The 144,179-nt window shown below is 43.3% G+C and overlaps 1 protein-coding gene across 2 annotated transcripts; it reads right to left on the reverse strand.

The window, feature by feature from the left end:
- Positions 1-43,556: 43,556 nt before the first annotated feature.
- On the reverse strand, positions 43,557-105,062 carry LOC129816550 (ubiquitin-conjugating enzyme E2 E3). Of its 2 annotated transcripts, none has more exons than XM_055871134.1 (6): positions 104,927-105,062; positions 103,128-103,347; positions 101,724-101,774; positions 56,049-56,181; positions 45,495-45,642; positions 43,557-44,417 (listed from the first exon to the last, which is right to left on the reverse strand). In XM_055871134.1, the coding sequence occupies exons 2-6, from the start codon at positions 103,334-103,336 to the stop codon at positions 44,320-44,322; spliced, it is 639 nt and encodes a 212-aa protein (XP_055727109.1). In that variant the 5' UTR covers positions 103,337-103,347; positions 104,927-105,062; the 3' UTR covers positions 43,557-44,319. The 2 variants fall into 2 exon arrangements, with proteins under 2 accessions (XP_055727109.1, XP_055727108.1); XM_055871133.1 differs by lacking the exon at positions 104,927-105,062 and adding an exon at positions 104,733-104,833.
- Between the last annotated feature and the right edge of the window lie 39,117 nt (positions 105,063-144,179).

A 144,179-nucleotide genomic window follows, 5' to 3' on the forward strand; every position in this document is an offset into this window, starting at 1 on the left:
TTGAAGAAATTCGAGAAACAATCAAAACTCTAAAGAGTGGCAAGACCCCGGGCCCAGATGGATACCCGGGTGAATTCTATAAAACATTCAGCAACATGCTCTCTCCCTACCTGCACAAAATGTTGGTTCAGTCCAGAGAGGATGGAGCTCTCCCATCTACTTTGGATGAAGCATTCATTACAGTTATACATAAGAAGGGTAAAGATCCGGAAGAGGTAGGGTTGTACAGACCAATATCCCTCCTCAATACAGACCAAAAGATTTTAGCAAAAACCCTGGCTAACAGGCTTAGCACTTTAATTGGCAAACTGGTCCATTCGGACCAGACCGGCTTTATCCCGAACAGAAACTCATTCTTCAATCTCAGGCGCCTCTTCAACATTATGTATTCTCAGAGGTTACCAAACATGGACCTTGCCGTTATATCTCTTGACGCCGAGAAGGCTTTTGACCAAGTTGAGTGGTCCTATCTATTCAAAGTCCTACAGAAATTTAATATTGGAGATGGGTTCATAAATTGGATCCAGCTTTTATATAGGAACCCCTGTGCGAGAATACTCACTAACCAATCATTGTCGCCCCGATTTAACCTCTACAGAGGGACAAGGCAGGGTTGTGCGCTGTCGCCTATGCTCTTCGCCCTAATCATTGAACCTCTCGCTCAGACGATTAGATCTGATGCAGCAATACACGGCTATAATACTAAAGATACTCTAAATAAGATTTCCCTATACGCAGATGACATTCTCCTCTATGTAACAGAACCCCAAGCTACTATTCCAGCTATTCTTGATGTGATTAATTTGTTTGGTACCTTCTCGGGATACAGAATAAATTGGAACAAGAGTGAATTAATGCCCATACGGTTACAAAACACCTCCTGGCTAGAACATCTTCCACTTAAGTTATCTTCAGAAAAATTACTATTTAAAGAGAATTTCCCCTCGCTGATGCAAAAACTAAAAACAAACATACAATTTTGGAGAACTCTCCCAATTTCTCTGCTCGGAAGAATTAATGCCATTAAAATGGTCTTCCTCCCACAACTGCTCTACCTATACCAGAACATCCCAGTATTCATACCTAAATTCTTTCATAACTTCTTGAGAATACAGGGGGTGCTGTTTTCGCATTAGCATAATTGCCTCTACAGATTAAACTGCCTCTTATTCAATTATTGCTGTTACTATATGCATATAACCATATACCATTGGATAGAAAACAAGCTATGGTTTCTAAATCCGTTTCAATTTTGTCTCTGAGTGAAAATCGGACTAACCAACCCCCAAAAACAACTCATCTCTTACAGTCTCATTTCGGCAAAAAAACTAATCTTGTTGTTCTGGAAAAAGAGGGAAGCGCCCACTACCAAATTATGGCTCAGCGAATTTGCAAACACTGTACACTTAGAAAGGATTAGATATATTCTGAACAATAAATTATTAACATTTGATCAGATCTGGCAGCCTTTCCTCTCTTACTTGGACCATTCGGCGCTGTGAATTTGTACTTTTTAACGCACTCTCCATTGTAATATTTTAATCCACCTCTGGGCAGCACGTGCTGGCACCGCCACCCGAGCAGCGGGGAGGGGTATAAGGGGAAGGGATAAAGGGGGGGAAGGGATAAAGGGGGGGAATAAGGGGGGGGGGGTGACACCCACCCTCTTTCTTTCTACCTGTCCTTGTTTTGTATGTCTTGTTTGGTAATAATTGTTTTGTACCCAGAACTCTGGATCTTTTTATTTCTGTCTGCTCTTTTATGTTTAGTTAAAAATTGTATACCTGCCTTTCATACCTATACACCATTCCTGTGTGTGTTCAATAAAAAATATTTGAACGAGAGGCTGAGACAGGAGGGGTCAGAAGACCGACGATACCCCCGGACAGGGCCAACTAGGCAGGATATAACCCCACCCACTTTGCCAAAGCACAGCCCCCACACCACTAGAGGGATATCTTCAAACCACCAATTTACTACCCTGAGACAAGGCTGAGTATAGCCCACAAAGATCTACCCCACGGCACGAACCCGAGGGGGGCGCCAACCCGGAGAGGAAGATCACGTCAGTGACTCAATCCACTCAAGTGTCCCACCAATCCTAGGGACAGCATGGAAGAGCACCAGTAAGCTAGTGACTCAGCTCATGTAATAGGGTCAGAGGCTAAGAATCCCAGTGGAGAGAGGGGAACCGGCCCGGCAGAGACAGCAAGGGCGGTTCGTTGCTCCATTCACCTTCACACCCCTGGGCCAGACTATACTCAATCATAGGACCTACTGAAGAGATGAGTCTTCAATAAAGACTTAAAGGTTGAGACTGAGTCTGCGTCTCTCACATGGATAGGCAGAACATTTCATAAAAATGGAGCTCGATAGGAGAAAGCACTGCCTCCAGCTGTTTGCTTAGAAATTCTAGGGACAATAAGGATGCCTGTGTCTTGTGACCGTAGCGTACGTACAGTATAGGTATGTACGGCAGGACCAAATCGGAAGGATAGGTAGGAGCAAGCCCATGTAATGCTTTGTATGTTAGCAGTAAAACCTTGAAATCAGCCCTAGCCTTACCAGGAAGCCAGTGTATAGAGGTTAGCACTGGAGTAGTTGATTGGTTCCAGTCAAGATTCTAGCAGCCGTGTTTAACACTAAATTAAGTTTATTTAGTGCTTTATCCGGGATGCCGCAAAGTAGAGCATTACATTAGTCTAACTTTTCTGCCACATTTTTGGACAGAAAGTTTCTGATTTTTGCAATGCTACGTAGATGGAAAAAAGCTGTCCTGGAAATAGTCTTGATATGTTCGTCAAAAGAGAGATCAGGGTCCACAGTAACACCGTGGTCCTTCACAGTTTTATTTGAGATGACTGTACAACCATCAAGATTAGTTGTCAGATCCAACAGAAGATCCCTTTGTTTCTTGGGACCTAGAAGTAGCATCTCTGTTTTCTCAGAGTTTAAAAGTAAAAAATGTGCCTCTGTTAGGTTTTAATTTTCAGAGTAAAAGCTCAACGGACATTATGAAAGCTTTAAACCAAGTTTATTCTGCCCAGAGGGTCAATACAGCGGCATTAGACAAAAACTCGGTTTCACCCGTGGTAGTATACATACCCCACTTTAGATGGAGTCTCCTCCTTATCACTAAACATTGCATCATTATTGCGAGGAAGATAGCTGAGTGATATGGGCCTTAAATAGTTCCCCTTATCAGTACTGCTACATGTGATCATTTCCCCTGCACTCAGCAACTCCCAAGCTTACTTATGGCACCCCCTCATGTCTCTACTTTTCCTAATGATTAATAATATATAAAGCTCAGAAACCAAATCTATCACCGCCATCCACTTCCTTATGTCTGAAACACATGTGGTGATTGATGGTGTCAAAAGCAGCACTAAGGTCTAGGAGCACGAGGACAGATGCAGAGCCTTGGTCTGATGCCATTAAAATGTAATTTACAGGGCCTCCCGGGTGGCGCAGTGGTCTAGGGCACTGCATCGCAGTTCTAACTGCGCCACCAGAGTCTCTGGGTTCGCCCCCAGGCTCTGTCGCAGCCGGCCGCGACCGGGAGGTCCGTGGGGCGACGCTCAATTGGGCTAGCGTCGTCCGGGTTAGGGAGGGGTTGGCCGGTAGGGAATTCCTTATCTCATCGCGCTCCAGCGACTCCTGTGGCGGGTTGGGCGCAGTGCGCGCTAGCCAAGGGGGCCAGGTGCACGGTGTTTCCTCCAACACATTGGTGCAGCTGGCTTCCGGGTTGGAGGCGCGCTGTGTTAAAGAAGCAGTGCGGCTTGGTTGGGTTGTGCCTTTCGACCTTCGTCTCTCCCGAGCCCGTACGGGAGTTGTAGCGATGAGACAAGATAGTAATTACTAGCGATTGGATACCACGAAAATTGGGGAGAAAAGGGGATAAAATGTATTTTTTAAAAAAAGTTAAAAAAAAAAAAAAAAATGTGATTTACCACCTTCACGAAAAAAGTCTCAGTGCTATCATGGGATATGTCCATTGGCCTGGGCTAGTGCTGGAGGAGGAGCAATGTGGCAGCAATGCTGGATGCTGGAGGACAGAGGGAACAAATCAGGCCCAGTCTCACCTGGCCACGGAGCACTCACAAACAGTTGGTCGGTTGTGTTCAGTGTGAGTGCATCCGTGGGGGAAGTTCTCTGTACCTACCTTGTGCTGTCTATGGATGGATTCCTTAGGGTGAAGGTAACCATGAACAGCCACCTGGAGTGTGTCTTTCTGTTCTGAGTGTATTGCCAAGGTCATGGTGATGGGTTATTGCGGGGGTCTGGGTTTTATCATTTTGTTGAAGAGGTGGATGAGGGCCTCTAGTGTGTCATTTGTGTTGTTGGGTGATTCTTGGCTGTTCACAGGTCTTGGCGTGCCTCCCCTCACAGGTCTTGGCGTGCCTTGGCGTGCCTCCCCATTACTGACTTGATGATAGAATAGGGGGTGCTGGGAGGGGTGAAGAGTTCGGAGGGTCCAGGGGGACTGAAGCTTGGTTGGCTTGCTGCTGTGCGGGATCAGGGGCAGGAAGGGCTAATGCAGGTGGATCTGGGTCAGTAAGGAGCAGAGGAGAAGAGCCAGGAGCAGTAGGGGGTCAAGGGCAGTTAGTGGTGGGAGGGGGGATCAGAAGAAGTAATGGACTGTGGGGGAACGCGGTGGTATGATGAGGGTTCTTGAAGGAGGAGACTGTTTCGCAGAGGGGATAAGGGGTTTTGCGGGTTGTGTTTGCTGCCGTCAGTGTTTTGGTTCTCAGGTGGTCTTAGGGGCTGGTCTTCTGTTTGTTTGGTCTTCAGCATTTAGTCATTTTTGTCAAGTTTGGGTTGTCATCATTTGACATAGGGAGTTGAGACAAATTTTTTTATTCAAGTCTTCCATTAAAGGTTTAGAAAACATCTGTACCCTATACACAACAAATTGCCATGTCACTACTACCTCATATCAGTTCAATTGGTACAGCATTGTTACTAACGGGTGCTACAAACATAGCCATGTCGAAGGCACTCCTTAAAATATGGTAATGAGACAGCAATTCTTTCCCCTTTCCACAATGCACCAAAATAACATTATATTATAATTATAAACAGCAAACCAAATTATATTTAGTGTTTTTTATCACTTGTACTTAGGCCTTAACAAAGTCTTCTGAACTAACAGTTACTACAAGGAAAACAGATCAGAAGTCCATTATTGACCATACAACCATTAGTACTAGTTAAATTCGTACAGCATTCTTACTAACGGGTCCAACAAATCTATCCTCTTACTAGATACACCTCCATATATATTAATTAGTCAGAAACGACAATAATTAGTCAGAAACGACAATTGTCTCACAATAGTTTGTGAGACAAGGGCATAACCCAAAGAGGCCCGTCTTTTTACAAAAACATCTGTTGTGTCCGAATGGTTTGAGCTACAAACTAATAAGAGCTATCTGGGAAAGACATATATGTTTTGCTCTGTGACACTCACAAGCTACACAAGAGTCATTAGAAGGTAAGGGGAAATTCTACATAGTGTCCATAATACTGTAATAAGCTCACATAGTTGCTGTCACAAACTCCAAACTCCACACAGTTGTCACTGACTAACTGGGTACTCATACTCCACTGCGTAAACAATTTCTGTACTTACAGCATTAATATAAATACATTTTTTATCAGGTTTTTGCTTTGGCGGACAATTTTTTTTTTATTGACATTTGTCAATAAGACTCATGAATGCAACTGTTTATGTCAAATTGTTGTGTTTTCCTTCTAGCCCTGGTTGTCCTGAAAATAAAATGGTAAAACACTTAATTGTGAGGCTAAATATAAGGCATGGACATGCAGACCAACGAAAGTCAGATAAAAGAAAAGCACATTTTTGTTGAGGTCTCAGGACTGAATGGGTTAACAATGGATAATTTTACTGTTCAAATTACAGAAAATCTTACAGTGTGGTCTAAAACACATTTACGGTATATTACTGTGAATTCTACAGTGTTTTACTGTTGAAATTACAGTGTGCAGTATGCTTCCCTTTACCTCCTCAGTCGATAAGACACAGTGTATTAATGTGGGCGTCTCAAATGATACTCCTATATTCTCAACATGGTGCAGTACTTTGGACCAGAGCCCTAGGGCCCTGGTCAAAAGTAGTGCACTACATAGGGAATAGGGTGCCATTTGGGATCCACACAGTGTAATAATACTGAACAGAGCTGATGCTCGAGCCAAACTTTACACAGTCTAAAGGCCAACTAGTCAAGTCTCACAGCTATTTACATTAACTGTTAAACAGTACTGAAGTTTCAGGGAAGGTCAGTTGACTCAGTTGTTAATTTCTGTTTCACAGGGAAATGTTGGTTCAATTTCTGCTCTGTAAATCATCCTTAAATCAATGTGGTTCGTTTCCAGATATTACAGGTTGTGTTTTGGAGCATGTGGTTCTGGGTGACACGCAAGCAAAATCTCTGCAAATGCAGCATTTTTCCAAGAACATCAAAACTGCAAATTGCTATTTTCATGCCGTGTAAATCGGTGCACCACTTTACAAGTTCAGAATGCCTCTTGGGCGTCTGGCACAATCACTTGTGTAGGTACCAGCATACTTACTTGATTATCATTCTCAACTGCAGCCAAGGGTCAAGAAGTTCTTATCACACACACTGACTTTGACCGGAGCAACGTGAAGAACACCTTCACTGATTTCACATTCCATTAATAGGATGTGCTTTAAGTTGTAAAGATATCAGAGTTCCAGCGGTGCCTCTGAGTTATTGGATGATTTAATGTTTTAGTGCAACCATAAATAACTTCCCGAAACACTTTGGTTCCACAGGCTTTGGTTCCACTTCTGTACATGGGGTACAAGAGGGGAGAAGCAGCTAATAGGGGCTAAGAGGGGTTCCCAGGTCACATGTTAGCAGACTGGAGGAAACATCTCGCTGGTAATGGGGGACATCTGTTCTTTGGTATTTAGTGTGACTTAAACACAAGAACCACAAGAGCAAACAGCAGAATTCAATGAGCATTCATTCTCACTCACAGAAAAATAAACATAAATGAAACATGGGTGGAGGCCCTCGTGTTTCAATGGCCAGATTGCAAGAGTTATTCTGGACATATCATTGTTTGCTAACCCATATGCTTTCACTATACCCTACGGCCTAGGGGATTGAGTTAAGCTGTTAACCTTTTGATTGAATTAAGTGTTCAGAGGTCCCCTTGTGAAGATGGGGTTTGATCTGGCAGCAGCTGAGTGCTGGTTGTGGGAGCCAACAGACCTGGTTTCAAATACTATTTAAAATCTTTAAAATATTTTTAGTGTTTGCTCTAGCCTGCCTTCAGTGACAAATCAGCAGAGTTTTCAGTTTTGGAACTATTCTATTGGTCCATTAAGCCAGGCAAGCTCAATCAAGCACAAATCAAGTATTTGAGAGAATCTCAATTGCATACTCCTCACGTCCTCTCTACTCTTGTCTTGCCTCCTTCTCAAAACCCATTGGAGGAGAAGGTCAGAGGGGCGGGACCTCTGGCTTCTCATCCAATGGGGTTTGAGAAGAAGGCGAGGAGCGAGGAGCGAGGACTCAAGGAGTATGCAATGAGATTCTCCCTTTGAAACATTTTTGAATACTATTTGAACCCAGGTCTGGGAGCCAATGAGAAAGTTTATCTTGCTGGGTGGTGATGTAGGAATGTAACAGGAAGTCAAGGGGCAGTGAGCCTAAATAAAGGTTCCTTCCTTTTAAAAGCGATGACATAAATGTCCATATTCTCCTTGTCTGCGTCCCAAATGTCACCCTATTCCCTATATATACGTATATAGGGCTCCTGAGAGGTGCAGCGGTCTAAGGCACTGCATCTCAGTGCTAGAGGTGTCACTACAGACCCTGGTTCGATTCCAGGCTGTATCACAACCGTCCGTGATTGGGAGTCCCATAGGGCGAAGCACAATTGGCCCAGCGTCATCCGGGTTAGGGTTTGGCCGGGGTAGGCCATCATTGTAAATAAGAACTTGTTCTTAACTGACTTTCCTAGTTAAATAAAGGTTTTAAAAAATACACAGAAACATTTTTGTATCCTTAAGGGTTCTTTGGGAAGGGTAATGGTTCTATGTGGAACCATACTGTCTTAAAGCTCCCTTTAAACCCTTCAATGGTTCTTTGCAGTTCAAAAAAGGGTTATTTCCTCTTTTCGTGAAAATTCAAATATTGAGGCAGTGGTTTGTGTACAGCTCTTTTTCTGCAAACGGTAAGCGAGACTGCCATTCCAGTTTTTCTAATGTGTTGTCTTATGCTATTACATGTTACATTTCACTATGGCCAGTGTTCCGTGTCTTGTGAAAGAATCACACATGGCCAATTGAGGACTGTTGTTTAAGTCAGTAGCTCTCAATTCCTTCCTCAGAGCTAGCACACCTGATTAAATTTGTTAATAAACACAATAACGAAACCCATGAAATAAAAATATATATAATGTGGCTATTAAACCAGAATTTAATAAAGAGTATTGGTCTACGAAGAACCTTTGAATTTGAGAAAGCTCCATTATATAACCATTCTCCATAAAGGTTCTATGAAAAAAGGGTTCTATATAGCCTCAAAAAGGGTTGTAAGTAGTGATGTAGCTAGTCTGATACTGGAGTCTGATACAGTCTGATACTGGAGCTACGAGGCATAGAGATGCTACGTATGATACCAGAGCTTCGAGGCATAGAGATGCTACGTATGATACCAGAGCTTCGAGGCATAGAGATGCTACGTATGATACCAGAGCTTCGAGGCATAGAGATGCTACGTATGATACCAGAGCTTCGAGGCATAGAGATGCTACGTATGATACCAGAGCTTCGAGGCATAGAGATGCTACGTATGATACCAGAGCTTCGAGGCATAGAGATGCTACGTATGATACCAGAGCTTCGAGGCATAGAGATGCTACGTATGATACCAGAGCTTCGAGGCATGCTTCCAAATCGCTAAGCAGTTTGCTTCGAATCAGAGTGCCGATGCTTGTATCACTTTATCAGAAGCACATGATCAATAACGTCCAAAGCTTTGTTTTATCGAATAACCCCCTGATTGGTTTGCTATTGGTTTGGTAGAAGACAAAAAGGCTAATATGCGCAGACTCTCCAGTGTGTGGGACGTCATCTATAATAATTTGGCTTCTCTAAATTCTTTTGACCAGCAGGTGCCACTAGTGTACACTGTGTTGATCACATTGGTTGGAAAGCTTCAATTCTTTAGGAAGCTTAGTTTCCCCATCACTAGTTTTAACCATAGCAGAACCCTTTCTTGGTGCTATATATAACCTTTTTAAATAGAGCCTTAGGAAAGGGTTCTTTACAGCACCATACAGGTTCCATTTAGAACCTTATGAGCATATGAGAACCTTAAAAAAAAACTTTAAAAACCTTAAAACAAAAAACGTAGTCCCAGTTGGTATTAGATAGAATGTTGCGGCCCCACCCGCATGTGGGGAAAACAACCTGTGGTTACCTAGGTTACCCCATTGGCTCACAGCAAATACTTGACCTTTTTCAAATGCAATATTAGGGTAGCTTTTAGGGTAGCTCTCATTGTTTTATTTTACTTCGGAGCCTCTAATCACACTCAACATGCCTCAGATAACTCCTCTATCCCACCCCCCACACATGCGGTCTCCGAAGTAAAATAAAACAATGAGAGCTACCCTAAACAACAGTATACAAGGCATACTGACATTAGAGAGAGGCATAAAGCAATCATAGGTGTTGATTGGGAGAGCTAAAACAGCAATGGGTAAAGACAACAACGGGTAAACAGCTAAGACAAAAACAACGGATAAATGGCGATGAATGGGCAGAGATGGTCAGTTAGCTACACTAGCTTAACTGGCGCCTCCAGAGATGCAACCTCTCTCATCGTCACTCAATGCCTAGGTTTACCTCCACTGTACTCGCAACCTACCATATCCTTGTCTGTACATTATGCCCTGAATCTATCCTACCACGCCCAGAAATCTGCTCCTTTAATTCTCTGTTCCCAACGCACTAGATGACCAGTTCTTATAGCCTTTAGCCGTACCCTCATCCTACTCCTCCTCAGTTCCTCTGGTGATCTAAAGGTTAACACAGGCCCTGTGTGTCCACAGGCGCTCTTATTTGTTGACTTCTGTAACCGTAAAAGCCTTGGTTTCATGCATGTTAACATCAGAGCCCTCCTCCCTAAGTTTGCTTTATTCACTGCTTTAGCACACTCCGTCAACCCTGATGTCCTAGCCGTGTCTGAATCATGGCTTAGGAAGGCCACCAAAAATTAGGACATTTCCATCCGCAATTACAACATTTTCCGTCAAGATAGAACTGCTAAAGGGGGCGGAGTTGCAATCTACTGTAGAGCTAGCCTGCAGAGAGCTGTCATACTATCCAGGTCTGTGCCCAAACAGTTCGAGCTTCTACTATTAAAAATCCATCTCTCCAGAAATAAGTCCCTCACTGTGGCCGCTTGTTATAGACCCCCCTCAGCTCCCAGCTGTGCCCTGGACACCATATGTGGCTTGATTGCCCCCCATATATTGTCAGAGTTTGTACTTCTAGGTGACCTAAACCGGGATATGCTTAACACCCCGGCCGTCCTACAATCTAAGCTAGATGCCCTCAATCTCACACAAATTATCAAGGAACCTACCAGGTACAACCCCAAATCCGTAAACATGGGCACCCTCACAGAAATCATCCTGACCAACTTGCCCTCTAAATACACCTCTGCTGTTTTCAATCAGGATCTCAGCGATCACTGCCTCATTGCCTGCGTCCGTAATGGGCCTGCGGTCAAACGACCACCCCTCATCACAGTCAAACGCTCCCTAAAACACTTCAGCGAGCAGGCCTTTCTAATCAACCTGGCCCGGGTATCCTGGAAGGATATTGATCCCATCAGTAGAGGATGCCTGGTTGTTCTTTAAAAGTGCTTTCCTCGCAATCTTACATAAGCATGCCCCTTTCAAAAATGTTTGAACTAAGAACTGATATAGCCCTCACTCCAGACGACTGCCCTTGACTAGCACAAAAACATCCTGTGGTGTACTGCAGTAGCATCAAATAGTCCCCGCAATATGTAACTTTTCAAGGAAGTCAGGAACCAATACACAGTCAGTTAAGAAAGCAAAGGCTAGATTTTTCAAACAGAAATTTGCATCCTGCAGCACTAATTAAAAAAAGTTTTGGGACACTGCAAAGTCCATGGCGAAAAAGAGCACCTCCTGGCTGCCCACTGCACTGAGGATAGGAAACACTGTCACCACTGATAAATCTACGATAATGTAGAATTTCAATAAGCATTTCTCTATGGCTGGCCATGCATTCCACCTGGCTACCCCAACCCCGGCCAACACCTCCCTACAGCAACTGGCCCAAGCCCCCCCTGCTTCTCATTCACCCAAATCCAGACAGCTGATGTTCTGGTAGAGCTGCAAAATCTGGATCCCTACAAATCAGCTGGGCTAGGAAATCTGGATCCTCTCTTCCTAAAATTATCCGCCGCCATTGTTGCAACCCCTATTACCAGTCTGTTCAACCTCTCTTTCACATCGTCTGAGAATCCTAAAAATTATAAAGCGGACGCGGTCATCCCCCTCCTCAAAGGGGGAGACACTCTAGACCCAAACTGTTACAAACCTATATCCATCCTGCCCTGCCTCTCTAAAGTCTTCGAAAGCCAAGTTAATAAACAGATCCCTGACCATTTCGAATCCTACCGTACCTTCTCCGCTATGCAATCCGGTTTCCGAGCTGGTCATGGGTGCACATCAGCCACGCTCAAGGTCCTAAACGATATCATAACAACCATCGATAAAAGACAGTACTGTGCAGCCATCTTCATCGACCTGGGCAAGGCTTTCGACTCTGTCAATCACTGCATTCTTTTCGGCAGACTCAACAGCCTTGGTTTCTCTAATGACTGCCTCGCCTGGTTCACTAACTAACTACTCAGCTAGAGTTCAGTGTGTCAAATCGGAGGGCCTGTTGTCCGGACCTCTGGCAGTCTCTATGGGGGTGCCACAGGGTTAAATTCTCAGGCTAACTCTTTTCTCTGTATATATTAACGATGTCGCTCTTGCTGCAGGTGATTCTCTGATCCACCTCTACGCAGACGACACCATTCTTTATACATCTGGCGCTTCTTTGGACACTGTGCTAACACACCTCCAAATGAGCTTCAATGCCATACAACACTCCTTCCGTGGCCTCCAACTGCTCTTAAATGCTAGTAAAACAAAATGCATGCTCTTCTACCGATCGCTGCCCGCACCTGCCCGCCCGACTGGCATCACTACTCTGGACGGTTCTGACAACTACAAATACCAAGGTGTCTGGCTAGACTGTGAACTCTCTTTCCAGACTCATATCAAGCATCTTCAATCCAAAATTAAATCTAGAATCAGCTTCCTGTTTCGCAACAAAGCCTCCTTCACTCATCCTGCCAAACATACCCTCGCAAGCCTGACTATCCTACCGATCCTTGACTTCGGCGATGTAATTTACAAAATAGCCTCCAACACTCTACTCAGCAAATTGGATGCAGTCTTTAATGGTGCCATCCGTTTTGTCACCAAAGCCCCATATACTACCCACCACTGCGACCTGTATGCTCTCGTTGGCTGGTCCACGCTACATATTTGTCGCCAAACCCACTGGCTCCAGGTCATCTATAAGTTTTTGCTAGGTAAAGCTCCGCCTTATCTCAGCTCACTGGTCACCATAGCAACACCCACCCGTAGCACGTGATCCAGCAGGTATATTTCACTGGTCATCCCCAAAGCCAACACTTCCTTTGGCCGCCTTTCCTTCCAGTTCTCTGCTTCCAATGACTGGAACAAATTGCACAAATCACTGAAGTTAGAGACTTATATCTCCCTCACTAACTTTAAGCATCAGCTGTCAGAGCAGCTTACCGATCCCTGCAGCTGTACACAGCCCATCTGTAAATTGCCCATCCAACCAACTACCTAACTCATCCCCATATTTGTTTTTGTTTTCTGCTCTTTTGCACACCAGTATTTGTACTTGCACATCCTCATCTGCACATCTACCACTCCAGTGTTAATTGCTCAATTGTAATTACTCCGCCACTATGGCCTATTTATTGCCTTACCTCCTTACTTCATTTACACACATTGTATTCAGATTTTTCTATTGTGTTATTGACTGTACGTTTGTTTATCCCATGTGTGTTGTTTTTGTCGCACTGTCACGGCTTTCTTCCTGGGATGAAGGAGTGGACCAAAATGCAGCGCAGTTAGTGTTCAACATGTTTAACATAACGAACTGTGAACACTTACAACAATACAAAACAACAAACGTGAAAACCGAGACAGTCCTATCTGGTGCAGAACACAAACACAGAGACAGGAAACAACCACCCACAATCCCCAACACAAAACAAGCCACCTATATATGATTCTCAATCAGGGACAACGATTGACAGCTGCCTCTGATTGAGAACCATATTAGGCTGAACACAGAAACAGACAAACTAGACACACAACATAGAATGCCCACCCCAACTCACGCCCTGACCATACTAAACAAATACAAAAACAAGGGAAAACAGGTCAGGAACGTGACACGCACTGCTTTGTTTTATCTTAGCCAGGTCGCAGTTGTAAATGAGAACTTGTTCTCAACTTGCCTACCTGGTTAAATAAAGGTGAAATATATATATATTTTTTTAAAGCCACAGGGCTCTTCTTGCTGGCTTTATTTCCTTACGTAGGGCACTGCGAACCGTATGTAGGGATTTTTGACCTGGTTACATTTACATTGAACGGCGCAGCAGCTTTTCGGCATATTTTGTTATTTCTCTATAAAAACAAATGACGATGAAGTTGCCTCTTTTACAATGAAGCTCAAAAGGAAAGAATGTTTGTTTTCCCCAATTTGTGGGTGTAGTCGAGGGGAATTCCTTATTATTACATGAATATCGACTCGAAAAAAGGCTTCTGTTATGGTTACATGCCAAAGAACCCTTATTTGGCACTATATAGAACCATTTGTTTTTAGCGTGTAGTGCACTGCTTTTGACCAGGGCCCATTGGGCATTGGGTGCCATTTGGGACGCACACTCTGACTGTACAGGAAACTCATATGTCACATTGTCACAATTGTCTCGATATTCTTTCCACTTATTGTACCATTACTGATTTTTTTGTGTTAGATTTGAAAGAGTGGGCTACTTTGGGTTTTCACTGACTTCCATGGACAGCCCTAGGCCTATAAGTGTCCTGTAATTTACAGCTCTAGGCTGCGTTTCTCAGATAAGAAGTGGTGACAGTGCTGATATATCCACAATGATTTATACCTAAAGTGGGCTGAGAACTGGGGTCCTCTGATGTCTGCTGTGGCTCAAATTGGTGACTGGTAGATGTAGATCTAACAACCCCTAGTTTATTTCCCCTCTCTCTCTCTCTCTCTCTCTCTCTCTCTAACCATAACCGCATTGACCTTAAAGAAAAGTAAAACAGCAATTAGTTGGTGTAGGAATATGATAATGATAACAATTCTATAATAGGAATATTGATTGCACAGAAGCATTATCTGCGATATTTTAATGTATAATTACATGTTTACATATGAGTCTCAAATTATGCTGTCATTGACGCCTACTGAATAAATATTTCAAGGAGTACACATCACATCTCTTTTTACAGCCTCACTGCAAGGCAGGCAGAATATGGTAGTAAGCAGTGTAAGCAGTGTACTTCGAAGCAGTGTGCCGATGTCTGTATCACTTTATGAGAAACACGTGATCACCTGATTGGTTTGGTATTGGTTTGGTAGAAGACAAAAGGGCTACGCTGAGCACGTGCTACGGTGTGTGGGACGTCATCTACAGTATAGAAATTTGTCTGCTCTAAATTATTTTGACCAGCAAGTGCCACTGTGTTGATCGAAGCCTCGAGTAATGAGCCTATTTTGGACACAATTTGCTGGAAACCCTCAATGCTTCAGGATGCTTAGTTTCTCCATCACTACCTCTAACTAGTGATGTTACGTTTGATACCGGCGCGCCGAGGCATGCGTCACAATTGCTAAGCAATTTACTTTGAAGCAGTGTGCTGATAATTCAACAGAACAGATGAAATTGAGTGACATTTACTCTCAAGGGTGGCCTAAATTAACATCCAGAAAGACACGCCCCTACTAAGCCAAGCCTCCCACTGGGTCTTATCTCTAAAACCTAGCATCAACAAACCAACGTTGCTCTTTTTTTTTAAACAACCCAACACCTTCAACACAGCAGTTTGGTCATTTAAACAACACAGTAAGTCTTTTAAATTTGGCTTTATGAAATACATACTGTATGGTACTGTGTTAAAAAAAAATGATGATGACCTATTCACTTATTCCATAGAACTGAAATAGATAAATGCAACAAGTATATCTCTGTCACTAACAAAGTGAGTCATGGGTCGTAATTCTACAATTAATTTGAAAGGCACTCTGGGAAATATGCAAATAAAGATCTATACACTAAGAAGTGTGTTACTCTAGCACTGTTCAGTAGCCGTGTCTGATTACCCATACTAGCGTATTAAATAGTATGCAAAAAAAAGTACTCAGAATGCGTCATCTAATGCGCGATTGCGTTGACTCCCACCATTCATTCATTTTGGTACAGTACGTCAATGTATCATATTATCAGCTGTTGTCGGAAAAGACAAGCGAATTCTACTAGTGAAGATCAAACACGGAAATGAGTATGTGCCTATGGGTATTCGGACACGGCCGGTGTCTATAGGGGTCTACACTTTCAGTGTTAATTGAACACTGGCGCACTTGCTGTGCATCTGTAACGATATGCAGTATGGTACCTACCTCTTATTCCTGGCTTAGTTAATACAGCATAATCCACATCTAAGGTATTCTCTGAATCTGTTTATTACTTCAGGCTGTGGCTCATTTGCATGGTGTAAATGTTAAGTGAAACCGTCCTGCTGTGGTTCCTCGTGGTGCAGGATTATACTCCAAACCAGTCGTAGATCCTCTCACTGGGCCTAGGTGAACCTGCAGAGAATCAATTGAGGGACAAAAACATGAAATGACCAAGTGAACAGGAGCAATTAACCAAATCGTCTCATGCTCTATGACTACACATAGCAGCAATCAGGATGGGGTTTAGGTAGGAAGGAATGTTGTTCTGTTTTCGTGGATCTACCGGTGTGTTCACTCATTAACTTCACAATTGTTCTCGTTTCCTCTCCACTTGTTAACATTCTTGTTATCATTCTCGGTGCATACAGGGTCTTTTCATTGTATGAGGAAATGTTTATGACCCGTCCCTGTTCAAATACTATTTTAAATCATTTCAAATAATTAAGCTGTGCTTGATTGAGCTTGTCTGGCATGATGGAACCAATATAATAGTCCTAAAACAGCAAACCCCATCTATCTTGCACTCCAGGCAGGCTAAAGCAAATGCTCAGTGTGAAAGATTTCGAATAGTATTTGAATCCAGGTCTGATCCTGTCTACACACTGATCTGTACACCTTTTTGCTGTCTGCCATTCCCATGCCTTGCCCTTAAAAGAGAAGTTTACATACAATCCAAAGCCTATTGAAACTAGTTCAGTGGAGTTTGCCCTCCCCCCCTCTCTCTCCATGTAGTGCTGTACTGAAACAGCTGCAAAAACTGGTCACGTGACTCGTGATGTTGCTGGATTCAGGCCTCGCGCCGTTCCGTTGTGTTACGCACGCCTCTGAGAAGAGGGAACGCAACTCCCTGCTACAACTCAACTCTCTGAAGTGCAAGAGGTATGGACTGTAGGTGCGAGTAAGGATGACACAAAAGCAGAATTTACCGTTTACTAGAATTTATTTTCTTACACGGTAATATGGGGAAAAGGGGCTGGACGGAACCAAAGCAAAGAAAGTAAATATCAAAGTTCCCCCTCTCCTATCTAACCTGCCTACCCACTTAACTTACCTAACTTAACACCGCCTGGTGCCCTAACCAAAATACAGGGGGTGGTCCGCCCAGGTCTTACCTAGTGTGCCTAGACAGTAAATATACTACGGGTATATGTATGCCCTCGGGCCTCTTGCCTAAGCACTCCCAAAGTGCCTTCTCCTTCCCCCCTGGGAACAAATGAAACAGAGTAATTATTAATGATTTCACAAACACTCAAACACAGGACATAGAAAAACTGCTACCAACAACAACAGTACATACCACACTTTCTGATACACAACCCACACTATATCACAATCTAATTTTTCTCTCTCAATCTCCAAATCTCTACTCCAAATCTCAATTCTCTCCATCCTTTCTCCTGGGCAGAACACTGGCTTTTATCTTCAGGTGGCAATGGTGATTAGAGTCAGCTGCTTCTTGACGAGGGGGCGGGGTCAGCTCTAATCACCAATTAGCCTGGGGTTGACCAATCAGCTGGTTGGGGAGTACTTCAGGAAGCCATCTCCTGAAACACACACTCAAATACAAAACAGAACACAGAAACTGGGGAACGTAACACGTTGCCAGTGAATTCATATTCAGAAATCTGCGAAGAGTGGACAAATTTGTTGTTTTATTGAAAGCATTTGGCCGAATTAGCAATTTTTTGTAAAAAGTACTATCAGTTTTGAGTCAGGAAATCTGTACTAGTGAGGGAGACTCTGCTATGTAGAAACATCACAATACGCCCTTATATGGAGCTTGATGTTACAGATAAAAATGTTTGGGGGGGGGGGTGAGAAGGAGATGGTGTGAAATTTGATAGAGTTTGGCATTCACAGGTAAAGTTATGCAAAGTGGAAAAAGAGATGGCAGCAAGAGCAAGCTGGTGTTCATCTGCAATTTACACAAGGAATCAAGGGAAGAAGGCACAAAATGTAACTTTTTTCCTCTAAAAGATAGGGAGAGACGCAGAAGATGGTTAGTAGCAATTCAAAATAGTTCATATAATGTAAATTGTCACATGTGCTCCCTCTCCGGCTTCTAGGTCACCAGGCTGCTCGTTAGGGCGCACACCTGTAACCAGCGTTACGCGGATAATGACACTCACCTGGACTCCATCACCTCCTTGATTACCTGCTCTTTATATGTCACTTCATTTGGTTTCTTCCCCAGTCGTCATTGTTCCTGTTCATGTCGGTGGCTGTTCGTGGTTCTTGTTTTGTTTATTTATTAAATGTATACTCTCCCCAAACTTGCTTCCAGACTCTCAGCGTACATTGTTACATAAATACTCCTGCAGCCAACCTTGTATCACAGAGTGTGTGTAGCAAGTACTTCAGTGACGATGTATATGAATGAGATATGCAATCAGAAAACTGAAGAATACTAAAAGATACAGTTGTTGCTACTCTATTTCCATGGACTGGATCTGGCCAAAATGCAAAGGCGCGTTTGAGAAGAGAATGCAAGTCTACAGAGGTACAGTTGAAGTCGGAAGTTTACATACACCTTAGACAAATGCATTTAAACTCAGTTTTTAACAATTCCTGACATTTAAACCCAAGTAAAAATTCCCTGTCTTAGGTCAGTTAGGATCACCACTTTAATTTAGGAATGTGAAATGTCAGAATAATAGTAGAGGGAATGATTTATTTCAGCTTTTATTTCTTTCATCACATTCCCAGTGGGTCAGAAGTTTACAAACAGTCAATTAGTATTTGGTAGCATTGCCTTTGAATTGTTTAACTTGGGTCAAACATTTCAGGTAGCCTTCCACAAGCTTTCCACAATAAGTTGGGTGAATTTTGGCCAATTCCTCCTGACAGAGCTGGTGTAACTGAGTCAGGTTTGTAGGCCTCCTTCCTCAGACACGCTTTTTCAGTTCTGCCCACAAATCTTCTATAGGATTGAGGTCAGGGCTTTGTGATGGCCACTCCAAATGACTTTGTTGTCCTTAAGCCATTTTGCCACAACTTTGGAAGTATGCTTGGGGTCATCATTTGGAAGACCCATTTGCGACCAAGCTTTAACTTCTAGACTGATGTCTTGAGATGTTGTTTCAATATAGCCACATAATTTTCCTGCCTCATGATGCCATCTATTTTGTGAAGTGCACCAGTCCCTCCTGCAGCAAAGCACCCCCACAACATGATGCTGCTATCCCCGTGCTTCCCGGTTGGAATGGTGTTCTTCAGCTCGGAAGCCTTCCCCTTTTTCCTCCAAACATAGCAATGGTCATTATGGCCAAACAGTCCTATTTTTGTTTCCTCAGACCAGAGGACATTTCTCCAGAAAGTACGATCTTTGTCTCCATGTGCAGTTGCAAACCGTAGTCTGGCTTTTTTATGGTGGTTTTGGAGCAGTGGCTTCTTCCTTGCTGAGCAGCCTTTCAGGTCATGTCGATGTAGGACTCGTTTTACTGTGGATATAGATATTTTTGTACCTGTTTTTCCTCCAGCATCTTCACAAGGTCCTTTGCTGTTGTTCTGGGATTGATTTGCACTTTTCGCACCAAAGTACATTCATCTCTAGGAGACAGAACGTGTCTCCTTCCTGAGCGGTATGACACTGCATGGTCCCATGGTGTTTATACTTGCGTACTTTTGTTTGTAAAGATGAACGTGGTACCTTCAGGTGTTTGGAAATTGCTCCAAGGATGAACCAGACTTGTGGAGGTCTACAATTTTTGGCTAATTTCTTTTGATTTCCCCATGATGTCAAGCAAAGAGGCACAGGGTTTGAAGGTAGACCTTGAAATACAACCACAGGTACACCTCCAATAGGCTAATTGACATAATTTGAGTCAATCAGAAGCTTCTGAAGCCATGACATCATTATTTTTAAAATTTTCCCAGCTGTTTAAAGGCAGTCAACTTAGTGTATGTAAACTTCTGACCCACTGGAATTGTGATACAGTGAATTATAAGTGAAATAATCTGTCTATAAACAATTGTTGGAAAAATAACTTGTCATCCACAAAGTAGATGTCCTAACAGACTTGCCAAAACAATAGTTTGTTAAAAAGACATTTGTAGAATGGTTGAAAAATGAGTTTTAATGACTCCAACCTAAGTGTATGCAAACGTCTGACTTCAACTGTATTTAGCCTAGCCTGATTCTCAAATCAAATCAAATGTTATTTGTCACACGCGCTGAATACAACAGGTGTAGACCTTGCAGTGAAAGGCTTACTTACAAGTCCTTAACCAACAATGCAGTTGTAAGAAAAATAACAAAAAAAAGGTAAGAAATAAAAGTAACACGTGTTCTTATTGTGTTATTACCATTACATCACATTATGTAGACATATAGGCCTAGGGGCTTCACAGGTTACCATATGTTCCCTATGTATTTATGACAGGGGGGCTTGTGAGACAGTAGACGTTGTGTTACCTTACATTGCAGAATAGACTATCCCAAATGCATTGTGATAATTAAACATAGGTTATAGAGTGTTTCGGGCTCATGTGAAAACATAAAACCCAATAACGGCCCCATTCATTGAGGTTTATGATAAGCGATCATTCAATAAATTAATGTTTAGCTACGTCTCGTTAGATACAGTGGGGCAAAAAAGTATTTAGTCAGCCACCAATTGTGCAAGTTCTCACACTTAAAAAGATGAGAGAGGCCTGTAATTTTCATCATAGGTAGACTTCAACTATGACAGACAAAATGAGAAAAAAAATCCAGAAAATCACATTCTAGGATTTTTTATGAATTTATTTGCAAATTATGGTGGAAAATAAGTATTTGGTCACCTACAAACAAGCAAGATTTCTGGCTCTCACAGACCTGTAACTTCCTCTTTAAGAGGCTCCTCTGTCCTCCACTCGTTACCTGTATTAATGGCACATGTTTGAACTTGTTATCAGTATAAAAGACACCTGTCCACAACCTCAAACAGTCACACTCCAAACTCCACTATGGCCAAGACCAAAGAGCTGTCAAAAAACACCAGAAACAAAATTGTAGACCTGCACCAGGCTGGGAAGACTGAATCTGCAATAGGTAAGCAGCTCGGTTTGAAGAAATCAACTGTGGGAGCAATTATTAGGAAATGGAAGACATACAAGACCACTGATAATCTCCCTCGATCTGGGGCGCCACGCAAGATCTCACCCCGTGGGGTCAAAATGATCACAAGAACGGTGAGCAAAAATCCCAGAACCACATGGAAGGACCTAGTGAGTGACCTGCAGAGAGCTGGGACCAAAGTAACAAAGCCTACCATCAGTAACACACTACGCCGCCAGGGACTCAAATCCTGCAGTGCAAGACGTGTCCCCCTGCTTTAGCCAGTACATGTCCAGGCCCGTCTGAAGTTTGCTAGAGAGCATTTGGATGATCCAGAAGAAGATTGGGAGAATGTCATATGGTCAGATGAAACCAAAATATAACTTTTTGGTAAAAACTCAACTCGTCGTGTTTGGAGGACAAAGAATGCTGAGTTGCATCCAAAGAACACCATACCTACTGTGAAGCTTTGGGGCTGTGGTTGGGGCTGTGGTTGAGCTACTGCTGTGGCTTCGCTGGCTAGAGTGGCAGCGGCCATCTGAAGCGCAAATATATACAGTTCGACAACACCATGGGCGCCCCTCCAGTAGTTTTCTCCATCACTCGCGAGTTTCCGTTGTCAGACATAATTTGTTGTATGTTGTTGTCTAATTTGTATAACTAATGTGTAACTTAATGTCTTCACTTCTCCGCCAGAAAATCTTTCCATCTGTCAATAAGGGCTTAACCTGTCTAGGATGAGGGTGCCGCTAGCGGCACTCCCCCCCCACCCCCACTGAAAAACCAGTGCCGCGAAATTCAAAAAAAATATTTTTTTAAAATATTTAACTTTCACACATTAACCTGTTGGGGATGGGGGCGCTGTTTAGACTATTTATGCTAATGTGGCTAATTTTTTAAACGGCTTCCCACAAAATCCTTGATCGTACAATATGCATATTATTATTATTATTGGATAGAAAACAGTCTATAGTTTCTATAGGAGTTGAAATTTTGTCTCTAAGTGGAACAGAGCCCATTCTACAGCAATTTCCCTGACATGGAGTCAGATTTGAGAAACGTTGGCCACTTTTCTGAAGTCATTTAAACGGGCACTGTCGTTGCTATGACTATACGGACACTTCTTACGTCTTCCCCTGGATGCCTTTACGTGATGACGATTCCAACGGGCTCGATTGCTCGTTCACAGGCCCTACAAATGAAAAAAACCTTTAGCTAGCAAGTCTTTTCTTGCTGCGTAACGCGCGTGGAAGACACCGACCCTCTCCTGTTCCAAGCGTTAGTTTAGCCTGTTATATTTCTCCGGTCATCTTTTCACTCGTTATAGGAGTTACAAACATCACAAAGTAGTTAATTTAAAGCGTTTTATAGCAATTTATATCCGTTTAGTGCGATTTTGGGACATTTATTTTTGCAACGATGTGAAAAGTTGGGAACGCTTTTCAGTTCATCCCGAACGTAGTTGACATTTCCACATGGCAAGAGGACAGCTTTCCACCAAAAGACGATTTCTCCCAAGAAAGGATCCTTTGCCCAAGATACTGATGGAAGAACAGCTCAAGGTAGGACATTTTTATTATGATAAATCGTGTTTCTGTCGAAACATTTTAGTGGCTTAGGACGCCATGTTTTTTGACGTAGCTTCGCTTGGCGCAAACTGTATTGAAAAGTAAGGATAAATTAAAAAATGTAATAACGCAATTGTATTAAGAATTAAATTGTCTATCAATCCCTGTCCACCCTATATTTTTTAATCACGTTTATGAGTATTTATGTATAAGAGTAGATCACTGTCTAAGTGGCGCAAGGACGTTTTCTTTACCAGCTTGTCTACATTTCACATTGTCTAACCATGATTTTGGTGGCTAAATATAAACATTTTCGATCAAACTGTATATGCATGTTGTAATGTGATGTTACAGGAGTGTCATCGGAAGAATTCTGAGAAGGTTAGTGAAAAAATTAATATCTTTTGGCGATGTTGACTTTTATCGCTCACTTTGGCTAGAATCAATGCTGGGCTGCTAATTGCTATGTGCTAAGCTAATATAACGATTTATTGTGTTTTCGCTGTAAGACACTTAGAAAATCTGAAATATTGTCTGTATTCACAGGATCTGTGTCTTTCGATTCATGTATGCTGTGTATTTTTACGAAATGTTTGATGATTAGTAGTTAGGTAAACACGTTGCTCATTGTAATTATTCTAGTCCATTTGTGATGGTGGGTGCAATTGTAAACTATGCCATATACCTGAAATATGCACTTTTTTCTAACAAAACCTATCCCATACCATAAATATGTTATCAGACTGTCATCTAATGAGTTTTTTTGTTGGTTAGGGGCTATAAATATCTTAGTTTAGCCGAATTGGTGATGGCTACTGGTGTTGGTGGACAAATAAAAGATGGTGGATTATGCTAATGTGTTTTTAGGTAATAGATGTACATCTTTACATATTGTGTCTTCCCTGTAAAACATTTTAAAAATCGGAAATGTTGACTGGATTCATAAGATCTGTGTCTTTCATTAGCTGTATTGGACTTTAATGTGTGAAAGTTAAATATTTTAAAAAAATATTTTTTTTGAATTTCGCGGCACTGGTTTTTCAGTGGGGGGGGGGGGGGGTGTGCCGCTAGCGCCACCCGGATCCTAGACAGGTTAAAGTCCAATACAGCTAATGAAAGACACAGATCTTGTGAATCCAGCCAACATGTCCGATTTTTAAAATGTTTTACAGGGAAGACACAATATGTAAAGATGTACATCTATTACCTAAAAACACATTAGCATAATCCACCATCTTTTATTTGTCCACCAACACCAGTAGCTATCACCAATTCGGCTAAACTAAGATATTTATAGCCCCTAACCAAGAAAAAAACTCATCAGATGACAGTCTGATAACATATTTATGGTATGGGATAGGTTTTGTTAGAAAAAAGTGCATATTTCAGGTAGATGGCATAGGTTACAATTGCACCCACCGTCACAAATGGACTAGAATAACTACATAGAGCAACGTGTTTACCTACTTACTAATCATCAAACATTTCGTAAAAATACACAGCATACACTAATCGAAAGACACAGATCCTGTGAATACAGACAATATTTCAGATTTTCTAAGTGTCTTACAGCGAAAACACAATAAATCGTTATATTAGCATAGCACATAGCACATAGCAGCCCAGCATTGATTCTAGCCAAAGTGGGCGATAACGTCAACATCGCCAAAATATATTAATTTTTTCACTAACCTTCTCAGAATTCTTCAGATGACACTCCTGTAACATCATATTACACAATCCATATAGAGTTTGATCGAAAATGTTTATATTTAGCCACCAAAATCATGGTTAGACAATGTGAAATGTAGCCCAGCTGGTGAGAAAATGTCCGTGCGCCATATTAGACAGTGATCTACTCTTATACATAAATACTCATAAACGTGACTAAAAAATATAGGGTGGACAGGGATTGATAGACAATTTAGTTCTTAATACAATCGCGGAATTACATTTTTTAAATTATCCTTACTTTTCAATACAGTTTGCGCCAAGCGAAGCTACGTCAAAAAACATGGCGTCCTAAGCCACTAACATTTTTCGACAAACACGATTTATCATAATAAAAATGTCCTACTTTGAGCTGTTCTTCCATCAGTATCTTGGGCAAAGGATCCTTTCTTGGGTCTAATCGTCTTTTGGTGGAAAGCTGTCCTCTTGCCATGTGGAAATGCCAACTGCGTTCGGGATGAACTGGAAGCGTGCCCAGCAATTCACAGCGTTTCAGAAATAAATGTCCCAAAATCGCACTAAACGGATATAAATTGCTATAAAACGCTTTAAATTAACTACCTTATGATGTTTTTAACTCCCATAACGAGTAGAAACATGACCAGAGTAATATTACTCCCTCCACTAATGCTTGGAACAAGTGCGGGTCGATGTCCTCCAGGCGCATTACGCAGCAAGAAAAGAGTTCCTAGCTACAGGGTTTTTTAATTTGTAGTGCCTGTGAACGCGCAATCGACCCCATTCAAATCGTCATCACGTAAAGGCATCCAGGGGAAGACGTAAGCAGTGTCCGTATACTCATAGCAATAACTGCGGCCTTTTAACTGACTCCAGATCAGGGGCCAACATTTCTGAAATCTGACTCCATGTCAGGGAAATTGCTGTAGAATGGGTTCTGTTCCACTTAGAGACAAAATTTCAACTCCTATAGAAACTATAGACTGTTTTCTATCCAATAATAATATGCATATTGTACGATCAAGAATTTTGTGGGAAGCCGTTTCAAAAATTACACGATTAGCATAAATAGTGACAACAGCGCCCCCATCCTCAACAGGTTAAGGTGCAGTTTCTATGTAGCATCACCGCTGCTGTGGCAGTCGATTACATAAAGTAATGATATAAAATAATCACAAATGTTTAAGGTGGAAAAGTACACATTTCCTGACTCAAAACTGATAGTACTTTTGACAAAAAATAGCTAATTCGGCCGTACACTTTGAATAAAACAACAAATTTGTCCACATGTTGCAGATTACTGAATCATGAATTCACTGACAACGGATCAGAGCAAGGCCTGCATCCAGGAACGTCACGAGCTACATGACCCGTTTTTGCAGCTGTTTCAGTAGAGCACTACAGAGAGAGAGAGCAGGAGAGGGCAAACTCCACTGAACTAGTTACAGTGTATGGAACCATTTGGGAGTTTCTGGACTTTGAGTAAACTTCTCCTTTAATAGGGTTTATGAGATACAATGTGAGAATGGACAGTCAAGATTCCCACTGGGCACAGAGGTCAATTCAATGTCTATTCCACGTTGGTTCAACATCATTTCATTGAAATTACTTGGAGTCAAACATTGTTTGATAAGATGGCGTCGAAGAGGATGGCTGACGTTTTAGATGCTCCTGACCAATATGTTGTCACGTTCTGACCATTGTTCTTTTGTGTTTTCTTTGTTTTAGTGTTGGTCAGGACGTGAGCTGAGTGGGCATTCTATGTTGTGTGTCTAGTTTTCACGTTTCTATGTTTGGCCTGATATGGTTCTCAATCATAGGCAGGTGTTAGTCATTGTCTCTGATTGGGAACCATACTTAGGTAGCCTGTTTTGTGTTGGGGTTTGTGGGTGGTTGTCTTCAGTCTTTGTGTCTATGCACCAGATAGGACTGTTTCGGTTTTCCACATTTGTTGTTTTTGTAGTGTTCTCGGTTTTTGTCGTTATTAAACATGATGAATTCTAACCACGCTGCGCTTTGGTCCGATCCCTGCTACACCTCCTCTTCAGACGAAGAGGAGGAAATCTGCCGTTACATATGTCCTATTTTGTTCCTTTTTTTGTTGTTTGTAACTTATTTTGTATATAATATTCTGTCGTCCAGATTCCTGCTTACAGTACAAGCAAAAACCAAAGCAAGAAGTACCAGCGACTCGCTCAATACGGAAGTGGTCAGATGACGTGGATGCTACGCTACAGGACTGTTTTGCTAGCACAGACTGGAATATGTTCCGGGATTCATCCAATGGCATTGAGGAGTATACCACCTCAGTCATCGGTTATATCAATAAGTGCATCGACGACATCTTATCCACAGTGACCATAGGCACATGGTCAGAACCAGACCACCACATGGTCACAACCAGAAGCCATGGATTACAGGCAACATCCGCATTGAGCTAAATGCTAGAGCTGCTGCTTTCAAGGAGTGCGACACTAATCCGGACGCTTATAAGAAATCCCACTATGCCCTCAGACGAACCATCAAACAAGCAAAGCATCAATACAGGATTAAGATTGAATCCTACTACACTGGCTCTGACGCTCAAAGGATGTGGCAGGGCTTGAAAACTATTACGGACGACAAAGGGAAACCCAGACATGAGCTGCCCGGTGACGCAAGCCTATCAGACGAGCTAAATAAATGTTATGCTCACTTCGAGGCAAGCAACACTGAAGCATGCACAAGAGCACTAGCTGTTCTGGATTACTGTGTGATAACACTCTCGGTAGCCGATGTGAGCAAGACCTTTAAACAGGTCAACATTCACAAAGCCCCAGGGCCAGATGGATTACCAGGATGTGTACTCAAAACATGTGCGGACACACTGGCAAGTGTCTTAAATTACATTTTCAACCTCTCCCTGACTGAGCCTGTAATACCAACATGTTTCAAGCAGACCACCATAGTCCCTGTGCCCAAGGAAGTGAAGGTAACCTGCCTAAATTATTACCGGCCCGTAGCACTCACGTTGGTAGCCATGAAGTGCTTTGAAAGGCTGGTCATGGCTCACATCAACAGCACATTCCCGGATACCCTAGACCCACTCCAATTCGCATACCGCCCCAACAGATCCACAGATGACGCATTCTCAATCGCACTCCACACTGCCCTTGTCCCACCTGCACAAAAGGAACACCTATGTGAGAATGCTGTTCATTGACTACAGCTCAGCGTTCAACACCATAGTGCTCACAAAGCTCATCACTAAGATACGGACCCTGGGACTAAACACCTCCCTCTGCAACTGGATCCTGGACTTCCTGACGGGCTGCCCCCAGGTGGTAAGGGTAGGTAACAACACATCTGCCACGCTGATCCTTAACACTGGGGCCACTCAGGGGTGTGTACTTAGTCCCCTCCTGTACTCCCTGTTCACCCACGACTGCGTGACCAAACAGGACTACAACACCATCATTAAGTTTGCTGATGAGAAAACAGGCCTGATCACCAACAACAACGAGACAACCTATAGGGAGGAGATCAGAGACCTGGCTATGTGGTGCCAAGACAACAACCTCTCCCTCAACGTGATCAAGACAAAGGAGATGATTGTGGACTACAGGAAATGGAGGACCGAGCATGCCCCCCATTCTCATCGACGGGGCTGTAGTGGAGCAGGCTGAGAGCTTCAAGTTCCTTGGTGTCCACATCACCAACAAACTATCATGGTCCAAACACACCAAGACAGTAGTGAAGAGAACATGACAAAACCTTTTCCCCCTCAGAAGACTGAAAAGATTTTGCATTGGTCCCCAGATCCTCAAACAGTTCTACAGCTGCACCATCGAGAGCATCCTGACTGGTTGCATCACTGCCTGGTATGGCAACTGCTTGGCATTTGACCGCAAGGTGCTACAGAGGTTAGTGCGCATGGCCCAGTACATCACTGGGGCCAAGCTTCCTGCAATCCAGGACCTATACAATATGCTGTGTCAGAGGAAAGCCCATAAAATTGTCAGAGACTCCAGTCACCCAAGTCATAGACTGTTTTCTCTGCTACCGCATGGCAAGAGGTACCGGAACGCCAAGTCTAGGACCAAAAGGCTCCTTAAAACTTCTTATGGCTGGAGTCCCGTTAACGGGATCGATATGACAACAGCCAGTCGAAGTACAGGGCGCCAAATTAAAAAAACAGAAATCTCATAATTAGAATTCCTCAGACATTCATGTGTCTTATATCATTTTTAAGGTAATCTTGTTGTTAATCCCACCAAAGTGTCCGATTTCAAATAGGCTTTTCAGCGAAAGCACTACAAACGATTATGTTAGGTCACCACAAAACCACAATAATCACAGACATTTTTTTCCAGCTAAAGATAGCTTCACAAAAACCAGAATAGAGATAAAATGAATCACTAACCTTTGATTATTTTCATCAGATGACACTCATAGGACTTCATGTTACACAATACATGCATGTTTTGTTTGATTAAATTCATATTTATATCAAAAAATCTGAGTTTATATTGAGGCGACTAGATTCACCAGTGGCAAAAACATCAAGTGACTTTGCATAGCCACATCATTTCAACAGAAATACTCATAAATATAGATGATAATACAAGTTATACACATGGAATTATAGATATACCTCTTCTTAATGCAACCGCTGTGTCAGATTACAAAAAAAGTTTACGGAAAAAAAAACCCACGCTATAATCTGAGACGGCGCTCAAAAGTAAAACACCACAGCCGCAAAGATGGCGTCAACATAAACAAGAAAATTTTGCCTGCCAATATGAGTTCTGTGAGTTATCTCACAGACATAATTCAAAAAGTTTTAGAAACTTTAGAGTGTTTTCTATCCAATACTACTAATAATATGCAAATATTAGCAACTATGACTGAGGAGCAGGCCATTTGATATGGGCACCTTTCATCCAAGCTACTCAATACTGCCCCTTTAGCCATAAGAAGTTTACAGCTTCTATCCCCAAGCCATAAGACTGCTGAACAATTAATCAACCACCGGACTAATGCATTGACCCCCCCCCCCATAGTCACTTCACCCCTACCTACATGTGCAAATTACCTTAACTAATCTGTACCCCCGCACACTGACTCGGTACTGGTACCCCCTGTACATAGCCTTGTTATTGTGTTACTTTTTAACATTTTAATTACTTTAGTTTATTTGGTAAATATTTTCTTAACTCTTCTTGAACTACACTGGTTAAGGGCATGTAAGTAAGCATTTCACAGTACGCTCTACACTTGTTTGATTTTGATTCAACCAGTGTGTGCTCAGTTGGTCACTCTCAAGTATTCAAGAGTAGGAACATGCTAGTTCTCTTGTGAGATCATGTTGGTAGCAAGTGCAAGGGAGAAAGAGGCTTTATTGTGAAATCTGTCCTCAGAGTCGCCAGCGCTGTCAACCTGAAGGATGCTCCAATGGAATTTAAACCCAGAGCCTGATAGACATCATGTTACATTCTCTACTTGACAACTCTTTCTTTAAATACTCATAATGTTATAGCCTTCAGTCAGAACAAATCAATCTTGTTGAGTGTTACCACTATGTTCTGTTCTGGCGTTTTCTACACATTCAGTGATTCACTCAGTGAGTCATCCGTGCCTATTGACCCCTTCATCAAACCCTGAATACTCCAGACTATGATGAGATTATTAAACTCCGATTAAGTTTTCAAAGTTTCCCATTAGAATACCGATCATGTCGTTGAACAGTGTCACCATTAGCTAGTTAACAGAAAACATATGTTTATGAAGAGCTGTTCTATTAGCGTCATGGAAGTTTATATCCATTATCCTAGGCTGACTAAGTGAAGTTTATATTCATGGCTGACTAACTGCTTGTTCCCAACAGTTGTATGTCTTAAAAGCTCCTGCTGTTCTTTGACGTGAGAAGACAGAAGAGGCTACATCTCAAATGGCACCCTAGTCCCTATATAGTGCACTATAAATGGAATAGGGTGCCATTTGGGAGGCAAACAGAGATGATTGAGTATATTGCCTACAGCTAAAACCACAATATACTCTTCAGCACACAAGAAGAGGAAACAGATCAGTCACACATTGTGACCTTATTTGGACGTGTGGACCAACCCTCTTCCTGTGTTTCCCTGTCTGTGTGAATGAATGAGAGCTCTCAGAATTCCACACACATCAGCTCAGCTCAGACACACACACCCCAAACATGCGCACACGCGCACATACACACACACACACATATGCATGTGCTTTGAGCTCACTGTGGGGGCCAATCAGTGTGGCCACAGAGCTGATCTCACTGAAAATTAATATGAAAGACAACTTTCTGGTGACTTGTGCCTGGCAGGCAGCTAGACGCGTGGGTAGGGTAGCTTTGCCTCATATAGAGTATTGCTGGCTGCGAAGGACAAGGGACGTGGGGTCTGTATTCATTTTCAGCAGATCAGGAGCTGGAATGTTTTGCGAGAATAAGAGGTGTTTAGTTGGGTAGAATCCTGAGTACCTCGGGGGGACCTCAGGACTGCTATAGTCCAAACCTGGCCATGTAAAATGGCCATGTAAAAAAGCCTTCATAACTATGGTCTCTGTTCTTCGTCAAATATGAAATTCTTGGCATTGTGTTCTAAAAATACATTCTTTGAACATTAATCCCACTATTTTGTCTAAACTATCAGACAGTTACTGGGACAACATGGTTATGTTTTCTGGCCTGAGAAATACCTTGGTTCTAAACATGTTTGACAAGGCGTTTCCAAACATGACATCTTATGAGATTTCTGACATCTTCATGTCCTCCTACTTATGTGTTCTCCAGAAACACACTCCCCATGTTCCTACCTCATCTTTTATCAACTGACAGACAGGGATGCTGGATTCACTCAAGCCCCACACAGGAGGCATATATGAACCAAACACACCACACCTCAAACTGATGAGTGGGAGAATCAAAATCCTAACTTTTTATGGGAAAATATCCAGATCAAGGTGCTGATAGTACTGACTGACTCTGCACAGGGGAGGTCAGGCTAGGGGTCCTAGAGGAGGAGATACAGACTGCTTCCCAAATGTCTTTAGTGCATTACTTTTGACCAAGGCCCATAGGCCCCATGTAGGATATAGAGTGCCATTTGGGACACGGACTAGATGATTGAATGTTTTAGTGCATCCATAAATATAGGGAATACAATTGCAATAGCACTACATAGGGAATAGGATGGGTCCTGGTCAAAAGTAGTGCACTATATCGGTACCATTTGTGACGCATACCCAGTCTGCTGCGTCATGTAGGACTTTCTGTTTGGACTGGGTTTAGACTAGAGGAGGATCCCCAAGGACAATAAACAGACAAACCCCTCCTGTAATCCCTGCTGCTGCAGCGTTGAGTTTGAAGGGGAGTGGAAAATAAGGGTTGTACATACAGTCTAGTCCTGAATCACCATAGCAAGAGTAGACACACAGAAGTGGTCCACTTATTACTGCCTTGCTTTGAATGCTATAAAAAAGCGGGATATAGTTGAGACTGACCAAGGATAAACATCAACTGAGGATAAAAATATTTTCATGCAGACAGGTTCATAGTACTATATGGTGTGCTGCAGTTCACGCAAATGATATAAATTCACCCCATTTAACCCAATATTATACCACCCAAAAAAGGTCAGTGATATTAGACTATCAGAGTCCTTGTCGATAAGCTGAATGCCCTCATTGCTTCTTGAATCTTGAGCAGCACCAAAAGGTGAAAATGAAGAAACAGAAACAGACAGTGGTTCTCAAAAAGAGGAACTACATAATGTCCTCTCCTCTCTTCTCCACAGTGAAACGGTAATCATAGTGAAACGATATCATAACCGTCATCGATAAAAGACAGTACTGTGCAGCCATCTTCATCGACCTGGCCAAGGCTTTCTACTCTGTCGATCACTGCATTCTTATTGGCAGACTCAATAGCCTTCTCAGGTAGAGTTCAGTGTGTCAAATCGGAAGGCCTGTTGTCCGGACCTCTGGCAGTCTCTATGGGGGTGCCACAGGGTTCAATTCTCGGGCCGACTCTTTTCTCTGTATACATCAATGATGTCGCTCTTGCTGCTGGTGATTCTCTGATCCACCTCTACACAGACGACACTATTCTGTATACATCTGGCCCCTCTTTGGACACTGTGACACAACACTCCTTCTGAGGCTTTTAAATGTAAGTAAAACGAAGTGTATGCTCTTCAACCGATTGCTGCCCGCACCCAACTGCCCGACTAGCATCACTACTCTGGACGGTTCTGACTTAGAATATGTGGACAACTACAAATACCTAGGTGTCTGGTTAGACTGTAAACTCTCCTTCCAGACTCACATTAAGTATCTCCAATCCAAAATTAAATCTAGAATTGTCTTCCTATTTCGCAACAAAGCCTCCTTCACTCATGCTGCTAAACATACTATCCTACCGATCCTTGACTTTGGCGATGTCATTTACAAAATAGCCTCCAACACTACTTAGCAAACTGGATGTAGTCTATCACAGTGCCATCCGTTTTATCACCAAAGCCCCATATACTACCCACCACTGCGACCTGTATGCTCTCGTTGGCTGGCCCTCGCTACATATCCGTCGCCAAACCCACTGGTTCCAGGTCATCTATAAGTCTTCGGTAGGTAAATCCCCGCCTTATCTCAGCTCACTGGTCACCATAGCAACACCCACCCGTAGCACGCGCTCCAGCAGGTATATTTCACTGGTCATCCCCAAAGCCAACACTTCCTTTGGCCGCCTTTCCTTCCAGTTCTCTGCTTCCAATGACTGGAATGAATTGCAAAAATCATTGAAGCTGGAGTCTCATATCTCCCTCTCTAACTTTAAGCATCAGCTATCAGAGCAGCTTACCGATCATTGCACCTGTACACGTCCCATCTGTAAACAACCCACCCAACTACCTCATCCCCATATTATTATTATTTTTGCTCCTTTGCACCCCAGTATCTCTACATGCACATCATCATCTGCACATCCATCACTCCAGTGTTAATGCTAAATTGTAATTATTTCGCCTCCATGGCCTATTTGTTGCCTTACCTCCCTACTCCTCTACATTTGCACACACTGTACATAGATTCTTCTATTGTGTTATTGACTGTACGTTTGTTTATGTGTAACTCTGTGTTGTTGTTTTTGTCACACTGCTTTGCTTTATCTTGGCCAGGTCGCAGTTGTAAATTTGTTCTCAACTTTTTCTCAACTGGCCTACCTGGTTAAATAAAGGTTAAATAAAAAAAATAGTTGGCCAGGTTGTAAATGAGAACTTTTTCTCAGCTGGCCTACCTGGTTAAATAAAGGTGAAATAAAAATAATAATAAAATGGGCCAATGATCCCTGCGGCAGCAGTAGCTGCTATGGTTTGTGAGAGAAGAGCATCTCATGTTGGAGTCTGATTGGCTGGCTGACTGCAAAGCTGCTATCACAACAGCACCCCAGAGGACATACTTAGCCACTCATCTAAGCTCCATCATGAAATCAAAGCAACTCCAATCTCTGTGTGTCACTGGCTGTTCATCCAGAAACTGAAACAGTGTGGCTACAGCGCCATCTGTTGGTCACATACAGTAGCACACATACAGTGTCCAGAGTGGCACACTAGAGATAGAAATAAAAACTTCAATTTAGAGATTAAGATTAGGTTTGCTAGATTACATTTGACAGATGTAGCTACTATTCCTTGGAAGAATCTCATCGTGAATCTGATAAGATAACGGATGGAACAACAGTGGCTCTCTAAGTAGTTTTTGACTACAGCATGTGTATGGGGGCCAATTATACACCTTCTGGCTTGCTGTTCCAAGTCCGGCTTGGCTCATGTGATCAGCTGACTGTAAGCACACAGCAACTGCCCTCACGCTATCATGACACTGTGACATGCCTGCTGACACCGTGCTGCTAGTGGATGGCTGTGAAGAATGGAGCTGCAATGGATAGCTGCTGTTTATCGGACTCCTAACCAATTATTCTATTTTGTATGTGTTTTTACGATGATCTTAACCTTTTTTGTATATAAAGTTTCCGCCATCATTTCCTTTGACCGGAAGGGAACTTCTGGACATCAGAACAGCGATCATTATGCTTGATTTGGATTAGGATTTCTACTTCAGAGAGTCTGTGGCACAGGACATACTGCTCACCCTGGACCAGGCCCTAATCCCAGAGACTCAGAAAAGGAATAGATGGCATTAGAGAGGCCAACTATGTCGGTGAGTACATAATCCTCCTCTACCCTCCGTTCTATTGGCAAATGTACTATCACTGGTGAACAAACTCAATTCGAGACTATTCTATCAACGGGACCTGAAGAACTGTAATATACTGTTTTTCGGAGTCGTGGCTGAACAAGGACATGAATAACATATATCTGTTTTTTCAATGCATTGGCAGGACAGAACGGCAGCTCAAGGGAGGTGGTGAGTGTCTCTTTGGTTCACAATCTCTAATATTAAAGTCTCAAGGTTCTGCTTGAAATCACCTTATGATAAACTGTAAACCATACTATTTACCAAGAGAGTTTTCAAAATAGTAATATATTCCATTTAGCAGACACTTTTATCCAAAGTGACTTACAGTCATGCATTTTCACATACAGGTGGTCCTGGGAATCAAACACACTATTCTGGCATTATAAGCACCAGGCTCTACCAACTGAGCTACAGAGGACTAGCTGTCTATTTACTACCACAAACCGATGGTGGCACTCAACGAGCTGTATAGGGCCATAAGCAAACAAGAAAATGTTCATCCAGAGGTGGGGCTCCTAGTGGCCGGTGATTTTAATGCAGGGAAACTGAAACCTGTTTTACCTCATTTCTACCAGCATGTCACCTGTGCAACTAGAGGCAACCAAACTCTAGAACACCTTTACTCTACACACAGAACTGGTCCGATAAAGCAGAGGCTAACCTACAGGACTGTTTCGCTAAAACAGACTGGAATATGTTTGTGGATTAATCCAATAACATTGAGGAATTTGCCACACAACCAGAAGGCTAGAACTGCCACTTTCAAGATGCGGGACACTAATGCCGGCACTTATAAGAAATCCTGCTATGACCTCCGACAAGCCATCAAACAGGCAAAGTGTCAATACAGTACTAAGATCGATTCTATTACGCTGGCTCTGACATTCGTTGATGTGGCAGGGCTTGCAAACTATCATGGATTACAAAGGGAAACCCAGAATCGAGCTGCCCAGTGACGCAAGCCTACCAGACGAGCTAAATGCCTTCTATCCTCACTTCGAGGCAAGCAACACTGAACCATGCATGAGAGCACCAGCTGTTCCGGACGACTGTGGGTAAGGTCTTTAAACAGGTTAAAATTCACAAGGCTGCAGGGCCAGATGGATTACCAGGACGCATACTCAGAGCAGACGCTGAGAAGCTGAAAAGTGTCTTCACTGACATTTTTAACCTCTCGTTGACCCAGTCTGTAATACCTACATGTTTCAAGCAGAATAGCAAAGTCCCTGTGCCCAAGAAAGCCAAGGGAACCTGTCTAAATGACTATTGCCCTGTAGCACTCACATCTGTTACCGTTCAAAAGTTTGGGGTAACTTAGAAATGTCCTTGTTTTTGAAAGAAAGGCACATTTTTTGTCCAGTTAAAATAACATAAAATTGATCAGAAATACAGTGTAGACATTGTTAATGTTGTAAATTACTATTTTAGCTGGAAACGGCTGATTTTTAATGGAATATCTACATAGGCGTGAGGCCCATTATCACCAACCATCACTCCTGTGTTCCAATGGCACGTTGTGTTAGCTAATCCAAGATTATAATTTTAAAAGGCTAGCTATTGATCATTAGAAAATCATTTTGCAATTATGTTAGCACAGCTGAAAACTCTTGTTCTGATTAAAGAAGAAATACTACTGGCCTTTAGACTATTTGAGTATCTGGGGCATCAGCATTTGTGGGTTCGATTACAGGCTCAAAATGGACAGAAAAAAAGAAATTTCTTCTGAAACTCGTCAGTCTATTCTTGTTCTGAGAAATGAAGACTATTCCATGCGAGAAATTGCCAAGAAATTGAAGATCTGGTACAACGCTGTGTACTACTCCCTTCACAGAACAGCGCAAACTGGCTCTAACCAGAATAGAAAGATGAATGGAAGACCCCAGTGTACAACTGCGCAAGAGGACAAGTACATTAGAGTGTCTAGTTTGAGAAACAGATGCCTTACAAACTGACTTGTTTGGACAGGTGGCATCCTATGACGGTGCCACATTTAAAGTCACTGAGCTCTTCAGTAAGGCCATTCTACTGCCAATGTTTGTCTATGGAGATTGCATGGCTGCATGCTCAATTATATACACCTGTCAACAACAGGTGTGGTTGAAATAGCCAAAGCCACTATTTTAATGGGTTGTCCACATACTTGTATACATATATAGTGTATCTACCTCAATTGCCTAGTACTCCTGCACACTGACTCGGTAATGGTTCACCATGCATATAGCCAAGTTATTGTTTGTTGTGTATTTATTATTACTTGTATTATTACTTTTCTATTATTTCTCTATTTACTTTCTATCTGCATTTTTGGGAAGGGCCCATAAGTAAGCATTTCACTGTTAGTCTGCACCTGTTGTTCATGAATCATGTGACTAATACAATTTGATTTGATTTGTTCAATCTCCCCTCTTCATTGGTTCTTCTTAACCCTTTGATTGGATGACACACAGGCTCACTTTCTAGTACAGCACAAGTGCTAGGAATTATTACTAGAACACATGTAGAACAATTTCAAATGACTCGAAATGCCGGATATTTAGTCTGACCATGCATAACCACATTATAATGCATCATACATAATCTCATCTGAGTCATGGATAGTTTCAGACCCAATTAAAGCCATTTAAATAGGGAGTTGGGTGCCCACAGGTCCTCAAGAAGGAAATTCCTTATTTTACATGCGTATAAAAAAACAAGAACCAATGTGCAAACGATTACTTGTGGTGAGAATTCTACATTAGAAATACCTCAAATTTGTAACGGGAAATGTAGTGTTTAAAGCGTGATAGTCATTCCAGGTTTAATTTCTCTTAAAAACCTTGGCGGGAAGGAAGGTTTTTGGAAGCGTTTTATATCCTGGACCAAAGCCTCTGTCCAGTTCGGATGGCTCTGTCTTCCCCGTCAAAAGACACAAGCTCTGGTCTTTGAACTAGGGCAAAACACAGCATGTAGGAAGCCAAAGGATTTTTAGCCAGTCAAGAGAGCAACACTCCTACACACTATCCATTCATTATCCATCTTGATAATACAGGTACAGTACATGTTTTGAAAGTGTGTCCTTGGGTCAACACCGCATCCTTTACAAGGAAGAAATGACACCCAGGCTATTTTTATTTCAAATTAAATTACAGCCCAACTCAGGTTTGTGTGATTTCAGTATGACCATGTAGGCCTAGTGAAAAGGGTTTCAGATGAAAGGAAATGTTAAACGGCCTGCCATTGGAAACACATAGTCCTTCAGAAACAAAAAGGAAGGTTTTAGCCGCCCAAGAGAGACACACACACACACACACACACACCCTCCATCCGAGGTCTTCTATTGTGGCTCAGGCTTATGGCATTTCGGAGATCCACAGCACACAGAGAGCAGACCACAGAACACTTCATCTCAATTAACTCATTGTGCCTGCCACTTGTGATGGCTCTAACACCACGGGAGAGGATTAGAGAGGAGAGGGGAGAGGAGGTAGGAGAGAGGGGTCAGGTGTGACTGTGCCGACAGAGAGGGATCTGCTTACTCTATTTCTGACCACTTGGCTCAAGAGAGGAAGAGAGTTGCCTCTGTACACTTTTTATTGATACTGTTTACAGGCCTCCTGGGCCGTATACAGCACTCCTCACTGAGTTCCCTGAATTCCTATCGGACCTCTTAGTCATGGCAGATAGTATAAAACATTTTGGTGACTTCAATATTCACACAGAGAAACTTTCGGAGCCATCATTGACTCAGTGAGTTTTGTCCTACATGTCTCGGGACAAATGCATAGTTTTGTCCTGTGGAATAAATATTGTGGATCAATTTTTTTTTTAATCATAATCCTGGACTATCGGACCACCATCTTATTATGTTTACCATCACAACAAATAATTTGCTTAGACCCCAACCAAGGATTATCAAAAGCCGCGCTATAAATTCTTGAACAACCCAAAGATTCCTAAATGTCCTTCCTGAGTCCCTCCACCTACCCAAGGATGTCAGAGTACAAGAATCAGTTAACCACATAACCGAGGATCTAAACATAACCTTGCGTAATACTCTAAATGCAGTTTCACTGCTAAAAACAAAAATAATTGGTCACAAGAAACTAGCTCCCTGGTATACAGAAAATACCCGAGACCTGAAGCAAGCTTCCAGAAAATTTGAACGGAAATGGCGCTCCACCAAATTGGAAGTCTTCTGGCTAGCTTGGAAAGACAGTACCGTGCAATATCGGAAAGCCCTCACTGCTGCTCTAACAGCCTACTTTTCCAACCTGATTGAGGAGAATAAATACAATCCAAAATTTATTTTTGATATACAGTCGCAAAGCTAAGTAAAAAGCAGCATTCACCAAGTGAGGATGGCCTTCACTTCAGCAGTGATGAATTCATGAACTTCTTTGACGAAAATAAAAAATAAATAAAAAATACGGACTTCTCCAAAACGAATTTGTCCTGAGTTTGCACAGAACTGCCAGGACCTCGGATCAATAGATACTCACGTTTTTAAAATCCTGTATCTCCTGTCACATTCACAAAAATAGTCATGGCCTCTGAACCTTGAAGCTGTCTACTGGACCTAGTCCAACTAAACTATTGAAAGAGCTTCCTGTGCTTGGCCCTCCTATGTTGAACATAATAAATGACTCCCTATCCTCCAGATGTGTACCAAACTCATTAAAAGACCAAACTCATTAAAAAATAAAACGTCTCCTGAAAAAGCCAAACCTTGACACCAAAAATGACAAAAACTATCGGCCTCTATCGAATCTCCCATTCCTCTCAACATTTGTTTTTGAAAGATGTTGCTCAGCAACTCACTGCCTTCCTGAAGACAAATACTGTATACGAAACGCTCCAGTCTGGTTTTAGACCACATCATAGTATTGAGACCGCACTTGTGAAGGTGGTAAATTACCCTTTAATGGCGTCAGACCAAGGCTCTGCGTCTGTCCTCGTGCTCCTAGACCTTAGTGCTGCTTCGACACCATCGATCACCACATTATTTTGGAGAGATTGGAAATCGTAATTGGTATACACGGACAAGTTCTTGCCTGGATTAGTTCTTATCTGTTGGAAAGAGATAATTTCGTCTCTGTGGATGACTTTGCTCCTCAAAGTTCCATTCTAGGATCACTATTGTTTTTATTTTATATGCTACCTCTTGGGGATATCATTTGGAAACACAATGTCAACTTTCACTGCTATGCAGACGACACACAGTTGTACATTTCGATGAAACATGGCGAAGCCCCAAAATTGCCTACCCTGGAAGCGTGTGTTTCAGACATAATGAAGTGGATGACAGCAAATGTTTTACTTTTAAACTCGGACAAAACAGAGATGCTAGTTCTAGGTCCCAAGAAGGAAAAAGAGATCTGCCATCGGATCTTACAATGAATCTCAATGGTTGCTCAGTACAGTTGTCTCAAATAAAACTGTGAAGGACCTCCGAGTTACTTTGGACCCCGATCTAGCTTTTGACGAACATATACAAAATATATCAAGAGCAGTCTTTTTCCATCTTTGTAACATTGCAATAATGTGAAACTTTTTGTCCCAAAATTCGGAAGGAAAGCTAATCCATAATTGTTTCACTTCGTCTACCCGGATAAGGCACTAAATAAACTTCAGCTAGTGCTAAATACGACTGCTAGAATCTTGACTAGAACTAAAACATTTGATCATATTACTCCAGTGCTAACCTCTACACTTGCTTCCTGTTAAGGCTAGGGCTGACTTCCAAAGTTTTACTGCTAACATACAAAGCATTACATGGACTTGCTCCTACCTATCTTGCCGATTTGGTCCTGCCGTACATACCTGCACGTACACTACAGTCACAAGACACAAGCCTCCTTATTGTTCATAGAATTTCTAAGCAAACAGCTGGAGGCAGTGCTTTCTCCTATAGAGCTACATATTTATGGAATGGTCTGCCAATCCATGTGAGAGACGCAGACTTTGTCTCAACCTTTTAGTCTTTACTGAAGACTCATATCTTCAGTTGGTCCTATGATTGAGTGTAGTCTGGCCCAGGGGTGCAAAGGTGAACGTCAATGCCCTGGATCGACGAATGACCCTTGCTGTCTCTTCCTGGCCTGCTCCCCACTCTCCTCTGGGATTCTCAGCCTCTGACCCTATTACAAGGGCTGAGTCACTGGCTTGCTCTCGCTCTCCCATCCTTTCTGTCCTCGGGCTTGTGCGGTGGGGGAGATCTTTGTGGGCTATACTCTACTTTTTCTCATAGTAGCAAGTTAGTGGTCTGTTGATATCCCTTTGGTGGTGTGGGGGCTGTGGGTTGGGTCATATCCTGTCTGGTTGGCCCTGTCCGAGTGTAATTTTGGACGGGGACAGTGTCCCCCCCCCATGTCTCAGTCTCCAGTATCTATGCTGCAATAGTCTATGCGCTGGGGGGCTAGGGTTAGTCTGTCAAACCTTGTGTAATTCTCCTGTATTAACTGGTTTCCTGTGTGATATTAGGTATGTTCCCTCTAATTCTCCCATCTCTCTCTATCCGGGAGGACCTGAGCCCTAGGACCATGCCTCAGGACTACCTGGCATGACGACTCCTGACTGGCCCTGTCCGCAGTCCACTTGGTTGTGCTGCTGATTCAGTTTTCTATTCTGCTTGCGGCTATGGAACCCTGACCTGTTCACCAGTCAGGTTATCTTAGTCCGGTCTTGCTGTGTCGACTCTCTCTCTCTCTTCCCCCTTCTCTGGTAGGGGCCAATGGTGGGAAAGGCCTCACTCACTTACTCACACACTCATACGAGAGGCATACCTCACACACACGGTGGTGGGAAAGGCCTCACTCTCCACTGAATTTCTCTCAGAGACAGCAGGACTGCTGTCATTAGTCATGGGCTAAGTGGGGCTTCAAACTCAGGGGTGACTCACCCCTGAGTTTGTGGGCTATACTCCACCTTGTCTCATGACGGCAGTCCTGCTGTCTCTGAGAGAAATTCAGTGGAGAGTGAGGCCCCACTTGGCCCATGGTAGGGAAAGCATTACAGCTTGCCCTACCAGCCATAGGGATTCTCTCAATCTATGTGTGTGTTTGTTTGTGTCTGTGATATGTCCCTTTATGATATCCATCCTTTCAATCTTTGAAAAGATAATTAATTACTCTCTCCTTATGCTTCAATTTCTCTTGTGATAATTCCAGTCAGAATTCCTGATATACACAGCGTAATTCATGTTATACACAATGTGATAATTATACTGAACAAAAATATAAACGCAACATGTAAAGTGTTGGTTCCATGTTTCATGAGCTGGAATATAAAATCCCAGAAATTGTCCATGAACACAAAAAGCTTATTTTACATCCCTGTTACTGCAACTGTCTCCTTTGCCAAGTTAATTGATCCACCTTACAGGTGTGGCATATCAAGAAGCTGATTAAACGGCATGATCATTACACAGGTGCACCTTGTGCTGGGAACAATACAAGGCCACTTTAAAATGTGCAGTTTTGTCACACAACACAATGCCACAGATGTCTCAAGTTTTGAGAGAGCATGCAATTGGTATGCTGAATGGAATGATGTCCACCAGAGCTGATGCCAGAGATTTGAATGTAAATGTCTTTACCATAAGCTGCCTCCAACATCCTTTTAGAGACTGCAGACCACATGTAGCCACGCCAGCCCAGGACTTCCACATCCGGCTTCTTCACCTGCAGGATCATCTGAGGGGGGATGGGGGGGTGCTGAGGGGTATTTCTGTCTGTAATAAAGCCCTTTTGTGAGGAAAAACTCATTACGATTGGCTGGGTCTGGCTCCCACCGCTGCCCAGTCATGTGAAATCCATAGATTAGGGCCTAATCATTATATGAACTGTAACTGAGTAAAATCTTTGAAATTATTGCATGTACCTTTCATATTTTTGTTCAGTGTAGTTTAGAATTTCAACTAGCCATTTATCTTATAAGCATCTCTTCCCATCTAGTCTTAAAAAAGTTGGAATCATCAGATACACCGCAAGTAATCATTTACTTACTGTGGTTTCTCAACGCATCATATGAAAATTGCTTCATTAAACCAGCAACATGATATCTATCTATGGTCAGAGCATAACTCAATGTAGAACAAGAGTACTAGAACAATAGCCTCTTCCAGGTGTGTGTAGTTCAAAGATCCAACCACAAGGGGGTGGTCTAACTATGAGAGGGTGATTTTAAGGGTGAAATTGTCCCTAGATACAGATCTAGGATTAGCTTGCAATACCAAAAGCCTAACCTCAGCAATTGGGACAAAACACAGACCAGTATGTAGTCGTACCTATGTCTTAATCCTAAAGCACCACTACCAGGTATTCTTCTATCCATCTCCAGGGTTATGATACAGGCCAGAGAATATCTATCTCTCACTCCACTGTTGAGGCTAGACAGTGAAAATAGACAAATTTGCCTGAACACTGACAGAAGCTACTCTTCAGAGACCAACTCTTGAACCACACATCAAACAAGTCCGAGATCGATAGAGAATAACGGAAAAACCCACGTCAATAAAACAGAAAACCTGTATCTATGTTTATAGAGTACAGAGGCCACTAGCAAAAATAGAGATAACACTATATCTACAGCGAACATACTAAATCTACTACAGTTACAAAATTCTACTTGAATAGCATTTACCAGTTTCTCTCTTTCCTCCTTCAACGTTTTGTTTCATTCTCATAGGATTTAACTTCAAGAGATGGAGAGCTGCGTCTGTTTCCCCTTTTATGTGTACTTCAAGTCTAGGTCGATTTGAGCACCGTCTTTTCCTACAGACATCAGTCCTCATATGTTAATAGAAGGTGTAGAATCAGTATGAACTTATACATCTCAAGAGATAACAGTACAGCAGTTTGTAGAGCAGCAGTTCTGAGTGTCCAACTCTATGTAACATAATGACACTGTCTTGGTCATTTCCCGGGGTTCTCTCATTCCTCTCATTGGCCCTGAACAAATTGAGTCTTTCTCTATGTCCCAAATTGCACCCTATCCCCTATGTAGTGCCCTTCTTCGCATGGGCTCTGGTCACAAGTCAGAATATGGTGTAATTTGGGATGGAACCCTGGTTATTGAATGCCAGCTGCCAATGTCAATCATCCATGAGTTTACACTGTACAATTCAACCCTTGGGGACAAGTTTATTGTGTTTTGGGGATGTTACAGTGGTGGCTCATCTTTTGTTGAGCTACAAAAAGGTTTCAATGAAATCTCGTTTTCATTACAAATTGACAAGGTAAAACAGAGTCATCACAACAGTATAATGTAACTACATAACTGGAAATGGGTGTCTGGCTTTCATATAAATGACATCATCATCTCTAATAATCTACATCAGCTAGTTGTTTTTTCTTCTTTAACTTCATACAGATAATGGAGAAGGCTAAAATGCACCATAATATTTGGTTGAGACTTTAGGAATAGTTTCCTTTATTACATCACAAAATACATTTTATTTTTTAATATCCCAAAGAAGCAAGACTTGCAAGTAGAGGCATTTAAACATAACTAAAATCTACAGCTACAAAATTCTACTCCAAATTACATTTACCTTTTGTTGGGCATTGTCTTCCGACAGATGGCGTCATTCTAACGCTCTGTGTTGCCATGAACTATCAGTGCAGACAGAGGCGACGCTTCGCTATCTGACGTGAGACAATGCCTGCTTGGATCTTTCTGTCTCTTCAGACCCAGTCCTCATAGCAGGGAAAAATGTGGAGGAGTAGAATCAGTAATCAGACATATACACAGAAGTCCGTATTGTAAAGGCTATAAAGATTTGTTGCACGATGTGACGTCGCCTCCGGGACCTTCACACTGCAGGCAGGGGGACTGGGTGGACAGGGGATCAGACAGGACGTGGTTAGGGGTCGTGACCTCTAAGTGGCGTATCTCTTGGTCCACTGTCGGGCTATCCTGTCATGCTCGGCTCTGTTGGTCAGGTACTGAGTGGCAATGCTACCAACCAGAGGGTCAGCTGAGGAGAGGAGAGGGAGAAGACAGGAAAAAGATGAGCAACGCATGAGTAAGAGGGTTGAGGAAGTCTAAAATTACTGAAGAGGAAAGGGATGAGACAGTCATGAGTAAGAGGGCGATCTTAGATCACAAAGTCTCAAGCCAGGCATACAGGACTGCTTCGTTTTTTTTGTATAAATGACTTCAATCAAATAGAAACTGAAGCAAGCATCAAGGTAGAAAGATTGAGTAGGATTTCTAAATGTATGGCTGTCCCGTTGTCCCATCCCTGACACAGCGCAAACATTCTACAAGTCAAGTGCAGTGTAATCTCTTTGGTTTTGAGGCTTGCAGTCTGTTACTGGTGTACAGTATATTTACTGTACGTCTGATTGGTTGACCGCTGTGTCACTCACCAGGGTTGCAGTCTGTTACATGTGTACAGTATATCTACTATACACTGACTGTACAAAACATGAAAGAATACCTGCTCTTTCCATGACAGACCGACCAGGTGAATCTATGTGAAAGCTATGATCCCTTATTGATGTCACTTGTTAAACACTTCAAAATCAGTGTAGATGAAGGGGAGACAGGTTAAAGAAGGATTTTTAAGCCTTGAGACAATTGAGACATGGATTGTGTATGTGTTTCATTTAGAGGGTGAATGGGCAAAACAAAAGATTCTAGTGCCTTTTATTAAGTGGTAATAGGTGCCGGGCACACTGGTCTGCATCAAGAACTACAACGCTGCTGGGTTTTTCCCACGTTTAACAGTTTCCCGTGTGTTTCAAAAATGGTCCACAACCCAAAGGACAACCAGCCAACTTGACACAACTGTGGGAAGCATTGGAGTCAACATGGACCAGCATCCCTGTGGAACGCTTTTGACACATTGTGGAGTCCATGTGCCGATGAATACAGGCTGTTCTGAGAGGTAGGGGGGTGCAACTCACTATTAGGAAGGTTTTCTTAATGTTTTGTACACTCAGTGTACTTCTGATTGGTTGATCGCTGTGTCACTCACCAGGGTTGCAGTCTGTTACATGTAGAGTATACATACTATATGTATGAATTGGTTGACCGCTGTGTCACTCACCAGGGTTACAGTCTGTGAGCAGGGAACAGATGGACAGCAGCACCTTGGAGATGGTGAGGGCAGGGCTCCAGTTGTCCTTCAGGATGTCCAGACAGATCACACCCTGACTGTTGATGTTACAGTGGTAGATCCTGGTGCGGAATGTCACCTAGGGAATGAAATAAAGCAGATCTAACATCACCTAAGAAATAACATAAAGTAGATCCAGACAGACCAAACCCTGACTGTCGATGTTACAGTGGTAGATCCAGGTGCAGAACTTCACCTAGGAGACAACATAAAGTAAATACACTGCTCCAAAAAATAAAGGGAACACTTAAACAACACAATGTAACTCCAAGTCAATCACACTTCTGTTAAATCAAACTGTCCACTTAGGAAGCAACACTGATTGACAATACATTTCACATGCTGTTGTGCAAATGGAATAGACAAAAGGTGGAAATTATAGGCAATTAGCAAGACACCCCCAATAAAGGAGTGATTCTGCAGGTGGTGACCACAGACCACTTCTCAGTTCCTATGCTTCCTGGCTGATGTTGACAGACACATGCACATTTGTGGCCTGCTGGAGGTCATTTTGCAGGGCTCTGGCAGTGCTCCTCCTTGCACAAAGGCGGAGGTAGCGGTCCTGCTGCTGGGTTGTTGCCCTCCTACGGCCTCCTCCACGTCTCCTGATGTACTGGCCTGTCTCCTGGTAGCGCCTCCATGCTCTGGAAACTACGCTGACAGACACAGCAAACCTTCTTGCCACAGCTCGCATTGATGTGCCATCCTGGATGAGCTGCACTACCTGAGCCACTTGTGTGGGTTGTAGACTCCGTCTCATGCTACCACTAGAGTGAGAGCACCGCCAGCATTCAAAAGTGACCAAAACATCAGCCAGGAAGCATAGGAACTGAGAAGTGGTCTGTGGTCACCACCTGCAGAATCACTCCTTTATTGGGGGTGTCTTGCTAATTGCCTATAATTTCCACCTTTTGTCTATTCCATTTGAACAACAGCATGTGAAATGTATTGTCAATCAGTGTTGCTTCCTAAGTGGACAGTTTGATTTCACAGAAGTGTGATTTACTTGGAGTTACATTGTGTTGTTTAAGTGTTCCCTTTATTTTTTTGAGCAGTGTATATACAGTTGAAGTCGGAAGTTTAAATACACCTTAGACAAATACATTTAAACTCAGTTTCACAATTCCTGACATTTAATCCTAGTAAAAAGTCCCTGGCTTAGGTCAGTTAGGATCACCACTTTAGTTTAAGAATGTGAAATGTCAGAATAAGAGTAGAGAATGATTTATTTCAGCTTTTATTTCTTTCATCACATTCCCAGTGGGTCAGAACTTTACATACACTCAATTAGTATTTGTTAGCTTTCCCTATAAATTGTTTAACTTGGGTCAAACGTTTTGGGTAGCCTTCCACAAGATCCCACAATAAGTTGGGTGAATTTTGGCCCATTCCTCCTGACAAAGCTGCTGTAACTGAGTCAGGTTTGTTTGCTCGCACATGCTTTTTCAGTTCTGCCCACAAATTTTCTATGGGATTGAGGTCAAGGCTTTGTGATGGCCACTCCAATAGTTGACTTTGTTGTCCTTAAGCCATTTGCCACAACTTTGGAAGTATGCTTGGAGTCATTGTCCATTTGGAAGACCCATTTGCGACCAAGCTTTAACTTCCTGACTGATGTCTTGAGATGTTGCTTCAATATATGCACATAATTTTCCATCCTCATGAAGCCATCTATTTTGTGAAGTGTAACAGTCCCTACTGCTGCAAAGCACCCCACAACATGCTGCCACCCCCATGCTTCACGGTTGGGATGGTGTTTGTTTCATCAGACCATAGTACATTTCTCCAAAAGTACAATCTTTATCCCCATGTGCAGTTGCAAACCATAGTCTGGCTTTTTAGATGGCTGTTTTGGAGCAGTGCGTTCTTCCATGCTGAGCGGCCTTTCAGGTTTTGTCGATATAGGACTTGTTTACTGTGGATATATATAATTTTGTACCGGTTTCCTCCAACATCTTCACAAGGTCCTTTAGTGTTGTTCTGGGATTGATTTGCACCCCCTCCCCCCATGGAAGTTCATCTCTAGGAGACAGAACGCGTCTCCTTCCTGAGCGGTATGGCGGTTGCGTGGTCCCATGGTGTTTATACTTGCGTACTATTGTTTGTACAGATGAACGTGGTACCTTCAGGCATTTGGAAATTGTTCCCAAGGATGAACCAGACTTGTGGAGGTCTACAATTTTCTTTCTGAGGTCTTGGCTGATTTCTTTTGATTTTCCCATGATGTCAAGCAAAGAGGCACTGAGCTTGAAGGTAAGCCTTGAAATACATCCACAGGTACACCTCCAATTGACTCAAACGATGTTAATTAGCCTATCAGAAGCTGCTAAAGCCATGACATAATTTTCTGGAATTTTCCAAGCTGTTTAAAGGCACAGTCAACTTAGTGTATGTGAACTTCTGACCCACTGGAATTGTGATACAGTGAATTGTAAGTGAAATAATCTGTCTGTAAACAATTGTTGGAAAAATTACTTGTGTCATGCAGAAAGTAGGTGTCCTAACCGACTTGCCAAAACTATAGTTTGTTAACAAGACATTTGTGGAGTGGTTGAAAAACGAATTTTAATGACATCAACCTAGTGTATGTAAACTTCCGACTTCAACTGTAGACTGGCTAGGAAACAACACATACATACAGATCAACCGATTGCTGCCCACACCCTCCCACACGACTAGCATCACTACTCTGGACGGTTCTGACTTAGAATATGTGGACAACTACAAATATCTAGGTGTCTGTTTAGACTGTAAACTCTCCTTCCAGACTCACATTAAGCATCTCCAATCCAAAATTAAATCTAGAATCAACTTCCTATTTCGCAACAAAGCCTCCTTCACTCATGCTGCTAAACATACCCGCGTAAAACGGACTACCGATCCTTGACTTCGGCGATGTCATTTACAAAATGGATTCCAACACTCTACTCAGCAAACTGGATGTAGTCTATGACAGTGCCATCCGTTTTATCACCAAAGCCCCATATACTACCCACCACTGCGAACTGTACGCTCTCGTTGGCTGGCCCTAACGACATATCCGTCGCCAAACCCACTGGTTCCAGGTCATCTATAAGTCTTCGGTAGGTAAAGCCCTACCTTATCTCAGCTCACTGGTCACCATAGCAACACCCACCCGTAGCACGCGCTCCAGCAGGTATATTGCACTGGTCATCCCCAAAGCTAACACTTCCTTTGGCCGCCTTTCCTTCCAGTTCTCTGCTGCCAATGAATTGCAAAAATCTCTGAAGCTGGAGTCTTATAACCCCCTCTCTAACTTTAAGCATCAGCTGTCGGAGCAGCTTACCAATCACTGTACCTGTACACAGCCAATCTGTAAATAGCACACCCGACTACCTCATCCCCATATTATTACTTACCCTCTTGCTCTTTTGCACCCCAGTATCTCTACTTGCACATCATCATCTGCACATCTATCACTCCAGTATTAATGCTGAATATAATTATTTTCACCTCTAGGGCCTATTTATTGCCTTCCTCCCTTCTCTTCTACATTTGCACACACTGTACATAGATTTTTCAATTTTTCTTTTCTTTTGTGTTATTGACTGTACGTTTGTTTATGTGTAACTCTGTGCTGTTGTTTTTGTCGCACTGCTTTGCTTTATCTTAGCCAGGTCGCAGTTGTAAATGAGAATTTGTTCTCAACTGGCCTATCTGGTTAAATAAAGGTGAAATAAATAAAATAAATAAAAAATCTGATTTCAATTACTGTAGAATCTTGTACTGTGACCACAATTGGGACTTTGAATGGAATTTGAATTCATAACCTCTCGGTCGCTAACAACCTGAAATGTCCTGCTACAGTGCAGCTACAACACCAGATCTGTGAGTGTGAAATACATATGGGCCACATACTTATTGGCAGGAATGCATTTCTGCATTATTCAACGCTGCCCAGAATCAAGTAAATAATTGTGCAATTATCACCACCAACGTAACATTAACGTAAAACTAGCAGTGCTCAAGCAACTGTTGTAGCAGTTTAAGTGTTTAAGGGATTAAGGGTTTAAGGGTTATGCCGATGCAAGTCAAGCACCTCTTTTCTGCAAACTTTGTAAGAGCATGCTACACTAATGAGCTGCAATGTAAAGAGGTTATTGTGCTTTTTCCAGTAAGTTAATGGCAACTTGTTGCTGTGAATTTGTCATGTTTTACTTGGAAACTACTAATTAGTAAGTTATTGTCAAATTAACAGATACATTCTGCCAATTTTTGGGGGACAGTAACCTTTAGGACACTTGCTACCACTAGCAATCTTTGCTCGTAACCTACTGTGCCTTCACTGATTCTTCTGTTGACAACATACACATCACTTGCTGATTGGCAGCATAGTTCGTTGTTGTATATTTAATGACAAAATACAGTTCAGCTGTAGAAATACATAAAAAGTAGCTGGTAACTTACTATAAAATAATCAGTGTATCATGTTAATTTGCATGATGGCCAAAAAGTAGTCTACCCATGTGCATTGCAATTGACAGTAAACATATATCAAAACACTAATACAGTATCCTATTACAGCAATGGCTAACATGTTGGACCACATTATTTCACCTGTGGAAAATCACATGATTTGACATTTCACATGTGAAATTATGTTAACACTTCACATGTGAAAACATGTTATTGGAACACTTCACATGTGACATTTCACATGTGAAAACATGTTTTTGGAACACTTCACAAATTTGGTTTTGAAACTTCACATATGTTTTTCACATGTGAAATGTCATGTGATGTCACTGTTCAGCTAAAGTATGACCCCACCTGGGATTTGAACACACAACCTCTGGATTTGAGGTATACTGCCCTTACTGCTGCACAACAAAGTCTATAACATTCCCATACACATTCAACAACTATAATACATCTCTGCACTTAGCAAAAGAGTGACATCTGCACTGCTATTTTAGTTATCAGTTATTCTGACTATTCTCTCATCATTGATTACATTTACTTATTTCAGCAATTTGAGGGTTTTCTGTGACGTTGTCTAATGTTGGTGGGCATATTATTTTACTTTAATGTTACACCTGAATCTCAGATTTGCTAAAAATACACTGAATCAGGTGAGTGTATTTTTAACAAATCTGAGATGTACTTTGAATTCCAAAGTCTAGGAATACAGGTGACATGAGTTAATGACACAGACATGGTGGCGTAGTAGGACGATTGGAATGCAGTGAACCAAGAGGTTGTGAGGTTTAATCCCAGGTAAAGACATGTTGAATAATAATTACTATATAAATAAACATACACAATGTAGTTATATGTGTCCAATATGTAAGTTGAAAACACTGTGTGTGTATCATGAAGACACATTTTTGTTTGCAGGGCATCACCTGTGAAATCTCGAGTTAAAACTTGAGTCCACAAGTGAAAGGTTATGCGATCACGTGAACATCCACATGTGAAATACCATCACGTGAAGTGTTCCAAAAACACATAGTTTCACGTGAAATATCACGTGAAATGTTACAAAAACACATGATTTCACATGTGGAAATGTCACATGTGAAATCATGTGATTTTCCACATGTGAAATCATGTGGTGTTTACATAAGGGAAGTCTTTTAATATCCATCCCATTGAGGCCTTCTCTCTCTGAGCAGCCCTTATTGCAGGGGAAACCAATAAGGGCCACGCACAGCCAATGATCTTAATGATACCACTAGCTGTTTATGGCTTTCACATTAGAGGGAGAGAGAGATAAGAGAGAGAGAAAGAGACAGAGAGCGAGAGAGAGAGAAAGAGAAAGAGAGGAGAGAGAGAGTAGACTTGTTCAAAGGCGGTGTGGTTCCCCTCCATGCTACCAATTACCCTGGGGTCTGACTCCCTCTCCCTCTCCAGTCAAACTGTATATGCCATCTTTATGACATGTTAATAGAAACCAGACGAGCCAGACTGAGTCTTGTATTACCATAACCACTGTAAAGGCTAATCCCATCACTGTAAACAGGGGATTTGTGTTGAATAATAAAACTGTTAGACAGAGCAAACATATCATGACACCCCCTCAGTCCAGTATAGAGTGGTACAGCTTTTAGTTCTGAGGATGATTTCTCCTAAATAGATTATGTTAGTTTTATGTGAAATGGGATTGCTTTCTATGAAATAACCCTACTGCTCCCCTCCACTAGCAGAAAGCTATTATGATCCTGATTATATCCACCTCCCATATAGTTTTCTCAGAAACATAATAGGCAGTGTAGCCTGTTGTAGCCTATTACTGAGAATATACGCTTCTAAAAAAGAGGCGCCCCTGCAGTGCCTATAACAGACAAGAAGCTGCATCCCAAAAGGCACCCTACTCCCTGCCTTTAGAAAGTATTCATACCCCTTGAATTATTCCACCTTTTTGTTGTGTTACAGCCTGATTTAAAAATTAATTAAATATTTATTTTTTTACACACAATACCCCCTAACGACAAAGTGAAAACATGTTTATTGAAATGTTTGCACATTTATTGAAAATTAAAAACAGAAATGTCTCATTTACATAAGTATTCACACCCCTGGGTCAATCCTTTGTAGAAGCACATTTGACAGGGATTATAGCTGTGAGTCTTTCTGGGTAAATCTCTAAGCTTTCCACACCTGGATTGCGCAACATTTGTCCATTATTCTTTTGAAATTTCTTCAAGCTCTGTCAAATTGGTTGTTGATCATTGCTAGACAACCATGTTCAGGTCTTGCCATAGATCTTCAAGTAGATTTAAGTCAAAACTGTAACTCGGCCACTCAGGAACATTCACTGTCTTCTTGGTAAGCAACTACAGTGTAGATTTGGCCTTGTGTTTTAGCTGCATTCCATTTATTTTTTACCCTGAAAAACTCCCTAATCCTTAACGATTACAAGCATACCCATAACATAATGCACCCACCACTATACTTGAAAATATGGGGCTCCCGAGTGGGGCAGCGGTCTAAGGCATTGCATTGCATGCAGCAGTGCTAGAGGCATTACTACGGTGTTGGGTTCATATCCTGGGCTGTGCCACAACCAGCCGTGGTCGTGAGTCCCATAGGACAGTGCACAATTGGCCAAGCGTCTTCTGACTTAGGGGAGGGTTTGGCCAGTGGGGCTTTACTTGGCTCATTGTGCTCTAATGACTCATTGTGGTGGGCCGGGTGCCTGTAGGCTGACCCCAAATGCCAGTTGAACAGTGTATCCTCCGAAACATTGGTGCGGCTGGCTGGTGGGTCTTAAGGACGTTGTTAGGTGGGTCATGTTTCTGGCGGACACATGACTTCAAATCAAATTTTATTGGTCACATACACATGGCTAGCAGATGTTAATGCGAGTGTAGCGAAATGCTTTTCCTTCTAGTTCCGACATTGCAGCAGTATCTAACAAGTATTCTAACAATTTCACAACTACCTAATACACACAAATGTAAAGTGATGGAATAAGAATATGTACATATAAATATATGGATGAGCGATGGCCGAGTGGCATAGGCAATATGCAATAGATGGTATAAAATACAGTATATACATATGGGATGAGTAATGTAAGATATGTAAACATTATTAAAGTGGCACTTTTTAAAAGTGACAAGTGATCCATTAATTAAAGTGGCTGGAGAGTTGAGTCAGTATATAGGCAGCAGTCTCTCTGTGTTAGCGATGGATGTTTAACAGTCTGATGGCCTTGAGATAGAAGCTGTTTTTCAGTCTCTCGGTCCCAGCTTTGATGCACCTGTACTGACCTCGTCTTCTGGATGGTAGCGGAGTGGCTCGGGTGGTTGTAGTCTTCGATGATCTTCTTGGGCTTCCTGTGACATCAGGTGCTGTAGGTGTCCTGGAGGGCAGGTAGTTTGCCCCCGGTGATGCCTTGTGCAGACCGCACCACCCTCTGGAGAGCCTTGCGGTTGAAGGCGGTGCAGTTGGCATACCAGGCGGTGATACAGCCCAACAGGATGCTCTCAATTGTGCGTCTGTAAAAGTTTGTGAGTGTTTTAGGTGTCAAGCCAAATGTTGCTGTTGCACCTTCTTCACCACGCTGTCTGTGTGGGTGGACCACTTCAATTTGTCCGTGATGTGTACGCCGAGGAACTTAAAACGTTTCACCTTCTTCACTGCTGTCCCGTTGATGTGGATAGGGGGTGCTCCCTCTGCTGTTTCCTGAAATCCACTATCATCTCCTTTGTTTTGTTGACATTGAGTGAAAGGTTGTTTTCCTGACACCACACTCCGAGTGCCCTCACCTCCTCCCTGTAGGCTGTCCCGTCGTTGTTGGTAATTTAAGCCCACCACTGTTGTGTCGTCTGGAAACTTGATGATTGAATTGGAGGCGTGCATTGCTGCGCAGTGATGGGTAAAAAGGGATTAGAGGAAGGGGCTGAGCACGCACCCTTGTGGGGCCCCAGTGTTGAGGATCAGCGAAATGGAGATGTTGTTTCCTACCTTCACCACTTGGGGGCGGCCCGTCAGAAAGTCCAGGACCCAATTGCACAGGGCGGGGTTGAGACCCAGGGCCTCAAGCTTAATGATGAGCTTGGAGGGTACTATGGTGTTGAATGCTGAGCTGTAGTCAATGAACAGCATTCTTACAAAGGTATTCCTCTCGTCCAGATGGGATAGGGCAGTGTGCAGTGTGCAGTGTGATGGTGATTGCATTGTCTGTGGACCTGTTGGGGCGGTATGCAAACTGAAGTGGGTCTAGGGCACAGGTGTCAAACTCATTCCACGGAGGGCCGAGTGTCTGCGGGTTTTCGCTCCTCCCTTGTACTTGATTGATGAATTAACATCACTAATTAGTTAGGAACTCCCCACACCTGGTTGTCTAGGGCTTTATTGAAAGGAAAAACCAAAAACCTGCAGACACTAGGCCCTCCATGGAATGAGTTTGACACCCCTGGTCTAGGGTGTCAGGTAAGGTGGAGGTGATATGATCCTTGACTAGTCTCTCAAAGCACTTCATGATGACAGAAGTGAATGCTACAGTGCGATAGTCATTTAGTTCAGTTATCTTTGCTTTCTTGGGTACAGGAACAATGGTGGCCATCTTGAAGCATGTGGGGACAGCAGACTGGGATAGGGAGCGATGTCCGTAAACATACCAGCCAGCTAGTCTGCATACCTTCGCCTCTCCTGAGCCCGTTGGGGAGTTGCAGCGATGAGCCAAGATTGAAACAAGTGGGTATAATAACAATATGGAGAGTGGTATTCAGTAATCTGTTGGATTTGCCCCAAACATAACACTTTGTATTCAGGACAAAAAGTAAATGTCTTTGGAACATTTTTTGCAGTATTACTTTGGTGCCTTGTTGCAAACAGGATGCATGTTTTCCTTCTTTTCACTCTGTCCCTTAGGTTAGTATTGTGGAGTAACTACAATGTTGTTGATCCATCCTCAGTTATCTACTATCACAGCCATTAAACTCTGTAACTCTTTTAAAGTCACCATTGGCATCATGGTGAAATCCCTGAGTGGTTTCCTTCCTCTCCGGTTAGGAAGGACGCCTGTATTTTTGTTGTGACTAGGTGTATTGATACACCATCCAAAGTGTAATTAATAGCTTCACCATGCTCAAAGGGATATTTAAATGTTTTACCCACCTACCAATAGGTGCCCTTCTTTGCGAGGCATTGGAAAACCTTCCCCCCTTGCCTTTGTGGTTAAATCTGTTTGAAATTCACTGCTCGACTGAGGGACCTTACAGATAACAGTATGTGTGGAGAACAGAGATGAGGTAGTCATTCTTAAATCATGTTAAACACTATTGCACAGAGAGTGAGTCCATGCAACTTATTATGGGACTAGTTAAGCACATGTTTACTCCTGCTTGCCATACAAAGGGGTTGAATAGTTATTGACTCTATACATTTCCACTTTTCATTTTTTATTCATTTGGAAACATTTCTAAAAACATAATTCCACTTTGACATTATGTGGTATTGTGTGTATACTTTCTGAAGGCACTGTAGTGCACTACTTTTGACCAGTGCACTACTTTTGACCAGAGCCCTAAGGGCCTGGGTCAAAAGTAGTGCACTATGTAGGGAATAGTGGGCATTTGGCTGCTGCTACTGCCTCTCTTTCTCAATAATAACAGCATTGTGTTAAATGGCTCAGGGTTATTTTGGTCCCCTGGTCTCCACAGTCATGTGACAGTAGAGCAGAGTGCTGTAGTGTAACTGCTGCTGTGTAGTAGCCTCAAGGAGATGATGGCTGGGCAGCGCCACAGTTAGTCAAAAACACAAGACAAGACAAGACATCATGTTAATCAGCCTCAAGGTTTCAATTGATGACCTCAGCAAACTCCTGTCAGCCCTGACCTCCATGTAGAACAATAGAGGACTAACTGCAGACAGAGGCAGCGTCCTAAACGGCACCCTATTCCCTACATAGGGAACAAGGTGACATTTGGGACACGAGCAGAGGCTCCCATGTTACTGAACTGTTTAACCAACCACCTCTAAACCTATAAAGCAAGTGAATAAAGCGTACAGTACCTTTGGTGGCTTGAAGGGGTAGTCGGATGAGAAGGTGATATCTAGGAAGAAGACCCCTCCCTCGTACACAGAGCCTGGTGGTCCCAGGATGGTGGATCTCCATTCATAGATGTTGTCTCCCTTGGGTCCCGCACTGCAAATACACATAGACAACAGCCAGAGTAAGTGAAACCCTTTCTGCTTTTATTCTTAAGCCTGACAAAGACTTACAGGTCAAAACGTTATACTCAATAAAACTGTGGAGACATTCAATAATGTGAGGGTACCTATTACACCTCAGTTCTTCAGTTAGAGACCAGCATCACTCCTCCAGACCCTTTTAAATGGATGTAAATGGACAAGCTATCACAGGGTAAAGCCAGACAGTCAGGGCTCTACCTGAATAGGCTGTAGAAGCATATCTTAACAGGAGAGATAGCTATGTGTTAATGTAGCACTCAGACAAGCAGGTGAATGAGGGGGTGGAGGCTGCCTGTAGCAGACAGACACTTATCTACACTGTCCTCACTATTCACCCTCGGCTCTATTACCATGTGATGAAAAGACATCACACACACATGCGCGCGCGCACACACACACACACGTCTGTCAGTAGCCTTGAAAGAGAGAAAGAGACAGAGAGAGACAGAGAGAGAGAGAGAGAGAGCGAGAGAGAGACAGAGAGACAGAGAGGCCACTCACCACTCACCAGTCTCTCAGTAAAGTACGCGACCCATTGTCAATAGGACAGTTGATAAAAATACACCCTGATTACAGCACTGTCAATAATACGGGTGTAAATAAAATCAATACGACTGTATAAATGTATGATCACTAGCCTTGTCCCATATTGTATACGATGTCAGTCAGAGAAGTTAAATCAAACACAGGCTGAGCATTATTCTAATCCTGGTTTTGGAGCAAAATAAAAGTTTGTTTTACCCATAAGATCTAGAGTCTAGACAAAGAACTCTGAGCTAGAGGACAAAGGGACAGAATGCCAAAACAGGTGATGATGCTTTAACTATAGCCATCTGTCCTTCACTGGATATATCTGGTGGTAGAGACGGATCAATCTTTTCACATCTTTCTTCCACACATCAATCTGAGAAGCCTTCAGCAGAGGCATGAGAAGCCCTTCTTTAAGCTGCCAGCCTGGCTGTCTGAGACACTCCCTCACCTTGTTACCTGATCTCACTGTTACTATACAGGAAACTTTCATTTAGGAATAACGGTACATCTAGCCTGGTACTAGATTTGTTTGCCCTGTATTATAGTTAACTTTGGGTAACACTTTATTTGGATAGTCTATCTGAAGATGCTCTACAGACTATCTACAGACTAGCAGTAACATTTAAACTATCTATTAAGCCACACCAAAGCTCTAACCATAACCTTAACCCTTACCCTAACCCTTATTCTAAACCTTACCCTAACCGTAACCTTAGCAAGCAGTTGCTTATCAACAGAGTTTGTTGATAGTATGACCATCTGTAGAGTATCTACAGATGGAAGAGCAGCACTAACCAAATAAAGCGTGACCCAACTATGACCATAGGAGTCGGCTATACAGCACAAACAGATCTGGGATCAGGCTTATGTAAACCTGTCCCTTAATGTACATATCTCAAGGAAACTAGGATATGTTTTGTGCAGAGTTCCACAGCCTACAACCTGTTCAGGCCAGCATCCCGGAGTCGCCTCTTCACTATTGAGTTTGAGACTGGTGTTTTGCGGGTACTATTTAATGAAGCTGCCAGTTGAGGACTTGTGAGGCGCCTGTTTCTCAAACTAGACACTCTAATGTACTTAGGGGGGCCTCCACTCCTCTTTCTATTCTGGTTAGAGACAGTTTGCGCTGTTCTGTGAAGGGAGTAGTACACAGCGTTGTATGAGATCTTCAGTTTCTTGGCAATTTCTCGCATGGAATAGTCTTCATTTCTCAGAATAAGAATAGACTGATAAGTTTCAGAAGAAAGTACTTTGTTTCTGTCCATTTTGAACCTGTAATCGAACCCACAAATGCTGATGCTCCAGATACTCAACTAGTCTAAAGGAGGCCAGTTTCATTGCTTCTTTAATCAGAACAAGAGTTTTCAGCTGAGCTAACATAATTGCAAAAGGGTTTTCTAATGATCAACTAGCCTTTTAAAATTATAATCTTGGATTAGCTAACACAACGTACCATTGGAACACAGGAGTGATGGTTGCTGATAATGGGCCTCTGTACAACTATGTAGATATTCCATTAAAAATCAGCCGTTTCCAGCTACAATAGTCATTTACAACATTAACCCTGTCTACACTGTATTTCTGATCAATTTGATGTTATTTTAATGGACAAAAAAATGTGCCTTTCTTTCTAAGTAAACCCCAAACTTTTGAACGGTTGTATATCTACTATTTCAGAATCATGTTGACTCTAATGCTTCCCACAGCTGTGTCAAGTTGGCTGGATGTCCTTTGGGTGGTGGACCATTCTTGATACACACGGGAAACTGTTGAGTGTGAAAAATTCAGCACTGTTGCAGTTGTTGACACAAACCAGTGCGCCTGGTACCTACTACCATACCCCTTTCAAAGGCACTTAAATATTTTGTCTTGCCCATTCTCACTCTGAACGGTACACATACACAATCCATGTCTCAATTGTCTCAAGGCTTAGCAATCCTTCATTAACCTGTCTCATCTACACTGATTGAAGTGGATTTAACAAGTGACATCAATAAGGGATCATAGCTGTCAATTGGATTCACCGGTTCAGTCTATATCATGGAAAGAGAAGTTGTTCTTAATGTTTTGTCCACTCTGTATATCACTCATTGGCCTATTCCTCTGTTCTGGCACATATCTACTATTCACAGGGATCCTCTCAGAATCCCTCACCCTTCATCCACTACTTTCTTCACTGCCTCAGAATACGACACCTTCTGCACTACTCTGACCCTGGCCACGTCAACCTACCGCTCTCACACCAGACACCTCCGATCCCCAGTAACATGGGCACCACTACAGTTGACACTAGAGGTCGACCGATTAATCGGAATGGCCGATTAATTAGAGCCTATTTCAAGTTTTCATAACAATCGGAAATCTGTATTTTTGGACACCGATTTGGCCGATTTTTCTTTTTTCTTTTTACACCATTATTTAACTAGGCAAGTCAGTTTAGAACACATTCATATTTTCAATGACGGCCTAGGAACGGTGGGTTAACTGCCAGATTTTTACCTTGTCAGCTCGGGGATTCAATCTTTCAACCTTACAGTTAACTTGTCCAATGCTCCAACCACCTGCCTTACATTGCACTCCACGAGGAGCCTGCCTGTTACGCGAATGCAGTAAGAAGCCAAGGTAAGTTGCTAGCTAGCATTAAACTTATCGTATAAAAAACAATCAATCAATCATAATCACTAGTTAACTACACATGGTTGATGATATTACTAGTTTATCTAGCGTGTCCTGCGTTGCATATAATCAATGCGGTGCGCATTCGCGAAAAAGGACTGTCGTTGCTCCAACGTGTACCTAACCATAAACATCAATGCCTTTCTTAAAATCAATACCTAAGTATATATTTTTAAACCTGCCTATTTAGTTAATATTGCCTGCTAACATGAATTTCTTTAAACTAGGGAAATGGTGTCAGGGAATATGCAGCAGTTTGGGCCGCCTGGCTCGTTGCGAACTGTTTGAAGACTATTTCTTCCTAACAAAGACAGCCAACTTCACCAAACGGTGGATGATTTAACAAAAGCGCATTTGCGAGAAAAAAAAAGCACAATCGTTGTACGACTGTACCTAACCATAAACATCAATGCCTTTCTTAACTTCTTGCAACTATAGGGGGTGCTGTTTCGCATTAGCATAATTTGCTCTACAGATTAAACTGCCTAGTACTCAATTCTTGCTCGTACAATATGCATTTTATTATTATTATTGGATAGAAAACACTCTCTAGTTTCTATAGCCGTTGGAATTTTGACTCTGAGTGAAACAGAACTCCTTCTACAGCACTTTTCATCATAGGGAGTCAGATTTCAAACATTTTGGCCACTGATCTGGAGTCAGTTTAAAGCTCACTGTAAATGCTATGGAGAAACAGACACTGCTTACGTCTTCCCCTGGGTGTCAGTGCATGATGACGCTTTGAATGGAGTCAATTGAGCAATCAGGGGCTGAATAAAACACTAAATACCGGAAGTAACTTCCTTTGGCTGCCTGCGCGTGGCGCGCTAAGGACATCCGACTCGCCTCCTTCCAAGCGTTAGTTTAGCCAGTAATATTTCTCCGGTCATATTTTTACTCGTTATAGGTGTTAACAGCATCATAAGGTAGTTAATTTGAACCGTTTTATAGCAATTTATATCCGTTTAGTGCGATTTTGAGGCATTTCTACGTGATGCTCTTTGAAGAGCCGGGCACGTTTCGGGGTCCCGGTCGAACGTTAGTGGGCATTTCGACAGACAAGAGGACATCTTTCGACCAAAAGAAGATTAGACCCAAGAAAGGATTCATTGCCCAAGATTCTGATGGAAGATCGCCTCATAGTAAGAAATATTTAAGATGATAAATCGTTGTTCTGTAGAAAAATGTTATACGCACGTTCCGCCATTTTGTTAGGTATAGCTTTGCTTGGCGCAACCTGTATTGAAAAGTAAGGATAATTTAAAAAATGTAATTCCGCGATTGTATTAAGAATTAAATTGTCTATCAATCGCTGTCCACCCTATATTTTTTAGTCAAGTTTATGAGTATTTATGTATAAGACTAGATCACTGTCTAATATGGTGCACGACATTTTCTGACCAGTTGGGCTACTTTTGTCATTGTCTAACCATGATTTTGGTGGCTAAATATGCAAATTTTCGAACAAACTCTATATGTATGTTGTAATATGATGTTACAGGAGTGTCATCTGAAGAATTCTGAGAAGGTTAGTGAAAAAATTAATACATTTTGGCGATGATAACGATTTCGCTCTCTTTGGCATGAATCAGTGCTCGGGTAACGTTTGCATATGTGGTATGCTAATATAACGATTTATTGTGTTTTCGCCGTAAAACACTTAGAAAATCTGAAATGTTGTCTGAATTCACAAGATCTGTGTCTTTCCATTGCTATGTGCTGTGTATTTTTAAGAAATGTTTTATGATGAGTAAATTGGTAATACAAGTTGCTCTCTGTAGTAATTCTAGTCGCTTTGGTGAGATTTGTGATGGTGGCTGCAATGGCAAACTATGATTTATACCTGAAATATGCACATTTTTCAAACAAAACCTATCCTATACCATAAATATGTTATCAGACTGTCATCTGATGAGGTTTTTTCTTGGTTAGTGGCTATCAATATCTTTATTTGGCCGAATTGGTGATAGCTACTGGTGGAGAGAGAAAATGGTGGACAAAGAAAAATGGTGTCTTTTGCTAACGTGGTTAGCTAATAGATTTACATATTTTGTCTTCCCTGTAAAACATTTTAAAAATCTGAAATGGTGGCTTTATTCACAGGATCTGTATCTTTCATTAGGTGTCTTGGACTTGTGATTTAAGGATATTTAGATGCTACTATTTAATTGTGACGCTATGCTAGCGATGCTACTCAGTGTGGGGGGGGGTGGGGGGTGCTCCCGGACCCGGGGTAGATACTCGTGAAAGGTTAATGACCTAAGGCTCGTATTTCTGTGTGTTATTATGTTATAATTAAGTCTATGATTTGATATTTGATAGAGCAGTCTGACTGAGCGATGGTAGGCAGCAGCAGGCTCGTAAGCATTCATTCAAACAGCACTTTCGTGCATTTTGCCAGCAGCTCTTTGCAATGCTTCAAGCATTGTGCTGTTTATGACTTCAAGCCTATCCACTCCCGAGATTAGGCTGGTGTAACCGATGTGAAATGGCTAGCTAGTTATTGGGGTGCGCGCTAATAGCGTTTCAAACGTCACTCGCTCTGAGACTTGGAGTAGTTGTTCCCCTTGATCTGCATGGGTAACGCTGCTTCGAGGGTGGCTGTTGTCGATGTGTTCCTGGTTCGAGCCCAGGTAGGAGCGAGGAGAGGGACGGAAACTATACTGTTACACTGGCAATACTAAAGTGCCTATAAGAACATCCAATAGTCAAAGGTATATGAAATACAAATCGTATAGAGAGAAATAGTCCTATAATAACTACAACCTAAAACTTCTCAACTGGGAATATTGAAGACTCATGTTAAAAGGAACCACCAGCTTTCACATGTTCTCATGTTCTGAGCAAGGAACTTAAATGTTAGCTTTCTTACATGGCACATATTGCACTTTTACTTTCTTCTCCAACACTTGGTTTTTGCATTATTTAAACCAAATTGAACATGTTTCATTATTTATTTGAGGCTAAATTGGATTTTATTGATGTATTATATTAAGTAAAAATAAGTGTTCATTCAGTATTGTTGTAATTGTCATTATTACAAAAAAAAATAAAAAAATAGGCCGATTGATCGGAATCGGCTTTTTTTGGTCCTCCAATAATCGGTATCGGTGTTGAAAAATCATAATCGGTCGACCTCTAGTTGACACACACAACTTTTCCCACCAAAACTACAAATTTCTCTGTCCCATGTCCTCCTGCACACTTCCCACATCTTGGAGTCTCCCTCCTACACACTGCTGCAACATGCCCATAAACGTGACACCTATAACAGCGCAGTGTAATTGGCACAACAGCTCTAACAGCATAACTCATATATCATAACATTACTTTGTCAGGTAAAGACTCTGAATCAAAGCTCAAAATAACAGACCGTTACACCTCTGTTTCACGACGCTCCCCACTGAATCTGCGTCGCAACGAACAGTTGGTGTCACAAACACCAGGAATCTTCAACTTAAATTGCTCCACCTCCACACTTAACATTACCCCAGAAATCACTCCCTTCAATGGTGCAAAGCAAGATACAGGGCTTTCCCCAAGTTGCATCGCACGGAGCGCCTGTGCCCCCCGAGCTAAAGTAATACAAACAAACATCACAAGTCCACTTCGGGTTACCTTCACCAACTCAACAGCACCCACCATCTTTTTCACCCAACCTGAAACCACCCATGGATCAGCCAAAAGGCCTGGTTCCACCCTCTCAAAAATCTCCCTCCCACTGGAACAAATGTATCTTTATCCTAACCATGTCTATCAATGCAAGGCTCGGGCTTCGAGCTCCTCACAACACCTTCTACTCCTTCCATTTCACCTCCAGAACTCGACCTGGCGTCCGGCTCACTCTGTTTGAACTTGACACTAATCTTCCTCAACATACCTTCTCCACCATCATCGCTAGCCCCAACCTACATGTACAAATTACCTTGACTAACCTGTACCCCTGCACATTAACTCAGTTTCCGGTACACCCTGTATATAGCCCTGTTATTGTTATTATATTGTGTTACTGTCACGTCCTGACCATAGTTCTTGTGTGTTTTGCTTGTTTAGTGTTGGTCAGGACGTGAGCTGGGTGGGCATTCTATGTTGTGTGTCTAGTTTGTCTGTTTCTGTGTTCAGCCTAATATGGTTCTCAATCAGAGGCAGCTGTCAATCGTTGTCCCTGATTGAGAATCATATATAGGTGGCTTGTTTTGTGTTGGGGATTGTGGGTGGTTGTCTTCTGTCTGTGTGTTCTGCACCAGATAGGACTGTCTCGGTTTTCACATTTGTTATTTTGTATTTTGTATAGTGTTCACGTTATTGTCTCTTCTTTATTAAATCATGTTGAACACTAACCGCGCTGCATTTTGGTCCTCTCCTTCACCCCAGGAAGAAAGCCGTTACAGTTACTTTTTATTTATTTGGTAAATATTTTCTTAACTCTTAAGGACTTGTAAGTAAGCATTTCACACTAAGGTCTACACCTGTTGTACTCGGCGCATGTGACAAATACAGTTTGATTTGAATTTTACAGATTCAAAACCATCCTCCTCCCTTCACCAATTACCCTACACCTGAAAATATTCAACTTTTCCAAGCCAAAATCTCTTTTTAGCCTCCTCGAGACATGCTAAGCCCTGTACTCCCTCCACTTCAAACTCAAACTGCTTCCCCTGCCCGAGTCATGTAGCCGATCGTTCCACTCAGAGAGTTCATGGAAATTAACACGATCGAGAACAACACCACATGACTGAAACGATTTCTTGAATCAAATGTCCTGTTCTGTTGTGCTGAAATGTAGGTAAGGTGACAGACATTCCTAACACTGATCTGATTAAAAGGCATGGAAAACTACATCAATGACTAAAATGCATTCTAAACAGGATGATAGGAAAAAAATAATAATCTGAACACTAAGGAGATATGGGTGTTCTCCTGGTTGGAAACTGACTGGAAAAAGCTGACTATCATGTTTAATCTTGCATTCTAAACACCTGTGTTCAAGATGAGAACACCTATTGGCAAATCTAAATGCCTAATGTGTAAGTTTTCAACACTGATGTTTAGGTTATAAACGTGCCACGTTTCATGGTTTTACAGTGTAGTAATTGGGTAAATAAATTAAACAAACTCCAGTAGGCTAATCTTTTTTAAGACAGTATTAATTGCTCCCGAGTGGCGGAGCGGTCTAAGGCAATGCATCTCAGTGCTAGAGGCGTTACTACAGACCCTGGTTTGATCCTGGGTTGCATCACAACCGGCCGTGATCGGGAGACCCATAGGGCGGCACACAATTGGCACAGCGTCATCCGGGTTAGGGGAAGGTTTGGCCAGGGTAGGCCGTCATTGTAAAATAAGAATTTGTTCTTAACTGGCTTGCCTGGTTAAATAAAAAAATAATATTGTATTATAGTATAATACAACTGATATATCGGCCGATATTGGCCTTTTAACACTATATAACAGTACAGGCCGATAACTCCACCGATACCGATATTCAATAAATAGGATGAAAAGGGAATCTCGTGCTTATCAGAACACATGTGGCCATTGTCAAGATGTGCCATTATTGTCACAATGTATGAAATCAACATTTGAAGCATAGTTATTGGACAATTGGTCTTTTGGATTGCAATGTATGAGAATTCAGTGTGAAATGTTTTAACTTTTTAATTTCCCCGATGTAAAACAGTATTTTAGCAGATATATCGGAATCGGTAAGATGGTGCAGCTGTAAAACCTTTTGAGGATCTGAGGACCCATGCCATATATTTTCAGTCTCATGAGGGGGAATAGGTTTTGTCGTGCCCTCTTCACGACTGTCTTGGTGTGCTTGGACCATGTTAGTTTGTTGGTGATGTGGACGCAAAGGAACTTGAAGCTCTCAACCTGTTCCACTACAGCCCCGCCGATGAGAATAGGGCCGTGCTCGGTCCTCCTTTTCCTATAGTCCACAATCATCTCCTTTGTCTTGATCACATTGATGGAGAGGTTGTTGTCCTGGCACCACCCGGCCAGGTCTCTGACCTCCTCCCTTTAGGCTGTCTCATCGTTGTTTGTGATCAGGCCTACCATTGTTGTGTCATCGGCAAACTTAATGATGGTGTTGGAGTTGTGCCTGGCCGTGCAGTCATGAGCGAATGTGCAGGGATAATGGAGTGTTAGGGTTAGATATTTACAGGGGTAAGGTGACTAGGATATATGATAAACAGAGTAGCAGCCGCGTTTAATATGATTGTATGTGAGTGTGTGTGCGTGTGCATGTGTGTAGATTCAGTATGTGTTATGTGTGTGTGTGAGCAAATTAAGTGTGTGTGTGTATTGGAGTGTCAGTGTGTGTGTGTGTGTGTGTGTGTGTGTGTGTGTGTGTGTGTGTGTGTGTGTGTGTGTGTGTGTGTGTGTGAGTGTGTAGAGTGTAGGGCTAACCCCAATTAGTCGACTGGCCGATTGTTTGGTCGATAGGCTGTTGGTTGACAGAGATTTTCTTTTGTCGAGCAGCAGCAAATATATATATATATATTTTATGGTGCACGAGACACCTGTCTTATTCGCCCATCTCAGTGAACTGATCCATTGCGGGGGCCGCAGGGATGGCACAGGCCAAGAAGAAAGAGAATGTGGCTAAGATGCACATCTCTATCCAGAATGTGTTCCCTCCCACAAAGTTGTGCACATTCATTGTTTCATAACTTCATTGTTTGAATTGTTTGTGTTTGATTGTTAGTGTCTATCAATTCCCCATTAAATATATCACCGCTAGTAAATTTACCATTAATTTCTAATCTACAATGTTTGTTTGTTTACAGTCATTTCTGTTAATGCATTCAATAAATTATTATTTCAGTCTTTTACCATTCTCATTGATTATGAAATAACACATGTGGAATCATGTAGTCCCCCAAAAAGTGTTAAACAAATCAAAACATATTTTATAATCTTCGAAGTAGCCACCATTTGCCTTGATGACAGCTTTGCACACTCTTGGCATTCTCTCAACCAGCTTCACTTGAAATTAGTTCCCACATATGCTGAGCACTCGTTGGCTGCTTTTCCTTCCCTCTGCGGTCCAACTCATCCCAAACCATCTCAATTGGGCTGAGGTCGGATGATTGTGGAGGCCAGGACATCTGATGCAGCACTCTATCACTCTTCTTCTTGGTCAAATAGGCCTTACACAGCCTGAAAGTGTGTTGGGTCATTGTCCTGTTGAAAAACAAATGATAGTCCCACTAAGCGCAAACCAGGTGGGATGGGATATCGCTGCAGAATGGGGTGGTAGCCATGCTGGTTAAGTGTGCCTTGAATTCTAAATAATACAGAGAGTGTCACCAGCATAGCACCCCCACGTTTCACAGTGGGCACCACACATCCATTCACCAACTCTGTGTCTCACAAAGACATGGCGGTTGGAGCCAAAAATCTAAAATTTGGACTCATCAGACCAAAGGACAGATTTCCACCAGTCTAATGTCCATCGCTCATGTTTCTTGGCCCAAGCAAGTCTCTTCTTATCATTGGTGTCCTTTAGTAGTAGTTTCTTTGCAGCAATTCAACCATGAAGGCTGATTCACGCAGTCTCCTCTGAACAGTTGATGTTGAGATGTGTCTGTTACTTGAACTCTGTGAAGCATTTATTTGGGCTGCAATCTGAGATGCAATTAACTCTAATGAACTTATCCTCTGCAGCAGAGCTAACTCTGGGTCTTCCTTTCCTGTGGCGGTCCACATGAGAGCCAGTGTCAATATAGTGCTTGATGAGTTTTGCGACTGCACTTGAAGAAACTTTCAAATGTCTTAAAGTAATGATGGACTGTTGTTTCTCTTCGCTTATTTAAGCTGTTCTTGGCATAATATGGACTTGGTCTTTTACCAATTAGGGCCATCTTCTGAACACCACGCCTACCTTGACACAACTGATTGGCTTAAACGCATTAAGGAAAGAAATTCCACAAATTAACTTTTAACAAGGCACACCTGTCAATTTAAATGCATTCCAGGTGACTATCTCATGAAGCTGGTTAAGAGAATACCAAGAGTGTGCAAAGCTGTCATCAAGGCAAAGGGTGGCTACTTTGAAGAATCTAAAATGTAAAATGTATTTGAATGAGTAGGTGTGTCCAAACTTTTGACTGGTACTGTGTATATATATACTGAACAAAATATAAACACAACATACAACAATTTCAAAGATTTTACTGAAATTAAGTTCACATAAATAAATCAGTCTATTGAAATAACTTCATTAGGCCCTAATCTATGGATTTGACATGACTGGGAATACAGATATGCATCTGTTGGTCACTGATACTTAAAAAAAGGTAGGGTGTGGATCAGAAAACCAGTCAGTATCTGGTGTGGCCACCATTTGTCTCATGCAGCGCAACACATCTCCTTCACATAGAGTTGGCCACAGTGTCTCCTGACCCCTCCTGTCTCAGCCTCCAGTATTTATGCTGCAGTAGTTTATGTGTCGGGAGGCTAGAGTCAGTTTGTTATATCTGGAGTACTTCTCCTGTCTTATCCGGTGTCCTGAGTAAATTTAGGTATGCTCTCTCTAATTCTCTCTTTCTCTCTTTCTTTCTCTCTCTCGGAGGACCTGAGCCCTAGGACCATGCCTCAGGACTACCTGGCATGATGACTCCTTGCTGTCCCCAGTCCACCTGGCCGTGCTGCTGCTCCAGTTTCAACTGTTCTGCCTGCGGCTATGGAACCCTGACCTGTTCACCGGACGTGCTATCTGTCCCAGACCTGCTGTTTTCAACTCTCTAGAGACCGCAGGAGCGGTAGAGATACTCTTAAGGATCAGCTATGGAAAGCCAACTGACATTTACTCCTGAGGTGCTGACTTGCTGCACCCTCGACAACTACTGTGATTATTATTATTTGACCATGCTGGTCATTTATGAACATTTGAACATCTTGGCCATGTTCTGTTATAATCTCCACCCGGCACAGACAGAAGAGGACTGGCCACCCCTCATAGCCTGGTTCCTCTCTAGGTTTCTTCCTAGGTTTTGGCCTTTCTAGGGAGTTTTTCCTATCCACCGTGCTTCTACACCTGCATTGCTTGCTGTTTGGGGTTTTAGGCTGGGTTTCTGTACAGCACTTTGAGATATCAGCTGATGTAAGAAGGGCTATATAAATACATTTGATTTGATCAGGCTGTTTATTGTTGCCTGTGCAATGTTGTCCCAGTCCTCTTCAATGGCAGTGTGAAGTTGTTGGATATTGGCGGGAACTGGAACACGCTGTCGTACAAGTCGATCTAGAGCATCCCAAACATGCTCAATGGGTGACATATCTGATGAGTATGAAGGCCATGGAAGAACTGGGACATTTTCAGCTTCCAGGAATTGTGTACAGATCCTTGCGCCATGGGGCTGTGCATTGTCATGCTGAAACATGAGGTGATGGCGGCAGATGAATGGCACGACAATGGGCCTCAGGATTTCGTCACGATATCTCTGTGCATTCAAATTGCCATCGATAAAATGCAATTGTGTTTGTTGTCTGTAGCTTCTGCCTGCCTGCCCATACCACAACCCCACTGCTACCATGGATCACTCTGTTCACAACGCTGATATCAGCCAACTGCTCGCACTCACCATGACATCTGCTCGCTACAGTTGAAACTGGGATTCCTTTGTGGAGAGCACACTTCTCCACAATGCCAGTGGCCATCGAAGGAGAGCATTTGCCCACTGAATTTGGTTACGGCGCCAAACTGCAGTCAGGTCAAGACCCTGGTGAGGACAACGAGCACGCAAATGAGCGAACTTGAGACGGCTTCTGACAATTTGTGAAGATATTCTTCGGTTGTGTGAACCCACAGTTTCATCAGCTGTCCGGGTGGCTGGTTCTCAGATGATCACACAGGTGAAGAAGCCAGATGTGGAGGTCCTGGGCTGCCGTGGTTACACATGGTATGCGGTTGTGAGGCCGGTGGGACGTACAGGGCCTTGCAAAAGTATTCACCCCCTTGGTGTTTTTCCTATTTTGTTGCATTACAACCTGTAATTTAAATAGATTTTTATTTGGATTTCATGTAATGGACATACACAAAATAGTCCAAATTGGTGAAGTGAAATGAAAAAAAATACGAAAAATTAAAAAAACTGAAAAGTGGTGCATGCATATGTATTCACCCCCTTTGCTATGAAGCCCCTAAATAAGATATGGTGCAACCAATTACTTTCAGAAGTCACATAATTACTTTAATAAAGTCGACCTGTGTGCAATCTAAGTGTCACATGATCTGTCACATGATCTCAGTATATATACACCTGTTCTGAAAGGCCCTAGCGTCTGCAACACCACTAAGCAAGGGGCACCACCAAGGAGCTCTCCAAACAGGTCAGGGACAAAGTTGTGGTAAGAACAGATCAAGGTTGGGCTATAAAAAAAATCTGAAACTTTGAACATCCCACGGAGCACCATTATTAAAATATTGAAAGAATATGGCACCACAACAAACCTGCCAAGAGAGGGCCGCACACCAAAACTCACGGACCAGGCAAGGAGGGCATTAATCAGAGGCAACAAAGTGACCAAAGATAACCATGAAGGAGCTGCAAAGCTCCACAGCGGAGATTGGAGTATCTGTCCATAGGACCACTTTAAGCCGTACACTCCACAGAGCTGGGCTTTATGGAAGTGGGCAGAAAAAAAGCCATTGCTCCCACATGCCTTTCGCCAAAAGTGTGGGAGACTCCCCAAACATATGGAAGAAGGTACTCTGGTCAGATGAGACTAAAATTTAGCTTTTTGGCCATCAAGGATAACACTATGTCTGGCGCAAACCCAACACTTCACCCTGAGAACACCATCCCCACAGTGAAGCATGGTGATGGCAGCATCATGCCGTGGGGATGTTTTTCATCGGCAGGAACTGGGGAACGGGTCAGAATTGAAGGAATGATTGATGGCGCTAAATACAGGGAAATCCTTGAGGGAAACCTGTTTCAGTCTTCCAGAGATTGGAGACTGGGATGGAGGTTCACCTTCCAGCAGCACAATGACCCTAAGCATACTGCTAAAGCAACACAAGTGGTTTAAGGGGGATCATTTAAATGTCTTGGAATGGCCTAGTCAAGGCCCAGACCTCAATCCAGTTGAGAATCTGTGGTATGACTTAAAGATTGCTGTACACCAGCGGAACCCATCCAACTTGAAGGAGCTGGAGCAGTTTTGCCTTGAAGAATGGGCAGAAATCCCAGTGGCTAGATGTGCCAAGCTTATAGAGACATACCCCAAGAGACTGCAGCTGTAATTGCTGCAAAAGGTGGCACTACAAAGTATTGACTTTGGGGGGATGAACATTTATGCACGCTCAAGTTCTGTTTGTTGTCTTATTTCTTGTTTGTTTCACAAAAAAATATATTTTGCATCTTCAAAGTGGTAGGTATATTGTGTAAATCAAATGATACAACCCCCCAAAAATCTATTTTAATTCCAGGTTGTAAGGCAACAAAATAGGAAAAATGCCAAGAGGGGTGAATACTTTCGCAAGCCACTGTATTGCCAAATTCTCTAAAACAACATTAAATGATCTGGTAACAGCTCTGGTGGACATTCCTGCAGTCGGCATGCCAACTGCACACTCCTGAAAAGCTTGAGACATCTGTGGCATTGTGTTGTGTGACAAAACTGCACATTTTAGTGTAATTGTATTGTCCCCAGCACAAGGTGCACCTATGTAATGATTGTGCCGTTTATCAACTTCTTGATATGCCACACAGGTCAGTCAGGTGGATGGATTATCTTGGCAAAGTATAAATGCTCACTAACAGGGATGTAAACACATTTGTGCACAACATTTGAGAGAAATAAGCTTTTTATTCATATGGAACATTTCAGGGCTCTTTTATTTCTTCTCATGAAACATGGGACCAACACTTTACAAGTTGCATTTATATTTTTGTTCAGTTTATATTTTTGATCTATCTTGAACAGGGATTATTTATTTTGGATACAATTTGAATGGAATTGATGGAGAGAGAAAAAGACTGAGAGAGTGCTCACGTGCACAATTATTTAAAGCAACAATATTCGAGTGATAGCCTGTTTTAAAACTTTGCATCTGCAATTAAAAATATATATCTTTCAAAAAAAATAAGGTGACCCCGAAAGCGAGATGGATATGTGTAAATTAGACATGCACTCAGTTTTATATTACTATTGTATCTGCTCATCTGCAGCAAATGTATACCTGTCACAAGAAAAAAGTTACCGTGATGAGATGATACATGCATTGTAAACTGCACTCCATACCGAAATGTGCTGTCTGTCCCCACCCTGAGCGTTGATGTTTGATCATGCAGATAGCTGAGAGTAGGCCATAGAGAAGCCAGATTTAGAAATGTAACAGTTCCATTTCACATAATCCTGTTCATAAAAAATTATTTATTATAATTTACAGGTTTCTCACAGTTATTGATTCCAGGAAAAGAGAGTGGATTTGGGCAGGAAATCTCGGTAAATCTCAGTAACCCGTTTCCCGCTACTCAACCCTAGCTACTACTACTAAACCATATATAGCATTACTGCTGTCTGAGCAATGAGCACATCCAATCTACCTACCTCATCCCCATATTGTTTTTATTCACTTTTTTGCTCTGTTGCACACCAGTATTTCTACTTGCCCATCATTATCTGCACATCTATGACTCCAGTGTTAATTTGCTGAATCGTAATTACTTCGCTACTATGGCCGATTTATTGCCTTACCTCCTCATGCCATTTGCACACACTGTATATAGACTTTTTTCTATTGTGTTATTGACTGTACGTTTGTTTAATCCATGTGTAAAACTGTGTTGTTGTTTGTGTCGCACTGCTTTGCTTTATCTTGGCCAGGTCGCAGTTGTAAATGAGAACTTGTTCTCAACTGGCCTACCTGGTTAAATAAAGGTGAAATAAAATAAAAAATATAAAAAATCACCAAGCCAAGCCAGCAACACCTCAGCAGCCCCACCGTATTCAGTCAGTCATACTACAAGGGTTACTACTCCTAAACTCGTCTGGCAGAATTACAGACTACTCTAGAATCTCTGGTAGGGATGTGACAAATGGACAATTATTTTTAACTTTTAAACTGCATTTTTCTATCCGTTTTCGTTTTCGATTTTTTTTTTATTCCACAGAAATTCACAATTCAACTGTGCTGCTGCCAGCAACGGTTTCGGTCTCACAGTGAGTCTCTTTCAGATGGTTAAGCATTGCATAAGTACTTCCATTACTGTACCTCAATTTCACCTCACAAAGTTTGCTTTTCATTTAACTTCTCAAAGTATTGCCATACAGGAGTTCACCATTTTTCTAGCTGTTAACGATGATGACATAGTGGTTTTCTCCTTCTCTCTTTCTCTCGGAGGACCTGAGCCCTAGGACCATACGTCGGGACTACCGGCCGTGGTGACTCCTTGCTGCCCCCAGTCCGCCTGGCCTTGCTGCTATTCCAGTTTCAACTCTTCTGCCTGCGGTTATGGAACCCCTACCTGTCCCAGACCTGCTGTTTTCAACTCTTAATGATCGGCTATGAAAAGCCAACTGAGATTTATTCCTGATTATTATTTGACCATGCTTGTCATTTATGAACATTTTGAAAATCTTGGCTCTCTCTAATTTTCTCCTTCTCTCTTTCTTTCTCTCGGAGGACCTGGGCCCTAGGACCATGCGTCGGGACTGCCGCCCGTGGTGACTCCTTGCTGTCCCCAGTCCGCCTGGCCTTGCTGCTATTCCAGTTTTAGCTGTTCTGCCTGCGGTTATGGAACCGCCACCTGTCCCAGACCTGTTGTTTTTCAACTCTTAATGATCAGCTATGAAAAGCCAACTGAAAATTATTCATGATTATTATTTGACCATGCTTGTCACTTATGAACATTTTTGAACATCTTGGCATAGTTCTGTTATAATCTCCACCCGGCACAGCCAGAAGAGGACTGGCCACCCCTCATAGCCTGGTTCCTCTCTAGGTTTCTTCCTAGGTTTTGGCCTTTCTAGGGAGTTTTTCCTAGCCACCGTGCTTCTACACCTGCATTCTAGCTGTTTGGGGTTTTAGGCTGGGTTTCTGTACAGCACTTCGAGATATTATCTGATGTACGAAGGGCTATATAAAATAAAATTGATTGATTGATTGATTGATTGATTGATTGGAGAGTCGACTACAAAATAATTGAATCCTCGATTTCTTGGTCTGCAATGTCTCGCAACTTCAGTAAAGCAGGGCCTATCATCAATGAAAAGGCTAGGATACTCTACACCCAAAAGACCAAAGACTGAACACACACTTGCATCATAAGCCAAGAGAAAGAGCAGGGTTGTAATCATTAGTCCAAAGAGTTGCAAAACGGAACATTTTGCAACTAAAACGAGAGTTTATATTGGACAAATACAGGTAGGTAGATCCCTTTCCGTGTCATTCCGTTTGCTTCCGATTAAGAAACGTTTTGCAACAGAATTGGCGTAATGAATACGCCCCGGGCAAGCCAGCGCAATGTAGAGAGAGGAGGGGGTTGTCAGAAAAATATTTGGTGTGCATATGTCTTGGTAATCGGTCTTGCATTCTTCGCAAATTCACCAAAGTAGCCTAAAGTAGACTTTATAGCCTATTGTCTAGTTCGGCTATAACACAAAAAATAATGATAAGCAGTTTTGTGATAACTGCACTGCAATCTTAATTTTGTGGGATTTTTCTTCACGTTATTAAGAATCCCAATTTCGTTTAAACGTTTTAACGTTTAAATGTTCGAACACCACTAATCTCTGGGGCAGTGGCATGAACGCAGCTAACATACAGAGATTAGAAATCCTCCCAGGTATAGTATCTGTCTGCTGGCCAAGACAGACAGCCTTCCTGGTGTGGTAGATAGAAAGAAACACCACCACCGCCATGCTAACCTAGCCTGGTCCCAGATCTTTTAGCAGTTAGCATGATATCAAAGACAGATCTGGGACCAGACTAAATTAATCCCGCAGAAGTACATATAACACATGAATTTATATTAGTATAATATATATTCAATTTAGCAGATACTTTTATCCAAAGAGACTTACAGTCATAGGTGCATGCATTTTCGTAGACAGGTTAGCTACATGTATACTAACTAACCCATCTGGAGAAAATACAACACATTCATGTATAGCCACACTGACTAGGCCCAAACCCCACTGGAGACAAAATACATACAACACATTCATTTATGATGCAATTACATCAATATGCTGCTTGTGTTACATAATATGAAATAGGATCCAAGCCAAGTTAAGGCCTGCTAGTTAGTGGTGAATGTCTGGTAATATTCCTGCTATAAAATGGCTTGACCTCAGTAATGTGTGTTTGTGGAGTGGTGGGTTTGTCATTGGTTCCCGCTCTCTCCCTGCAGCCCCAGGGCTGGTAGTATGGTGTGATACAGGGTTTCCTCAGGTTACATGGAAGTGTGCACACAAATCACCTCCTGTTTGTTTGCAGAGAACCTCCTTCCTGTTCCTCGTACGTACTACGTTCAGTCGCCCCACACTGCAGAGTTCAGTTAGCAACCATGTAAGGACGTGTTACCCTTTAAAGCAGCAATCACCCCTGGTTCGATAAAAAGCTAAGGGCAGAGCTGGAGAAGTTTAATCACTCTCAAATTCATAGACAGAGCTGTGGATGCAAGCACTGACCATCCATGATATCAAAATTATAGTTTTAACCATGTTAGGATGCTATACAGTGTATGTTTGAAATTTTATTTGTTTAGAAACATTGGCGTAAAACAAGCTTGTATTTTGGGTTCTGATGGGGAAGAACAGTTGAACTAAGCTCATGAGGCATTTACAAGTTATATTCATATCAATGGGTACACATAATTCATTTATAAGTCACAAAAAAATGGGTGTAGCAACTGCTGATTTCCCCTTTAACCTTACGCTCCACAGAAAACTCTTGCTATTAACAAGACTTAGGTTTTGATTCTTTCACACTCACTTTACAGAAGTGGCAAGCACTTCAGTATAAAAGCTTTTTCCAGGGCAGTCCTTCCAAGCCAGAGGCAAAATACGAAATCGAGAATAAATAGCTAGAAAAAATTGAGAAAACGTCCAAAACAATACTGACGGATGGTGTTTCCTGTTTGTGGTCCCACATCGATCCAGAGCTATGGTCTGTGTCCCAAATGACACCTGATTCTCTATGTAGTGCACTACTTTTTACCAGGGCCAATAGGGCTCCCTTCTCCCCCTCCCTAGGCCACCCCTCTCTCTTCCTCTCTCCCGCTCTCCCCCCTCTCCCCCTCCTCCCTCTCCCTCCTGCTGGCACCAGAAACTATAATCATGTTACAGGATATGACTTAGACTGTTATCTATCCATCTGTGTGTGTGTGTGTGTGTGTGTGTGTGTGTGTGTGTGTGTGTGTGTGTGTGTGTGTGTGTGTGTGTGTGTGTGTGTGTGTGTGTGTGTGTGTGTGTGTGTGTGTGTGAGAGAGTGTGTAAAGTCAGTGGCCAGGCAGTTCTCTGTAATTATGATGTTATTATATAAATAACCATAATCCACAGCTCTTAAAGTGTCAAATACAGAGCACTTTATTACGACACAAAGAGACATGAGAAGTGTAGGTAATACTGCAGAACAATGATGCTACATCTGCCTGGAGAAGAGCGGAGCGCAATCAAATGAAAGTGTCTAGCTATGCCTCCCACCCAACACTTTACACCGAACAAATGCTGAAACAATCAATACACCACACCTCAGCTTTGCTATGGTTGAATATAACAGCCACTCGCATCATTACCACACACTATTTCAATTTATGTTTCACTTCACATAATTTATATCTTTAGGATGCATTTAGCATTTATCCTCAATCATAATGGTATAACACTGAGGTAAACTAGCTAGTTGCGAGTGGAGAAAGTCCTTTTAATAGGAACACGTAACTATTTTGATAGACCACTACAATAATTCATCACCCCCTTTTTTGTGATCGTCCTGACTTCAGTACATTCTCTGAGACATTGGTCTATAGTGCTCTCCTCAAGCGTTTATAAAAGATGGATTTTATAGATCTTTTCAAGAATCATTATTTTCCTTAAGACGTGTTGTTGTTGTACATCTGACACAAATAGATATCCGTATGTTAAGCAAGACTGTATCTGAACCTGATATGCTACATAAACTGTCAGCTTTATCACGAGCCATTACATCACAGGCAGAGTGAGATGAAACGGCTTCCAGAGAAAATAAACTGATATTTATATGCCATTAATCACAGATACTGCCCTTTATAAAACATGTTTGGGAGACATTTGTGCATTATTTGTGAAGTATTTGTGAATCATTTTGTGGGTATTTTTTAAACATTTTTATCTCCGCCACAAAACGACTACAATTTATCACCACGGCAAGCTAAAGCTATCACAGTAAAGTATCCAGCATCTTAAAAGTAACAAAATCATCTATAAAGGCAAACAAATGGTGAGACAACAGAATCCGACAGAGGGGATGTTCTTAAACAGGAGTTCCCTTATCTGAATTGGTGCTGTATGTCACAGAGCACAAACATGGCTGACAATCAGCTGGGGGGCCTGAAGCAGCTTCCGGAAAGATTCATCAATAACTTGAAAATTAATTTGGGGATCATCTGAGGGCCTGATTGATTGAATAAACTTTATTGATCCACAGAGGGGAAAATGGGATGTTCTTTCAACCGTCTGTATCTAAATAGCTGAAGTATTGGCAGCAGTAGGCAGTGGGATCTCACTGCATCATTGATACAGTACTTAACTCAGCATACTGAGTTGTTCTGTTCCGCACACACCTGGGAGGAAGAGAGCAGCGCATGCAGAAACCTGACAGAGCTCTGAGAAGCGAGCCCCACCACTGCACTGAGTGCACTTCACTCCAGCTGCCTGCAAAGTTATCATGACGTAAAGTTTGTGATCTGGAGCGACATTTCAGACAAGCCCTGCTGATGTCCTGATGCTCCTGCTCAATACAGAGAGTAACAGGGAAAACTCAAGTCCCAAGAAAGTGCGTTTTTGACATAAACATTAACTGTACTAGTTGTTCAAGCACTGATCTTGTCCCATCTTGATTACTGTGCGGTAATACGGGCAGGTGCAGCAAAGAAGACCTAGTAAAGCTGCAGCTGGCTCAAAACAAAGCAGCACTCCTTGCCCTTAACTGCACACACAACTAACATCAACAACATACATGATAGTCTTTCATGGCTGAGGATTGAGGAGAAATTGACTACTTCTCTTCAAGTCTTTTTATGAAATATGTGTCATGTTGAAAATGCCGAACCACTTGTATAATCTATTTGCATACACTTCAAACAGACATACATACACCCCACTATGGGTTTCTTCACTGTACACAAAGCAAAAACAGATGTAATGCGTCGCTCTGTTACGTATAGAGCCATGTCATCGTGGAATGCTTTGCCACCAAAGGTTAGTAAGACAAAAGGCAAGTTTAGCTTTAAAAAACAGATGAAAAAAACATCTTGTATCACAGAGCCTCTCTATCTAAAGATCTCATTTAACTATGACTAAGAATATTAATATGTACAGTATACAGTGGGGAGAACAAGTATTGGATACACTGCTGATTTTGCAGGTTTTCCTACTTACAAAGCCTGTATAAAGGTCTGTAAAAAAGAAATTGAAGGTCCACTTCAACTGTGAGACGGAATCTAAAACAAAAATCCAGAAAATCACATTGTATGATTTTTAAGTAATTAATTTGCATTTTATTGCATGACATAAGTATTTGATACATCGGAAAAGCAGAACTTAATATTTGGTACAGAAACCTTTGTTTGCAATTACAGAGATCATACGGTTCCTGTAGTTCTTGACCCGGTTTGCACACACTGCAGCAGGGATTTTGGCCCACTCCTCCATACAGACCTTCTCCAGATCCTTCAGGTTTCGGGGCTGTCGCTGGGCAATACGGACTTTCAGCTCCCTCCAAAGATTTTCTATTGTGTTCAGGTCTGGAGACTGGCTAGGTCACTCCAGGACCTTGAGATGCTTCTTACGGAGCCACTCCTTAGTTGCCCTGGCTGTGTGTTTCGGGGTAACGTTCGTCGTTGGGAGAAAGAGAGGAGGACCAAGGTGCATCGTGGTAAGTATTAATTATCTCTTTTAATGAAAACAAATACTCGAACAAAATCAACAAAACACGAGAACGAAACGAAACAGTCCTGATCGGTGAAAATACAAACACAGAACAGAAAATAATCACCCACGAAACACAGGTGGAAAAAGGCTACCTAAGTATGATTCTCAATCAGAGACAACTAACGACACCTGCCTCTGATTGAGAACCATACCAGGCCAAACGCAAAACACAAGATAGAAAAACGAACATAGACAACCCACCCAACTCACGCCCTGACGATACTAAAACAAAGACATAACAAAAGAACTAAGGTCAGAACGTGACATTCGGGTCGTTGTCATGCTGGAAGACCCAGCCACGACCCATCTTCAATGCTCTTACTGAGGGAAGGAGGTTGTTGGCCAAGATCTTGCGATACATGGCCCCATCCATCCTCCCCTCAATACGGTGCAGTCGTCCTGTCCCCTTTGCAGAAAAGCATCCCCAAAGAATTATGTTTCCACCTCCATGCTTCACGGTTGGGATGGTGTTATTGGGGTTGTACTCATCCTTCTTCTTCCTCCAAACACGGCGAGTGGAGTTTAGACCAAAAAGCTCTATTTTTGTCTCATCAGACCACATGACCTTCTCCCATTCCTCCTCTGGATCATCCAGATGGTCATTGGCAAACTTCAGACGGGCCTGGACATGCGCTGGCTTGAGCAGGGGGACCTTGCGTGCTCTGCAGGATTTTAGTCCATGACGGCGTAGTGTGTTACTAATGGTTTTCTTTGAGACTGTGGTCCCAGCTCTCTTCAGGTCATTGACCAGGTCCTGCCATGTAGTTCTGGGCTGATCCCTCACCTTCCTCATGATCATTGATGCCCCACGAGGTGAGCTCTTGCATGGAGCCCGAGACCGAGGGTCATCTTGAACTTCTTCCAGTTTCTAATAATTGCGCCAACAGCTGTTGCCTTCTCACCAAGCTGCTTGCCTATTGTCCTGTAACCCATCCCAGCCTTGTGCAAGTCTACAATTTTATCCCTGATGTCCTTACACAGCTCTCTGGTCTTGGCCATTGTGGAGAGGTTGGAGTCTGATTGATTGAGTGTGTGGACAGGTGTCTTTTATACAGGTAACGAGTTCAAACAGGTGCAGTTAATTCAGGTAATGAGTGGAGAACAGGAGGGCTTCTTAAAGAAAAACTAACAGGTCTGTGAGAGCCGGAATTCTTACTGGTTGGTAGGTGTTCAAATACTTATGTCATGCAATAAAATGCAAATTAATTACTTAAAAATCATACAATGTGATTTTCTGGATTTTTGTTTTAGATTCCGTCTCTCAGTTGTTCTGTACTTTGTCATGATTTGTACATTTTATGTGGACCCCAGAAAGAGTAGCTGCTACATGTGAAGTAGCTAAAGGGAATCGTCATTAACTAAAACTAAACTTTTCAGCTTTTTAATTTCAGCTTTTATTTTCATTGTTTTTTATTCGTTTTTTTCCTGTAAAGCACATTGCATTCCATGTCTGAAATGTGCTGTATAAATAAAGCTTGATTTGATTTGATAAACTACTAGTCCTGATTGCTGAAGTGAACTCAACTGCTCTGCAGCTGCATGTGCGTATTTATGGGATCAAACTGGGACACTTTCACTTCTGGCACTTTTCGAATTAATTATTGATTTTAAATCCATCAACTTTCATCAATCTTAAAGCCTTTGAATTAAATGTGTTCAGTGGTTCAGTGTGACAGGATCTGCAACTGTTTAGATTTGCATGATAGTGCTTTTAAAAAGCAGCCAGTTCGGCAGAAATCCAGATATATAGCAAAGCTTCTGGTCTGAAAGACTAGGTCTGCGTTCCAAATGGCACTCTATTCCCTACATCATGCACTACTTTTGACCAGGGTCGGTAGTTCATTCAATTACCCACCTCTTACCCAGCTGTCTAGAGTGGGGATTCCATATGCCCTTGGAATGGTCGGTGGGCCGGAACATAATTACAAATAATTTCGCAAGAAGCCCAAACAGATCAGAAAACTTGGAGGGACAAATAAAATCACCCGCGGGCCATAAGGGACCATAAGGGGAATTCCTCAAGCATAGTCATTCTTGCAAAACATGGTGTAATATATGTCTCTGCTATTACCACTAATACCTTACAGTGAGAGCAGAAGGTGCTCTACAACCCAGATCCTTCCAGCTTCAAAGATGGTGAATGGGCAACACTGTCTGGTGCTATTCCGAAACACACAACAGGATGTGGTCTCTGCAGTGGTTGTCTGCAATGGCAGAGAGTATTGAGTGCATAGAGAGACCAGCAATGCATGTGATGTATGACCTTAGAGATTCTCTTCTAGTCTTTTTCTAGTTATGCTGAGAACATAACTAGAAAAAGACTAGAAGAGAATCTCTAAGGTCATACATCACATGCATTGCTGGTCTCTCTATGCACTCAATACTCTCTGCCATTGCAGACAACCACTGCAGAGACCACATCCTGTTGTGTGTTTCGGAATAGCACCAGACAGTGTTGCCCGTTCATGATTTCTAGTATGATTTCTGATCATGCCAGCCCAGAAAAACAAAGATACACTCACTGGTCAACAAGCACAACATGGTTTCATATACAGTGCATTTGGATAGTATTCAGACCCCTTGACTTTTTACACATTTTGTTAACGTTACAGCCTTATTCTAAAATGGATTCAAGTGTTTTTTCCCCCCTCATCAATCTACACAAAATACCCCATAATGTCAAAGCAAAAACAGTTTTTTTTTTTATATCACATTTACATAAGTATTCAGACCCTTTACTCAGTACTTTGTTGATGCACCTTTGGCAGCGATTACACCCTCGATTCTTCTTGGGTATGACGCTACAAGCTTGGCACACCTGTATTTGGGGAGTTGCTCCCATTCTTCTCTGCAGATCCTCTCAAGCTCTGTCAGGTTGGATGGGAAGCGTCGCAGCACAGATATTTTCCGGGCTCTGGCTGGGCCACTCAAGGACATTCAGAGACATGTCCCGAAGCCACTCCTGCATTGTCTTGGCTGTGTTCTTAGGGTCATTGTCCTTTTGGAAGGTGAACCTTCGCCAAAGTCTGAGGATGTCGCTGTACTTTGCTCCGTTCATTTTTCCTTCGATCCTGACTAGTCTCCCAGTCCCTGCCGCTGAAAAACATCCCCTCAGCATGATGCTGCCACCCTCAAGCTTCACTGTAGGGATGGTGCCAGGTTTCCTCCAGATGTGACACTTGGCATTCAGGCCAAAGAGTTTAATCTTGGTTTCATCAGACCAGAGAATCTTGTTTCTCAAAGTCTGAGAGACCTGTAGGTGCCTTTTGGCAAACTCCAAGCGGGCTGTGCCTTTTACTGAGGATTGGCTACCGTCTGGACACTCTACCATAAATTTTGAGTCTCATATAAAAGGGTCTGAATATTTATGTAAATAAGATATTTATTTAAATAAGATATTTCTGTGTTTCATAAATTTGCTAATATTTCTAAAAACCTATTTTCGCTTTGTCATTATGGGGTATTGTGTGTAGATTGATGAGCAGTTTTATTCATTTAATCCATTTTAGAATAAGGCTGTAGCGTAACAAAATGTGGGAAAAGGGAAGGGGTCTTAATACTTTCTGAAGGGACTGTATACAGTAGATATACTTTTTAGCAAGCATGAACCCCCCTTTTGAAAAGCCCTAAGGTAGTAATCCATTCACAATTTCAGATTTGTCATACCACCACTACTACAATAGATAAACCAACAAAGCAACACACAATCAAATCACACCACTACAATACAATCCATAACAACCAGGTCGACCAATAGTAGAAAAGCAGTGCCTCTATAATTAGGGTGTCCAATCAAAAATGCATATTTTGACCAATTTGTGTAGACACTCCTCTAAGAAAAACAACGGTCCAAACATCATGTCTCGATCAAATCAAATCATATTAAATGTTATTTGTCACATGCGCCGAATACAACAGGTGTAGAACTTACAGTGAAATTCTTACTTACAACCCCTTAACCAACAATGCAGTTTTAAGAAAAACACCTAAAGAAAAATAAGAAATAAAAGTAACAAATAATTAAAGAGCAGCAGTAAAATAACAATCCGTTCAAAATTGACTGGAGTATTTACCCTTGTAGGATGGCCAAGAATAGAGTTACTAAATCAATGGAGGCCAGAGAAAAAAAGTGGTCAAGGAAAATAGCATTGCGTCATCTAGGCTGGATGCTGTGTGAGAATTAAGGTTACCTGACAGGCTCACCGTTGAACTCGTCATCTTTCTTCTCGAATCCGGAGGTCATAAAACAATAAAGAGGTAAGATGGATATCGATTTTGAGACATGACATATATTTTCATATTTTAGCATACGCTTTCCATATTAATGCGAAATTCCTGATATTTTTCTAAAATGTATCCGAAAAACAAGCGTACCTCTGTGAGATGTCAACGGAGCCCTGAGCTGAACTCGTCATTTAATTTACCTTTTTGCGATCCCGAGGAAACAACTTTGGAGGAGACCACCACAACAAGTCAAATCCACAAAAGTCGCTGCGAGAAGCGGCACCACTCTGTCAACAGAGCTCAGTGCTTATTATAGGATGTATTAGGTTACGAAATCTGCCTTTTGGATATAATGTCAATGATATGTTTGAGAAAGACCCCTCTGAACGTTTCAGAACATGAAGGATCATATTTGTCTTGGTGAAATGTATTTTATAACATAAGGAAGTGAATTTTCATCGCCAAAGTGTGTTCTCACCCACTCTGGGCAGAGTGGGCGGAAACCCTTCTATAATGTATGTCTCAAGAGAGGACTGAGGAGGTGGGATCTGAGGAGGAGCAGAGACTGACTGAGAGATGAATCATTACTGACGAGTTATTGCCTTTGTGTGTGTGTGTGTGTGTGTGTGTGTGTGTGTGTGTGTGTGTGTGTGTGTGTGTGTGTGTGTGTGTGTGTGTGTGTGTGTGTGTGTTTTCCCAAGTGTGCGTGTGTGTGTGTATGCACTCGTGCGTGCTTGTGTGTGTGTTTGTGTGCGTGTATTAACTATCTCTGCTAAGACTTGTTGCTAAGGGATCTGCAAATACTTTTAATTGTGGATTATGACAAGGCAGACAGCCATGAAAGAGAGCAGCCCTATTCACTTCATCCTGCTATGATACAAAAAGAGAGAGAGAAAGAGCGAGAGACAGAGAGAGAGCGAGAGAGGGGCACTTCAAAACAGTGTTCTGTTTGAGGCCTGACATGGATGTTGACACCAAGGAAATGTTTCTTGTGGTGGTGTGTTTATAAAGTCGTAATTCAAATCCACATTCAACAATGAATGTGGAGAACAATCCACACTTGTGTATCCTGTAACAGCTCTGCTCTCCTCTCGACCTCATCAAGTTCATGAACATCTAAGAAGATACCTATTCATTTTAACTTGTTACACCTCCATGAACACGTTTTTAATCAGTAAGAAGGCCATGACATTGCTGTTTCTGATAGATGCTAAGTCATTTTCAACATGATTCAAACCTGGCTATATTCTTCATAGAAAATAGACACAAAAACATGAACGGAATAGTCTGGACAAGGTACTGTATCTGTCGTGTCCCTGTGATGCTGTTCTGTAAGACACAGTCTTCTGATTCATAAGATATTGATAGAATCATATGTGCCATGAATTCTTCACAGGGAAACAGCACACAGAAAATACACATCAGGAAAACAAGGAGAGGGAGCGAGTATCCAAACCAGCGTTGTCAAACAATAGGGATTACAGATAAACATCATGTCTGTAGGTTGGATGAGCATAGTGCACAGTGAGCATGTCATACAAGACAAACTACTGGTGATGATGCACAACAACACCACCACATCCCAGGTCTATCGACAGGTACACAGTGATGAGACAGACACGGCCCACAGGCCTGCTTCCCTACTGGGGCTCCGTGATTAGATTCAGCTAGCTCAGCATCAGCATCAGCCGGGCCAGGGGCAGAGAGGAGACAACATTCCAAATGGCACACTAGTCCCTATATAGTGAATCATCACACAACCTATGGGCCCTGGTCAAAAGTAGTGCACTACATAGGGAATAGGGTGCTATTTGGGACTCAGGCATGGAGGCTTGGAGGAGGAAAAGAGAAATGCTAATGTAGGAAACGGGCAGGCTTCACTGACAACAACAAGTGCCTGATGTGGAGAGCGGCTCGTTGATAGGCCACTTTGAAAACAGGATGAGCTCTTTTGTTTGGTTCAAAGGGAGCCAGGCAGTAAAAAAAACGGTTAGCCCAATTGGACTAGCGTGTTGTGTAGCTGGTCTTCCCTTTGTGTGTGTGTGTGTGTGTGTGTGTGTGTGTGTGTGTGTGTGTGTGTGTGTGTGTGTGTGTGTGTGTGTGTGTGTGTGTGTGTGTGTGTGTGTCGAGGAGAAGGGCAGCTGGCCTATGGGTCTGTAGGGTCTGGTCTCCTTTGTCCCGGAGATGTAATGAGATGAGACTCCCTCTCTGGGACCCTTGGCTTTCTATTGTCACTACTACCCGGGCCGCGGCTGGTGTGAAACTGAGTGGTGTGGCCTTGTGCTCTCAGTGTTACAGTAAGGAGCTAGATCTGTGTTCTAAATGTCACCTTATTCCCTATAAAGCGTCTCAGAGTAGGAATGCTGATCTGGGATCAGGTCCTACCCGTCTATATAATCTTATTCATTATGATCTAAAATGCAAAACTGTATCCTGGATCAGCATTCCTAGCTAGAACTCTGTGTGAATACGGACCATGATTGCAAAGGAAAAACACTCAAAAGTGGAAAAGTGAACCACCCACAACTCAGCAACAGAACAGTTGTATGCTGAGTGGCCTGGCCTTTAACCCAAAACGAATAGGCTAACGAGGTTAGGTCTCCATGAAATCAGCAGAGAGGGAGGAGAGCGATTGCAAAAGGAAAACAATATCTTGCTGGACAAGAATCCTGGCTTGTCCTTGAATGAAAAAGAGACAAAGCCACAAATAGCTGGAGGCGGGAAAAAATAACAGCGATCACAAAGAAATGAGACCTTTATTCTTCCTGTCCCTCACCTAGTAGCATTGTGACATGAGGGGGTACTGTTGTTATCTCATGCTACATATTGTTATCTCATGCTACACATTGTTATCTCATGCTACATGTTGTTATCTCATGCTACATATTGTTATCTCATGCTACATGTGTGCATTCGTTTGTTTGTGTGTGTGTTATCTGAGGTCTAGGCCAAACGGCCATGGCATGACAAGGTTTCTGTTCTCTGTGTTATCAGGCCTGAGTGATGGGCTCTGAGCATAGAAGGGGGGGGGGGGGGGGGGTCATACTGGGACAGCCAGCCCACTCAGGAGACACTGTAGAGGGGGAAGGGGGAGGAACAGCCAGGGACAGCCAGCCCAGAGCCCACTCCTGAGACATTGGATTTAGACAGAGCAAGGAACAAGCAGCCTAGCACATTACATTATGACATACCTCAGTGGGATTTAAAGTTGGATTTACATTAGTAAAATATGTGTAGTGAGATCTATCTCTTCAAAATCAGATTTGAAACTTTCTATTTACACTAGGCTTGGATATGGTGTAGCTAAAGCCACATTCCTGCTTCATGTTTGAGTGCAGCTATTGGAATACCGTAAATACCATAGTATATAGAAAAACGAAATAAGGATAGCAATTCCAGCTATACAGAAGCTTCTCATCTTATTCATTTTTTGTTTTTGTTTAACTTTTACCCCTTTTTCTCCCCAAGTTTGTGATATCCAATTGGTAGTTACAGTCTTGTCCCATCGCTGCAACTCCCCTACGGACTCAGGAGAGTCGAGAGCTATGCGTCCTCTGAAACACGACCCCGCCAAGCCGCACTGCTTCTTGACACACTGCTCGCTTAACCCGGAAGCCAGCCTTGCCAATGGAAACACCGTTCAGCTGGCGACCAGCGTCAGCTTGCAGGCGCACGGCTCGCCAAAAGGAGTCGCTAGACTGAGAAGATCACTAGCCGGCTTCCACCCGGTTATGCAACCCTGCAACTTAGAGGCTGCTGCCCTATATACATAGACTTCTAATCACTGGCCACTTTAATAATGGAACAATAGTCTGTTTAATAATGTTTAAATAATGTTTACATACTGCTTTACTCTCATATGTACATACTCTATTCTACTGTATTTTAGTCAATGCCACTCCGACATCGCTCAATCAAATATTTATATATTTCTGAATTCCATTTTTTTACTTTTAGATTTGTGTGTATTGTTGTGAATCATTTTTAAACACTACTGCACTTTTGGAGCTAGGAACAAAAGCATTTCACTACACCAGCAATAATATCTGCTTAATATGTTTATGTGACCAATAAAATGTTATTTGACTTTAGCGCACTATGGGACAAGGAAATCCCGGCCAGGCAAACCCTCCCCAAACCCGGATGACGCTCAGCTGATTGAGCACAGCCTCATGGGTCTCCCGGTCATGACACTGCCTGGGATCGAACTCTGGTCTGCAGTGATGCCTCAGGTACTGTGACGCAGTGCCTTAGACCCCTGCGCCACTCGGGAGGGGACCTTCTCAGCTAAACCGTTTTTGCACATAATGTTGCATACTTAATGCAACGATTCACAAATATGTTGATATATTTTTTAAAGCCTTTCATTTTAAATTTGGCAAATTACTGATATTAAGTTAAGTTAATTAACTTTTCTAGGATAGGGGGCAGCATTTTCACTTTGGATGAATAGCGTGCCCGGAGTGAACTGCCTCCTACTCTGTCCCAGATGCTAATATATGCATATTATTATTACTATTGGATATAAAACATTCTGAAGTTTCTAAAACTGTTTGAATGATGTCTGTGAGTATAACAGAACTCATATGGTAGGCAAAAACCTGAGAAGAAATCCAAACAGGAAGTAAGAATTCTGAGGCTGGTCAATTTTCAACTCATCGCCTATTGAAATCCCAGTGGGATATGGATCTGTTTGCACTTCCTACGCCTTCCACTAGATGCAACAGTCTGTAGAACGTTGAATGAAGCTTCTACTGTGATGTGGGGCCGGATGGGAGCTGTTTGAGTCAGTGGTCTGGCAGAGTGCCAGTTCCTGGTCACGCGCATTCCACATGATATTGACTTGCGTTCCATTACTTCTATAGACACAAAGGAATTCTCCGGTTGGAATGTTATTATATATTTATGATAACAACATCCTAAAGATTGATTCTCTACTTAGTTTGACAAGTTTATTCGACCTGTAATATAACTTTTTGAAGTTTTCGTCCGACGTTCGCCTGGATCTGCGCGAGCGTTTGGATATGTGTACTATACGTGCTAACAAAAGTAGCTACTTGGACATAAATAATGGACATTATCGAACAAAACAACACTTTATTGTGGAACTAGGATTCCTGGGAGTGCATTCTGAGGAAGATCATCAAAGGTAAGGGAATATTTATGATGTAATTTCGTATTTCTGTTGACTCCAACATGGCAGAGAAATGTTGTTTATATCTGAGCGCCGTCTCAGATTATTGCATGGTTTGCTTTTTCCATTAAGTTTTTTTTAAATCTGACACAGCGGTTGCATTAAGAACAAGTGTATCTTTAATTCTATGTAAAACATGTATCTTTCATCAAAGTTTATGATGAGTATTTCTGTTATTTGATGTGGCTCTTTGCAATTTCTCCGGATATTTTGGAGGCATTTTTGAACATGGCGCCAATGTAAACTGAGATCTTTGGATATAAATATGCACATTATCGAACAAAACATATATGTATTGTGTAACATGATGTCCTATGAGTGTCATTTGATGAAGATCATCAAAGGTTAGTGATTAATTTTATCTCTATTTCTGCTTTTTGTGACTCCTATCTTTGGCTGGGAAAATGGCTGTGTTTTTCTGTCGCTCTGTACTGACCTAACATAAATATTTTGGTTTGCTTTCGCCGGAAATCCTTTTTGAAATCAGACATGTTGGCTGGATTCACAACAAGTGTAGCTTTAATTTGGTGTCTTTCATGTGTGATTTCATGAAAGTTTGATTTTTATAGTAATTTGTTTGAATATGGCGCTCTGCATTTTCTCTGGCTTTTGGCCAAGTGAGACAGTAGCGTCCCGCCTAAACTCAGATTTTTGGATATAAATATGAACTTTACTGAACAAAACATACATGTATTGTGTAACAGGAAGTCCTTTGAGTGTCATCTGATGAAGATCATTAAAGGTTAGTGATTAATTTTATCTCTATTTCTGCTTTTTGTTACTCCTGTCTTTGGCTGGAAAAATGGCTGTGTTTTTCTGTGGCTATGTACTGACCTAACATAATTGTTTGTTGTGCTTTCGCCGTAAATCCTTTTTGAAATCAGACATGTTGGCTGGATTCTCAACAAGTGTAGCTTTAATTTGGTGTCTTTCATGTGTGATTTCATGAAAGATTGATTTTTATATTAATTTATTTGAATTTGGCGCTCTGCATTTTTACTGACTTTTGGCCAAGTGGGATGTTAGCATCCCACATATCCCAGAGAAGTTAAGGTCATTCTTGCAGGGACATGTGGTGTGGGAGAGCCATTGTCTTTACATTATACCACTCAAAGGGGGGTATGTGTTGTAGATGTCTCACACACTACCTCCGGAGTTAGGCTGGGAGATATCTCTTAAAGAGAGATTTAAATCTAGATCTGTCTCTTTAAGATGGCCGCATGCTTCGTGCATATATTATGATGACAATTAGAGATATTTTTTTCGTTTTGGTTTTTGGTTTTTCGTCGGTTCACACACACAAATAATGTTCTTGAGGCAAGCTGAAGTTCGGAGCCGAAGCTTACACCACTTCGTCGGTCATTGGTCAACAGTAGAGATTCTTGAAGTGTTTGTTGTCATTCAACAAGAGACGACTCATTTTCATGCACATTGTTTTACTTGAGAAATACTACACCTGTAACGTTCGTCTGGTGGTGTATTAACGGACCAAGGCGCAGCGGGTGATGAATACATACTGACTTTAATGAACAGACGAAAACACTGACAAAACACTAGAACAAACTACAAAAACAATAAACGAAGGCAACAGACCTGAAACAAACGAACTTACATATAGACGAAGGACGCAAGAACAGGAACAGACTACCTAAAACGAACGAACAAACGAAACAGTCCCATGTGGATTACACAGACACAGGAACAATCACCCACCCACAAACAGTGAGAACAACCTACCTTAATATGACTCTCAATCAGAGGAAATGAAAACCACCTGCCTCTAATTGAGAGCCATACCAGGCAACCCATTAACCCAACATAGAAAACACATAACATAGACTACCCACCCAAACTCACGCCCTGACCAATTAAACACATACCAAACAACAGAAAACAGGTCAGGAACGTGACAACACCACACATCTTAGATGTAAAATTGTGTGACTAAAATCTCCTCAGCAAAAACGTCAAAATGAATGACAAATTTCTTGAGTTATCTTAGATTTATTCTGACTACTTTGAGGAAGTGTATACTCAATTTTTCAAAAGTTATCCGGATATCGTCTTTTGAATAGGATTAAATGCATATAAATAGAATTAATAGAATGGACGAATCATTGACTTGAATGGGGACTCCCGTTGGATTCATTCTATTTCTATGCATTTAATCCTATCCGATAGCTGAAATCTGGATAAATAGACCACTTTTGAAAGACTAGGACCAGAAGGTCAGACTGTATTCTAAAATAACCTCATCCCCCAGTGAGACAGGCTAAGTGTAATTAATTCACAAACGACTGAATGCATTAATCAGAAGCATAGCAAGGCTTCACACAGGTGATCTTAATACACTGAATGAATCACTCAGAACAGAGGCAACAAACACAGCACAGCACATTTCAATAACACATCAAGTGTGTGAGAATGGACGAGGGAGGTGGGGAAACTGGGAAACTGTTCATGCATCTCCGACTGATAACTGATCAATAGCGGTTTGGCGCCTGTCGTTTCCTATATAGAGGTGTGGGAAGGGGCAGACTGATGGGGCACAGGGGACAGAGAGCGTGTGTGTACTGCATGTAGGGTAGTGTAGTGTAGGGTGTGTGTAGGGTGGTGTCTGTTGGGTCATTTTGTGCCAAAACAAACCCCAGTGAGATTCTGACAGGGTAGGCTCAGCCAGATAAATACTTGTACGTCATCTCAGGAGTAAATGTGTGTTTGAAAGGCAGCCAGCACAGAAGGAAGTTAGAAAGACTACAGAGAGGAAGAGCCAGGACTGGAGTGGACAGCAGTTTTACCTTAGGAAAAGACTGCAGGTACGGTCAGATAATAATACACTTTTATACAACGGGTGGGTCTAATCGTGAATGCTGATTAGTTAAAACCGCATTCCAGCCGGTGTCTATTCCACAAATTACCACTGGCTAAATCTATGACGATAAAATGCCTATTTACTCTGTTCCATCTGACTGCGCAATCCACAGTCTCGTCAACCCAGCCAGGCAATTTATAAACTTGATCTCCACTATAAAAAGTATCTAGACATTATCTCACATGTATTTTAAACTAACATTTAGTTTTCAACAGCGGAGATTTGTATAAACTTTGCTGTCTGTCTTTCCGAAATTTGTAACATTGTTTCAATATTCAAATTCGATCTCCAGCTGTCCCATGGTAATGAATGTCGGGAGTTGGGATATAAACAAAGAACTATCAATAGAAAACAGGTAAAACAAAATGAAATGCAGCTATTTTGCAATCTTTCCAGCTTCAGTTTGAAGTGATTGTGTTAGCTGTGTCCAAATAAATGTCACTAGAAAACAGCTTAAACAAATGCAAATGCAGCTACTGTGCTGTTATTCTGGCTGTTGACATGACTAAGTTAGCCGTAGTTGGCAAACTAGCAAACAAGAGATAAAAACGTTACAAGCTAGTATGGTAATGAAACATTTACAATGAACAACTGGGTCGCGTCTATAGATACAGAACAAAAAGACTGAATGACTGGGTCGTCTCTGGCAAACGAACCGATAGAACAAATGACCAGCCAGCTTGGGTAGCAACCCTAGATTTACTGTATGTCTGGACTATATCTTGTGGAACGATGAAATAGTATGAATAAATTCATCTAAATTCAGAAAGTATTCAGACCCCTTGAATTTTTCCACATTTTGTTACATTACAGCCTTTTCCAAAAAGGATTAAATAAACAATTTTCCTCATCAATCTACACAAAATACCCCATAATGACAAAGCGAGATCAGCTTTTATTTTTTTTTGCAAAACAGAAATATCTTATTTACATAACTATTCACACCCTTTGCTATGAGACTCGACATTGAGCTCAGGTGCATCCTGTTTCCATTGATAATCCTTTAGATGTTTCTACAACTTGATTGGAGTCCACCTGGACATGATTTGGAAAGGCACACACTTGTCTATATAAGGTCCCAAAGTTGACAGTGCATGTCAGAGCAAAAACCAAGCCATAAGATCGAAGGAATTGTCCGTAGAGCTCCGAGACAGGATTGTGTCAAGGCACAGATCTGAGAAAGGGTACCAAGCCAGAGCATCTCTGGAGAGACCTGAAAATAGCTGTGCAGCGACACTTCACACCCAACCTTACAGAGCTTGAGAGGATCTGTAGAGAAGAACGGGAGAAACTCCCCAAATACAGGTGTGAGCTTGTAGTGTCATACCCAAGAAAACTTAATAAACAAGAAAACTCAAGGCTGTAATAGTTGCCAAAGGTGCTTCAACAAAGTACTGAGTAAAGGGTCTGAATACTTATGTAAATGTATTTTAATTGTATTTTTAGCTAAAGAAGAAACCTGTTTTTTCTTCGTCATTATGGGGTATTGTGTGTAGATTGATGTAAAAATGTCATCCATTTTAGAATAAGGCTGTAATTTAACAAAATGTGGAAAAAGTAAAGGGGTCTGAATACTTTCCGAATGTAAATCATTATTTGAATATGTTGGTAACCCGGTGTATAAAAGTGATAATGCCCTCGAAGCCGGTGTTTGGAGGATATATTGGCACGGTCTGCCGGCCTTCAACATCGTCTCGGGCATTATAACTTAAATAACACATGGCACTTAGTTTCTATTCAAAGCCAATTACAGTATGGCGAGTGCATGCAATTTTTAGCATGTGTATACGATCCCAACGGGAATTTAACCCACGACACCACACAGGATCACAGGTATAAAGTGTTATGACAGGACAGAATAACCTTCTTAGCAGTCTTAGGAGTGAAGGGGGGAGGGAGGAGAGTGAAGGGGGGAGTGAAAGGGGGTAGAGTGGAGTGAAGGAGTGAGGAGGGGCCCTACATGTACTGTGGCCTACATGTACATGGAAACAATGTTTCACTGGCTGACCCGTCAGTAATGCAGGGTAGAATGTCCAAGACACTCATTACAGCTGAGAAAGTAACAGGGCAGACAACTGCCAGCAACATGACTACCAACTAATTCTGATTCATATCAGACATGGGCATCAAACCTTAATGACAAGTTCCAGCCTAGAGCTTTCTTTAAACATTTCTTGGAGGTGGATCATCTTGGATGAACAGGACAATGATAGCAGCATCATATTTCTTCATAGTCCACTCTAAATGCACTGCTTCATCTAGGTGTAATAATGACAAGAGAAATAGAATACTTGTCTATGTTGAGGGGTATGAGTTTCTCTGATTGACTATGGTCTATACACTCTGAAAAAAAGTTGCTATCTAGAATCTAAAAGGGTTCTTTGGTTGTCCCTATAGGATAACCCTTTGAAGAACAGTGTTTGGTTCCAGGTGGAACCCTTTCAGTTCCAGGTGCATGGAACCTAAAATAGTTCTACCTGGAATGAAAAAGGGCTCTACCTGGAACCAAAAACGGCTGTCCTATGGAGAAACCCTTTGGAACCCTTTTTTCTTTAAGCGCGTAGTATACACACTAACAATGCTTCTTTCTCTGATCTCTTTCTGAACTACAGTATGCTAAATGCAAAGCAGATCACTAATCACAGAACTCATTTACCAATTACATACAAATTAGATTGTATGAATAAATAAATGGAACATGGATAAATAAGAGAAGGCTTTTTCATAATTTTGATAATATCCCTAAATTATTCTTCAACAGTATCCCCCTGGAAACCAGATGATGAAAAGGATTGATGTTTTCCACCTGCTGTTTCCGAATAAGAAGAGAGCTAGGGACGGACAGATGGTGAAATCTACCCCGCCATGCAGAATTAACAATCAATACACAAGACAAGCAAACAAAAAGAACAGCTCCAACGTATACATGGACCTAAAGTTGGGAATTTGAACCACACAATTGTATCTTTAACAAAATCATTTAAATTACTATGTATCCTCTATTTTACCAGGGAAGTCACATTGACATTGACATCCTCTTTTCAAGTGTGCCCTGACTGGATATGCAGGGCAGATACAGATGGTTCAATCCATTTTCTAGTGCTGTTGATGGTTGCTTTTTAAAGTCAGGTGTCGTTAATACTGTATTATAAACCCTGTAGTGTAGTAACCTATTCACCTCCATCTAGGCCTACCTGTCTACACATCTTTATATTCAAAATTGCAATGTTAACAACCGATCATAATATAGTCACAAAACCACTACTTTCACACTCTGGGCTTCCCTCCCTCATAAAGAGGAATCTGATAACGATGCATAATAAGGTGATTGAATATGCTGCCCCCCTCTCTCTCCCCTTCCCCCTCCCTCTCTCGCTCATTCTCCCTCTCTGTCTCTCTCTCTGCATCTCTCGCTCGCTTCCCCTAACACCTCTCTCTCTCTCTATCTCTGCAAATGTATTGATTAGTATGTATAGCGGACGATTTAAGGGCTCCTGACCAATTCTGCTGTTGTGTGTGTTTCTGATCTTTTATTGTACATAATGTTTCCGACATTGTTTCCTATGACTGAAAAGAGCTTCTGGACATCAGAACAGCGATCACTAACCTCGATTTAGTTGAAGAATTCTACTTCAATGACTCGGCCGCACAGGACATACTGCTCATCTGGGACCAGCCCCTACTCCACGACACGCGGAAGAGGAAAAGACGGAGATACATGGGGGCAGCCTGATGAAACTACGTAGGCGAGTAAATAAACCTCCTCTACCTCTGTTCTATTGGCGAATGTGCAATCATTGGAGAACAAACTAGACGAGCACCGTTCGAGATTATGCTTCACGGAGTCGTGGCTGAACGAGGACAGCGCGGCAGCGGCTTGTAAACTCAAGGGCGGGGGTGTATGTATCTTTGTTAACAACAGCTGGTGCACTATCTCTAATATTAAGGAAGTCTCGAGGTATTGAACACCTAAGTTAGAATATTGCATGATAAGCTGTAGACCATACTATTTACCAAGAGTAGACCATACTATTTACCACTCAACAAGCTAAATAGGGCCATAAACCAACAAGAACATGCTCATCAGAGGTAGCGCTCCTAGTGGCCAGTAATTTTAATGCAGGAAAATTGAAATCGGTTTTACCTCATTTCTACCAGCATGTCACCTGTGCAACTTGAGGGAAACAAACTCTAGATGACCTTTACCCCACACAAAGAGACGCATACAAAGCTCTCCCTCGCCCTCCATTTGGGAAATCTGGCCGTAACTATACCCTCCTGATTCCGGCTTACAAGCAAAAACTCAAACAGGAAGTACACTCTAAGAACAAAGGGTTATTCGGCTATCCCCATAGGATAACACTTTTTGGTTCCTGGTAGAACCCTTTTTGTCTCCAGATAGAACTATTTTGGGTTCTGTGTAGAACCCTTTAGGGAAGGGGTTCTACCTGGAACCAAAAGGGTTCTATTTGGAACCAAAAAGGGTTCTTCAAAGGGTTCTCCTATGAGGATAGCCAAAGAACCCGTTTGGGTTCTAGATAGCAAAAAACAAATCTGTGTACCAGTGACACGCTCAATTCAGAAGTGATCGAATGAAGCAGATGTTAAGCTACAGGACTGTTTTGCTATTCATCCAATGGCATTGAGGAGTTCAACACGTCAGTCCCCGGCTTCATTAATAAGTGCATCGATGACATCATCCCCATAGTGACCGTTATACATATCACAACCAGAAGCAACGGATTAAAGGCAATATCCGCACTGAGCTAAAGGCTAGAGCTGCCACTTTCAAGGAAAGGGACACTAATCCAGCCACTTATAAGAAATCTTGCTACGCCCTCTGACGAACCATCAAATAGGCAAAGCGTCAATACAGGACTAAGATCAAATCCTACTACGCCGGCTCTGACTTTTGTCGGGTGTGGCAGGGCTTGCAAACTATCACGGAATGCAAAGGAAAACCAAGCCACGAGCTGCCTAGTGACACGAGACTAGACGAGCGAAATGCCTTCTATGCCCACTTCGAGTCAAGCAACACTGAACCATGCGTGAGAGCACCAGGTGTTTCGGACGACTATGTGATCACGCTCTCTGTAGCCGATGTGAGTAAAACCTTTAAACAGGTTAACAGACAGATTACCAGGACGTGTACTCAGAGCATGCGCTGACCAGCTGGCAAGTGTCTTAACTGACATTTTCAACCTCTCCCTGACCCAGTCTGTAATACCTACACTCTTAGAAAAAAGGGTTCCAAACGGGTTATTTTCTGAGGGATAGGTTTCTACCAAGAACCGTTTTGATCAGAATAACTGCTTTTTGGAAGACACAGGTTCTTTGTAAGGCAACGGGTTCAACCTAGAACCTTTAACATCCTAAGAACCGTTTTTGGAAGAAAGGGTTCTTTGATGATTCTTTGGAAGGCAAGAAGCCTTCTACAATGAACCATATATCATATTTCCTAGCATTCTCTATTGTTTGTTTTACTATAATATCTGTATTTGTGCATGTATATTGACTGGTTGATACATTTTATGCTACACAAAGATAAATAACATACCGTTTTCTAAACTAATCCAACTGTTAGTGATTGGATTTATTGCACCCGTTACAGAGATGGTTAATCCAGTTTAGATGATTGAGGTATTCTCAGTATTCAAATCTTCCTTACTATGGCAGTCTTTCTGAATGCAGGTTGCGGGTGATTAAAACATTCCACTTGTTGGATATCGTAACTGGATGGATTCCAATAGGAATTACACAGCACTTTGCAAGCCACCATAATGTGACTTGCAGGCCTGATGTGACCTGTAAACCAGGAGATTTCTAACACCCCTGTGTTAGGGTATAAGCTGTCCCTCAAAGAAAGGCCTTATGCTATATGTAATTACATTTTAAAGGATAATAAGGCTGGTGGAACCGTTCATAGTGGGTTCTAGGGAGAACACTCCAAAGATAAAATGGCAGGGAGTGGGGTCATGGCCAGGTTCACTATATCCCAACTCCCCCTGAGACACCTGCTGGGAGTGGGGTCATGGCCAGGTTCACCACATCCCAACTCCCCCTGAGACACCTGCTGGGAGTGGGGTCATGGCCAGGTTCACCACATCCCAACTCCCCCTGAGACACCTGCTGGGAGTGGGGTCATGGCCAGGTTCACTATATCCCAACTCCCCCTGAGACACCTGCTGGGAGTGGGGTCATGGCCAGGTTCACTATATCCCAACTCCCCCTGAGACACCTGCTGGGAGTGGGGTCATGGCCAGGTTCACCACATCCCAACTCCCCCTGAGACACCTGCTGGGAGTGGGGTCATGGCCAGGTTCACCATATCCCAACTCCCCCTGAGACACCTGCTGGGAGTGGGGTCATGGCCAGGTTCACTATATCCCAACTCCCCCTGAGACACCTGCTGGGAGTGGGGTCATGGCCAGGTTCACTATATCCCAACTCCCCCTGACACACCTACTGGGAGTGGGGTCATGGCCAGGTTCACCATATCCCAACTCCCCCTGAGACACCTGCTGGGAGTGGGGTCATGGCCAGGTTCACTATATCCCAACTCCCCCTGAGACACCTGCTGGGAGTGGGGTCATGGCCAGGTTCACTATATCCCAACTCCCCCTGAGACACCGGCTGGGAGTGGGGTCATGGCCAGGTTCACCATATCCCAACTCCCCCTGACACACCTGCTGGGAGTGGGGTCATGGCCAGGTTCACCATATCCCAACTCCCCCTGAGACACCTGCTGGGAGTGGGGTCATGGCCAGGTTCACTATATCCCAACTCCCCCTGAGACACCTGCTGGGAGTGGGGTCATGGCCAGGTTCACCATATCCCAACTCCCCCTGACACACCTGCTGGGAGTGGGGTCATGGCCAGGTTCACCATATCCCAACTCCCCCTGACACACCTGCTGGGAGTGGGGTCATGGCCAGGTTCACCATTGTCCAGCGTGCATGGAGCGATTGGGGTTAAGTGCCTTGCTCAAGGGCACAATGACAGATGTGTGTGTGTGGGTATGTGTGCACGTGCGCATGTGTGTTAGTTGATAGTTGATAATGCAACCGAACTGACAACAGTGAACTAGGCTAGGTCAACCAACTGAAACCAGACCCGGGTACCTTTTGTCTTTTCTATGATATGTCCAAGCCAGGCATTGCTGCTGAAATGTGATGCATTATCATCAAATTAACGTAACATCCCAGGCAGCCTCCAGGTAAACAACGCACTGCGGAGACCGAGTCTGCATCCCAAATGGAACCCTATTCCCTATACAGTAAACTACTTTTGACCAGAGCCTCAAATGTAGTGCACTATATAAGGAATAGGTTGCTATTTGGGATGCAACCAGACTGACTGACTGTCCTACTAATTGAAAGGGAAATCATGAGCCAGGGATGGAGCTGATATATAGGCATTGTGGGGTTATTATCTCCTTCTGCTGAGAACACACACAGGATCAGGGCCCCCCTGTCCATTTTATGATAGCCATAATGATCTGAAAGGCTAAACTGATCCTACATCAGCACTCCTACTCTGAGAGTGCACAGCGCAGAGCAGAGGATCAGACCATGAAAGGCCATCAAATCCCTGCATTGTCAATGACCATTATCAACGTTGTCTCAGGAATCGTCTCAGGAATCCCCTAGTCGTGCCGCGGCACGATATCGATCCCCCGATTTTCTATTCAGAAGACACATGGTGTGGGCTGGAGCTCACCAATACCGCATTACCACAACAGGAAGCGGAGGAGGAGCACACATTCACCCACAGACATTAAGCCACATCTTGCTGATCAGTGGTCCATGATCCACATCCTCACAGGGATACAGTGATCTGAGCTGCATCTTAGTAAGGAAGTCTTGCATGGCGAAGGTTAACTTAACCTATGCATACATGCAACATCAGTGTTTTAGACAACAGAATGTTTATCCAAAGTAGTTTCTGATAAATGGCTCTTGACTAAAGGTAGCAGAAACAACGTCTTTGACACCCCCCACTAACTGCTTCCATTTTAAAACCACAAATGTGGAGTCAAAGAAATTCATGTCGGATCTTAGTGTGATATTGTTGCAACATGAATCATATCACACGGCGGCTTAAGAGAGGGTCTTTCAAAGGGTCAGTGGGCACGGTGAGGTTTGTTTAACAGGAAATAATTAATGTTTGCAGCCCAATAGAGGGGTGAAGGGGCTAGTCTAAAGAATGCCAACCCCCCCTTTAAACCCCGGGTCTAGAGAACAAAACAAAGACCATATGTCATAGTGCTGCTTCATGAATAAATCCTAGAAGGAAAATCCCGGGTCAGGGTCAAAGTCATTAGAGCTAACCGACTTCATGAATGAAACACATATTCGGAGGGATAACTCAAACTCTATGCAATCCAAATCATTTGGTCACTGTGTGTAATTTCTCCTTGGTTGAAGACATTTAAAATGCAATAAAAAAACTGTGAAAATACCCTCTGCCGGTATCTGTGCAACACTGGTTTGATTAAAGAATGATTGCCCACCCCAGTAAGCAAAGTATTGTAAAGTGTATCAGGTTGCATGACAGCTATTCAATTACAGGAGACTCAAGACTGACAAAATGGCATTCAAGAATCTTTACAAACAGAACACAAAAAATACCTCACAAAAACTTGTTTCATTAAATTAACAGCAAAAAGAATATAAAGCAAAATTCCTCTGCGGTCATCAAAAACATAAAATCATACATTCACTAATTAAACATAATTACACTGAATCTGCAGCATCACATCTGTTTTATAAAACAGATACCTATGTCAAATCTGTCTTTAAAAAAAAATGTAACATTTATTTAACTAGGCAAGTCAGTTGAGAACACATTCTTATTTACAATGACGGCCTACAACGGCGAAACCCTGATGCCGCTGGGCCAATTGTGCGCCACCCTATGGAACTCCCAATCACAGCCGCTTGTGATACAGCCTGGATATAAACACATATCTATGTCAACTCCGATATAAACACATATCTATGTCAACTCCGTTATAAACACATATCTATGTCAACTCCATAATAAACACATATCTATGTCAACTCCGTTATAAACACATATCTATGTCAACTCCGTTATAAACACATATCTGTCAACTCCGTTATAAACACATATCTATGTCAACGCCGTTATAAACACATATCTATGTCAACTCCGTTATAAACACATATCTATGTCAACTCCGTTATAAACACATATCTATGTCAACTCCGCTATAAACACATATCTATGTCAACTCCGTTATAAACACATATCTATGTCAACTCCGCTATAAACACATATCTATGTCAACTCCGTTATAAACACATATCTATGTCAACTCCGTTATAAACACATATCTATGTCAACTCCGTTATAAACACATATCTATGTCAACTCCGTTATAAACACATATCTATGTCAACTCCATAATAAACACATATCTATGTCAACTCCATAATAAACACATATCTATGTCAACTCCGCTATAAACACATATCTATGTCAACTCCGTTATAAACACATATCTATGTCAACTCCGTTATAAACACATATCTATGTCAACTCCGTTATAAACACATATCTATGTCAACTCCGATATAAACACATATCTATGTCAACTCCGTTATAAACACATATCTATGTCAACTCCGTTATAAACACATATCTATGTCAACTCCGTTATAAACACATATCTATGTCAACTCCGATATAAACACATATCTATGTCAACTCTGTTATAAACACATATCTATGTCAACTCCGATATAAACACATATCTATGTCAACTCCGTTATAAACACATATCTATGTCAACTCCGATATAAACACATATCTATGTCAACTCCATAATAAACACAAATCTATGTCAACTCCGTTATAAACACATATCTATGTCAACTCCGATATAAACACATATCTATGTCAACTCCATAATAAACACAAATCTATGTCAACTCCGTTATAAACACATATCTATGTCAACTCCGTTATAAACACAAATCTATGTCAACCCCGTTACAAAATATGGAATATAAGACAGTCTGCGTAAATGCAGCATCTGTTGTATTATTAAAAACATGACAGTGCAAAGACCAGAGCTAAACATAAATGATTTAACACATCAAAAACCACCACACTAGACTTTCCTCTCAGTCTCTGCTTGAAGCCTAGCATTGAAATAATACAAATGTCCTATTACGACACTATAATAGTAATACAATAAGTAAAAAAAACTATCTGCAACAGTTTTGTGTGACAGTAGAACACATAACAGGCAGCCTTAAGGCGTCTGTCTGTATACTTCACAACCAAAACAGTTCGGCAGAGTTTGTGCATATATTATGACTACATTTTGTGGCGTTTTTGTTCGTTTTGGACTTCGGCTATGGTTTTTACAGCTGTTCGGGTACATAACATTTTTTCTGGAGGCAAGCCGAAGCCACGCCCCTTCTTCGGTGATTGGTCAATAGTTGAAATTCTTCAATAAAGTCTTTGTTGTCATTCAACGGGAGACGACTTGTTTTCATGCACATTTTTTTATAGAAAAATACTGCACCAAACATCTTAGTTAGATGTAAAATTGCACGACTAAGCTCTCTTCGGCAAAAACTGCAAAATTTATGACAGATTTCTTGTGTTATCTTAGATTAATTATGACTATTTTGAGGAATAGGAATCGTTTTTCAAGCGAAGGTCTTTTAAGGGAGGATGCAAGCACAATCCTTCAGTTCGACAAGCCGAGTTCGGCTAGTCACCAGCCGAACTGAAACATGCTGACGCCTTTAAGCCTTATCAACAAAAAGAGCATAAACTGAGAATATGAATGAATATGAAATCTTTGCCATACCTGCAGTTAGGTGGTGGATCTAGAGTGATCTCAGCGAGCTCCTTCTGGATTCTGTGGAAGAGAAATGAGAAATGTGTTGAAGCTGTGAGAAGAGGGCTGTGAGAGGAGAATGTACAGCACTACACTGGAGGGATGAACAATACACACACTAAAAACACTATGAAGTCACCAGACTTGTTTCTATCGTGGTCTTTGCTGTCAGAGAGAGAGAGAAATGAGAGAGGAAAAGAGAAGCTGTGAGAAGAGAGTTTACAGCACTAGGACTAGAGATTTACACTGCCCTCTACCAGCGATGCTCTAACTGCACGCCCCCCCCCTCTCTCCGCTCAGCACAGCTAACATGGCTGCTTCCTCTTTGTTCTCCCAGGCAGAACCCGAAGCCCAGAACAGCAAAACTTTCTCTCCTTCGTTACTCCCTGTCCGTTTACCCCAACACAACCCTCTCACCCCCAGCATAAAGCTAGCCCCCTCACCCACCATCCCGCCGCTCATCCACCCATTCCAGTCACTTTTAGCACACAATATTTTCTTTTAAAGCTTATATGCAAATGAGGTAGAGAGGGAGAGGGAGGGGGGAGGACCTTGGGTATATTTGACAGGGCCTTTAAACAGAGAGCTGCGTAGAGTGCTGTTACTAAAGCATTATTAACGGTGTGTAAGGGAGAAAAGGGGAGGATTTTGACATACTTGCCACTCAATACATTTGTATTCTCATCTACTGTTAGTACTTGATACATTTTTGAAGACTATTGTGTAGACAAGTCAGTTTCTTTTTGAAGCTCAGATAAAATTGCATCCAACTGCTTTATATTTATTAGTTGGACGTTAAAGTGATCATTCTCCTCTTACCAACACTAAATATAGTTGCATAGGCCTAATAAGAGGAATATGACATTTGTCATGAAAATACTTTTGACCATTTTCTCCCCAAACTTAGAAACTGTTTTCTACAACCAAACAAACACAGGTTGCAACACAGGAAAGACATCAACTGTGAGTGTGAAAACACCTATTTTACACCTCAACCATCACAAGTATGTGAACTCAAAACAATTTATCCTCAGATACGCTAAGTTAGAGGTGAACAAGTAATATTAAGTCCTGCTCTGCTCCTGTAGCCTAACTTGAGAAACTATGTATATCCAGCGACAATAGACCAAGTAACCAAATAAAGGCATTACTATGATAATGTAGTTGCATGGCTTTAGTTTTTAACAATCTTATTTGGCACAGGAATAAAAATATTTCAAAAAATAAATATCGCTCCTTTGTGTCTCAAAGGATTAAAGCATTATAAATGAACCATAAATCATTCATTAGGCTACTCAGTTTAGCAGAAGGATCATGTAGACTACAGTATCCCTAATTGTAAGAATACAGTGATTATGATAATGAAGCCATTACCTTTTAGCACTAGTGGACAACTTGGCGGTAGTCTTACTGGATAATTTAGTGGGTTTCTTCTGTTGCTGAGGAGGTGTGGGGGGCTGCTGTTTCCTCTCCTCTGCCTCCTCCGGCTCCGGCACCGCCGGGTCTCTCTGGTCCGCATCAGAACTACCACTGCTGGTGCTTGGACTCTCATCATCGGACCGCCCCTGTCTTTCACTGGACATTTTGATTCCCCCTAAAAACAAAAGACAGAAAAGTTAGCAAACTGATCAATGCAATATAGGCTAGCATCTATAGACATATAGTCTTTCACTGGACATATATTTCCCCATAAAGAAGAAAAGATAGACACTTATTAAGTGGATCTATCAATGGGATACATACATACAGAGAGAGAGATGCTGCTCATCAGACAGGTAGGTTATCATACCTCAACTTTACATCATTCTCTGGACTGGTAGACCCCTATGTGTCAGACAGGTAGGTTATCATACCTCAACTTTACATCATTCTCTGGACTGGTAGACCCCTATGTGTCAGACAGGTAGGTTATCATACCTCAACTTTACATCATTCTCTGGACTGGTAGACCCCTATGTGTCAGACAGGTAGGTTATCATACCTCAACTTTACATCATTCTCTGGACTGGTAGACCCCTATGTGTCAGACAGGTAGGTTATCATACCTCAACTTTACATCATTCTCTGGACTGGTAGACCCCTATGTGTCAGACAGGTAGGTTATCATACCTCAACTTTACATCATTCTCTGGACTGGTAGACCCCTATGTGTCAGACAGGTAGGTTATCATACCTCAACTTTACATCATTCTCTGGACTGGTAGACCCCTATGTGGGTTGGTCTTTGGTTCGTTGCCTACATTAGTATACATTTCTCAGAGTCTGTGTCCGGCTGTCGACTTACATGGTTGGATGTTGAACATTACCGTCTATTCATCAAAAGTTCTTTATAAACAATAGCTATAGACTATTTATAAATAAAATCCATTAGAGTACTTAATTAAAATTCCTGTCATTTTGAAGGACAAACGATGTTCACGATGTTTCCATAATGGTCACACCACACGCCTATAGCAAGCTAGATGGTTAGATAAGGAGCACCAAATCATTCCATTAGCTCGGTCCAATTGGCTTTGAATAATCCCCCCCACAGAACCATAACACGAGTGCAAATATTGTTAGGCTACATTATCGCAGCTCATTTGTAGCCTTGTCGTTAATAAAAGCAGGCTCGGATTCAATCATTGTGACTACTGACTAACGTTACTAGGCTACCTTCGTTTTGTGGTGAGATTCCCGAAGGCTTTATCTGTCAAAAGCCAAGCAATAGGGGAAAACAACACAGAACACTCAAACAGCATACAGTCACCAGCGCACGAATATTGGTTGGGAGAATGCGAATGAAGAGCTGCAGGGAAAACATAATTGCACCTATTTGCAGTAAGGGGGGCTCGCAAGGCATGCAGGCGAGCTAAATAAAACACAGCATGTTTCTCTCACTTTAGGAGAGCATTAATCGTATATACCCGACGAATAAGAGCATATTGCTTATAAGTCATTTGACGCATTCTAAGGGACGATAAATGGTTCGAATCCGACCTTAGAATCCTTTGTAGAACGGAGAGGTTTGTTATGGTAGGAGACACTCCAGTATCAGCATGGTGTACCAACTGATGCATGAAGTCAGTTCCGAGCAAGCTCCCTCTAACACGACAGCGCTGAAAACACCAATAAAGGACGATCTTTCTCCGCCTAACCTAGACTCTCCCGGATCATTGGAGCTTCTTCTTTACCTTTGGCGTGGTCTCGTCTTGATCTGAGACGGGTAGGAGCGTTAAAAATCCGGTGGAAATGGAGCCGGGAAGACGACGAGCTCCGGCCAAGCTGTGGACATTGGAGAATCGGAAGGAAAGGAGACGCTGCAGTACTGGCTTGGAATCCAGGTGGCGCTGGATAGCGAGTGAGTCAATAGTTGCTTTGGGTCCATTGAGTCAAGGGGTTCGTTTTCACTCTCGCTTCCAAATGATGGTCATGGGGCAAACGGCACGAAATCAACTGGCTGTCACTTCTTGCAGTCCTCTGATATTCGTTTGAGTAAGGGAGCACATGTAGGACTATTGCTGTTTTGGAGATTCGAAACAGCAGAGGGGAATTACATAACACAGGATTGAACAAGGCTTGGTATGTTACTATTTGTATGTTACTACTATACATTGTAAATAAACAAGGCTGTAATAGTATATCTTTGGAAAAAGTTGAAAGTTGCCAAATACTTGTCAATTTATTACATATATAATAGGCCCATAACCTAATGTAATTGTGTTCTATCTTGGAACATGCATCTATTTTACATGAAATGTTAATAATGAATAGAATATAGTAAGTATCATCATAGAATTCATTTAAAATGTTCATCATAATTGGAGAATTGATTTTATTTGAAGTGGCATTTGAATAGGCTACTGTAGGTGTAGTTCTATTGATTGTTTACAACACTTTATCATTGACCCATTCATTCAGAGGCAAAGGAAGGACATATGTTATCTGTGTGATATAGTAAACTATTGCTGGGTCTTGAACAGGCTCTGTCTCCAAGGCCAGGTCACACAGTTGTAGTTTGAGGTATGTCAAGGTTGAGGGCAGAAGCATGAAAGAATAGCCAACAACCTCAAACATTGGAATTGATTTGTGAATACCTCTCTGCACTACACACATTCAAATGAATGCCATGATGACAGCTTGGTTGAACTAAACAAATGAAAGGGGGCTCCAGGGTGTCAGGTGTCAACATGAAGAAGGCAGGAGTCAGAAGTAAGTCATACACTGTAATGGCAGGTTGGAATGTGCAGTTGTCAGCCACTCACTCGCAGGGAAGAGAGGTGAAATCAGCTAAATGTTGTGCCTTCCGCAGCTCCTATAGGATGCATGTGCAAACAGGAGGAAGAGCTGCAACTCTTGACACGTGGCAGATAAACAGATAGTTGATTGCTAGAGGGGGAAAACACATTATCAGTGAATGATTTGCTAAGTACATGTCATGCCATTGTAATTACAAGATAGTATACAAAAATGATACAATTGCTCAGTGTAGGCTTCAGTATCAGCTGCAACACACTTTGATGTCTCCTTCTCAGAATCTTTGATGGCTCCTTCTTAGAATCTTGAGGGGAAATGAGAATGGAAAGATTGTTTGGTTTGGCTGTGTGGCTAGAGCTGGCTAGCGCTCCCCATGTCTCTCTCCCCTGAGAGAGGAGAGGAGAGAGCAAGTGTCTGACGTCTGGGCCTTATCGTCTGTTACAGCGCATTGACAACAGGGAAAGAAAAGGGAAACAGAGCTGCATGGATTCCTGATTTCCTATTGATGTCATAAAAGTGAAATACAAGGCTCAACTTACCCATGATACGAATCAGATGTACAGTATGGAGAGAAATCTAGAGCATAGAATAGAATGAACAAACGGTTACATTAGAGTAGATCGTGGTCCTCTGTAGCTCAGTTAATATTCTGAGATGGCACTGTACTGTACGGCTGCCGTTTTGCTAGCTCCAACCCAACTTTGCTATTTTGTGATTCCTTTGCCATTTATTTTTATTTTATTTTCACAAAATGTATCTGCTATTTCTTATAACCAACAATAACTTTTGAACATCAGTTTGGCACTTAGTTACCTCAATTCAGGCTTCAACTTTGACTTTGAATCATCTGTCCTGTATTCTTTCTCTAATTTTGACACAATTTTGGGGGTTTCCAAGTGGAAACGGCAGTGTTACAGAGGCAAGAGAGGAGGAGTCCTGCCGAGGTTAAGGCGAAGGGAAACCCTGCCACCTCTTCCCTCCATTCTACTGGCCAGTGACTTGGTAATAAGAAGGATGACCTCCGATCGTGGATTTGCTACCAACGGGACTCTGGTAACTGCAATATTCTCTGCTTTTCTGAAACATGGCTTTCGGACAAGATATCCCCCATGGTTATCCAACTCTACGGATTGTCCATTCACCGAGCGGACAGGACAGTGGAGTCAGGGAAATCGAGAAGGGAAGGAGTTTGCCTCTTCAACAACAACAAATGGTGTGCCGACTGGAGCGCAGTGGAAGTCTTGACCCATTGTTCACTCATCTTGGAATACCTGATGGTAAAAAGCCGACCCTTCTACCTCCCGAGTGAGTTCTCAGCTCAGCTTTTTCAGCTTTTCGTAACGTTTGTATGCATACCACCTCAGGAAAAGAAAAATAACAAGCTGACACTTAACAAACTGTACGAGGCTATACATAAGCAACTTCCATCAACACGTCTCCGTCACCACTAGGGGCGACAAAGTCCTCGACCACTGTTACTCCACCCACAAGCAAGCATAGAAGGCCCTCCCTTGTCCCCCATTCGGCAAATCAGATCATGACTCCATACTCCTGTTTACAAGCAGAAGCAGGAAGTACCTGGGACTTGCTCCATTGAGAAATGGTCATCAGAATCAGAGATTATGCTACAGGACTGCTTTGCTTGCTCTGATTGGAATATGTTCCCGTGACTCAGACGATAACATCAACGAGCTAACCACCTCCGTCACCGGCTTCATTGGGACGTGCACTGGTGATGTTGTCCCCACTGTGAAGGTGATGTGGCTATGAGGCTATGGCCGAGGACAAGAACAAGTACAAGAAGTTCCACTATGACCTCCACAGAGTCATCAAACAAGCAAAAGAACAATATAGGAATAAAGTGGAATAATATTACACAGGCTCCGATGCCCGTCACAAGGGCTTCAGTCAGTTACGGATAACAAAGGACATGATCGGCCCAATGATGCTTCTCTACCAGACGAACTCAGTGCATTTTATGCACACTTCTACAATAAAACACAGTGCCATGCGTGAGGGCCCCCACTGACCCAGAGAACTGGGTGATCTTAAGGCCGCGGGCTGGACGGTATTCACAGAGCTTGCGCAAAACAGCTGGCAGGCATATTCACAGTCATTTTCAACCTCTCCTTATCCCAGTCTGTAATCCACACATGTCTTAAGCTGACCACCATCACGTGTTCCCAAGAACTCTAAGGATTTATGCCACAATGACTACCACCCTGTAGCACTCATATCTGTAATCATGAAGTGTTTTGAAAGGCTAGTTATGGCACACATCATCTCCATCCTCCCAGACACCCTGGACACACTCCAATTTTCATACCGTCCCAACAGATCTATACAGTGCCTTCAGAAAGTATTCAGACCCCTTGACTTTTTCCACATTTTGTTACGTTACAGCCTTATTCTAAAATTGATCAAATATTTTTTCCCTCATCAATCTACACATAACAAATCAAAAACAGGCTTTTAGAAATGTTTGCTAATTTATGTAAAATAAAAAACTGAAATATTACATTTACGTAAGTATTCAGACCCTTTACTCAGCACTTTGTTGAAGCACCTTTGACAGCAATTACAGCCTCGAGTCTTCTTGGGTATGATGCTACAAGCTTGGCACACCTGTATTTGGGAAGTTTCTCCCATTCTTCTCTGCAGATCCTCTCAAGCCCTGTCAAGTTGGATGGGGAGTGTTGCTGCACAGCTATTTCCAGGTCTCTCCAGAGATGTTCGATCAGGTTCAAGTAGCGGCTCTGGCTGGGACATTCAAGGACATTCAGAGACCTTTCCCGAAGCCACTGCGTTGTCTTGACTGTGTGCTTAGGGTCATTGTGCTGTTGGAAGGTGAACCTTCACCCCAGTCTGAGCTCCTGCGCCCTCTGGAGCAGGTTTTCATCAAAGATCTCTCTGTACTTTGCTCCATTCATCTTTCCCTCAAACCTGACTAGTCTAATGGTCCCTGCCGCGGAAAACATCCCCACGCATGATGCTGACACCACCATGGTTCACCGGAGGGATGGTGCCAGGTTTCCTCCAGACGTGACACTTGGCATTCAGGCCAAACAGTTCAATCTTGGTTTCATCAGACCAGAGAATCTTGTTTCTCATGATCTGAGAGTCTTTAGGTGCCTTTTGGCAAACTCCATTCGGGCTGTCATGTGCCTTTTACTGAGGAGTGGCTTCGGTCTGGCCACTCTACCATAAAGGCTTGATTGGTGGAGTGCTGCAGAGATGGTAGTCCTTCTGGAAGGTTCTCCCATCCCCACAGAGGAACTCTAGAGGTCTGTCAGAGTGACCATTGGGTTCTTAGTCACCTCCCTGACCAAGGACCTTCTCCCCCTATTGCTCAGTTTGGCCAGGCGGCCAGCTCTAGGAAGAATCTTGGTGGTTCCAAACGTCATCTATTTAATAATGATGGAGGCCACTGTGTTCTTTGGGACCTTCAATGCTGCAGAAATGTTTTGGTACTCTTCCCCAGATCTGTGCCTCGACACCATCCAGTCTCGGAGCTCTACGGACAATTCCTTCGACTTCATGGCTTGGTTTTCACTCTGACATGCACTGTCAACTTTGGGACCTTAAATAGACAGGCGTGTGCCTTTCCATATCATGTCCAATCAATTGAATTTAGAACAGGTGGACTCCAATCAAGTTGTAGAAACATCTTAAAACTTCTTATGGCTGCAAGGCAAAGTGTTGAGTAGCCAGTGAAATCGTGCCCATTTCAAACGGCCTCCTACTCAATTCTTGCTCGTACAATATGGATATTATTATTAATATTGGATAGAAAACACTCTCTAGTTTCTAAAAACGTTTGAATTATTTCTCTGAGTGAAACAGAAATCCTTCTGCAGCACTTTTCCTGACCAGGAAGTGAAATGTCAGAAATCTATCCTCTGTTCAACCTCATGCCTATACATGGGCGTGTGACGTAGGAGTCTACAAACACTTCCTACGCCTTCCCCTGATTGTCTAGATGCGGTGAGAGAAGAAATTTCGTGTCTACCTTGGTCTGAGGTGGAATAAAAGATCTTTGTTTGACGTGACCGTCCGTGGCTTATGTTTAGCTGTGGTTATGAAAGACGAACATCTCCGTCTTAGATTTGATTTGATACGTGTCACCATATCATCGTAACGTATGTTTTTCAATATAGTTTAATCAGATTATTGAAACTTTTTCGGGAGTTTTGCCGTGTTCCGTTTTCTAACTTTGTTGACTTTGGAGTAATCTGTGTCACTTGGCAAGTGCCAATGCTAAGTGAAGAGGGAAATTTGCCATTCTGAATCCAAACAACGACTCATCTGGACAGAGGACACCTTGTTCAACATTCTGATGAAAGATCAGCAAAAGTAAGAGCCAATTTATGATGTTATTTCATATATCTGTCGTGCATGTTGACTGGTCGTGGGCGCCCAAGTTTTTCTTGCTATTGCTGCTATGCTAATATCACGCTACATTTTGTTTGCGCTGTAAAACATTTAATAAATCGGAAATATTGTCTAGAATCACAAGATGCCTGTCTTTCAATTGCTGTACACTATGTATTTTTCAGAAATGTTTTATGATGAGAAATTAGGTATTTGACGTTGGTGTCTGTAAATATTATGGCTGCTGTCGGTGCAATTTCTGATTGTAGCTGAAATGTAAACTATGAATTATACCTGAAATATGCAAAAATGTTGAAAAAAACATATGCTATACAATAAATATGTTATCAGATTGTCATCTGATGAGGTTGTTTCTTGGTTAGTGGCTATTTTTATCTTTATTTGGCCGAATTTGTGATAGCTACTGATGGAGTCATAAACTGATGGAGTAAGAATATTGGTGTCTTTTGCTAACGTGATTAGCTAATAGATTTACATATTGTGTCTTCCCTGTAAAACATTTAAAAAATCGGACATGTTGGCTTGATTCACAAGATGTGCACCTTTCATCTGGTGTCTTGGACTTGTTAATGTGTGAAAGTTAAATATTTAAAAAATATATATTTTGAATTTCGCGCCCTGCACTTTGAGCTGGATGTTGTCATAAGTGTACCGGTGTCGGGCTGCACCCCTAACAGGTTAAGGATGATCAATGGAAACAGGATGCGCCTGATTTCAATTTCAAGTCTCATAGCAAAGGGTGTGAATACTTATGTAAATAAGGTATTTCTGTTTTTAATACATTTGCTAAAATGTCTAAAAAAACGTTTTTGCTTTGTCATTATGGGGTATTGTGTGTAGGTTGCTGAGGAAATTGTTTTATTTAATAATAATAATAATAAGGCTGTAATGTAACAAAATGTGGAAAAAGTCAAGAGGTCTGAATACTTTCCGAAGGTACTGTATGTGAGAATGATGTTCATTGACTACAGCTCAGTGTTCAACACCATTGTCCACTCCAAACTTGCCACCAAGTTCAGGACCCTCGGACTGAACACTTCCCTTTGCAATTGGATCCTGGACTTCATGACGGGCTGACCCCAGGTGGTGAGGGTGACCCACACTGACCCTCAACACAGGGGCACCACAGGTGTGTGTGCATAGTCCCCTTCTGTACAGCCACGACTGTGTGGCTACGCATGACTCGAATACCATCATCAAGTTTGCTGATGACACGATGGTGGTAGACCTACAGGGAGGAAGTCAGTGACCTGGCAGTGTGGTGCCGGGACAATAACCTCTCCCTCAACGTCAGTAAAAAAGGAGCTGATCATGGACTACAGAAAATGGGGGGTGAGCCCCCCCCCCACACAGACACGCACAGTTGTGAAGAAGGTGCGACTGCGCCTCTTCCCCCTCAGGAGGTTGAAATCATTTAGCATGGGCCGCCAAATCCTCAAAAAGTTCTACAGCTGCACCATTAAGAGTGGCTGCATCATTGCTTGGTATGGCAACAGAACTGCCTTCGATCGCATGGCCCTACAGAAGATGGTGCGGGCTCTCTGCCATCCAGGACTTCTATATCAGACAGTGTGAAAGGAAGTCCCAATTTTTTTTAGAAATTTCAGCCACCCAAGCCATAGACTGTTCGCTCTGATTCTACACGGCAAGCGGTACAGATGCATCAAGTCTGACACCAACAGGCTCCTGAACAGCTTCTATCCCCAAACCATAATACTGCTAAATAGCTAACAAAATGCCTACATTTTATTTGATTTTTTTGCCCTGTCTCTATGCAAGACTCCACACACACACACACACACACACACACACACACACACACACACACACACACACACACACACACACACACACACACACACACACACACACACACACACACACACACACACACACACACACACACACACACACACACACACACACACACATACATACAGTATCTACCTCCATCCCTACAGTATCCCTGCACATTGTAAATATGCTATTGAATCTGACCCTGTATATAGTATGCTTACTTACTTCTCGTGTTCTTCTTATTTCTTATTTTGATTTTTTGTGTTTTGTTCTTATGTTACTTTGATTACTACGTGGATATTGATTACTGCATTGTTGGGTTTAGAGCATAAAGGCATTTCACTACACATGACATTAAAACTTGAGCATGGCACATCCAACACCAGGATAGTGGGTTCGATTCCCGGAACCACCAATACGTAAAAATGTATACACGCATGACTGTAAGTCACTTCGGATAAAAGCGTCTGCTAAATAGCATATATATTATACACTACATAACCAATATTATGTGTGCATCTGCTCATTGAACACCTCCTTCCAAAATTATGGGCATTAATATGGAGTTGGTCCCCCATTTCCTGCTTATGAGAAGGCTTTCCACTAGATGTTGGAACATTGCTGCGGGGACTTGCTTCCATTCAGCCACAAGAGCATTAGTGAGGTCGGACACTGATGTGGGGTGATTAGGCCTGGCTCGCAGTCGGTGTTACCATTCATCCCAAAGGTGTTCGATGGGGTAGAGGTCAGGGCTCTGTGCAGGCTAGTCAAGCTCTTCAACACCAATCTCAAAAACCATTTCAGTATGGACCTCACTTTGTGCACGGGGCATTGTCATGCTGAAACAGGAAAGGTTTTTCTCCAAGCTGTTGCCACAAAGTTGGAAGCACAGAATAGTCTAGAATGTCATTGTATGCTGTAGCGTTACGATTTCCCTTCACTGTGACTAAGGGGCCTTTATTTTTACTATTTTCCACATTGTAGAATAAAATTGAAGACATCAACACTTTGAAATAACACATATGGAATCATGTAGTAACCAAAAAAGTGTTAAAAAAATCTAAATATATATCTTCAAAGTAGCCACCCTTTTCCTTGATGACAGCTTTGCACACGCTTGGCGTTCTCTCAACCAGCTTCACCTGGAATGCTTTTCCAACAGTCTTGAAGGAGTTCCCACATATACTGAGCACTTGTTGGCTGGGAATATGTGCAAGTTAATTATTAATGTACTTATTTACCCAGGAGTTAAAGAATGTCTTTGAATGAATCAGTAGGTCAACTGATAGTTATCTGCAATGCTATCATTCGTGTACTGTCTAAATCCAACTTCCAGTAGATTTAACTGTTTTAGGGCTTAACTGAAGCCTTCAAGCTCCTTTTTCAAAGGTATGCAAAGTAAAGGAACATTATTGTAACGGCAGTCTAGCTCTTCCTCCTCCTCGGACGAGGAGAGGCGAGAAGGATCGGAGGACCAATATACAGCGTGGTAAGTTTCCATGATTTAATATACACGAAAGCAATACACAATACAAAATAACAAACAAACTAACCGTCACAGTCCCGTGTGGTACAAACACTGACACAGGAAACAACCACCCACAAATCCCCAACACAAAACAAGCCACCTATATATGATTCTCAATCAGGGACAACGATTGACAGCTGCCTCTGATTGAGAACCATATTAGGCCGAACACAGAAACAGACAAACTAGACACACAACATAGAATGCCCACCCAGCTCACGCCCTGACCAACACTAAAACAAGCACAACACATAAGAACTCTGGTCAGGACGTGACAATTATACACCTGCATTTGACTAAAAGCTGCAGGATGTCCTTCATCACTCATCCATGATATGTGTAATAACAGTTAATTGGCAACTGAAAAATCCCTTATCATTACAGAGAGATACCACTCTACTGGTAGATACTGAGCAGATATTTCTGATCATTGTCACGCCTTGACCTTAGTTATATATGTTTTCTGTATTATTTTGGTCAGGTCAGGGTGTGACGTGGGTGGGTATGCGTGTTTTGTGTTGTCTAGGTTATTGTAGGTCTATGGTGGCCTGAATTGGTTCCCAATCAGAGGCAGCTGTTTATTGTTGTCTCTGATTGGGGATCCTATTTAGGTTGCCATTTTCCATTTAGGTTTTGTGGGTTATTGTCTATGTGAAGTTGCATGTCTGCACTTGTTGTATTATAGCGTTCACTGTCCTTTTGTTTAGTTTGTTCAGTTTTATTTCTTTATTAACAGAAGTACGTATTCACATCACGCTGCGCCTTGGTCTCCTCACTACGACGAACGTGACAATCATAATCAGCGAACTGGATTTGTCAGACCATAAAATGCTATACTCAAGTGTTTCAAAGCCTTTGGTGTGAACGACAGGTAGATAGAATAAAGTAAATCATAACTAAACTGAGAGCTACTCTAAAGACAATTACAAGACAGCCAAAGTGATTCATTTGCCCACACACATACACACACAGTTCCAAAACCACTATAAATAAAAGTTCCGTACTTTGTGGCACTCACTTTGTGCTTCTAAAAGGTTAAATGAGAGTAAATTTAGGAATTGCCTGAACCCTAAAATTATTGTCCTGCTTTAATATTAATGAGTTCTTAATTAGACCATCAGCACACAGAAGCAGAAGAAATGGACATTAATATTTAATCACATAGAGTTCTCTCTCTCTCACACAGATCTCTCTCTCTCTCACATACACATATCACTTGCTCACAGATCTCTCTCTTTTCATCCATCCATTCCAGGGAAACAGCTACAGTAGACAGGGCAGAGATTCACAACATTCACTTCAAGTGCAGACAAACAGACTGCATCTGGACTGGAACATTGCTCTTCAAAACCCAACTTCCACTTCTTGTGCTGTCTGTATGTATTTTGGTTGGAAGTGGTATGTCCCAAGGTAGGACCTAGTGTGTGTCCGTAAAAAAAAAAAAAAATTACTAAGAGTGTTTGTGTATCGGGGATGTCTATACTTGAAGTTAGTTTATTGAGCCCCTTAAGCTTTCCCCTCTTATTTAACTTTAACTTTGTTATGGAAGGGCAAACCAAGCATGAGCTGCCTCTGTTTGTATAAAGAATATGAGTCAGCAAGGTCAGACACTCAGAGAACAGGAAGTGTATCTTCCATTTTTTTGAAGGTGCCCTCTGTCGAGTACCAAGTGTAGATAGAGCCACGAGCATCAGTCTGGTATAGTGGAAGTGCTGCAGATTTCCGGCGCCGGCAGAGATGGCCGCCTCGCTTCGCGTTCCTAGGAAACTATGCAGTATTTGTTTTTTTTATGTGTTATTTCTTACATTGTTACCCCAGGAAATCTTAGGTTTCATTACATACAGTCGGGAGTAACTATTGGATATAAGAGCAACGTCAACTCACCAACATTACGACCAGGAATACGACTTTCCCGAAGCGGATCCTCTGTTTGGCCCACCACCCAGGACAATGGATCGGATCCCAGCCGGCGACCCAAAATAACGGCGCCACAGAAGGGGCAGACGGAGCGGTCTTCTGTCAGGCTCCGTAGAAGGGCACATCGCGCACCGCTCCCGAGCATACTACTCGACAATGTCCAGTCTCTTGACAACAAGGTCGACGAAATCCGAGCAAGAGTTGCCTTCCAGAGAGACATCAGAGACTGTAACGTTCTTTGTTTCACGGAAACATGGCTCACTCGAGACACGCTATCGGAGTTGGTAAAGCCACCTGGTTTCTTAACACATCGCGCCGACCGAAACAAGCATCTCTCTGGTAAGAAGAAGGGCGGGGGTGTATGCATTATGATTAACGAGACGTGGTGTGATCATAACAGCATACATGAACTCAGGTCCTTTTGTTCACCTGACTTAGAATTCCTCACAATCAAATGCCAACCGCATTATCTACCAAGAGAATTCTCTTCGATCATAATCACAGTCGTGTATATTTCCCCCCAAGTAGACACATCGACGGCCCTGAAAGAACTTAAGTCGACTCTATGTAAACTGGAAACCACATATCCTGAAGCTGCATTTATTGTAGCTGGGGATTTTAACAAGGCTAATCTGAAAACAAGGGTCCCTAAATTCTATCAGGATATCGATTGTGCGACCCGGGCTGGCAAAACCCTAGGTCATTGTTATTCTAACTTCTGCGACGCATATAAGGCCCTCCCCCGCCCTCCTTTCGGAAAAGCTGACCACGACATTTTGTTGCTCCCAGCCTATAGACAGAAACTAAAACAGGAAGCACCCGCGCACAGGTCTGTTCAATGCTGGTCTGACCAACCGGATTCCACGCTTCAAGTTTGCTTCGATCGCGTGGACTGGGATATGTTCCGCATAGTGTCGAACAACAACATTGATGAATACGCTGATTCGGTGAGCGAGTTTATTAGCAAGTGCATCAGTGATGTTGTACCCACAGCGTCTATTAAAACATTCCCCAACCAGAAACCGTGGATTGATGGCAGCATTCGCGCAAAACTGAAAGCGCGAACCACTGCTTTTAATCAGGGCAAGGTGACCGGAAACATGACCGAATACAAAAAGTTTAGCTATTCCCTCCGCAAGGCAATCAAACAAGCTAAGCGTCAGTATAGAGACAAAGTAGAGTCACAATTCAACGGCTCAGACACAAGAGGTATGTGGCAGGGTCTACAGTCAATCACGGACTACAAAAGAAAAACCAGCCCCGTCGCAGACTACGATGTCTTGCTCCCAGACAGACTAAACAACTTCTTTGCTCACTTTGAGGACAATACAGTGCCATTGACACAGCCCGCTACCAAAACCTGCAGGCTCTCCTTCACTGCATCCAACGTGAGTAAAACATTTAAACGTGTTAACCCTCACTGCAGGCTGCAGGCCCAGACGGCATCCCCAGCCGCGTCCTCAGAGCATGCGCAGACCAGCTGGCTGGTGTGTTTACGGACATATTCAATCAATCCTTATCCCAGTCTGCTGTCCCCACATGCTTCAAAAGGGCCACCATTGTTCCTGTTCCCAAGGAAGCTAAGGTAACTGAGCTAAATGACTACCGCCCCGTAGCACTCACTCCCGTCATCATGAAGTGCTTTGAGAGACTAGTCAAGGACCATATCACCTCCACCCTACCTAACACCCTAGACCCACTGCAATTTGCTAACCACCCGAATAGGTCCACAGAAGACGCAATTGTATTCACACTGCACACTGCCCTAACCCATCTGGACAAGAGGAATACCTATGTAAGAATGCTGTTCATCGACTACAGCTCAGCATTTAACACCATAGTACCCTCCAAACTCGTCATTACGCTGTGCAACTGGGTCCTGGACTTCCTGACGGGCCGCCCCCCAGGTGATGAGGGTAGGTAACAACATCTCCACCCCGCTGATCCTCAACACTGGGGCCCCACAAGGGTGCGTTCTCAGCCCTCTCCTGTACTCCCCGTTCACCCACGACTGCGTGGCCATGCATACCTCCAACTCAGTCATCAAGTTTGCAGATGACACTACAGTGCTAGGCTTTATTACCAACAACAACGAGACGGCCTACAGGGAGGAGCTGAGGGCCCTCGGAGTGTGGTGTCAGAAAAATAACCTCACACTCAATGTCAACAAAACAAAGGAGATGATCGTGGACTTCAAGAAACAGCAGAGGGAGCATCCGCCTATCCACATCGACGGGACAGTAGTGGAGAGGGTGGAAAGTTTTAAGTTCCTTGGCACACACATCACGGGCAAACTGTAATGGTCCACCCACACAGACAGCGTCGTGAAGAAGGTGCAGCAGAGTTTGAGACCCTTTTTTGGCTATTCTGTCTAAGCTTCTCTGTTGTTAATCTCCCTCTATGTAACTTCAAAAAATTATTAAAAAGCGAAGGGCATTAGAAATCTGATGTCCTTTTTTTAAGAAGAGAGAAGCCTCCATTCCTCAAGGAAGTGCTCCTGCTCCTCCTGGATCTAGAGGCTGAAACATCACATTGGGAGATACAGACTCCCAGACATGACACGCCGCTGTGTCAGAGGCACGATGCAGCCAGAGATAACACCCGCAGAAGAACATTGTGTAGTCTGATGTTGTTTTCGCTCTCTGGTGTGGTTGTAGAGGAAGTAATATTTTCCTCACACTGATATTTAAGTCCCGGTGAGACATGGAAGACAGGCACCTCGCTAACCAAGTTATGGATTGTAACTTATCCAGAGACAAAGTTGCATCGAAAATGGCACTATCTGTTAAGGTTGTCGTAGTCGTTCTCCTCCTCAGATGAGGAAAAGCATGGATCGGACCAAGATGCGGAGTAGTAGGTATTCATGTTTTAATGGCAAACCAACAAACACTACAAATTAACAAAACAACAAACGTGACTAACCTGCAACAGTCCTGTGTGGCCCAAACGCTGACACAGGAAACAAACACCCACAAAACACCAGTGAAACCCTGGCTGCCTTAGTATGACTCCCAATCAGAGACAAACGATACACACCTGTCTCTGATTGAGAATCATACCAGGCCGAACACAAAAACCCAACATAGAAATAGAAACCTAGACCAACCCACCCAACTCACGCCCTGACCAACTAAAACAAATACATAACAAAGGAAAACAGGTCAGGAACGTGACAGAACCCCCCCCCCCCCTTAAGGTGCGAACTCCGGGCGCACCAGCACAAAGTCTAGGGGAGGGTCTGGGTGGGCGTCTGTCCACGGTGGCGGCTCTGGCGCTGGGCGAGGTTCCCACCCCACCATAGTCACTCCCCGCTTCCGTATCCCCCTCCCAATGACCACCCTCCAACTAAACCCACCTAAATGAAGGGGCAGCATCGGGATAAGGGGCAGCACCGGGATAAGGGCCAGCAGCTCCGGGCTGAGGGACGGCAGCTCCGGGCTGAGGGACTCTGGCAGGTCCTGGCTGAGGGACTCTGGCAGGTCCTGGCTGAGGGACTCTGGCAGGTCCTGGCTGAGGGACTCTGGCAGGTCCTGGCTGAGGGACTCTGGCAGGTCCTGGCTGAGGGACTCTGGCAGGTCCTGGCTGGACGGCTCTGGCAGATCCTGGCTGGACGGCTCTGGCAGATCCTGGCTGGACGGCTCTGGCAGGACCTGGCTGGACGGCTCTGGCAGGTCCTGGCTGGACGGCTCTGGCAGGTCCTGGCTGGACGGCTCTGGCTGGTCCTGGCTGGACGGCTCTGGCTGGTCCTGGCTGGACGGCTCTGGCTGGTCCTGGCTGGACGGCTCTGGCAGGTCCTGGCTGGACGGCTCTGGCTGGTCCTGGCTGGACCGCTCTGGCTGGTCCTGGCTGGACCGCTCTGGCTGGTCCTGGCTGGACGGCTCTGGCTGGTCCTGGCTGGACGGCTCTGAAGGCTCGGGACAGACGGGCAGCGCTGGGCAGGCAGACAGTTCAGACCACGCTGGGCAGGCAGGCAGTTCAGACAGCGCTGGGAAGGCAGACAGTTCGGGCAGCGCTGAGCAGGCAAGCAGCGCAGGCGGCGTTGGGCAGACGGCCGACTCTGACCTGCTGAGGCGCACAGTAGGCCTGGTGCGTGGTGCCGGAACTGGAGGCACTGGGCTGGAGACATGCACCACAGGGAGAGTGCGTGGAGGAGGAACAGGGCTCTGGAAACGCACTGGAAGCCTGGTGCGTGGAGTAGGCACTGGTGGTACTGAGCTGGGGTGGGAAGGTGGCGCCGGATATACCGGACCGTGAAGGAGGACACGTGCTCTTGAGCACCGAGCCTCCCCAACCCTACCAGGTTGAATGGTCCCCGTAGTCCTGCCAGTGCGGCGAGGTGGAATAGCCCGCACTGGGCTATGCAGGCGAACCGGGGACACCACCTGTAAGGCTGGTGCCATGTACGCCGGCCCGAGGAGACGTACTGGAGGCCAGATACGTCGGGCCGGCTTCATGACATCCGGCTCGATGCCCAACCTAGCCCTCCCAGTGCGACAAGGTGGAATAGCCCGCACTGGGCTAAGCACGCGTACTGGGGACACCGTGCGCTTTACCGCATAAAACGGTGTCTGACCAGTACAACGCCCTCTCACTCCACGGTAAGCCTGGGGAGTTGGCTCAGGTAACCAACCCGGCTTCGCCACACTCCCCTTTAGCCCCCCCCCCCCCCCAAGAAATTTTTGGGTGAGCCTCTCGGGCTTCCAGCCGCTCTGCCTTGCTTTAGCGTTATAAAACCTCCTCTCCGCTTTCGCTGCCTCCAGCTCCGCTTTGGGGCGGCGACACTCCACTGGCTCTGCCCAGGGTCCTTTACCGTCTAGGATCTCCTCCCAAGTCCATTCCTCTTTTCCCCATTGTTGTTGTTCCTGCCTTCCTTCTCCACTCCGCTTGATCCTGTTTTGGTGGGTGTTTCTGTTAAGGTTGTCGTAGTCGTTCTCCTCCTCAGACGAGGAGGAGCATGGATCGGACCAAGATGCGGAGTAGTAGGTATTCATGTTTTAATGGCAAACCAACAAACACTACAAATTAACAAAACAACAAACGTGACTAACCTGCAACAGTCCTGTGTGGCCCAAACGCTGACACAGGAAACAAACACCCACAAAACACCAGTGAAACCCTGGCTGCCTTGGTATGACTCCCAATCAGAGACAAACGATACACACCTGTCTCTGATTGAGAATCATACCAGGCCGAACACAAAAACCCAACATAGAAATAGAAACCTAGACCAACCCACCCAACTCACGCCCTGACCAACTAAAACAAATACATAACAAAGGAAAACAGGTCAGGAACGTGACACTATCCCTATATAGTGTACTACTTTTGACCACACTCTGGTCAAAGTAGTGCACTATATAGGGACTAGGGTGCCATTTGGGAAAGACATTAAATGCAGTATTGTAGAGGACTGCCACCCAAGGTTCTCATACTGGCTAGAACAGTAGAGCTATTTGTTTTCACTGTGGCTGAGATTTAATCAGGTTTACTCTGTGGGAAAAGAACAGTTGGTAGACGAGATGATAGTATTTCCTAGTGTGGTCCAGTTATTTCATTATAAGGTGTTACTCCTGATGTCTTCGTGGATGTTTCCCATATGGTTCTTATCAAGTTAAATGCAGTATTTTGAAAGAAAGGGCTTGGTGTGTTTTTGCTGCATCTGGCTATTAGATAACTGATCTGATTTCTTTATTCAGATTGTGTAGTCTTCATTTCTTTGCTCATTGACAAGTTATAACATGTATCTAGTTTTGTTTTTAATGGCTTCTGAAATTCTACCTGCTTCACACTGTCACGGCCGTTGAAAGAGGAGGACCAAGGTACAGTGTGGTGAGCGTACATTTTCTTTATTTAATTGAAAAGACGCCGAACAAAACAATAAACACTACAAAAACTAACCGTGAAGCTACAGGCTATGTGCCCTAAACAAAAGTCAACTTCCCACAAACACAAGTGGAAAAAAGAGCTACCTAAGTATGGTTCCCAATCAGAGACAACGATAGACAGCTGTCCCTGATTGAGAACCATATCCAGCCAAAACATAGAAACACAAAAAATCATAGAAACAAAAAACATAGAATGCCCACCCCAACTCACGTTGACAGTACCCCCCCCCCCAAAGGTGCGGACTCCGGCCTCAAAACCTAAACCTATAGGGGAGGGTCTGGGTGGGCATCTATCCATGGTGGCGGCTCAGTTGCGGGACGCAGACCCTGCTCCACCGCTGGCTCACCCCACTTCGGTGGCCCTCGTCGCCAACCCCGGACCCTCGTTGCCAACCCCGGACTGGGGACCCTCGTTGCGGGCCCCGGACTGGGGACCCTCATAGCGGGCCCCAGACTGGGGACCCTCGTTGCGGGCCCCGGACTGGGCACCCTGTTTGCGGGCCCCGGACTGGGCACCCTGTTTGCGGGCCCCGGACTGGGCACCCTGTTTGCGGGCCCCGGACTGGGCACCCTCGTTGCGGGCCCCGGACTGGGCACCCTAGTTGCGGGCCCCGGACTGGGAACCCTCGTTGCGGGCCCCGGACTGGGAACCCTCGTTGCGGGCCCCGGACTGGGCACCCTGTTTGCGGGCCCCGGACTGGGCACCCTGTTTGCGGGCCCCGGACTGGGCACCCTGTTTGCGGGCCCCGGACTGGGCACCCTAGTTTCGGGCCCCGGACTGGGAACCCTCGTTGCGGGCCCCGGACTGGGCACCCTCGTTGCGGGCCCCGGACTGGGAACCCTCGTTGCGGGCCCCGGACTGGGCACCCTCGCTGGGGGCTCTGGACTGGAGACCGTCGCTGGAGGCTCGGACTGGAGACCGTCGCTGGAGGCTTCGTGCCATGTCTCACCACTGGAGGCTTCTTGCCATGGATCATCACTGGAGGCTTCGTGCCATGGATCATCACTGGAGGCTTCGTGCCATGGATCATCACTGGAGGCTTCTTGCCATGGATCATCACTGGAGGCTTCGTGCCATGGATCGTCACTGGAGTGGAGAGACACACAGGAGGCCTGGCTCTGGGAGCAGGCACAGGACTCACCAGGCTGGGGAGACATACGGGAGGCCTTGTGCTTGGCCGATGCACCGGATACACTGGGCCGTGGAGGCGCACTGGAGGTCTCGAGCTAAGAGCCTGCACAACCCGTCCTAGTTGGACGGTGACTTTGGCCCGGCACGTGCGGGGCGCAGGCACAGGACGCACTGGGCTGTGCAGAGCCGGCGCAGGATATCCTGGCCTGAGGAGACGCCCTGTAGGTCTGGAGAGCAGGGCTGGCACCATCCGTCCTGGCTGAATGCTCACCCTAGCCCGGCAGATGTGGGGAGCTGGGATGTAGCGCACCGGGCTAAGAATGCGTACTGGAGACACTGTGCGCTCCACCGCATAACACGGTGCCTGACCAGTACAACGCCCACCACGGTAAGCACGGGGAGTTGGCTCAGGTCTCCAATATGACTCTGCCACACTCCCCGTTTTCCCCCCTCAACAAATGTTTTGGGGCTGCCTCTTGGGCTTCCTTGCCAGCCGTGTTCCCTCATAATGTTGCCGCTCCGCTTTAGCTGCTGCCTTTGCCTTCCTCTCTGCTTCTATCTGCTCCCAGGGCAGGCGATCCTTCCCGGCCAGGATCTCCTCCCACGTCCAGGATCCCTTGCCATGTAAAATGTCCTCCCATGTCCAGTCCTCCTTCTTACCACGCTGCTTGGTCCTTTGGTGGTGGGAAGTTCTGTCACGGCCGTTGAAAGAACTGGACCAAGGTGCAGCGTGGTGAGCGTACATTTTCTTTATTTAATTGAAAAGACGCCGAACAAAACAATAAACACTACAAAAATTAACCGTGAAGCTACAGGCTATGTGCCCTAAACAAAAGTCAACTTCCCACAAACACAGGTGGAAAAAATAGCTACCTAAGTATGGTTCCCAATCAGAGACAACGATAGACAGCTGTCCCTGATTGAGAACCATACCCGGCCAAAACATAGAAATAGGAAATCATAGAAACACAAAACATAGAATGCCCACCCCAACTCACGCCCTGACCAAACCAAAATAGAGACATAAAAAGGATCTCTAAGGTCAGGGCGTGGCACACACATTATATACCAACAGCTCATCAGGACATTTCTTTCGATTGTTCTCTGCAATGGATTTTGTCAAAAGACAACAAATATTGACTTTGTTGTAATCCAATAGCACAAAGGTGGTCTAAAAGAAGTGGTAATAAGTTCATAGTTATTCTGTCTTTTGTGGGGGAGGTTATTGTGTGAATAACTCCTGACTGTGTATGTTTACTGATTTGTTTGTAGATTTAACATATCTGGAGACGTGCCAAAGGGAGGGCTCAGAGCGAATATACGCCCTCTTTGATCAACATGGTTGAATTCCAGATAACACTCTATTCCCTATGTAATGCACTATACAGTTCATGCTTTGGCTGACACATCGTGTGTGTGTGTGCAAGTGTGTGTGCCTGCGTGTGTATGTGTGTTTTTCTATCCGTGAACCACTATGTAAAGTATGATCTTGACGACACTGGGCCACAGATACATGATAGTGCTCCGTTACACAGTGTGATGATTAGAAGTGCTGCTCGGAGGGGGACAAACTGAACCTGTCAATTAATATCTCTCATTCATCCATGAAACCTGAGGTGTATTACAACTTGCAGGTACAGAAACATGATAGCAAAGTCAGACCAAAATACTCGGGAACTGACTGAGACAGTGACAAGGGGAAAGTGGTTCAACACACAGCATTTATGGGCAGGGTCAGGTTAATGGCCAAGGTTATGTTCATTAGGGCACATTAGGGTTATTTAGAAACAAAAATGTGTGTTTTTTATTGGATAAGGCCATCTAAACCCTCCCTGTTTCAGTCTGGTGCCGAGCGAACACAACTCTGGTCTTAATCGCTGTTGATTTCTTAAACAGGATTGTGTTTTAGCTCTAATCTGCTCTCTGTTGACCTAGATTAATATACACTATAAAGCTGATGTACGGTACAGACCTCCTTTCAAGACTTACCTTCTTTCTCTCTTCCATTTCTCTCTCCCCCATCTTTCTCCCTTTCACCTTCACTCACTCCCATCTCCCTCTCTTTCCCATCTCTCTCTCTCTCAATTCAATTTCAATTCAATTCCATTTAAGGGGCTTTATTGGCCTGGGGAACATATGTTTACATTGCCAAAGGAAGTGAAATAGATAATAAACAAAAGTGAAATAAACAATAAAACATTAACAGCAAACATTACATTCACATTACACTCTCTCTCTCAACCTCTCTCATCAGCAAACATTACACTCACAAAACTCTCTCAACCTCTCACTCCCATCTCTCTCTTTCATATCTCTCTCAATTCAAATTCAATTCAATTTAAGGGGCTTTATTGGCTTGGGGAACATATGTTTACATTGTCAAAGGAAGTGAAATAGATAATAAACAAAAGTGAAATAAACAATAAAAAATGAACAGTCAACATTACTCACAAAACTCTCTCTCAACTTCTCTCTCAACCTCTCTCTCCCTCCCTCCCTCTGTCCATGTGTCCCAATTGTTCTCTGCCAGTATGATTACTACAGTGTATTTTGCATGTTGTTGAAAATTAAATGTGATGCACTAATATCTCTCACTAATTATTGCTAGTGAAAGGGGGATTCGAGTGATTCCTCTCTTCCTTACTCTCTCTCCTCTCTCTCTCTCTCTTTCTTTCCTCTCTATTTCACTCTCTCCCTCATTCTGTCTCTCTATTTCTCCCTCCTTCTCTATGTCTCTCTCTGTCTCTCCCTCTCTAAGTCTCTCTCTGTCTCTCCCTCTGTGTCTCTCTATCTCTCCCTATCTGTCTCTCTCTCTCCCTCTCTATGTCTCTCTCTCTCTCTCCCTCTGTTTCTCTCTCTAAGTCTCTCTTTGTCTCTCCCTCTCTATGTCTCTCTCTGTCTCTCCCTCTCTGTCTCTCTCTATCTCTCCCTCTCTGTCTCTCTCTCTCCTTCTCTATGTCTCTCTCTCTCCCTCTGTCTCTCTAAGTCGCTCTTTGTCTCTCCCTCTCTATGTCTCTCCCTCTCTATGTCTCTCTGTCTCTATGTCTCTCTCTCTCTCTAAGTCTCTCTCTATGTCTCTCTCTCTCTAAGTATCTCTCTATGTCTCTCTGTCTCTGTCTCTCTCTCTCTCTAAGTCTCTCTCTATGTCTCTCTCTCTCTCTAAGTCTCTATCTATGTCTCTCTGTATCTCCAAGTCTCTCTCTATGTCTCTCTCTCTCTAAGTCTCTCTCTATGTCTCTCTCTCTCTAAGTCTCTCTCTATGTCTCTCTGTCTCTCCAAGTCTCTCTCTATGTCTCTCTCTCTCTAAGTCTCTCTCTATGTCTCTCTCTCTCTCTAAGTCTCTCTCTATGTCTCTCTGTCTCTCCAAGTCTCTCTCTATGTCTCTCTCTCTCTAAGTCTCTCTCTATGTCTCTCTGTCTCTCCAAGTCTCTCTCTATGTCTCTCTCTCTCTAAGTCTCTCTCTATGTCTCTCTGTCTCTCCAAGTCTCTCTCTATGTCTCTCTCTCCCTAAGTCTCTCTCTATGTCTCTCTGTCTCTATGTCTCTCTCCCTAAGTCTCTCTCTATGTCTCTCTCTCTCTGTCTCTATGTCTCTCTCTCTCTGTCTCTATGTCTCTCTCCCTAAGTCTCTCTCTATGTCTCTCTCTCTCTGTCTCTATGTCTCTCTCCCTAAGTCTCTCTCTATGTCTCTCTCTCTCTATAAGGGCACATGGCGAGACCCAGATGCAGATGGTTCGAGTCTCTGATATTTATTACAATCCAAGGGGCAGGCAAGAGAAGGGTCGTGGACAGGCAAAATATCATAAACAAGGTCAGAGTCCAGGAGGTACAGAGTGACAGGCAGGTTCGAGGTCAGGGCAGGCAGTATGGTCAGGTAGGCGGGTTCAGAGTCAAGGCAGGCAAGAGACAAAACCGGGAGGACTAGCACAAGAGAGATAAGAAAAAGCAAGAGCACGGAAAAACACGCTGGTTGACTTGATAAGACGAACTGGCAACAGACAAACAGGGAACACCGGAATAACTACGCAGGGACTAATGGGGGAAACGGGTGACACCTGGAGGTGGGTGGAGACAATCACAAAGACAGGTGAAACAGATCAGGGCGTGACAGTCTCTCCCTCTCAATGTTTCTCTGTCTCTGTCTCTATGTTTCTCTGTCTCTGTCTCTGTCTCTCTATGTCTCTCTGTCTCTCCCTCTCTGTCTCTCTCCTCTCCCTCTCTATGTCTCTCCCCCTATCTCTTTCTTTCTTCTCTCTATTTCTCTCCCTCCCTCGCTCGCTCGCTCCCTCCCTCCCTCCCTCCCTCCCTCCCTCGCTCTCTCTCTCTCTCTCTCTCTCTCTCTCTTTCTTCTTATTGCTGCTTCTTTCTTTCATTCTGTGCTGGGAAGGAAGATTTAGTCATCATTATTACCCATCTTGGTTCATAATCCCTATCCACTCAGCAACATGTCAAACCAATCTCACCAATCTACATTGATATTAACCTGAGCGAAAACCGTCCCTATGTCAAAAATCTATAAATGGTGTAATAAAATATATTTTCCATGGCACTAGACATCTATGGATGTCTATCTATTGTTGTTAATTGTTCGATACTACTGCACCGTTGGAGCTAGGAACACAAGCATTTCACTACACCCACAATAACATCTGCTAAATGTTTGTATGTGACCAATAACATTTGATTTGATTTGATCTACAGTTGAAGTCGGAAGTTTACATACACTTAGGTTGGAGTCATTAAAACTTGTTTTTCAACCACTCCACAAATTTCTTGTTAACAAACTATAGTTTTGGCAAGTCGGTTAGGACATCTACTTTGTGCATGACACAAGTAATTTTTCCAACAATTGTTTACAGACAGATTATTTCAGATGTTTACATACACTAAATTGACTATGCCTTTAAACAGCTTGGAAATTCCAGAAAATGATGTCATGGCTTTAGAAGCTTCTGATAGGCTAATTAACATAATTTGAGTCAATTGGAGGTGTACCTGTGGATGTATGTAACGGCTGTCGCTCTCCTCATCCTCGGATGAGGTGAGGAGAGAAGGATCTTCAGACCAAAACGCAGCATTTGGGAAATAAGCCATCTTTATTATAAATACGATGGCAACACGAAACGAAACAAAACACTTTCAAAACTACAAAACAAGAAAACGACGTTGACGAAACCTGAACATAAACTTACATAACTAAACATAAACTCACGTACAGGAAACAGACGACATCGAAACGAAACGAAAGAAACAAACGCTACAGTCCCGTGTGGCACGAACATACATACTGACACAGGAGACAATCACCCACAACGAACACTGTGACAACGCCTACCTAAATATGACTCTTAATTAGAGGAACGCCAAACACCTGCCTCTAATTAAGAGCCATACCAGGCAACCCAAAACCAACACAGAAACAGAAAACATAGAATGCCCACCCAACCTCACGTCCTGACCAACTAACACACATACCAACTAACATAAATAGGTCAGGAACGTGACATTACCCCCCCCACAAGGTGCGAACTCCGGACGCACCAGCACAAAGTCTAGGGGAGGGTCTGGGTGGGCATCTAACCACGGTGGTGGCTCAGGCTCCGGGCGAGGTCCCCACCCCACCATAATCCATCCTAGCTTCCTCCCTTTAAGAATGTCCACCCTCCTTCTACCCCCACAAAATCTTCCTAGTATCATCACTGATAGGGACAGCACCGGGACAGAGAGATAAATCAAGACAGAGGGATAGATAAGAGTATAGAGGTAGATCAAGATAGAGAGGGAGATCAGGATAGAGGGGCAACTCCGGACTGAAAGGCAGCTCCGGACAGAGAGACAGCTCTGGACTGATGGGCAGTTCTGGGTATCTAGCCGTTTCAGGCTGAAGGGCAGCTCATGGCTGACTGACGAATCTCGACGCTCATGGCTGGCTGACGGCTCTCGACGCTCATGGCAGGCTGACGGCTCTCGACGCTCATGGCAGGCTGACGGCTCTCGACGCTCATGGCAGGCTGACGGCTCTCGACGCTCATGGCAGGCTGACGGCTCTCGACGCTCATGGCAGGCTGACGGCTCTCGACGCTCATGGCAGGCTGACGGCTCTCGACGCTCATGGCAGGCTGACGGCTCTGGCTGCTCATGGCTCTCTGACGGCTCTGGCTGCTCATGGCTCTCTTACGGCTCTGGCTGCTCATGGCTCTCTGACGGCTCTGGCTGCTCATGGCTCTCTGACGGCTCTGGCTGCACATGGCTCTCTGACGGCTCTGGCTGCTCATGGCTCGCTGGCGGCTCTGGCAGATCCTGTCTGGTTGGCGGCTCTGGCAGATCCTGTCTGGTTAGCGGCTCTGGCAGATCCTGTCTGGTTGGCGGCTCTGGCAGATCCTGTCTGGTTGGCGGCTCTGGCAGATCCTGTCTGGTTGGCGGCTCTGGCAGATCCTGTCTGGCTGACGGCTCTAGCGGCTCCTGTCTGGCTGACGGCTCTAGCGGCTCCTGTCTGGCGGATGGCTCTGTAGGCTCATGGCAGACGGGCGGCTTTGCAGGCTCATGGCAGACGGGCGGCTTTGCAGGCTCCTGGCAGACGGATGGCTCAGACGGCGCTGGGGAGACGGATGGCTCAGATGGCGCTGGGGAGACGGATGGCTCAGATGGCGCTGGGGAGACGGATGGCTCAGATGGCGCTGGGGAGACGGATGGCTCAGATGGCGCTGGGGAGACGGATGGCTCTGGCCGGATACGGTGCACTGTAGACCTGGTGCGTGGTGCCGGAACTGGAGGCACCGTGCTAATGATAAGCACCTTCCTACTAGTGCGGGGAGCAGGGACAGGGCACACTGTATTCTCAAAGCCCACTCTATAACTGATGCGTGGTACCGGCACTGGTGACGCCGGGCTGAGGACAAGCACATCAGGATTAGTAGGGGGAGAATATACAGTTTGTACAGGGCTCTGGAGACGCACTGGTAGCTTAGTGCGTGGGCCCGGAACTGGAGGCACCGGACTAGATACACGCACTAACGGGAGAGTGCGTGGAGGAGGAACAGGGCTCAGGATACGCACTGGTAGCCTAGTGCGTAGTGTAGACACTGTAGGTACTAGGCTGGGGCAGGGAGGTGGTGCCGGAAATACCGGACCGTGGAGGCGTACTGGCACTCTTGAGCATTGAACCCGCCCAACCTTACCTGGTTGAATGCTCCCGGTCGCCCGACCAGTGCGGGGAGGTGGAATAACCCGCACCGGCCTATGTAGGCGAACCGGGGAAACCATGCGTAAGGCCGGTGCCATGTATGCCGGCCCGAGGAGACGCACTGGAGACCAGATGCGTTGAGCCGGCCTCATGACACCTGGCTCAATACCCAATCTAGCCCTACCAGTGCGGGGAGGTGGAATAACCCGCACTGGGCTATGCACTCGTACAGGAGACACCGTGCGCTCTACTGCGTAACACGGCGCCTGCCCGTACTCCCGCTCTCCACGGTAAGCCTGGGAAGTGGGCGCAGGTCTCCTACCTGCCCTTGGCCCACTACCTCCTAGCCCCCCCCAAGAAATTTTTGGGAATTACTTACGGGCTTTTTTGGCTTCCGTGCCAGACGCGTTCCCTCATAGCTCCGGTTCCTCTCCCCGGTAGCCTCTGCTCTCCTCAGTGCCTCCACCTGTTCCCATGGGAGGCGATCCCTACCAGCCAGGACATCAGCTCTGTCAGGAGGAATGGGCCAAAATTCACCCAACTTATTGTGGGAAGCTTGTAGAAGGCTACCCTGTCACGTTCTGACCATAGTTATTTTGTGTTTTCTTGTTTTAGTGTTGGTCAGGACGTGAGCTGGCATTCTATGTTTTGTGTTTCTATGTTGGGTTTGTTGTTTGGCCTAATATGGTTCTCAATCAGAGGCATGTGTTTGTCATTGTCTCTGATTGGGAACCATATTAAGGTAGCCTGTTTTCACTGTTGGTTTGTGGGTGATTGTTCCTGTTCGTGCGTTCATGTGTTTTATGTTCTGTAGTTCAGGACTGTAGCTTCGTTGGTTTCCGTCTGTTTATTGTTTTGTTCGTATTGAAGAAGTATTCTAATAAATATGGATACACACCACGCTGTGCTTTGGTCCTCCTCTCCTTCCAACGATGGAAGACGTTACATACCCAAAATGTTTGACCCAAGTTTAACAATTTAAAGGCAATGCTACCAAATACTAATTGAGTGTATGTAAACTTCTGACCCACTGGGAATGTGATGAAAGCTATAAAAGATTAAATAAATCATTCTCTCTACCATTATTCTGACATTTCACATTCTTAAAATTACGTGGTGATCCTAACTGCCCTAAGACAGGGAATTTTTACTAGGATTAAATGTCAGGAACTGTGAAAAACTGAGTTTAAATGTATTCGGCTAAGGTGTATGTAAACTTCCGACTTCAACTGTACCTGGCAGCAATAGGAGCAACGCACAGCAGACACCACTCTGTATGAGTATACTGCCATATTCACATTCCATCTGCTTCACTTCCCTCCCTGGTAGGACTGGCACTTCTGGCATGGGTTGGTTTCAATCAGTGCAATCTGTCACCAGGTCTGGTCTAGCTCAGCTGATGGGTGATCTATTATAATGGAGTTCTGTTGAGGGGATTCCTTCCTGGTTTGACCAGGCTAGATGTACAGTATTTTAGGGATTCAGGCCATACCCAGTGGACAAAACTTGTTGAAGTGATGTCAACAAACAGATTACAATCAACCAGGTAGCAATCAGTTCAGGTTTTAAACTGCTTGTAATGGCATCATTTCAAGCCCTTTTGCCGGTATGCACTCTTATTCTCATGAATCAAACTATGTGGTCAATCAAAACTACAGCATTTTTTGAAAAATGTAGTGTTAAGTATAATATATTTTGAAATTACTAAGTTTGCTGTGGATGCAGTGAAGCAAGATTCAAATCTATGACATGGCATTATTCTAGTGTATAGAGAGCCAAAGGTCAGTGTGTCGATGACTGAGATGAGCCCCTGAGGATTAGTTGCCTTAGAGAGACTGATAGGCGATTAAACCTCCAGGCATTGTCTTCTGTTCTGTCTGGGGACATGCTTTGATTCTGAATGGCACTACATAAGAATTAAGTGTGATTTCAATGTCATTCTTAACAATAGTCTGGATGAGGAAGATTATAACAGATGACTGCAGAAGTAGAGTCTGTTGTTACTGAGAGAGAGAGAGAGAGAGAGAGAGAGAGAGAGAGAGAGAGAGAGAGACAGAGAGAGACAGAGAGAGACAGACAGACAGAGACAGACAGACAGACAGACAGACAGACAGACAGACAGACAGACAGACAGACAGACAGACAGACAGACAGACAGACAGACAGAGGTTTGAAATATCTTGATTATTTTGTAACTGTTGAATGTTTACTGTTAACTTTTTATTGTTTATTTCACTTTTGTTTATTATATATTTATCTTGGTTTTACAATGTAAACATATGTTTTCCATGCCAATAAAGCCCTTTGAATTGAATTGAGTGAAAGAGAGAGAGAGAGAGAGAGAGAGAGACAGAGAGAGAGGGGGGGGGGGGGAGACCGAGAGAGAGACGGAGAGAGAGGCAGAGAAAGAGAGAGATAAGAATGGCATTCTATGCCATCAAAAGGAACATAAAATTCTACATACCAATTAGGATCTGGCAAAAAAAATATTGAATCAGTTATAGAACCCGTTGCTCTTTCTGTTTGTGAGGTTTGTGGTCCACTCACCAACCAATAATTCATAAAATGGGCCAAATGCCAAATAGATACTCTGCATGCAGAATTCTGCCCAAAAATCCTCCATGTACAACATAAAACACCAAATAATGCATGCAGAGCAGAATTAGGCCGATACCCCCTAATTATCAAAATGCATAAAAAAGGCAGTTCAATTCTACAACCACCTAAAAGGAAGTGATTCCCAAACCTTCCATAACGAAGCCATCACCTACAGAGAGATGAACCTGGAGAAGAATCCCCTTAGCAAGCTGGTCCTGGGGCTCTGTTCACAAACACAAACAGACCCCACAGAGCCCCAGGACAGCAACACAATTAGACCCATCCAAATTATAAGAAAACAAAAAGATAATTACTTGACACATTGGAAAGAATTAACAAAAAAACAGAGCAAACTAGAATACTATTTGGCCCTAAACAGAGAGTACACAGTGGCAGAATACCTGACCTCTGTGACTGACCCAAACTTAAGGAAAGCTTTGACTATGTACAGACTCAGTGAGCATAGCCTTGTTATTGAGAAAGGCCGCCATAGGCAGACCTGGCTCTCAACAGGCTATGTGCACACTGCCCACAAAATGAGGTGGAAACTGAGCTGCTCTTCCTAACCTCCTGCCAAATGTATGACCATATTAAAGACACATATTTCCCTCAGATTACACAGATCCACAAAGAATTCAAAAACAAACCCGGTTCTGATAAACTCCCATATCTACTGGGTTAAATACCACAGTGTGCCATCACAGCAGTAAGGTTTGTGACCTGTTGCCACAAGAAAAGGGCAACCAGTGAAGAACAAACACAATTGTAAATACAACCCATGTTTAAGTTTATTTATTTTCCCTTTTGTATTTAACCATTTGCACATTGTTACAACACTGTATATATACATAATATGACATTTGTAATGTCTTTATTATTCTCCAACTTCTGTGAGTGTAATGTTTACTGTTAATTTTTATTGTTTATTTCCTTTTTGTATATTATCTACTTCACTTGCTTTGGCAATGTTAACATATTTTTCCCATGCCAATAAAGCCCCTTGAATTGAATTGAGATAGACAGAGAGACAGAGAGAGAAAGAGGTACAGACAGACAGACGGACGGACGGACGGACGGACGGACGGACGGACAAACAGAGAGAGAGAGAGAGAGAGAGAGAGAGAGAGACAGAGAGACAGACAGAGAGACAGACAGACAGACAGACAGACAGACAGACAGACAGACAGACAGACAGACAGACAGACAGACAGACAGACAGAGACCTTGATCACTATTTGCACCCAATACATTCTATCTCTATACCTTCAGGGGATGTTTAAAACATACTACTACATGACATTACATCTGCTTCTGAAACAATATTTATTGTGATGATTATCCCAGTAATAACTGTATTTTTCTCTTCTAATTTTTGTCACAATTGGTAGTAATATATAGAGGGGAAAAGAAAAGGAGGGAAAGTGGATGAGAAGGTAGGTCTCTCTCTCTATCTCCTTACAGCCCGGGTCAGAGAGAGAGGATTACAGAACATACAAACTGTGTCTCAAATAGCACCTATTCCCTTTATATTGCACTTCTTTTGTGCAGTGCCCATAGGTCTCGGGACAAAAGTAGTGCACTATATAGGGAATAGGCTGCCATTAGGGATGCAATCAAAGACAGCAGCTGTATTCGTTTTGATACTTTTGTCCTCTTTGTGAGTCTAGGGTTTCTATGCAGAGTCAATTAGGCTAGTGTTGCATTTTCTATTGTGGTTTTACTGTAAAAGATGGTTGGAACAATACACTGCAGGGATGGAGGTAGACCGTGTTAGCTGGCAGTACAATGATTTTCACTGTTTTCCATACCGGCTTTACTGTTACTGTATTTTCGTTAGTTTCTTATTTATATCAACCTGTTTGTCTTCAAACTTGATGATTTTAGTTTATTTCATCTTGAAAATGATGATTTTAGTTCAGTTAATCTTGAAAATGATGATTTTATTTTTGTCCCTCTTCAAAAGTGATGATTATTGTTACACATCAGGGTGCACATTGTCTGTGGTACAGTTTGAGGAACCGTAGTCTCTCAATCTCTCTCAAGCCAGTTTATCATATTCTTACATTTATATGTAAATCAGCACTCACTGTACCTCACACACTCCAGCGTCAAGTACTCCTCAAGGAATCCCTCTCTCCATCTTCTCCTCCTACTAACCCCTTCATCTCTTCCTGGCTGTCATCCTCTCACTGGTCTACTTTCAGAAGACATCATGTCTTTATTCTTGATGCGGACACAGTCAGCAGGATGAATTACTGAGTAGGTGGTCTATCGTGAGAACGATGAGGAAGGCTTATAGTCACAGAGAGAGAATTCTGTTACAATCAACTCAACTAAGCCCTTCACTTCTTCTCTTCACTAAGGGTTCAATATTCCACAGCATAAATGTAATGAACCTGCACTCAATATACAGTATGACATGTATTCACGATTCATGACATACAGTACATTATTCTTTGTATACTTATTATTCCCTCTGTAGGATCTGTAGGTACATCAAATTCTCGGCTGTATCTACGCCAGATATATTTCAGCCATTTGTTCCAGTAAGGTTAGAGCCGACCTTGGGTCCTCATAAATACCTGATTGATGTGCCCCTGTGGTGCTGGCTGTGTATGATAAAGAGATGAGGGTTGGACAGAGTTCCCTGAGGAATCAGCCACACAGGGTGAAGGCTGGAGAGAGGACAATTTCTGTTGACTTCCCTATAAAAAAGTAAAGGTTAAATAAATGAATACATTCTACAAACATGTCATAAAAAACATTACAGGAAAAACTATGTTAACTGATGATGTTAACCCTGTAGTGTTTTGTTTTTTAGAATGGCTGATCAAGCAATCAGACCATTCTTCAGTTGTGACACAAATGGCAACCTATTCCCTATACAGTGAAGAGAATAGTGGCAACCTATTCACTCTGAAGGGAATAGTGGCAACCTATTCACTCTGAAGAGAATAGTGGCAACCTATTCACTCTGAAGAGAATAGTGGCAACCTATTCACTCTGAAGGGAATAGTGGAAACATATTCACTCTGAAGAGAATAGTGGCAACCTATTCACTCTGAAGAGAATAGTGTGTCATTTAGGACACATTCTAAGTGATCAAAACTTCTGGTGAAAATCAATGAATACTGACTGCTCCACTCATTATAGCCTTCAATGAACAGTCAATTGAGAGAGACAGACAGAACTGCTTCATAATGTTCCAGGTACTCTTCATCATTTACTAGCTGATTGACGCCCCGGGGTGCTGCGTGCAGACGCAGGTTTTGAAGGGGAGAGAATAGGCTGTCGCAATATAGTGGCGTGAGATTGAAAGGAGGGTGTCATTACTCATCTGGCTGTCAATACAACAAGTAATCTAGGCTGTGTCCCTATGGGCCCTGATCTAAAGTAGCACACTAAATAAGGAATAGGGTGCCATTTGGGACACATTCTAGATTACTTGTTGTATTGACAGCCGGATGAGTAATGACACCCTCCTTTCAATCTCACGCCACTATATTGCGACTGATGAAGGATATCCCCAACTGACAACCATGTCCTCTCAGGGCCATTGACAATGAATGCATCCCAAATGCCACCCTATTCCATATTTAGTGCACTACTTTTGACTAAGGCCCATAGGGCCCTGGTCAAAAGTAGTGCACTAAAATAGGGAATAGGATGCCATTTTGGACACAGACAATGTGATGTGTGTCAATGGGTCGTTCCTCTGTATCACTGCGATATAGTAGACACTCCGGCCTCATAAGCATCTATTTCCAACTGCTATTTTTCAGATATTCAATATTTTTCAATAACATCTTTTTACAAACGCAAAACAATGTTTTTATTTGAACAGATATACTGGAGATTTACGTACCTTTACAGCCCAGACTATATTTGTGTCTCTATCTGTTGAGAACCATGTTTTGGCAGGCCATGCACCTGCAGCCTCTAAATCAACCAGTCCCAAATGGCACCCTATTCCCTATTTAGTACACTACTTTTGACCAGAGCCAAAGGACGTAGTGCACAATATAGGGGATAAAGTGCCTTTTGGGACATACTCCCAGTCAACTCCTTCCCAGGGGCAGCTGTGAAATTTAGATTGGAGTGTGGCTGTGGAGTGACATAAAATGTGTGGCTGTGGAGTGCTTTCAAAACAGTATAATTTAGCTGCTGGGGTTTGAAAGGTGGCTGCCACAGAGCTATCTGGGGAAAGCGACATGAGAGGGGAGAGCGACGTGAGAGAGGGCAGAGAATGATGGTTGTGTGTGTGTGTGTGTGTGTGTGTGTGTGTGTGTGTGTGTGTGTGTGTGTGTGTGTGTGTGTGTGTGTGTGTGTGTGTGTGTGTGTGTGTGTGTGTGTGTGTGTGTGTGTGTGTGTGTGTGTGTGTGCGTGCGTGTGTGCGTGGGTGTGTGATGGTTGTCTCCTGCTCCTACAGACTCGGCACATGATTGAGTCCGACGGACCTACACTGTAAATGCACTCTAAAAATACACACTGCTGAAAAAGATGACTAGCTCTGAAAAAGATGACTAGCTCTGAAAAAGATGAGAGCGCAGGGAGACGGCAGGGGGTTTCTCAGATTACACTCTGACGGGACAACTCCTGTCCTGTCTTGGCCCTCTGGGGGTGAACTCTTCACTTTTTAGCTCTCCCTCTATTCAATTCAAAGGGCTTTCTTGGCATGGGAAACATATGTTTACATTGCCAAAGCAAGTGAAATAGATAATAAACAAAAGTTAAATATGTGTCTCTAATATGGTCATACATTTGGCAGGAGGTTAGGAAGTGAAGCTCAGTTTCCACCTAATTTTGTGGGCAGTGTGCACATAGCCTGTCTTCTCTTGAGAGCCGGGTCTGCCTTCGGCGGCCTTTCTCAATAGCAAAGCTATGATCAACTCTATCACAGATGATCTGGAGAAAGAGAAACCTCAAGGGGAGCTCTCTCTCTCTCTGTAGACTAGGACCTGAGTAATCTCTCAAATGTAGCCGGCCTGCCTTGAATAGACTCGAAGGATCAAGACAAGGCACCTCTCCAATTACTGTGATCCAGTTACTCAGTCTGTCCCTCTCTCTGGTTCTTATGAGAATTCTTAACCACTGGAGTTCTACAGCGGGATCCTAAAGGAGCAGAACTGAGTATTGTTCTGGCTCATTCTATAACTCATTTTACATTTACATTACATTTAAGTCATTTAGCAGACGCTCTTATCCAGAGCGACTTACAAATTGGTGCATTCACCTTATGACATCCAGTGGAACAGCCACTTTACAATAGTGCATCAGATCTTTTAGAATACAATAGTGCATCAGATCTTTCAGAATTGTTAGAATTCGTTTTTAAGGATTAACTCACTCTTGTTTTCTCTAAATGAATCAGAGCAGGCACACTAATTCACTGGATGCCCCTAATGAAGAAGGCTTTATTATCAGACCTGCATCTGATTGTGATCGGTATGTTATGGTATGCATCCAGGCCTTACATATAACAGTTGTGACAGTTGATATACTGTACAATGTAGACAGTATCTACTGATAAATGTCAGATGGGTGTATTGACATTGTGACAATACTTTTGATTGTTGTACATGGCATATGATATGGGGCCATATGTATTCATCGTCTCAGAGTAGAAGTGCAGATTTAGAATAAGCCCCCCTCCTATACATGCAACAACTTGTTCAACTACAAATCTGTGTACTTTTATTCAGGCTACCAGACAGCCCTTTTCATTATTTTGTCTACAACACATTTTGATTAGCCTATGTAATTGTAAAATAGAGACCTTGTAGCAGTTGTAAGGGCATGACATCAGCAGAAGGCAAGGCAGGTTGACGTGCTCAGAGAGTAGATTTATTTACAGGTCTTGGTGATCCAATGCCCTGCAGGACCATACAATTACCCAGAAGGTTTGCAAAGCAATTCCACTTGCTTTACTTGAACTTATTAAGAACATTTTGTTATATTATGAGGTTGTTCCCTCTTATCCAAGTTTACAAATTAGTGACTTGAATCTTTTCGAAAAAAAATTGAACAATAAGTGGACACGATTGGCAGTTAATGAAGTCATTTTTGGTGATTATAATTCAATATATTGCTATGGAAGTGACCAACCCATGCTATGGTCAAAAGCAACTACATTTTTCCTTAATTGTCCAGTTATCCCAAAAGTTAATGAAACTAATTTTAAAATAATTTCTTCCATCTACCCTGTTAATGCTTTCTTGCACAAAAGATTACATTTTGACATAATGCCTTGTATTTTTTGATCCTCTGATTCAGAATCTATAGATAATATTTAAAAATCATGCCGCCATTCTAGTAAACTATGGATTGAAATTCATGAATGGTTGTGTATAAAATTTCCAGAATTACCCATGTTTACAGTTGATGATATTAAATGGCATTATGCCCTCTCCTTGTAATTCCGATCATAACTATTTTATTAACATTATTATTCTCTTGACCAAATATTATATTCACAAATGTAAATTGGGTGGAAAATTATTTTGTAGTTTTTTCATTGAACTGTTATAATTTTATAAATCCCTCAAACTTGTGAAATGTAAAAAGTCTCTGAATGTCTGTTAATGTCTCGTTGCCTTGTCACATATAAATGATGTCCTGAATTATTATAATAATCGTTTTTTTTTTTTTGGGGGGGGGGGGGGGGTTCGCCTGGTGTTTTATTTTTAATTTGTTCATGGTATTTACAGGAATGTCCCTATATTGATGTATAATATTGTTATTATTGTTGCAATAAAAAATAAAAAATAATAATTTAAAAAAAATACACATTCAGTCTTGCTGCCACTAACCCCTTATGCATGCCCACCACATCCACAGACCCCTGTCCCTGTAAAACAGTTTATTCCTGGTCTTCTAGCTTGATGGCTAGAGAGAGAGAGAGAGAGAGAGAGAGAGAGAGAGAGAGAGAGAGAGAGAGAGAGAGAGAGAGAGAGAGAGAGAGAGAGAGAGAGAGAGAGAGAGAGAGAGAGAGAGAGAGAGAGAGAGAGAGAGAGAGAGAGAGAGAGAGAGAGAGAGAGAGGTCATGTCCCATATTTTTCAGCATGTTTAAAAAATAAAATAAAGATAAACTTGGATTTTTTGGCAGGGACATATACAGGATGCTACCCTCCACAATATAACCTTCACTCCAAATCAAAACTTCAAACCTACAGCCTGATTTGTGCGGAATTATCTGGAAGGCGTCCTACTACCAAGGATTATTATTCCCAAGCTATACAGCAAATGCTCTGGCAAACAAACAGAAACCTGAAAACACCATCCAACCTGGATCTGAGTTAGTAATGTTTAGTCTGAAGCTATTTTCTCTTTTAAAAAGCCAGGAAGAAAAATATATTTTACTTTAAAAGGATTGGATGCTAAGTTAAGGCTACCAAGCTTGCTAGGACAAAAAGATACAACTTCAATTATCACTGACGTGTGAAGTGAGAGGTGTCAAAGTCCTAGAGCCCAACAATGGCAGGAGAGTCACACAGTCTACGTTAACCAAATGCAGAGGGCTTTGAAACCCCTCCCGAAGTTCAGAGGTCATTAAAATGCAGTACTCTCTGTATGTAAAAAAATTATAAGGCACGAAAAGAATACAAAATTAAGCTCCTTTTTTCTGACTGTTATAAAAATGGGAACATAAGCAACTTCATCTTCCACACAGACCATCCCCTGGCATGGCACAGTGCTATATTAACACAGTACCCCTCTGTTCAGCAGTGGAAACTCCGGATATTAGACAACGAGGACTGAGTCAGCAAATGTGAACGTGCACAAATCTGGAACAGTAATGGTACAGGGAAACCCCAAAAGGTTTCAGCTGGACATTCACATTATCAAAGAGATAGCTCAGCAGGATATTTCTCTCTCTTGAGAAAGATACCCTCACCCAGAGCGTGTCAGACCAGACCTGTTCATTATACAACCCCACAGACGAGCAACCCCAAGCAGAAAGTCAACCTCGTAGCACAGAGTACTACTCCCTCATTGAAATGAAGGATAAATTCACCCAGCTGGAGGTAAGGCAGGTGGAGCTGGAACAGGAGGTGAACACACTCCAGCCAGCACAAACAATCCTCCAGTTCAACAACACCCCCTCAACCAGACCCGGAGAGCTGGATGTGGAGAGAGACATATCTGCACTCTGGACTGTGGTGAGACAACATCAACAGGAGAAAGAGCAGAAGCAGGAGAAGAACAGAGCACTAGAGGAGAGGATCAGAGTGCTGGAAGAGAGGGTGAGGGGGATGGCGTGTGACAGAGAACAACCAATTAGAGAGGTGGCCACCCCCACAGAGAAGCCAGCAGAACAGCCCACCTCAGCTCCCGACAAAAGTCTTGACACCACAGCAGAACATTCCACACCAGACCCTGACCAAAGCGTCAACATCACAGCAGGACAGACAAATGAAGAACCCCAAGCCCAGGGGATCTCACCCCTCTCTGAGCACCCCCCCTGTCAGCCACCCTGATAGCCCTCCTGACAACCCCCCCACACCCACTGAGGACATACACAAGACACAGATTGTACTCCTTATGGACTCAAATGGAAAATATATACAAGAAAATAAACTTTTTCTTGTTCGGCACGCTGGGTGCCGAACACCCAGCGTGCCCTTGACCTTCTGTCTGAGGACCAACTAGGGTCACCCAGCCACACAATAATACACACAGGGACAAACGACCTGAGAGCACAGCAGGAAAGGGTGGTCAAAGCACTCAAGGGAGTGATTGAAAAAGCTTATTCTACTTTTCCCAACACACAAGTGGTTATTTCCACCTTGCTACCACAAAAATACTTACACCCTGCTACCATACAGCGGGTAAACGTAAGTATTTCCCATGATTGTGCCTCAAAACCAAATGTTTACCTGGCCCACCACTCCACCCTGGACTTGAACAGCCTTTACAACCAGGTCCACGTATACAAGACACAGTGCCCACCTTGCATGGACACTAAAGGACATCGCTCTCAAACACAGCCCCAACACTTCACACAGGAGCAACAGATCAATAGACACCCGCCCAGACCAGCAAGACACTCTCACAGACTTGCGGGACCCCCCCCCCCCCCCCCCACCACTTGTGTGTTGGGAAAAGTAGAATAAGCTTTTTCAATACAAATTCAATCAAATTTTATTGGTCACATAAACATGGTTAGCAGATGTTAATGCGAGTGTAGCGAAATGCTTGTCTTTCTAGTTCCGACAGTGCAGTAATATCAAGTAATCGAACAATTTCACAACAAATACCTAATACACAAAAATCTAAAGGAATGGAATAAGAATATGTCCATATAAATAGATGCAATAGATGGTATAAAATACATTTATTTACATATGAGATTAATAATGTTTACATATCTTACATTACTCAAGTGACGGTATTAAAGTGACTAGTGATCCATTTATTAAAGTGGCCAATAATTTTGAGTCTGTATGTAGAAAGCAGCCTCTCTGTGTTAGTGATGGCTGTGTAACAGTCTGATGGTCTTGAGATAGAAACTGTTTTTCAGTCTCTAGTTCCCAGTTTGATGCACCTGTACTGACCTCTCCTTCTGGATGGTAGCGGGGTGAACAGGCATTGGCTCGGGTGGTTGTTGTCCTTGATTAACTTTTTGGCCTTCCTGTGACATCGAGTGCTGTAGGTGTCCTGGAGGGCGGGTAGTTTGCTCCCGGTGATCCGTTGCGCAGACTGCACCACTCTCTGGAGAGCCTTGTGGTTGTGGGCGGTGTAGTTGCATTACCAGGCGGTGATACAGCCCGACAGGATGCTCTCAATTGTGCATCTGTAAAAATTGGTGAGGGTTTTAGGTGACAAGCCAAATTTCTTCAGCCTACTGAAGTTGAAGAGGCGCTGTTGCACCTTCTTCACCACCACAACCACACCACCACAACAACCACGTCGTTGTTGGTAATCAAGCCCGATACTGTTGTGTTGTCTGCAAACTTGATTACTGAGTTGGAGGCGTGCATGGCCACGCCGTCATAGGTGAACAGGGAGTACAGGAGGGGGCTGAGCATGCACCCTTGTGGGGCCCCAGTGTTGAGGCTTCACCACCTGGGGGTGGCCCGTCAGAAAGTCCAGGACCCAATTGCACCGGGCGGGGTTGAGACCCAGGGCCTCAAGTTTAATGATGAGCTTGGAGGGTTCTATGGTGTTGAATGCTGAGCTGTAGTCAATGAATAGCATTCTTACATTGCATCGTCTGTGGACCTATTGGGGTGGTATGCAAATTGAAGTGGGTCTAGGGTGGAATGTAAGGTGGAGGTGATATGATCCTTGACTAGTCTCTCAAAGCACTTCATGGTGACAGAAGAGAGTGCTACGGGGTGATAGTCATTTAGTTCAGTTATATTTGCCTTTTTGGGTACAGGAACAATGGTAGCCATCTTGAAGCATGTTAGGGACAGCAGACTGGGATGCGCATGCTCTGAGGACACGGCTAGGGATGCCGTCTGGGCCGGCAGCTTTGCGAGGGTCAACACGTTTAAATGTCTTACTCACGTCGGCCATGGAGAAATAGGGGGGGGACACAGTCCTTAGGGTTGGTGCCACTGTATTATCCACAAAGCGGGCAAAGAAGGTGTTAAGTTTGTCTTTAGCAAGGCGTCGGTGTCCGTGACGTGGCTGGTTTTCTTTTTGTAGTCTGTAATTGCCTGTAGACCCTGCCAAATACGTCTCGTGTCTGAGAGCAGAGCGGCAGCGTTACGAAGGGACACGGCTAGCAAGAAAGCTCGAGAGGCAGCTCCAAAACATTTTGGGGGGGTAACACGGGGAGTGTGGCTGAGTCAGGTTGGAGACCTGAGCCAACTCCCCGTGCTTACCATGGCGAGCATCGTACTGGTCAGGCACCGTGTTATGCGGTGGAGCGCACGGTGTCTCCAGTGCGCGTGCACAGCCCGGTGCGCTACCTTCCAGCTCCCCGAATCAGCAGGGCTAGAGTGTGCATCCAGCCAGGTCGGAGGGTACTGGCTCAGCGCATCTGGCCGCCAGTACGTCTCTACGGCCTAGGATGTCCTGCGCCGGCTCTGCGCACTGTGTCTCCGGTGCGTCTGCATAGCCCAGTGTGTCCTGTGCCAGCGCCTCGCATATGCAGGGCGAAAATAACCATCCAGCCAGGACGGATTGTGCAAGCTCTACGCTAAAGACCTCCAGTGCGCCTCCACGGCCCAGTGTATCCTGTGCCTGTCCCCAGAAGGACAGGGCCTCCTGTATGTCTCTGCAGCCTGGTGAGTCCTGTGCCTGCGCCTAGAACTAATCCTCCTGTATGTCTCCCCAGCCTGGTGAGCCCTGTGTCAGCTCAACGTACCAGACTGCCCATACGTCTCCCCCCTCCAGTGATGATCCATGGCACGAAGCCTCCAGTGATGATACATGGCACGAAGCCTCCAGTGATGATCCATGGCAAGAAGCCTCCAGTGATGATCCATGGCACGAAGCCTCCAGTGAGGAGTCATGGCACGAAGCCTCCAACGAAGGCCTTCAGTCCGGAGCCTCCAGCGACGTTCTCCAGTCCTGAGCCTCCAGCGACGTTCTCCTGTCCGGGGCCCGCAGCGAGGGTGCCCAGTCCGGGGCCCGCAACGAGGGTGCCCATTCCGGCGCCCGCAACGAGGGTGCTCAGTCCGGGGCCCGCAACGAGGGTGCCCAGTCCGGGGCCCGCAACAAAAGTGCCCAGTCCGGGGCCCGCAACAAAAGTGTCCAGTCCGGGTCCCGCATCGAGGGTGCCCAGTCCGGGGCCCGCTGCGAGGGTCC

Source organism: Salvelinus fontinalis, chromosome 19, assembly GCF_029448725.1.
Source record: "Salvelinus fontinalis isolate EN_2023a chromosome 19, ASM2944872v1, whole genome shotgun sequence".
Taxonomy (NCBI): domain Eukaryota; kingdom Metazoa; phylum Chordata; class Actinopteri; order Salmoniformes; family Salmonidae; genus Salvelinus; species Salvelinus fontinalis.

Coding starts and splice junctions, on each gene's coding strand:
- LOC129816550 (XM_055871134.1), bottom strand. CDS start 103,336: ATGTCCAGTGAAAGACAGGGGCGGTCCGATGATGAGAGTCCAAGCACC. Junction 56,182..101,723: donor GATCCACCACCTAACTGCAG/GTATGGCAAAGA, acceptor GTGTATTTGCAG/TGCGGGACCCAAGGGAGACA. Junction 45,643..56,048: donor ACCCCTTCAAGCCACCAAAG/GTACTGTACGCT, acceptor TTCATTCCCTAG/GTGACATTCCGCACCAGGAT.